The 144,179-nt window shown below is 44.4% G+C and overlaps 1 protein-coding gene across 8 annotated transcripts; it reads right to left on the bottom strand.

Moving 5' to 3' along the window:
* Window positions 1-49,328: 49,328 nt before the first annotated feature.
* SLC43A3 (solute carrier family 43 member 3) lies at window positions 49,329-129,408 on the bottom strand. 8 transcript variants are annotated; one of them, XM_069752606.1, is made up of 14 exons: window positions 129,309-129,370; window positions 122,644-122,689; window positions 111,151-111,321; window positions 106,194-106,323; window positions 103,922-103,968; window positions 79,075-79,151; window positions 78,283-78,375; window positions 70,850-70,989; window positions 67,745-67,866; window positions 63,551-63,700; window positions 62,654-62,755; window positions 51,916-52,099; window positions 49,843-49,966; window positions 49,329-49,758 (listed from the first exon to the last, which is right to left on the bottom strand). In XM_069752606.1, exons 3-14 carry the CDS (start codon window positions 111,314-111,316, stop codon window positions 49,654-49,656), a joined length of 1,440 nt encoding a protein of 479 aa, XP_069608707.1. In that variant the 5' UTR covers window positions 111,317-111,321; window positions 122,644-122,689; window positions 129,309-129,370; the 3' UTR covers window positions 49,329-49,653. The 8 variants fall into 8 exon arrangements, with proteins under 8 accessions (XP_069608707.1, XP_069608712.1, XP_069608706.1 ...); XM_069752609.1 differs by having other exon boundaries at window positions 49,521-49,758; window positions 111,151-111,318; window positions 129,309-129,381; XM_069752608.1 differs by lacking the exon at window positions 129,309-129,370 and adding an exon at window positions 129,136-129,231 and having other exon boundaries at window positions 49,521-49,758.
* Window positions 129,409-144,179: the final 14,771 nt, after the last annotated feature.

The raw sequence follows: 144,179 nt of genomic DNA, 5'->3' as shown, positions 1-144,179 counted from the left end.
TTTTATTTATCTTTTATACTGTGTTCACTGAAAGAGTTGACTAGTGGGACAGTTTTATAGAACAGGTCGTTCTGGACACGGTGATGCCAAATATGTGTTTTTTTGTTGTTTTTTTTTGTATAAATAAATGTATTTATTGGAATAATATTTTTTCTGTTTTTTTGTTCTTTACTTAGGGATTTTAAAATATTTTTTTGCACTTTTTAATAACTTTTTAAAAACTTTTTTACATTGTCCCAGGATTGGAAATCAATGTATAGAAACAGATCGCTGATCCGATACTCTTCAATGCTTCTGCGCTGTCGAGCATTGTATTAGCATCTGACAGGCAAGGGAGGAGTCATGTCAGCTCCTGCTCTGAGCAGGCACTGACAAGACATCTTCCCTGAGGGACCCCGCAGCCATCTTGTGGCCGTGGGTCACCATGGAGGCCATCAGCACAACGCAATGACTGATGGAAGCACAGAGGGATCCCACTCCCTGCATGATGCCCACGATGTCGCTGTCACTATTGACAGCAGCATCAGAGGGGTTAAACACCCGCGATCAGTGCTAGCACCAATGGTGAACATTGCTGAAGGTTGTCAGCTCTTACATAGAGCTTACACCCGCACCCGATCGCTGCAGCGCTCAGCCTGAGCCTACACGATTGCGGAGTCGTACATATACTTCTCTTTGCGGGAATACAGCTGATGTCAATTTAAAAAAAATACTTTTGAATGAGAATCATAGAAAACTCCTATTATGTATTTCCAAAAATTCATAAAGATTTAAACAATCCTCCCAGGAGACCCATTGTTTCTGGGGTCAATTCAGTGTTTAACCAGATAGCAATTTATGTGGATAGTTTTCTTTAAAACATATTTTAAAAATTCCTAATTGTTTAAAAGATACAGAAGATTTTTTTAATATAGAATTGAGAATGTGGATTTAACAGGAGTACTGTACTAAGCCCTTGCTGGCCCTGAGCTTACCCTGTTTAGTGCATAGGCCAGCGAGACACTAATCCCACTACTACGTGATCGCGTTGCTCCGAGGGTCTGTGACGGGGTGTACGGCAGAGCAAGAAGGGACAACAGGCCAATGGATGATTCCACAGATTTATTATCAAGAACGCTGGAACAACACATGCAGGTAGATCTACAGAGTCCACAATTAGTCCAACGGAACAGGTTCGGGGGCACCTCCCGATAATCCTTGTGCCAGCTAACAAAGCAATAGTCCACACGAGTCCAAGGGATACCAAAACAATCTCACGAACAACGAGATCTGTCCTCAGCTCAAGTCTCGCCCCGTTTGCTTCCGCAGTCCCAGATGGGCTTGGGGTCTTGCCTCAGCTAAGAATCCCCACTCCTTCTCCTTCAAGGATCAACTCACATCTGATCTCAAAATAAGAATGGATTGTCTGAGCTCCTGGGATCCGCCCATGAAGGGGGGTAGGGGTCACACCTTCTATTCAATGGTTGGGTCCACCAGAAGATTCTAGACTGGTTGGCTCCACGTAGTCTATGTAGTATGTACATTTGACTAGCCACCTGCTGTGAGGAAGAATGGCTATTCCTCCACTAGTGATGTTGACAAAGCTTAATTACATTATAGCTTAGGGCTGCAAGTATTGGGGGAAGGAGACATATTGTTACAGGTGAACTCCCAGCACAAGAAAATACATAAATTACAGCTAATAGAAACCAGAGAACAGTTACATACATCAAATGGCATATTATTCAAATACAGGACAGGGCAAAAGTACATATCATGACAATCCCTTCCCCTCCCAATTTGTGTACGTACTAGGGACCTCTACAGGTCGCTGGTTAAGTACACACAGGCAGAGCGTAACTTACATGTAGCTTCATGCAGCCATGAATTGGCATCGTAGCTCTCCCACATCATTGCCCAGGAGAACATCTGCAGGCAGACCACCCATCACCCCAACCACACATCGCCTGACCCCAAAACCAAAGTTCAGATCCACAGTGGCTGTGGGAATAGTCCTCCATTGTCCACCAGCCAGTTCAATGACAATCCCAGGTCCTCGATGGATTGCCTCAGGCCGAACCACTCGGGAATCAGCCAGTGTGAGGAAAGCCCCTGAGTCACAAAATCCAATAAGTCTCTGTCCATCCAGCACGACCTCCTGCAAGTGCTTACCTCAATGAGCAGAAGTCGTCATAGCTGCAGGTCGCACACCATAAACTCCTAGTGGTGCAACATGGGTGGGTGAGGCACAAGGCCAGTCCTCACGTAGTGGTGACACGTCGTCCTCCATGGCACTTGGCTGTACATAATTAATAATACGACTGGGTACAGGATCAATCCTCATTTGAACAGCTGGGCAGGAGGCTTGCCGATGCCCCGGCTGTCCACATCGATAGCATCTGTGCTGGGTCTCACTCCATCCAAGGCGTCCTCTTGGGCGAGGGGTAAGGGAACCTGGAGGCTGGCCCCCACCTGAAGGTGCTGTAGGGTTTTGAGGACGACTCCTCCATGGGCTGGCTGGGCATGAGGCCTGCAGATGCCCCGGATGCCCACAACCATAACACCTGCGCTCTGCTACTTCCTCTCCTCGTCGTATTCCAGAAAACGCAGTAGAAGCAACTGGAGGCACATTTACACGGGTATCAGCATGAGGTAGTGGCTTAGAGGAACGGGGAACAATGGGGACAGAAGAACAGGGGGCCATCGGTGTTGTGGAGCTGGTAGGCCTCTCTCCATCCTCCAACAGAACCCTCCTGTGACGGGGTGTATGGCAGAGCAAGAAGGGACAACAGGCCGAGGGATGATTCAACAGATTTATTATCAAGAACGCTGGAACAACACATGCAGGTAGATCTACAGAGTCCACAATTAGTCCAATGGTTCAGGGGCACCTCCCGATAATCCTTGTGCCAGGTAACAAAGCAATAGTCCACAATTAGTCCAAGGGATTCCAAAACAATCTCACGAACGACGAGATATGTCCTCAGCTCAAGTCTCACCCCGTTCGCTTCCGCAGTCCCAGATGGACATGGGGTCTTGCCTCAGCTAAGAATCCCCACTCCTTCTCCTTCAAGGATCAACTCACATCTGATCTCAACATAAGAATGGATTGTCTGAGCTCCAGGGATCCGCCCAAGAAGGGGGGTAGAGGTCACACCTTCTATTCAATGGTTGGGTCCACCAGAAGATTCTAGACTGGTGGCTCCACTTAGTCTATTCATTGTGTGCATTTGACTAGCCACCTGCTGTGAGGAAGAATGGCTATTCCTTCCCTAGTGGTGTGGACAAAGCTTAATTACATTAGAGCTCAGGGCTGCAAGTATTGGGGGAAGGAGACAGGTTAGTTACATACACCCCATGACATTGCAAAATGTACAGTAAATACAATGAAAGAGAAGTCGCATCACATCATGACATATTATACAAAATACAGGACAGGGAAAAAAGTACAGATCATGACAATCCCTTCCCCTCCCAATTTGTGTACCTACCAGGGACCTCTACAGGTCGCTGGTTAAGTACACACAGGCAGAGCGTAACTTACATGTGGCTTCATGCATCCACAAATTGGCATTGCAGCTCTCCCACATCATTGCCCAGGAGAACATCTGCAGGCAGACCACCCATCACCCCAACCACACATCGCCTGACCCCAAAACCAAAGTTCAGATCCACAGTGGCTGTGGGAATAGTCCTCCATTGTCCACCAGCCAGTTCAATGACAATCCCAGGTCCTCGATGGATTGCCTCAGGCCGAACCACTCGGGGATCAGCCAGTGTGAGGAAAGCCACTGAGTCACAAAATCCAATAAGTCTCTGTCCATCCAGCATGACCTCCTGCAAGTGCTTACCTCGATGAGCAGAAGTCGTCATAGCTGCGGGTCGCACACCATAAACTCCTAGTGGTGCAACATCGGTGGGTGAGGCACTAGGCCAGTCCTCACGTAGTGGTGACACGTCGTCCTCCATGGCACTTGGGTGTACATAGTTAATAATACGACTGGGTACAGGATTAATCCTCATTTGAACAGCTGGGCAGGAGGCTTGCAGATGCCCCGGCTGTCCACATCGCTAGCATCTCTGCTGGGTCTCACTCCATCCAAGGCGTCCTCTTGGGCGAGGGGTAAGGGAACCTGGAGGCCGGCCCCCACCTGAAGGTGCTGTAGGGGTTTGAGGACAACTTCTCCATGAGCTGGCTGGGCATGAGGCCTGCAGATGCCCCAGATGCCCACAACCATAACACCTGCGCTCTGCTACTTCCTCTCCTCGTCGTATTCCAGAAAACGCAGTAGAAGCAACTGGAGGCACATTTACACGGGTATCAGCATGAGGTGGTGGCTTAGAGGAACGGGGAACAATGGGGACAGAAGAACAGGGGGCCACCGGTGTTGTGGAGCTGGTAGGCCTCTCTCCATCCTCCAACACAACCCTCCACTGAGGCTTGATGGTGAGAGCCTCATCAGCTAGAGCTGCAGCTTCCTCCACAGTGGCTGGTCTCCTCTCACGCACCCATTCCCGGATCTCAGCAGGGCACTTGAAGTAAAACTGCTCTTTTAGGATAACCTGGAGGAAGGTCTCCCAGGTTAAGGCCTCCTCTGCCTCCAGCCAGCGATGACATATTTGTTTGAGTCTGTGGGCATATATCTTGAAAGACACTTCCTCATCGCAGGCTAAAGTACGGAACTGAGTCCTGTAAGTGTCTGGGGTAACAGCATAATGTTCTAGAATAGTCTGTTTAATCTCCGCATACTCACAGTTTCCCCGAGGGTCCATAGCTCTATAGGCTGCGGCAGCTCCACCCTCTAAGAGCCCCACCAGATGTCGGACTCGCTCCCTTTCCGGGACTTCCATTAATCGACACTGATGCTCAAAGTCCTGGAAGAAGCCCTCAATGTCGCCTGCAGCCTCATTAAAGGGCTTGAAGTCTTTGCGGGACACTCTGGGGAGTTCCCTCATGGTGGGTGCTGGGGTTACAGTCTGTCTGGAGCTTCTAGCTGCTTCCAAAGCGATCTGCCTCTCCAGCAATGCCATCTCCTGAGCTCTGTCCTCGGCTCTGTGAATGGCCTCCCTCTCCCTCTCCTCAGCTCTGTGAATGGCCTCCCTCTCCCTCTCCTCGGCTCTGTGAATGGCCTCCCTCTCCTCGGCTCTGTGAATGGCCTCCCTCTCCTGAGCTCTGTGAATGGCCTCCCTCTTATCGTCCATGGTGGCCTCTTCTCCCAGCAATGCCAACTCCTCCTCGTACCACACAACCCACTGACTCCTTTGGGCATTTACCTCCGGCTGCAGTCTTTCCTCCATTTGCTGTGAGGATCCTTCCTCAGCGTCATCTTGCAGGCGAACTCCTTCCAAAGCCTCAATAAGCTGCTCCTTGGAGAGTCCCTTAAAACGGACTCCTACTTCACGGGCCTTTGATTGTAGGCTCCCCAAAGTCCAGTTCTTGTACTCTGCGGTGTTGGTTCCCGATGTTGGGCCATTGTCCTCCATTCCTTCTGCTCTGATCCCACTGCTTGCCACCAGTTTGTGACGGGGTGTACGGCAGAGCAAGAAGGGACAACAGGCCGAGGGATGATTCAACAGATTTATTATCAAGAACGCTGGAACAACACATGCAGGTAGATCTACAGAGTCCACAATTAGTCCAATGGTTCAGGGGCACCTCCCGATAATCCTTGTGCCAGGTAACAAAGCAATAGTCCACAATTAGTCCAAGGGATCCCAAAACAATCTCACGAACGACGAGATATGTCCTCAGCTCAAGTCTCGCCCCGTTCGCTTCCGCAGTCCCAGATGGACATGGGGTCTTGCCTCAGCTAAGAATCCCCACTCCTTCTCCTTCAAGGATCAACTCACATCTGATCTCAAAATAAGAATGGATTGTCTGAGCTCCAGGGATCCGCCCAAGAAGGGGGGTAGAGGTCACACCTTCTATTCAATGGTTGGGTCCACCAGAAGATTCTAGACTGGTGGCTCCACTTAGTCTATTCATTGTGTGCATTTGACTAGCCACCTGCTGTGAGGAAGAATGGCTATTCCTTCCCTAGTGGTGTGGACAAAGCTTAATTACATTAGAGCTCAGGGCTGCAAGTATTGGGGGAAGGAGACAGGTTAGTTACATACACCCCATGACATTGCAAAATGTACAGTAAATACAATGAAAGAGAAGTCGCATCACATCATGACATATTATACAAAATACAGGACAGGGAAAAAAGTACAGATCATGACACCTCCACTGAGGCTTGATGGTGAGAGCCTCATCAGCTAGAGCGGCAGCTTCCTCCACAGTGGCTGGTCTCCTCTCACGCACCCATTCCCGGATCTCAGCAGGGCACTTGAAGTAAAACTGCTCTTTTAGGATAACCTGGAGGAAGGTCTCCCAGGTTAAGGCCTCCTCTGCCTCCAGCTAGCGATGACATATTTGTTTGAGTCTGTGGGCATACATCTTGAAAGACACTTCCTCATCACAGGCTAAAGTACGGAACTGAGTCCTGTAAGTGTCTGGGGTAACAGCATAATGTTCTAGAATAGTCCATTTAATCTCCGCATACTCACAGTTCCCCTGAGGGTCAATAGCTCTATAGGCTGCGGCAGCTCCACCCTCTAAGAGCCCCACCAGATGTCGGACTCGGTCCCTTTCCGGGACTTCCATTAATCGACACTGATGCTCAAAGTCCTGGAAGAAGCCCTCAATGTCGCCTGCAGCCTCATTAAAGGGCTTGTAGTCTTTGCAGGACACTCTGGGGAGTTCCCTCATGGTGGGTGCTGGGGTTAGAGTCTGTCTGGAGCTTCTAGCTGCTTCCAAAGCGATCTGCCTCTCCAGAAATGCCATCTCCTGAGCTCTGTCCTCGGCTCTGTGAATGGCCTCCCTCTCCTCGGCTCTGTGAATGGCCTCCCTCTCCTCGGCTCTGTGAATGGCCTCCCTCTCCCTCTCGGCTCTGTGAATGGCCTCCCTCTCCTGAGCTCGGTGAATGGCCTCTTTCTTATAGTCTATGGTGGCCTCTTCTCCCAGCAATGCCAAATCCTCCTCGTACCACACAACCCACTGACTTCTTTGGGTATTTACCTCCGGCTGCAGTCTTTCCTCCATTTGCTGTGAGGATCCTTCCTCAGCGTCATCTTGCAGGCGAACTCCTTCCAAAGCCTCAATAAGCTGCTCCTTGGAGAGTCCCTTAAAACGGACTCCTACTTCACGGGCCTTTGATTGTAGGCTCCCCAAAGTCCAGTTCTTGTACTCTGCGGTGCTGGTTCCCGATGTTGATGGGCCTTTGTCCTCCATTCCTTCTGCTCTGGTCCCTCTGCTGCCAACCAGTTTGTGACGGGGTGTACGGCAGAGCAAGAAGGGACAACAGGCCAAATTATCAAGAATAGAGTTGAGCGACCTTGACCTTTTTAGAGTCGAGCCGGGTTTTGCGAAACCCGACTATGTCCAAAGTCGGGTCGAGTGAAATCGGCCGATTATGACGTAAAGTCGGGATCGACCGAAACACGAAACCCAATGCAAGTCAATGGGGCAGCATAGTCGGCAGTGAGTGGGGGCCAGGAAAACACCTAGAGTGGCCATTTTAATGTCAAAACCATCCATTCTTCTTAATGAAGCTTGTCAAGCGTAATTTACCTTATAATAATTGGAAGGCATTTGAAATTGGGGGTCATTTGGCTAAAGTTGTGGGGGGTAGGGCTGGTTCAAGTAATTAGTGGGCCCAGGAAATCTGGACCACGTCACGGCAGTGGAGCAGGGAGAGGTAAGTATTTCAACTTTGCAAGTGCTGTGAACCTGAGCAAGCAGGGGGGGCCCACTCGTTGGCATTGGCACTGGCACAGGGCCCCTCAAAGTACAGCGGTGTGTTTGCACGGCGGGGGCGCCTCCCACCGGCAGCAACACTTTTGCGTACTATGAGAGGCCCTGTGCCAGTGACGTCGCCAACTAGTATTCCTCCCCCCACCTGATGAAGGAACCTGCACTTTCATCTGCACCTTCCTCTTTGTCCCCGTGTAAGGTGGTATGGTATGCGGGAAGAGCAACCTGACTTTCAGCAGGGTCACAATGTTGTTGTGTAGCGTGCACGGGGAATGTTGCGTTATGGGTCAATGTACCAGCAGACTCATCTATCACTGGCTGGGCAATGGGCACGATGAAGTGGAAACACAGATATAGGCCCAAAGAAGAAAGTGGGCTAAATGCAGTTCAAAATTGGTAACACAGGAATAACCAGGGGGCATTGCAGTGGAGGACAACTGGAATGAGAGGCTGACACAGAGAGTAGGGCCAAATCAGTAAGTAGTCGAAATGCAGTTCAAAATTGGCAACCGTAGTAAACAGGCGGCACAGCTTTGTTCAGTGGAGGAGAACAGCAAGGAGTGGCAGACACCGATAGTAGGCCCCAAACCAACTAGTACGCCAAATGCAGTTGTTCCATTTAACCACAATTTAATGAGAGCCTGAAGATAGAAGCTCAGGAAAGGCAACCTGGGGAACACCTTGGAGTGTAACACACCATCTCTCTCCACCCCATACCCATTTTGTATGGCCTAATGCAGTGTACTTTTCTACAACTACTAAACGAGAGTCGGAAGACCGAAGCAATGGCAAGGAAACCTGGGGAACACCTTAGAGTGTAACACACCCTCTCTCTACACCCCATACCCAATTTGAAGGTCTAATGCAGTGTAGTTTCCAAGAACTATTAAACGAGAGCCGGAAGATCGAAGCTCAGGAAAGGCAACCTGGGGAACACCTTGGAGTGTAACACACCCTCTCGCTACACCCCATACCCAATTTGAAGGCCTAATGCAGCGTAGTTTCCAACAACTACTAAACGAGAGCCGGAAGATCGAAGCTCAGGAAAGGCAACCTGGGGAACACCTTGGAGTGTAACAAACCCTCTCTCTACACCCCATACCCAATTTGTAGGCCTAATGCAGCGTAGTTTCCGACAACTACTAAACGAGAGCATGAAGATCGAAGCTCAGGAAAGGCAACCTGGGGAACACCTTGGAGTGTAACACACCCTCTCTCTACACCCCATACCCAATTTGTAGGCCTAATGCAGCGTAGTTTCCGACAACTACTAAACGAGAGCCGGAATATCGAAGCTCAGGAAAGGCAACCTGGGGAACACCTTGGAGTGTAACACACCCTCTCTCTACGCCCCATACCCAATTTGTAGGCCTAATGCAGCGTAGTTTCCGACAACTACTAAACGAGAGCCGGAATATCGAAGCTCAGGAAAGGCAACCTGGGGAACACCTTGGAGTGTAACACACCCTCTCTCTACACCCCATACCCAATTTGAAGGCCTAATGCAGTGTAGTTTCCAAGAACTACAAAACGAGAGCCGGAAGATCGAAGCTCAGGAAAGGCAACCTGGGGAACACCTTGGAGTGTAACACACCCTCTCGCTACACCCCATACCCAATTTGAAGGCCTAATGCAGCGTAGTTTCCAACAACTACTAAACGAGAGCCGGAAGATCGAAGCTCAGGAAAGGCAACCTGGGGAACACCTTGGAGTGGAACACACCATCTCTCTACACCCCATACCCAATTTGAAGGCCTAATGCAGAGTAGTTTCCAAGAACTACTAAACGAGAGCCGGAAGATCGAAGCTCAGGAAAGGCAACCTGGGGAACACCTTGGAGTGTAACACAACGTCTCTCTACACGACGGAAGGGCTGATTCTTAGGAAGGAAGGCTGTTGGAAATAAGCATTGCGCGTCCGAGGGTGATTATATTCTTATTAGGTATATACTCACCCTCGGACGCGCCCTGCTTCTTTATTTGGAATGAATGTTTATTTGCAATGTGGTGTTGACTTTCTCTATTATTTTGGTAATTAATGATTTTATTATTTTCATTATTTTGCATCTTCTCGGCAATAATATAAAGAAGACGCGACAGGACAACACTCGGTGGATGCCATATGTGTGTTTTCAATTTAAAAAAACTTTCAGTTAACTACTTGCAGGAGAAAGTAATTGTAGCTGGTGGCCATTTTTAGTACTGTACCAGATTTTAGTTGTGTGTTTGTTTTTAATGTTAAAATGTCTGCATTTGATATCTCACCAGTATTTTCTTTTTTATAAGCAAAATACTTATTTTTATATTTTCTGATGTTGGTTCCAGGGGTACACGGCCAGCAGTGCCCTGGTCAGTGTAGTAGTAGTTGAAAGAATGGACCGCAGACAGGCATCGAAGGCCTAAAATAATAACACATGGCTGTAGGCAATTTTAAATTGGTTCCAGGGGTACACGGACAGCAGTGGTGTGGTCAGTGGAGGCCTAGTGGAAGGAGTGACCGCAGACAGGCATCGAAGGCCTAAAATAATAACACATGGCTGTAGGCAATTTTAAATTGGTTCCAGGGGTACACGGGCAGCAGTGACCTGGTCAGTGTAGTAGTAGTTGAAAGAATGGACCGCAGACAGGCATCGAAGGCCTAAAATAAAAAAATTGGGCTGGCTGTAGGCAATTTTAAATTGGTTCCAGGGGTACACGGGCAGCAGTGGTGTGGTCAGTGGAGGCCTAGTGGAAGGAGTGACCGCAGACAGGCATCGAAGGCCTAAAATAATAACACATGGCTGTAGGCAATTTTAAATTGGTTCCAGGGGTACACGGGCAGCAGTGACCTGGTCAGTGTAGTAGTAGTTGAAAGAATGGACCGCAGACAGGCATCGAAGGCCTAAAATAAAAAAATTGGGCTGGCTGAAGGCAATTTTAAATTGGTTCCAGGGGTACACGGGCAGCAGTGGTGTGGTCAGTGGAGGCCTAGTGGAAGGAGTGACCGCAGACAGGCATCGAAGGTCTAAAATAATAACACATGGCTGTAGGCAATTTTAAATTGGTTCCAGGGGTACACGGGCAGCAGTGACCTGGTCAGTGTAGTAGTAGTTGAAAGAATGGACCGCAGACAGGCATCGAAGGCCTAAAATAAAAAAATTGGGCTGGCTGTAGGCAATTTTAAATTGGTTCCAGGGGTACACGGGCAGCAGTGGTGTGGTCAGTGGAGGCCTAGTGGAAGGAGTGACCGCAGACAGGCATCGAAGGCCTAAAATAATAACACATGGCTGTAGGCAATTTTAAATTGGTTCCAGGGGTACACGGGCAGCAGTGGTGTGGTCAGTGGAGGCCTAGTGGAAGGAGTGACCGCAGACAGGCATCGAAGGCCTAAAATAATAACACATGGCTGTAGGCAATTTTAAATTGGTTCCAGGGGTACACGGGCAGCAGTGGTGTGGTCAGTGGAGGCCTAGTGGAAGGAGTGACCGCAGATAGGCATCGAAGGCCTAAAATAATAACACATGGCTGTAGGCAATTTTAAATTGGTTCCAGGGGTACACAGGCAGCAGTGGTGTGGTCAGTGGAGGCCTAGTGGAAGGAGTGACCGCAGACAGGCATCGAAGGCCTAAAATAATAACACATGGCTGTAGGCAATTTTAAATTGGTTCCAGGGGTACACGGACAGCAGTGGTGTGGTCAGTGGAGGCCTAGTGGAAGGAGTGACCGCAGACAGGCATCGAAGGCCTAAAATAATAACACATGGCTGTAGGCAATTTTAAATTGGTTCCAGGGGTACACGGACAGCAGTGACCTGGTCAGTGTAGTAGTAGTTGAAAGAATGGACCGCAGACAGGCATCGAAGGCCTAAAATAAAAAAATTGGGCTGGCTGTAGGCAATTTTAAATTGGTTCCAGGGGTACACGGGCAGCAGTGACCTGGTCAGTGTAGTAGTAGTTGAAAGAATGGACCGCAGACAGGCTTAGAAGGCCTAACATAACAAACTTGGGCTGGCTGTAGGCACTTTTAAATTGGTTCCAGGGGTACACGGGCAGCAGTGGTCTGGTCAGTGGAAGTCTAGTGGAAGGAGTGACCGCAGACAGGCTTCGAAGGCCTAACATAACAAAATTGGGCTGGCTGTAGGCACTTTAAATTGGTTCCAGGGGTACATGGGCAGCAGTGTATGGTCAGTGGAAGTCTAGTGGAAGGAGTGACGGCAGACAGTCTTCGAAGGCCTAACATAACAAAATTGGGCTGACTGTAGGCACTTTTAAATTGGTTCCAGGGTAACACGGCCAGCAGTGGCCTGGTCAGTGTAGTAGTTGTAGAAAGAAGGGACCGCAGACAGGCTTCGAAGGCCTAACATAAAAAAAATGTCAAAACAATGGTATTGTCAGTGCCAGGCATTGAAGGATGTCAGCGGCTAGACTACACATTGGTGAAGCTGTGAGAGATAATTTTGCTAGTGGTAGAGCACTGTTTGAGCTGGGGGGGGGAACTGTCTTGTGGCCGGCGGTACAGGCACAGGGCCCCTCATATTACAACGGTGTGTCTGACGTTGGGTGCGCACCACCACCGCCAGAGACACTTTATTGTACTATGAGGGACCCAGTGGCAGTGCCGTCGACCAAAAGCGGCCACACCCACCTCTTCAGACAAACAGCACTCTCAAGGGTCCAAGCGCAAAGTGGCGATAGCACGGCCCCGTGTGGGGAGTTTGGCCATTTCGTGAGTTGGAAACATGTCGTATGCTGGACAATCAGGTGAAGAAAATTACGAGATTGGAAAAGTCATTCAGAATAGTCCACAGGCAAGACCTTTTCATAGGAAAGCTAGGTGTCAGCCGGGCAGGGTGGGGCAAAAGATTTTGAAATCCAGTTGTGGTTCATTTTAATGAAGGTTAGATCATCTACATTTTGGGTAGCCAGACGAGTCCTTTTTTCTGTTAGTATTGAACCTGCAGCACTGAATACTCTTTCTGATAGGACACTAGCTGCCGGGCAAGCAAGCTCCTGCAATGCATATTCTGCCAATTCTGGCCAGGTGTCTAATTTGGATGCCCAGTAATCAAATGGGAATGACGGTTGAGGGAGAACGTCGATAAGGGATGAAAAATAGTTTGTAACCATACTGGACAAATGTTGTCTCCTGTCACTTTGAATTGATGCTGCAGTACCTGTCCTGTCTGCGGTCATAGAAAAATCACTCCACAACCTGGTCAGAAAACCCCTCTGTCCAACGCCACTTCTGATTTCTGCCCCTCTAACACCTCTGGTCTGCTGGCCCCTGGAGCTCGTGTGAGAACGATCACGGGCGCTGTGTGCAGGGAATGCCAGAAGCAAACGGTCAACAAGAGTTGATTGTTTTGTTGCTAATATTAGTTCCAAGTTCTCATGTGGCATAATATTTTGCAATTTGCCTTTATAGCGAGGATCAAGGAGGCAGGCCAACCAGTAATCGTCATCGTTCATCATTTTTGTAATGCGTGTGTCCCTTTTGAGGATACGCAAGGCATAATCCGCCATGTGGGCCAAAGTTCCCGTTGTCAAATCTGCGGTTGTGCTTGGTTGAGGGGCAGTTGCAGGCAAATCTACGTCACTTGTGTCCCTCAAAAAACCAGAACCCGGCCTTGCCACGCCACCAATTTCCCGTGCCCCCGGGAAAGCTTCCTCATTAAAAATATACTCATCCCCATCATCCTCCTCATCCTCCACCTCCTCTTCGCCCGGTACCTCGTCATGTACACTGCCCTGACCAGACAATCGCTGACTGTCATCAAGGCTTTCCTCTTCCTCTGGTGCAGACGCCTGATCCTTTATGTGCGTCAAACTTTGCATCAGCAGACGCATTAGGGGGATGCTCATGCTTATTATGGCGTTGTCTGCACTAACCAGCCGTGTGCATTCCTCAAAACACTGAAGGACTTGACACATGTCTTGAATCTTCGACCACTGCACACCTGACAACTCCATGTCTGCCATCCTACTGCCTGCCCGTGTATGTGTATCCTCCCACAAAAACATAACAGCCCGCCTCTGTTCGCACAGTCTCTGAAGCATGTGCAGTGTTGAGTTCCACCTTGTTGCAACGTCTATGATTAGGCGATGCTGGGGAAGGTTCAAAGAACGCTGATAGGTCTGCATACGGCTGGAGTGTACAGGCGAACGGCGGATATGTGCGCAAAGTCCACGCACTTTGAGGAGCAGGTCGGATAACCCCGGATAACTTTTCAGGAAGCACTGCACCACCAGGTTTAAGGTGTGAGCCAGGCAAGGAATGTGTTTCAGTTGGGAAAGGGAGATGGCAGCCATGAAATTCCTTCCGTTATCACTCACTACCTTGCCTGCCTCAAGATCTACAGTGCCCAGCCACGACTGCGTTTCTTGCTGCAAGAACTCGGACAGAACTTCCGCGGTGTGTCTATTGTCGCCCAAACACTTCATAGCCAATACAGCCTGCTGACGTATGCCAGTAGCTGCCCCATAATGGGAGACCTGGTGTGCAACAGTGGCAGGTGCGGATGGAGTGTTTGTGCGACTGCGGTCTGTGGACGAGCTCTTGCTTCTGCAGGAGGACGAGGAGGAGGAGGAGGAGGGGGTGCGAACGGCTACAGACAACTGTTTACTAGACCGTGGGCTAGGCAGAACTGTCCCAAACTTGCTGTCCCCTGTGGACCCTGAATCCACCACATTTACCCAGTGTGCCGTGATGGACACGTAACGTCCCTGGCCATGCCTACTGGTCCATGCATCTGTTGTCAGGTGCACCTTTGTGCTCACAGATTGCCTGAGTGCATGGACGATGCGCTCTTTAACATGCTGGTGGAGGGCTGGGATGGCTTTTCTGGAAAAAAAGTGTCGACTGGGTAGCTCGTAGCGTGGTACAGCGTAGTCCATCAGGTCTTTGAAAGCTTCGCTTTCAACTAACCGGTAGGGCATCATCTCTAACGAGATTAGTCTAGCTATGTGGGCGTTCAAACCCTGTGTACGCGGATGCGAGGCTAAGTATTTCCTTTTTCTAACCATAGTCTCATGTAGGGTGAGCTGGACTGGAGAGCTGGAGATCGTGGAACTAGCGGGGGTGCCGGTGGACATGGCAGACTGAGAGACGGTGGGAGATGGTATTGTTGCCGCCGGTGCCCTAGATGCAGTGTTTCCTACTACGAAACTGGTGATTCCCTGACCCTGACTGCTTTGGCCTGGCAAAGATACCTGCACAGATACAGCAGGTGGTGCGCTAAATGGTGGTCCTACACTGCCGGAAGGGATGTTGCGTTGATGACTAGCTTCATTGGCCGAGGGTGCAACAACCTTAAGGGACGTTTGGTAGTTAGTCCAAGCTTTCAAATGCATGGTGGTTAAATGTCTATGCATGCAACTAGTATTGAGACTTTTCAGATTCTGACCTCTGCTTAAGGAAGTAGAACATTTTTGACAGATGACTTTGCGCTGATCAATTGGATGTTGTTTAAAAAAATGCCAGACTGCACTCTTTCTAGCATCGGATACCTTTTCAGGCATTGCAGACTGAGCTTTAACCGGATGGCCACGCTGTCCTCCACCAGGTTTTGGCTTTGCCACGCGTTTTGGGCAAGATACGGGCCCGGCAGATGGAACCTGTGGCGATGTTGATGCCTGCTGCGGCCCCTCCTCCTCCTCTGCTTCAGAACTGCTGCCGCCTGCACCCTGTTCCCCCAATGGCTGCCAATCGGGGTCAAGAACTGGGTCATCTAATAACTCTTCTTGTACCTCCTGCGCAACTTCGTCTGTGTCACCGTGTCGTTCGGTGGTATAGCGTTCGTGATGGGGCAACATAGTCTCATCAGGGTCTGATTCTTGATCAGCACCCTGCGAGGGCAATGTTGTGGTCTGAGTCAAAGGACCAGCATAGTAGTCTGGCTGTGGCTGTGCGTCAGTGCACTCCATGTCAGATTCAATTTGTAATGGGCATGGACTGTTAACTGCTTCACTTTCTAAGCCAGGGACGGTATGTGTAAAGAGCTCCATGGAGTAACCCGTTGTGTCGCCTGCTGCATTCTTCTCTGTTGTTGTTTTTGCTGAAGAGGACAAGGAAGTGACTTGTCCCTGACCGTGAACATCCACTAACGACGCGCTGCTTTTACTTTTACCAGTTTCACGAGATGAGGCAAAAGAGCTAGAGGCTGAGTCAGCAAGATAAGCCAAAACTTGCTCTTGCTGCTCCGGCTTTAAAAGCGGTTTTCCTAATCCCAGAAAAGGGAGCGTTCGAGGCCTTGTGTAGCCGGACGACGAACCTGGCTCCACAGCTCCAGACTTAGGTGCAATATTTTTTCCCCCACGACCACCTGATGCTCCACCACTACCACTACCCTCATTACCAGCTGACAATGAACGCCCCCGGCCACGACCTCTTCCACTAGACTTCCTCATTGTTTTAAAAACGTAACCAAACTAACGTTATTTGTTGCAGTCACACAACTTACACGGTGAGCTATAACTTCAGTATGATTTAGCTACCCCTTTACAGGTTGGTGAGACCACAGCGAAAATCAGGCCCAATGTTACACACTCTTTTTTTGGTGGCTGCAAATTAGAGAGATGCCCCACACGCAGGACTGTCACTGAAGCACAAATGTTAATATTAATGTCACACTATTATTTTTTTTTTATTTTTATTTTTTTCAGGAACACTTTAGAAACCCCCCCAAAAAAAAAAATAGATTTTTGCAGGGAGAATTTAGAAAACAAATGTAACAAACTATATGCTTTCTATGGGCCACTGAGTGAGAGATGACGCACACAGGAATCAGGAGTGGCACACAAGCCCAGAGGCCAATATTTTTCTACCAATGATTGATGGAGTTATTTTCTCTGGTAGATTTTGGAACCCAAATCAAGGAAAAAAAATGTAGGCTTTCTATGGACCACAATTGGAGAGAGAGAGAGAGAGAGATGGCACACCCAGGAGTCAAGACTGGCACACAAGCAGAAAGGCCAATATTAATCTCCCACTGTTTTTTTTTTGTTTTTTTTTTTGTTTTTTTTTTTTCAGGGAGACTTTAGAAAAAAAAATAATAAAAAAAATATGATTTTATCAGGAAGAATTTAGAAACCAAATAAAATAAAATGATTTTTTCAGGGAGAATTTATAAAACAAATAAAACCAAAAATAGGCGTTCTATGGCCCACTGACTGAGAGATGACGCACCCAGGAGTCAAGACTGGCACACAAGCAGAAAGGCCAATATTAATCTCCCACTGTTTTTTTTTTTTTTTTTTTTTTCAGGGAGACTTTAGAAAAAAAAATAATAAAAAAAATATGATTTTATCAGGAAGAATTTAGAAACCAAATAAAATAAAATGATTTTTTCAGGGAGAATTTAGAAAACAAATAAAACCAAAAATATGCGTTCTATGGCCCACTGACTGAGAGATGACGCACCCAGGAGTCAAGACTGGCACACAAGCAGAAAGGCCAATATTAATCTCCCACTGTTTTTTTTTTTTTTTTTTTTTTCAGGGAGACTTTAGAAAAAAAATAATAAAAAAAATATGATTTTATCAGGAAGAATTTAGAAACCAAATAAAATAAAATGATTTTTTCAGGGAGAATTTAGAAAACAAATAAAACCAAAAATAGGCGTTCTATGGCCCACTGACTGAGAGATGACGCACACAGGAGTCAGGAGTGGCACACAAACCCAGAGGCCAATATTTTTCTACCAATGATTGATGTAGTTATTTTCTCTGGTAGATTTTAGAACCCAAATCAAGGAAAAAAAATATAGGCTTTCTATGGACCACAATTGGAGAGAGAGAGAGAGAGAGAGAGAGAGAGAGAGAGAGAGAGATGGCACACCCAGGAGTCAAGACTGGCACACAAGCAGAAAGGCCAATATTAATCTCCCACTGTTTTTTTGGTTGTTTTTTTTTTTTTTTTTCAGGGAGACTTTAGAAATAAAAATAATAAAAAAAATATGATTTTATCAGGAAGAATTTAGAAACCAAATAAAATAAAATGATTTTTTCAGGGAGAATTTAGAAAACAAATAAAACCAAAAATAGGCGTTCTATGGCCCACTGACTGAGAGATGACGCACACAGGAGTCAGGAGTGGCACACAAACCCAGAGGCCAATATTTTTCTACCAATGATTGATGTAGTTATTTTCTCTGGTAGATTTTAGAACCCAAATCAAGGAAAAAAAATATAGGCTTTCTATGGACCACAATTGGAGAGAGAGAGAGAGAGAGAGAGAGAGAGAGAGAGAGATGGCACACCCAGGAGTCAAGACTGGCACACAAGCAGAAAGGCCAATATTAATCTCCCACTGTTTTTTTGGTTGTTTTTTTTTTTTTTTTTCAGGGAGACTTTAGAAATAAAAATAATAAAAAAAATATGATTTTATCAGGAAGAATTTAGAAACCAAATAAAATAAAATGATTTTTTCAGGGAGAATTTAGAAAACAAATAAAACCAAAAATAGGCGTTCTATGGCCCACTGACTGAGAGAGAGAGAGAGATGGAACGCTTAGTACTGGCACACAAGCCCAAAGGGCAATATTAATCTCCCTTTTTTTTTCCAGGGAGAATTTCTGAAACCCAAAAAAAAAATAAAATAGGCTTTCTATGGCCCACTATTTGTGAGAGAGATGGGACGCTCAGGACTGGCACAGATGGCACGCTCAGGACTGGCACAGAAGCCCAGAGGCCAATATTAATCTCCCTTTTTTTCTGGGAGAATTTATAAAACCAAAAAAATATTTAAATAGGCTTTCTATGGCCCACTATTTGTGAGAGAGATGGCACGCTCAGGACTGGCACAGATGGCACGCTCACAACTGGCACACAAGCCCAGAGGCCAATATTAATCTCCCTTTTTTCAGGGAAAATTGATAAAACAAAAAAAAAAAATAAATAGGCTTTCTATGGCCCACTATTTGTGAGAGAGATGGCACGCTCAGGGCTGGCTGGCACAGATGGCACGCTCAGGACTGGCACACAAGCCCAGAGGCCAATATTAATCTCCCTTTTTTTCTGGGAGAATTTATAAAACCAAAAAAATATTTAAATAGGCTTTCTATGGCCCACTATTTGTGAGAGAGATGGCACGCTCAGGACTGGCACAGATGGCACGCTCACAACTGGCACACAAGCCCAGAGGCCAATATTAATCTCCCTTTTTTCAGGGAAAATTTATAAAACAAAAAAAAAAATTAAATAGGCTTTCTATGGCCCACTATTTGTGAGAGAGATGGCACGCTCAGGGCTGGCACAGATGGCACGCTCAGGACTGGCACACAAGCCCAGAGGCCAATATTAATCTCCCTTTTTTTCAGGGAGAATTTATAAAACCAAAAAAAAAAATAAATAGGCTTTCTATGGCCCACTATTTGTGAGAGAGATGGCACACTCAGGACTGGCACACAAGCCCAAAGGCCAATATTAATCTCCCACTGTATTTTTATCAGGGAGAATTTATACACCCCACAAAAAAAAATACAGAAAAATGAAAAGGCTTTCTATGGCCCACTATGTGAGAGAGATGGCACACACAGGGATGGCACTCTAGCAGAAATGCCAAATTGCCAATCTTAATCTCCCACCAAAAAAAAAAAAAAAAAAAAAACAGGGAATGTCCTACAATTACTATCTCCCTGCCTGCAGTAATCTCAGCCAGGTATGGCAGGCAGCTACTATCTCCCTGCCTGCAGTAATCTCAGCCAGGTATGGCAGGCAGCAATAAGGAGTGGACTGATGCACAAATGAAATAAAAAGTGTGGACAAACAAAAAAGATAGCTGTGCAGAAAGGAAGGAACAAGAGGATTTGTGCTTTGAAAAAAGCAGTTGGTTTGCACAGCGGCGTACACACAGCAATGCAGCTATCAGGGAGCCTTCTAGGGCAGCCCAATGAGCTACAGCGCTGAGGGGAAAAAAAAAAAAAAAAAAAACTTCCACTGTCCCTGCACACCGAGGGTGGTGTTGGACAGTGCAAATCGCTGCAGCACAAGCGGTTTTGTGGTTAATGGACCCTGCCTAACGCTATCCCTGCTTCTGACAAAGCGGCAGCAACCTCTCCCTAAGCTCAGATCAGCAGCAGTAAGATGGCGGTCGGCGGGAACGCCTCTTTATAGCCCCTGTGACGTCGCAGACAGCAAGCCAATCACTGCAATGCCCTTCTCTAAGATGGTGGGGACCAGGACCTATGTCATCACGCTGCCCACACTCTGCGTTTACCTTCATTGGCTGAGAAATGGCGCTTTTCGCGTCATTGAAACGCGACTTTGGCGCGAAAGTCGCGTACCGCATGGCCGACCCCGCACAGGGGTCGGATCGGGTTTCATGAAACCCCGACTTAGCCAAAAGTCGGCGACTTTTGAAAATGTTCGACCCGTTTCGCTCAACCCTAATCAAGAACGCTGGAACAACACATGCAGGTAGCTCTACAGAGTCCACAATTAGTCCAACGGAACAGGTTCGGGGGCACCTCCCGATAATCCTTGTGCCAGCTAACAAAGCAATAGTCCACACGAGTCCAAGGGATCCCAAAACAATCTCACGAACAACGAGATCTGTCCTCAGCTCAAGTCTCGCCCCGTTCACTTCCGCAGTCCCAGATGGGCTTGGGGTCTTGCCTCAGCTAAGAAACCCCACTCCTTCTCCTTCCAGGATCAACTCACATCTGATCTCAAAATAAGAATGGATTGTCTGAGCTCCTGGGATCCGCCCATGAAGGGGGGTAGGGGTCACACCTTCTATTCAATGGTTGGGTCCACCAGAAGATTCTAGACTGGTGGGCTCCACGTAGTCTATGTAGTATGTACATTTGACTAGCCACCTGCTGTGAGGAAGAATGGCTATTCTTCCACTAGTGATGTTGACAAAGCTTAATTACATTATAGCTTATGGCTGCAAGTATTTGGGGAAGGAGACATATTGTTACAGGTGAACTCCCAGCACAAGAAAATACATAAATTACAGCTAATAGAAACCAGAGAACAGTTACATATATCAAATGGCATATTATTCAAATACAGGACAGGGCAAAAGTACATATCATGACAGGGTCTCCTACCTAATCCTCCCTTCAGGTCCCGGATCCAAAATGGCCTCGGGGGCCTTCCGGGTCCTGCAGGGAGGTGGCTTGCAAGTGCCTGCTCAAAGCAGGCGCTTGCAAGCCTGCAGCACTGCCTGTCAGATTGCTGATCTGACACAGTGCTGTGCAAAGTGTCAGATCAGTGATCTGACACTATAACATGATGTCCCCCTTGGGGCAATGTTATAAAGTTAAAAAATATATATTTACATATGTAAAAAAAAAAAAAAAAACATTTCCTAAATAAAGAAAAAAAAATATTGTTCCAATAAATACATTTCTTTATCTAAATAAATTAAAAAAAAAGAAAAGTACACATACTTAGCATCGCTGCATCCATAACGACCTTACCTATAAAACTGTCCCACTAGTTAACCCCTTTAGTGAACACCATAAAAAAAATAAAAAAACAACGCTTTATTATCATACCGTCAAACAAAAAGCAGAATAACACGCGATCAGAAAGACGGATATAAATAAACATGGTACCGCTGAAAACGTCATCTTGTCCCGCAAAAAAACGAGCTGCCATACAGCATCATCAACCAAAAATAAAAAAGTTATAGTCCTCAGAATCAAGCGATTATTTTTTATATAAAACAGTTTTTATCGTATAAAAGCGCCAAAACATAAAAAATGATATAAATGAGGTATCGCTGTATTCATTCTGACCCGAAGAATAAAACTGCTTTATTTTACCAAACGTGGAATGGTATAAGCACCCCTCCCCCAAAAGAAATTCATGAATAGCTGGTTTATGTTGATTCTACCTCAGAAAAATTGGAATAAAAAGCGATCAAAAAATGTCATGTGCCTGAAAATGGTACCAATAAAAACGTCAACTCGTCCTGCAAAAAAAAAAGACCTCACATGACTTTGTGGACCAAAATATGGAAAAATTATAGCTCTCAAAATGTGGAGACGCATTTTCCCATTAGGGTTAGGGTTAGGGTTGGGGCTAAAGTTAGGGTTAGGGTTGGGGCTAAAGTTAGGGTTAGGGTTACAGTTAGGGCTGGGGTTAGGGTTGGGGCTAAAGTTAGGGTTAGGGTTGGGGCTAAAGCTATGGTTAGGGTTGGGGCTAAAGTTAGGGTTTGGGTTGGGGCTAAAGTTAGGGTTAGGGTTGGGACTAAAGTTAGGGTTAGGGTTGGGGCTAAAGTTAGGGTTTGGATTACATTTACAGTTGGGATTAGGGTTAGGGGTGTGGTTAGGGTTATGGTTGGGATTGGGGCTAGGGGTGTGCTTGGGTTAGGGTTTCAGTTAGAATTGGGGGGTTTCCACTGTTTAGGCACATCAGGGGTTCTCCAAACGCGACATGGCGTCCGATCTCAATTCCAGCCAATTCTGCGTTGAAAAAGTAAAACAGTGCTCCTTCCCTTCCGAGCTCTCCCGTGCACCCAAACAGGGGTTTATCCCAACATATGGAGTATCAGTGTACTCAGGATAAATTGGACAACAACTTTTGTGGTCCAATTTCTCCTGTTACCCTTGGGAAAATACAACACTGGGGGCTGAAAAATAATTTTTGGGAAAAAAAAGGATTTTTTATTTTCACGGCTCTGGGTTATAAACTGTAGTGAAACACTTGGGTGTTCAAAGTTCTCACAACACATCTAGATAAGTTCCTTGGGGGGTCTAATTTCCAATATGGGGTCAATTGAGGGGGGTGTCTACTGTCTAGGTACATCAGGGGCTCTGCAAACACAATGTGACGCCTGCAGACCATTGCATCTAAGTCTGCATTCCAAACGGAGCTCCTTCACTTCCGAGCTCTGCCATGCGCCCAAACGGTGGTTCCCCCCACATATGGGATATCAGTGTACTCAGGATAAATTGGACAACAACTTTTGGTGTCCAATTTCTCCTGTTACCCTTGGGAAAATACAAAACTTGGGGCTAAAAAATAATTTTTGTGGAAAAAAAAGATTTTTTATTTTCACGGCTCTGCGTTATAAACTGTAGTGAAACACTTGGGGGTGCAAAGTTCTCACAACACATCTAGATAAGTTCCATGGGGGGGTCTAGTTTCTAATATGGGGTCACTTGTGGGGGGTTTCAATGTTTAGGCACATCAGGGGTTCTCCAAACGCGACATGGTGTCCTATCTCAATTCCAGTCAATTTTGCATTGAAAAGTCAAACGGCGCTCCTTCCCTTCCGAGCTCTGCCATGCGCCCAAACAGTGGTTTACCCCCACATATGGGGTATCAGCGTACTCAGGACAAATTGCACAACAACATTTGGGGGTCCAATTTCTTCTGTTACCCATGGGAAAATAAAAAATTGGGGGTGAAAAATCATTTTTGTGAAACAATACGATTTTTTATTTTTACTGCTCTACATTATAAAATTCTGTGAGCACTTGGTGGTTCAAAGTGCTCACCAGACATCTAGATAAGTTCCTTAGGGGGTCTACTTTCCAAAATGGTGTCACTTGTGGGGGGGTTTCAATGTTTAGGCACATCAAGGGCTCTCCAAGCACGACATGGTGTCCTATCTCAATTCCAGTCAATTTTGCATTGAAAACTCAAACGGCGCACCTTCCGAGCTCTGCCATGCACCCAAACAGTGGTTTACTCCCACATATGGGGTACGGCGTACTCATGGACACATTTTACAACAACTTTTGGGGTCCAATTTCTCCTGTTGGTAAAATAAAACAAATTGGAGCTAAAGTTAATTTTTTGTGAAAAAAAGTTAAATGTTCATTTTATTTTAAACATTCCAAAAATTCCCGTGAAACACCTGAAGGGTTAATAAACTTCTTGAATGTGGTTTTGAGCACCTTGAAGGGTGCAGTTTTTAGAATGGTGTCACACTTGGGTATTTTCTATCATATAGATCCCTCAAAGTGATTTCACATGTGATGTGGTCCCTTAAAAAAATGGTGTTGTAAAAATGAGAAATTGCTGGTCAACTTTTAACCCTTATAACTCCCTAACAAAAAAAAACGTTGGTTCCAAAATTGTGCTGATGTAAAGGAGACATGTGGGAAATGTTACTTATTAGGTATTTGATGTGACATATCTCTGTGATTTAAGGGCATAAAAATTCAAATTTGGAAAATTGCAAAATTTTCAAAATGTTCACCAAATTTCCATTTTTTTCACAAATAAACGCAGGTAATATCAAAGAAATTTTACCAGTATCATGAAGTACAATATGTCATGAGAAAACCTTGTCAGAATCATTAGGATCCGTTGAAGTGTTCTAGAGTTATAACCTCATAAAGGGACAGTGGTCAGAATTGTAAAAATTGGCCCGGTCATTAACGTGCAATGCAAACCACCCTTGGGGGCTAAGGGGTTAACAACCAAAAGCGAAATGGTCCTTAACCCTTTCAGCACTGAATGAAAGTAAATCCATTCCAATTCAAAGTACCGTATTTTCCGGCGTATAAGACAACTTTTTGATCCCTAAAAATTGTCCCAAAAGTCGGGGTCGTCTTATACGCCGGGTACGGCGTGTGCAAAGAGCGATCCTGCATTTTGGCGTGTGGTTCCCAGGGTCTGGAGGAGACTCTCCTTCAGGCCCTGGGATCCATATTCATGTAAAAAATAAAGAATAAAAATAAAAAACATGGATACCTGGTAGCCCCTTTACGGCATCTCTCTTATACCAGGTCCTAAACTTGCCTTACCTCACTGAGAATAAACGTCTCCATCTGAATGGGTACATGTGAAACCTCTTCTTAGACTAAAATTCTCTCTCTCTGTGGAGGGGTATTGGACCTGCTGTAATTAAAACACCTGAAGCTAGGAGGCGGAGTGCACGATCAGAAGGCTAAAGAATACATTTCAGAAACCTGACCGGCACATCCAAACATAGACTAAGTGTGAACAGGTGCTGAACCTAGAGTCGCCAACTCGTATATAGTTAAGTAAATAAGGCAGCACACTGCAGCGCTAAAACATGTAAACTTGAAAACACGAAATTTGAACTGCATTACTGCACTAGAAATATGAAAAATGACAGCTTTTAGCGCATAAAAATGGCCAATTTTATGTGTACCTGGTAGCCCCTTTACGGCATCTCTCTTATACCAGGTCCTAAACTTGCCTTACCTCGCTGAGAATAAACGTCTCCATCTGAATGGGTACATGTGAAACCTCTTCTTAGACTAAAATTCTCTCTCTCTGTGGAGGGGTATTGGACCTGCTGTAATTAAAACACCTGAAGCTAGGAGGCGGAGTGCACGATCAGAAGGCTAAAGAATACATTTCAAAATCCTGACCGGCACATCCAAACATAGACTAAGTGTGAACAGGTGCTGAACCTAGAGTCGCCAACTCGTATATAGTTAAGTAAATAAGGCAGCACACTGCAGCGCTAAAACATGTAAACTTGAAAACATGAAATTTGAACTGCATTACTGCACTAGAAATATGAAAAATGACAGCTTTTAGCGCATAAAAATGGCCAATTTTATGTGTACCTGGTAGCCCCTTTACGGCATCTCTCTTATAGCAGGTCCTAAACTTGCCTTACCTCTCTGAGAATAAACGTCTCCATCTAAATGGGTACATGTGAAACCTCTTCTTAGACTAAAATTCTCTCTCTCTGTGGAGGGGTATTGGACCTGCTGTAATTAAAACACCTGAAGCTAGGAGGCGGAGTGCACGATCAGAAGGCTAAAGAATACATTTCAAAAACCTGACCGGCACATCCAAACATAGACTAAGTGTGAACAGGTGCTGAACCTAGAGTCGCCAACTCGTATATAGTTAAGTAAATAAGGCAGCACACTGCAGCGCTAAAACATGTAAACTTGAAAACACGAAATTTGAACTGCATTACTGCACTAGAAATATGAAAAATGAGAGCTTTTAGCGCATAAAAATGGCCAATTTTATGTGTACCTGGTAGCCCCTTTACGGCATCTCTCTTATACCAGGTCCTAAACTTGCCTTACCTCGCTGAGAATAAACGTCTCCATCTGAATGGGTACATGTGAAATACGAGTTGGCGACTCTAGGTTCAGCACCTGTTCACACTTAGTCTAAGTTTGGATGTGCCGGTCAGGTTTTTGAAATGTATTCTTTAGCCTTCTGATCGTGCACTCCGCCTCCTAGCTTCAGGTGTTTTAATTACAGCAGGTCCAATACCCCTCCACAGAGAGAGAGAATTTTAGTCTAAGAAGAGGTTTCACATGTACCCATTCAGATGGAGACGTTTATTCTCAGCGAGGTAAGGCAAGTTTAGGACCTGGTATAAGAGAGATGCCGTAAAGGGGCTACCAGGTACACATAAAATTGGCCATTTTTATGCGCTAAAAGCTCTCATTTTTCATATTTCTAGTGTAGTAATGCAGTTCAAATTTCGTGTTTTCAAGTTTACATGTTTTAGCGCTGCAGTGTGCTGCCTTATTTACTTAACTATATACGAGTTGGCGACTCTAGGTTCAGCACCTGTTCACACTTAGTCTATGTTTGGATGTGCCGGTCAGGTTTCTGAAATGTATTCTTTAGCCTTCTGATCGTGCACTCCGCCTCCTAGCTTCAGGTGTTTTAATTACAGCAGGTCCAATACCCCTCCACAGAGAGAGAGAATTTTAGTCTAAGAAGAGGTTTCACATGTACCCATTCAGATGGAGACGTTTATTCTCAGCGAGGTAAGGCAAGTTTAGGACCTGGTATAAGAGAGATGCCGTAAAGGGGTTACCAGGTACACATAAAATTGGCCATTTTTATGCGCTAAAAGCTCTCATTTTTCATATTTCTAGTGTAGTAATGCAGTTCAAATTTCGTGTTTTCAAGTTTACATGTTTTAGCGCTGCAGTGCGCTGCCTTATTTACTTAACTATATACGAGTTGGCGACTCTAGGTTCAGCACCTGTTCACACTTAGTCTATGTTTGGATGTGCCGGTCAGGTTTTTGAAATGGGCGTATAAGATGACCCCCGTCTTATACGGCGGGCATATCCCAAATTCCATATTTTATTTGAAAAAGTTGGGGGTCGTCTTATACGCCAGAAAATACGGTAATAACCAAATGGATACTAAAGAGGATCTGTGATCAATTAAACATTGTGACCTTCTGATCCCAGATACCCCAGGGGTCTCATCAGGATGTGACATATTCATGATAGCTGCAGAGGACTTCAATGGGATCCCCGGCAGATCCAAGTTTCACTAATTTATTTATGCCTGATTTTGAAGAGAAACATGTTTTTTGTTGTCCATTTTCTTCATATGTTAAGTTGTGGTTTTGATTTGTCGATGACATTTTCATTTTTTAGTTAGGTTCCGTTGAGGAGTTATATGCAAAGGTATGTTAATTTGTAATCATCCATTTATTAAATTTACTTCGGAACGAGATAACATAGAATTAAGATTTTTGGATCTGAAAATAATTTTTGTGGATTGGGTCCTAAAAACGATAATCTATACAATAGACAGAGATAAAAATAGTCTATTAAATAGATGTACTCATCATGCCCCACAAGTCTTTTCTGGTATACCGAAAGGACAATTCACACGGCTGCGCAGGATTTGTTCAGAATATGAGGATTATAAAAAAATAATGATAAATACATTTGTACAGAAAGGATATGACAGGAAAGTAGTAACTAACACTATTAATGAAGTATCTGCTATACAGTGGGGGAAATAAGTATTTGATCCCTTGCTGATTTTGTAAGTTTGTCCACTGACAAAGACATGAACAAACTATAATTTTAAGGGTAGTTTAAATTTAACATTGAGAGATAGAATATCAATATCAAAAATAAAATCCAGAAAATTACATTGTATAAATTATATACATTTATTTGCATTTTGCAGCGAGAAAATTCCTAGCTCCTACACACCAGTTAAACGCTCCTAATCAACTTGTTACCTGTAGTGATGGGCGAGCATTAAAATGCTCATGTGCTCATTGCTCTGGTTGAGCATATTGGAATGCTCGGGCGCTCGACCCGAGCAACGAGCCCAATGTAAGCCTATGGGAAAGTAAAGTATTTTTGCCGCGGTTCCCCCCGGAGGTCTTTAGAGGGTCTAAAAACAGCAGAAATCATTGGGAACATTGCTCAAATGACATGGGAACATCATGGGCAGTACAGTGGCTCAATGGTTAGCACTGCAGCCTTGCTGCGCTGGAGTCCTGGGTTCAAATCTCACCAAGGACAACATCTGCAAGGAGTTTGTATGTTCTCCCTTTGGAGGCGTGCGTTTCCTCTGGGTGCTCCGGTTTTCTCCCACATTCCAAAGACATACTGATAGGGAATGTAGATTGTGAACCCCAATCGGGACAGCGATGAAAATGCATACAAAGTGTATAGCGCTGCGGAATATGTTAGCGCTATATAAAAATAAAGATTATTATTTTCATGGGGAAATCCCCTGGAAGCATTTCTGACTCCCAGGTCACTGCTGTGAACAATGTTGTCTGAGTGTTACGTCAATTTTACAGACTCACCAAAAAACATACAAAAACGCAACCAAAATGGGTTTTCCTGGGAAATATGTTAAGGAACATCATTTCCAGGGTAATGACTTGTATATAAGGCAAAATAAATGACCAAAAACAAAAGTGCTTCTCTACACCTTCTGCTATGTTCACACCAAGTGTTTTTGATATTTTTTTCAACTTGAACATTGCTTACCACCAAGACAAATGCAGTCACTGGGAAATGTCATTTTAACATTTGACAACCTTATCTGCCCATGTGGTGTGTGCCACATCATCAGACACATCCTGTTTCATTTATGAAGGAGGGACTTTGAGAGTCACAAACAGGGCCGTATTTGCCACTAGGCACTTGAGGGCACGTGTCTAGGGCAGGGACGATGCGGGGGCCGGCACCTGAGCAAGGTTTTTTTTAAAAATCCTGGGTCACCTCCCGGCCGACTGCCCCCACCCCCTAAACCCGCCTGCCTGCCTACCCGCCTGCCTTCCACCCACCCTCCTTGAAGACGATACTCACCCTGCTCCAGCGATGCCTGGTCTTAGCGTCTGTAGCTTCCTGAGTGACCGCTCACTCAGGAAGAAGGTGCTGCGTCGGGAGTCGGGACAGAGCCAGAGGGATGTCGGCGTGGCCGTGCGGTGTGGGACAGGTGAGTATGAGGGACAGGGGATGGGGAGATGAAGGAGGATGGTAAGCCGAGCCATGCAAGATGGGAGAAGGAGCGGGAGCGGAGGTGGAGAGAAGAGCCATGTATACGAGGGGGAATATGAGCCATGCATACAAGAGGTGGGGGGGAATTATGAGCCATGCATACAGGAGGAGTGGGAATATGAGCCATGCATACAGGGGGGGAATTATGAGCCATGCATACAGGAGGTGGGGGGATTATGAGCCATGCATACAGGAGGGTGGATTATGAGTCATGCATACAGGAGGGGGGATGGAATATGAGCCATGCATACAGGAGGGGGTGGTGGTGGAATATGAGCCATGCATACAGGAGGTGGGGGGGAATTATGAGCCATACATACAGGAGGAGGGGATTATGAGCCATGCATACAGAAGGGGGGGGTGGAATATGAGCCATGCATACAGGAGGTGGGGGGGAATTATGAGCCATGCATACAGGAGGGGGGGTATGAGCCATCATACAGGAGGGGGGATATGAGCCATCATACAGGAGGGGGGGAATATGAGCCATGCATACAGGAGGGGGGGAATATGAGCCATGCATACAAGAGGAGGGGGGAATATGAGCCATGCATATGGGATGGGAGGGAGATGAGCCATGCATACAAGATGGGAGGGGGGCATTATACAGTATTGAGCATCATGTGGGGTCATTATACAGTTTGGAGCATCATGTGGGGTCATTATACAGTATGGAGCATCATGTGGGGCCATTATACAGTATTGAGCATCATGTGTGGCCATTACACAGTATTGAGCGTCATGTGGGGCCATTATACAGTATTGAACATCATGTGGGGTCATTATACAGTATGGAGCATCATGTGTGGCCATTATACAGTATAGAGCATCATGTGTGGCCATTATACAGTATGGAGCATCATGTGTGGCCATTATACAGTATGGAGCATCATGTGTGGCCATTATATAGTATAGAGCATCATGTGTGGCCATTATACAGTATGGAGCATCATGTGTGGCCATTATACAGTATGGAGCACTGTGTGGCCATATTTATTTTTGTTTATAATTATTGTATATGAAATAGTGTGATCAGCAGTGCTAAATAGGTGTGGTTGGGACGTGGATATGGGTGTGACTAGTTGTGAAATGGGTGTGGCCAAAGGCGTGGCCTAAAATTTGTAGTGCGCAGCAAACTTTATACCTCTTTCCCTTCTTGAAAAGTTGGGAGGTATGGTACCACATTTGCCAGATCACGGCAAGTGCCACAAATTTATGAGTCCGAACGCAGTGTTGCCGTAAGTGATCCGTTACACGGCATATGCAGAAAAATTGCCGGATCTGCTGCAAAAGGCGACTTTCACATCAGTGATTCTTGCCAAAGTCTATGTCGATAGTGTCATACTCACCAATGGGGAAGGCAGCACTAAAAGTGCCTAGGGCAGCAGAAACTCTAAATACGGCCCTGGTCACAAAGCCTATTTTTATAGGGTCCTTTGGCGGCCTTTACCATTTTTATGGGGCCAGCAGTCTGCCCTCTCTATTCTTATAGAGTCATGAGGCTGCTATGCTTTGTTGTTCCCATTATTAAACAGTGTTTCTCCTATCTTGTTATTGTGTATGCAGTAGGTGGCAGGGCTGCCCAAAATTTGGACGCCCCCCAATACCCCTTTGATGAGACTTACAGAAGGGCTACCAGAAAGCAATGTTCTCATTATTAGGAAGTTGGAACTCCCATACTGTTTGCTTATGCATTGCATGCAAGGCCTGCCTTGCATCCAATTTAGACGCACCCCAATATCCTTTGAAGAGACATCCTGGATGGCCATATGAAATCAAAGTTCCCATTATTATTTTTTTTTTTACTCCCATACAGTTTGCCCATGAAGTGAATGCAAGGCATGCTCCAAATTTGGACGCATCCCAGTAACCCCAAAAACAGACGTCCTGGATGGCCACAAGAAACCAAAGTTCCCATTCTTCTTCTTTTTTCTACTTCCATAGGCTGCCGTCACACTAGCAGTATTTGGTCAGTATTTGACATCAGTATTTGTAAGCCAAAACCAGGAGTAGAACAATTAGAGGAAAAGTATAATAGAAACATATGCACCACTTCTGTATTTCTCACCCTCTCCTGGTTTTGGCTTACAAATAATGATGTAAAATGCTGACCAAATACTGCTAGTGTGACGGCGGCCTTACAGTTTGCCCATGTAGTGAATGCAAGGCTTGCTCCAAATTTGGATGCACCACCAAAACCCCTTTCAACACACATCCTAGAAGGTCACATGAAACCAAAGTTCCCATTATTATGATTTTTGTACTCCCATACAGTTTGCCCATGAAGTGAATACAAGGCATGCTCCAAATTTGGACTCACCCCAATAACCCCTTGACCAGATGTCCTGGATGGCCACATTAAACCAAAGTTCTCATTATTATGATTTTTGTACTCCCATACAGTTTATCCATTATGTGAATGCGAGTCCTGCTCAAAATTTGGCCACACCCCAATAACCCAAAAAAACAGACATCCATGATGGCCACTGTTGTGAATTCTGTTATCGAACTCCCTCCTGTGGTCATGAATGGTACTTCGGCGAGTTCTGTCCATGGACTCCCTCTGGTGGCTGTGAGTGGAGCTGCTGGTTCTGAGGTTCCTTCCACAGGTGACTTAGTTTATTCTTTGGCTGGCTGCTCTATTTAACTCCACTCAGATCGTTACTCCATGCCAGCTGTCAATGTTTTTGTACTGGTTCAGTTCGCTCTTGGATCTTTCTGGTGACCTGTCTACTCCAGCAGAAGCTAAGTCCCTGCTTGATAATTATTTGTTCATTGTTTTCTTGTCCAGCTTGCTATCATGATTTTGCCTTGCTAGCTGGAAGCTCTGGGATGCAGAGTGGCACCTCCGCACCGTGAGTCGGTGCGGGGGTCTTTTTGCACACTCTGCGTGGTCTTTTTGTAGTTTTTGTGCTGACCGCAAAGATACCTTTCCTGTCCTCAGTCTGTTTAGTAAGTCTGGCCTCCTTTGCTGAAACCTGTTTCATTTCTGTGTTTGTGACTTTCATCTTAACTCACAGTCAATATATGTGGGGGGCTGCCTTTTCCTTTGGGGAATTTCTCTGAGGCAAGGTAGGCTTTATTTTCTATCTCTAGGGCTAGTTAGCTCTTAGGCTGTGAAGAGGCGTCTAGGCAGAGTTAGGTACGCTCCACGGCTATTTCTAGTGTGTGTGATAGGATTAGGGCTTGCGGTCAGCAGAGCTCCCACTTCCCAGAGCTTGTCCTGTGTTAGTTTAACCATCAGGTCGTTCCGGGTGCTCCTAACCACCAGGTCCATAACAGGCCACATGAAACCAAAGTTCCCATTATTCTTATTTTTTTTTTACTCCCATACAGTTTGCCCATGAAGTGAATGCAAGGCTTGCTCCAAATTTGGATGCACCACCAAAATCCTTTTGAACCAGACGTCCTTGATGGCCACATGAATCCAAAGTTCCCATTATTATTCATTTTGTACTCCCATACAGTCTGCCAATGAAGTGAAAGGAAGGCCTGCTCCAAATTTGGACGCACCCCAATAACCCTTTGAACTAACGTACTGAATGGCCAATTGAAAGCATTGTTCCCATTATTTGCAATTTGGTACTCCCATACTGTTTGGCTATGCAGTGAATTGTTGAGCCAGAAGAACCTGCATTGGAGTATGTCAGTGTTGAGGATGAAGACACGGCATTGGAGCATTGCAGTGTTAAGGCTAAACACCCGGCAGTGTAGCATTTCAGTGTTGAGCATGAAGAACATGCATTGGAGAATTGCAGTGTTGAGGATGAAGACCCGGCAGTGGAGAATGTCAGTGTTGAGGCTGAAAAACATGCAGTGTAGATTTGCAGTGTTGAGGCAGAAGAAACTGCAGTGGAGAATTGCAGTGTTGAGGCTGAAGACCCGGCAGTGGAGCATTGCAGTGTTGAGGCTGAAGCCCCGACATTTGCGAATTGCAGTGTTGAGGCTGAAGAACCTGCATTATTGAATTGCAGAGGTGAGCCAGAAGAAACTGCAGTGGAGAATTGCAGTGATAATGCTAAAGAACCTGCAGTGGAGAATTGCAGTGTTGAGGCTGAAGAACTGGCACTGGAGAATTCCAGTGTTAAGGCTGAAGGAACTGTATTGGAGAAAAGCAGTTTGTAGGCTAAAGAAACTGCATTGAAGATTTGCAGTGTTGAGGCTGAATAACCAGCAGTGGAGAATTGCAGTGTTGAGGATGAAGACCCAGCAGTGGAGCATTGCAGTATTGAGGCTGAAGAACCTGCATTGTTGAATTGCAGTGGTAAGCCTGAAGAACCTGCAGTGGAGAATTGCAGTGATAAGGCTGAAGAACCTGCATTCGTGAGTTGCAGTGGTGAGCCTGAAGAACTTGCAGTGTTGAGGCTGTAGAACCTGCAGTGGAGAACTTCAGCCTTGAGGCTGAAGAACCGGCAGTGGAGAATTTCATTGTTGAAGCTGACCAACCCATACTGTTCCCATTATTAGGAAGTGGGTCTCCCATACTCTTTGCTTATGCAGTGAATACAAGGCCTGGCCCAAATTTGAACGCACTCCAATACCCCTTGGAAGAGACATGTAGGAGGGCTTGCTAAAAATATGTTCCCATTACAAATGAGCGGGTCTCCCATACTTCTAATGCCCATGCAGTGAGGGTATGGGCAGACAAACATTTCCCCCTGGGGGGTATACAGCAACTTACTGTCCAAAAATGTATTTACGGGCATCATAAACACCCTTCAAAACAATAACGTGGGTGTTGCATCACGGACCACGGTAACCCTGGTGGTATAGTGGTGGATGAAGAGACATGGAGGAGGGCCTCCTAAAAATCTATTCTCATTACAAAGGAGCTGGTCTCCTATACTTGTAATGCCCATGCAATAAGTATATGGGCTGACAAACGGTTCCTCATGGGGGGTATACAGCAACATACTGTCCAAAAATGTATTTAAGGGAATCATAAACACCCTTCAAAACAATAATGTGGGTGTTACGTCACATACCATAGTCACCATGGTGATCTACTAGTGGTGGATTATGAGGATGAGGAGGAAGACAACAGCAAATAGGCCAAATCAGTAAGTGTATACCTACTGTGTGTGTGGGTGTGAAGAGGTGCATGGTAATTGAGTTCCTAAAAAAGACACTGGATTTGAGTTTATGTTTCACTGCTATCATTGGGTGGTGTGCAGAAGTCTGGCCCAATCCAGTCCTTGTTCATTTTCACAAGAGTCAGCATTTTCAGTTGAGAGGCGAATGCACTTATCAGTTATAATTCCACCAGCGACACTAAATACCCGCTCTGACAAAACAATAGCGGCAGGGCAGGCCAGGACCTCCAAGGCGTAGAGAACCAGTTCATGCCACATGTCCAGCTTGGATACCCAATAATGATAAGGCACAGAGGAATCACGGAGGACATTGGTACGGTCAGCAAGGTACTCTCTCAACATATTCCAAAACTTTGCACTCCTTGTGAGAGTACCCCGCGCCTCAGGGCCTGTACGATGGGAGGGTCTGGAAAACTCTCCCAGAACTTTGCCAGTGTTCTCTTTCCTCTCCTGGATTGGAGTTGTGTTTCTCTTGCCTGTACTCCTTGGTGCTCCAGCGAGCTGTGACCTCTGTGCCAACATTTTCAGATGGGAATTTTTTTAATAATTCCGCAAAAAGGACCCTCTGATACTGCACTATTTTAGTACACCTGTCTGCCTCTGGAATAAGAGATAGAAAGTTCTCCTAGTAGCGTGGGTCTTAGAAGTGTCACCAACCAGTAATGACTGTCACCCAAAATTTTGATAATGCGAGTGTCACAGGAAAGGAAGCATAACATAAACTCAGCCATGCATGCCAGACTAGTGTTAAAATACAAACACACCAAAAGTCACTGACAATAAAATATATATGATATAAAATATGAATACAAAGATCACGGTGCTCTGTGAAAAAGAGTGGATACCACCAAACACGGAGAACAACCCAAACAACCAATCTATGGACTACCAGAGAAGCACCAGGCAAGTAATAGATTATAAAATGCTTATATTTAATATTAGTGGGGCAGCATGGTGGCGCAGTGGTTAGCACAGCAGCCTTGCAGCGCTGGGGTCCTGGGTTCCAATCCCACCCAGGACAACATCTGCAAAGAGTTTGTATGTTCTCTCCGTGTTTGCGTGGGTTTCCTCCGGGTACTCCGGTTTCCTCCCACATTCCAAAGACATAGTGATAGGGATTCTAGATTGTGAGCCCCATCGGGGACAGTGATGATAATGTGTGCAAACTGTAAAGCGCTGCGAAATATGTTAGCGCTATATAAAAATAAAGATTATTATTATTATTAGTGGAAAGATTAAAAAACAAACATCTGTGTGCGTAACAGGACTAAAAACAACGCTTATGATTGCTTCAAAGGACAGATGGTAATGGCAGACCCAATTTATATATAACCAAATCCCTCCATAAAAAAAAGTCTACTAATGTGCATATATATAAGCAATTATGGGTATATACCACCACGAGGTGCGCGATTACGGGATGTGGCAACCCTTAAGGGTATATACCCATAATTGCTCAAATCCCTCCTTGCACGCTGCACCTTTGCTATTTACACTTGGAAGTGTGACCAATTATTGTTATGGCAATTTCCTCCATTGCACAATGCACTTTGTAGGATACACAATATATTGTATTTGATTTTTATACATTTGATTTTTAAAGATTTATTCACACTATTTACATAATTATTATGCACACTAGTCCCCTTTTTTATGGAGGGATTTGGTTATATATAAACTAGATTGTGGCCCGATTCTAACGCATCGGGTATTCTAGAATATGCATGTCCCCGTAGTATATGGACAATGATGATTCGAGAATTCGCGGCAGACTGTGCCCGTCGCTGATTGGTCGAGGCAACCTTTATGACATCATCGTCGCCATGGCAACCATTATGACATCTACGTCGATACTGTGCCCGTCGCTGAATCAGAAACGTGGGATTTCTACGTCCTTTATGACATCATCGTCGCTGTGCCCGTTGCTGATTGGTCGGGGCCTGGCGGCCTCGACCAATCAGAGAGGCGGGATTTCCAGGACAGACAGACAGAAAGACAGACAGACAGACAGAAAGACAGACAGACGGAAAAACCCTTAGGCAATTATATATATAGATTGGGTCTGCCATTACCATCTGTCCTTTGAAGCAATCATAAGCATTGTTTTTAGTCCTGTTACGCGCACAGATGTTTGTTTTTTAATCTTGCCACTAATATTAAATAAAGGCATTTTATAATCTTTTATTTGCATGGTGCTTCTCTGGTAGTCCATAGATTGGTTGTTGTTTGGGTTGTTCTCAGACTGCTAACAGGCAAGACTTCTGTGTCCTCACAAAGACCATGCTCTCCTCCTCCTCCTCCTGCATGTCCTCAGGCAATCCACGCTGAACAAAAGGTATGACAGTTGTGCTTGTAGTACCTTATATAGTACATGTTCTTCCTCCTCATCCTCTTCCTCCTTGTCACCCAAGCCATGTTGGGATGAGATAAGACTGGCCTGTGTGTAATCACCCAGTATGGTTCCTTACTCCTCATCAATCTCCACCTGCAATGCATCCTCTTTGATTGTGAGCAGAGAGCATTTCAGAACACAGAGAAGTGGGATGGTGATGCTAATTATGGCGTCATCGCCACTCACCATCTTGGTGGAGTCCTCAAAGTTTTGGAGGATGGTACATATGTCTGATATCCATGTCCACTCCTGAGGTCTTATGTGTGGAGTCTGAACTGAATACCGACAGCCTTGTTGATGCTGATAGTCAACAACTGCCCTCTTCTGCTCACAAATCCTTTCCAACATCTGCAGTGTAGAGTTCCAACGCTTGGGGACATCACACAACAGTCGGTGAACCGGAAACTGCAAACGTTGCTGAAGCACAGTAAGGGTGGCAGAATCTGTAGCTGACTTTCTAAAATGGTCACACAGACAAGCAGATCTGACAGCTCTGGGTAGCTTTTGAGGAACAGTTGTAAAACGAGGTTAAGCACCCTGGGCCAGGCATGGTACATGTGTGAGCTCACGTCGCCTCAGAGCTGCCACCAGATTCCGGCCTTGTTACACACGACCATGCCTGGCTGTAGGTTCAGTGGTGTCAGCCACAGATCTGTCTGCTCTTTCAGAGCTGTTCACAACTCTTCAGCATTGTGTTTGTCACTTAAGCATATTATCTTCAGCACAGCCTGTTGTCACTTGGCTGAGGCAGTGCAGCAGTGCTTACAGCTTGTGACTGATGTGGTCATTTCGGAGATGGAGGCTGAAGAGGAGGAGGAGGTGCAGGAGCTGGAGACTGTGGGGTCAAACCTGATTGACGTAGGGCCTGCAGTCCTCGGCGTCGGGAGGACATGTTCCATCCCAAGGTCCAACAGGGTTCTGGCTTCCACTAAGTTAACCCAGTGTGCCATCAGCAAAATGTACTGTCCCTGCCCAGAAGCACTTGTCCACGTGTCCGTGTTTAGGTGGACTTTCCCAGTAACAGCATTGTTGAGGGCACAGCTAATGTTGTGGGACACATGCTTGTGTAATGCATGGACGGCACACAGGGAGAACTAGTCGCAGCTGGGGACCGAGTACCTTGTGACGGCCGCTGCCATCAGGTTGCGGAAAGCTTCTATCTCCCTGAGCCTTAAAGGCAACATTTCGAGTGCAGGCTGACAAGAAATGTGTGAAATTAGTACTGTGGCCTGTCATGCGTTGGCAGCGTATTTGCGCTTGCGTTCCAAGGACTGGGGTATGGACAACTGAACGCTGCACTGGGACAAGGACGTGGATGTTGATGATGGTGCTAGTTGAGTGTGTGCAATGACAGGTGCAGGGCAAGAGGCATCTTCGTATCCACCATGGACAGGGGATTGGCTTGCATGCACAACAGTGGAAGAGGCAGTGGTGTCACCTGCAGACACTGTTCCTGGACCCTGGGGTTTGGCCCACAAAGTCGGGTGCTTTGCTGCCATGTGCCTGATCATGCTGGTGGTGATCAGGCTGGTAGTTCTGCTACCCCTGCAGATGCAGGCATTGCAGGTGGTGCAAATGGCCTGTTTGGGGTTATCGGCAGAGTTCTTAAAAAACAACCAGACTCGGGAAGACCTAACAGTTGTATTGCCAACTTCCGTGGTGTTGGTGTTACGGGGAACGGTTGCCCGCCTTCGGTCTGCGGCCACCACATTTTCCTTCCATAAGGAAGGAAATGAAGGTGGCACTCACTGTCCCACAAAAACCAACTTTATTACGGCACTTTAAAACATCCAGGACAGGAGAGTCGTATGTGGAGCTGAAAGGACGACAATCGTTTCGCGCAAATACGCTTCTACGGATCCAGTAAAAGCGCATTTGCGTGAAACAATCATCATCACTCCAACAAAATTTTACAGTACCACAAAAATGGCAGAATTTTCTGTGCACTCACATGTGATCGAAGTGACAGCCAAACCCTTGTTTAAAATAGCATGCTTTTTTCCCTATATTTAACATTAAAAACGCATGCGTTTTTTGTATGCGTTTTGATGCGTTTTTGCAACGCATGCGGTTTTTTTCTGCATGTGTTGTGTTGCAGAAATGCAACATGTAGTATTTTTAGCGGCATTTTTTTTGCCGCGAAAAAACGCATGCGTTTTTTTGCGGCAAAAAAATGCATTGCTGTCTATGTAAACGCATGCGTTTTTAACCACATGGGTTTACATGCGTTAAAAACGCATGCGTTTTTAAAAAAAACAAAACATAAAAACACACTGATAAACCAGCCCACACCATAAAATTGATAAAGGGATCCTACCCCTAACCCTAACCCTACCCCTAACCCTAACCCTACCCCTAACCCTAACCCTGACCCTAACCCTACCCCTAACCCTAACCCTACCCCTAACCCTAATCCCTTTAAGGGTAGGGTTAGGGTTAGGGTTAGGATTCCTTTAGGGTTAGGGGTAGGGTTAGGGTTAGGATCCCTTTAGGGTTAGGGTTAGGATCCCTACCCCTAACCCTACCCCTAACCCTAACCCTAGCTCTTTCTGTTTATAGTGGATTTTTTACTTTATTTTGATGATTGGCAGCTGTCACACATTTATCTGCATGCGTTTAAAAAACGCAAACGTATGAAAAAACGCATGTAAACGCGTCAAAACGCCGCGTTTTTTTCACCACATGCAAAAACGCATGCGTGAAAAAAACACAGCGTTTGCACGCGTTTACATGCGTTTTTTCACCATGTGGTTTTTTTTAAAAAACTCATGCGTTTTGAAACGCAAGTGTGAAACCAGCCTAACACATTACACCATAAAGATTTAAAATCTTGCAGTGCCTGCAAGGTCCCCTGCTAAGAAGGCACATGTTCAGGCCCGTCTGCAGTTTGCCAGTGAACTCCTGGATGATTCTGTGAGTGATTGAGAGAAGGTGTTGTGGTCAGATGAGACAAAAATTGAGGTCTTTGGCATTAACTCAACTCGCCTTGCTTGGAGGAATAGAAATGCTGCCTATGACCCAAGGAACACTGTTCCCACTGTCAAGCATGGAGGTGGAAACATTGTTTTGGGGGTGTTTCTCTGCTAAGGGCACAGGACTACTGTACCACATCAATGGGAGAATGGATGGAACCATGTACTGTAAAATCCTGAGTGACAACCTCCTTCCCTCCACCAGGTCATTAAAAATAGGTCGTGGCTGGGTCTTCCAGCAAGACAATGACCCAAAATATACTGTCAAGGCAAAAAAGGAGTGGCTCAAAAAGAAGCACATTAAGGTCAAGGAGTGGCCTAGCCAGTCTCCAGACCTTAATCCAATAGATAACTTATGGAGGGAGTCAAAGCTCCGAGTTGACAAGTGATAGCCTTAAAATCTTAATGATTTAGAAATGATCTGCAAAGAGGAGTGGACCAAAATTCCTCCTGACATGTGCGCAAACCTCATGATCAACTAGAAAAAACGTCTGACTGCTGTGCTTGCCAACAAGGATTTTGCCACCAACTGTTAAGTCCTGTTTACAGAGGAATCAAATACTTATTTTTCACTCCAAAATGCAAATAAATTTATATAATTTATACAATGTGATTTTCTGGATTTTATTTTTGATATTCTATCTCTCAATGTTAAAATGAACCTACCCTTAAAACTATAGACTGTTCATGTCTTTGTCAGTGGGCAAACTGTATCTAAAATACAGATTAGGAAAAAGAAAGAAAAAAGTGAAGAAAATAGGTGTTTATTTTCAAGTTTGATCAACATTCAGGATTAATTGAAAAATCTAATATGATATATTGGGGTTTGTTGCAACATGATCCAAAATTTCGTAAACTTTTAAAGATCCCCCAAAATGAATTTATCAACAGAGCAAATCATTATCCAATAGTCTCTTAAGAGAGAGATATAAAGACTTCTTAAAGGGACTCTGTCATCTGAATTTGGAGGGAACAAGTTTCAGCCATAGGGGCGGGGTTTTCGGGTGTTTGATTCACCCTTTCCTTACCCGCTGGCTGCAATATTGGATTGAAGTTCATTCTCTGTCCTCCGTAGTACATGCCTGCACGAGGCAATTTTGCCTTGCGCAGGCGTGTACTATGGAGGACAGAGAATGAACTTCAATCCAATATTGCAGCCAGCATGCAGCCAGCGGGTAAGGAAAGGGTGAATCAAACAGCAGGGCGCGGGAGCGCAGCTTTTCCAGACTATCATACCAGGTGCGACATTTGTGGCATATCCTCTACACTAACGCCCCATACTATCCAGCTAGCATACGGACTCTATATTATGTTCTCTACCCTTTTGGGTGTTTCCTCATATCACACATCACTCCATCAAAGCAATATATGAGTAAGGACCCGGAGGGTCCGAAACGTCATTTTTGGTTACGCTTTGATTTTGGACTTTGTATAGTGATGCTATGTTATTGTACATAATAAATTGTTCAGATTTTGCATGTTATTCCACTTGTGAGTGCGGTATAATTTTACACTAGTATTTAGGACTCTTGTCCACTATACCAGCACCTTCATTTACATTGATAAAGAGTGCAGACCAATTATACTCATAACTTAGTATCTGCATCCCAGACACCCTGAAGGGTGGAAGCGTGACAGTACCAGCTCTTCTAGGGGGGCCACCGGACCCCCAGGCCTCCCATGAAATTTTAGATGGAAGGCCCTGACTAACCGATTGACCTTCACATCTTGAGCAGGGACCCAGAATCTCTCCTCTTGTCCCAATCCCCTCCAGTGGATGAGGTACTGGAGGGAATTACAGACCCTCCGAGAATCCACAACCCTCTGAACCTCATATTCCAGGCCACCATCTACAGAAATCGGAGGAGGCAGTGATGAGGCAGAGAATGCAGGAGGGGCATACTCCTTTAATAGGGATTTATGGAATACGTTAGAGATGCATAGGGATGGAGGAAGCTTTAACCTAAATGCCACAGGATTGACCACCTCTAGGATCTCATATGGACCAATAAACTTTGGACCCAACTTCGCCGATGGCACTTTAAGTTTAATGTTCCTAGACGACAACCAAACCTTGTCCCCAATCTTAAAAGCAGGACCCACCGACCGTCTTCTATTGGCCTTTTGTTTTTTGGTAATCTGAGCAGTCCTAATATTCTTCTGAAACTCCCTCCAGACATCCCCAAGTCTCTGCACGTTGACCTCCACTGCAGGGCATTAAGAACTAATCCTAGAAAATTGTCCAAAATGGGGATGAAAACCATGATTAGAGAAGAATGGCGAGGTTCCGGTAGATTGGTTTACATGACTGTTGAAAGCAAACTCAGCGAGAGGTAAAAATGAAGACCAGTCATCCTGGAGAGTGTCTCTGTATTAGGTAATCCTAAGAAAGGAACAAAATGAGCTTGTTTGCTGAATCAATCAACTACCTTCCAAATAGCAGTCTCCCCATCAGACAGAGGCAAATCAGTAATGAAATCCATGGACAAATGAGTCCATGGTCTTTCTGGAATAGACAATGGAGCCAATTCCCCAGCCGACTGGCTATGACTTACTTTGGCATGTGCACAGACTTCACAAGTAGATAAAAAATCCTTAAAGGGAACCTGTCACCCCCAAAATCAAAGGTGAGCTAAGCCCACCGGCATCAGGGGTTTATCTACAGCATTCTTTAATGCTGTAGATAAGCCCCCGAGGTATCCTGAAAGATGAGAAAAGGAGATTAGATTATACTCACCCAGGGGCGGTCCCTGTTCTGTTCCGATGGGCGTCGCGGTCCGGTCCGGGGCCTCCCATCTTCTTACGATGACGTCCTCTTCTTGTCTTCACGCTGCAGCTCCGGCGCATTCGTAGTTTGTCTTCCCTGTTGAGGGCAGAGCAAAGTACTGAGTGTGCAGGCGCCGGGCCTCTCTGACATTTCCCGGCACCTGCACATTGCAGTTCTTTGCTCTGTCCTCAATAGGGCAGACAAAGTACGCCTGCGCCGGAGCCGCAGTGTGAAGAGGACATCATCGTAAAAAGATGGGAGGCCCTGGACTGCGACGCCCATCGGACCGGACTGCCTGCCCGCCCAGGTGAGTGTAATCTAACCTCTTTTTCTCTTCTTTCAGGATACATCGGGGGCTTATCTACAGCATTACAGAATACAGAATGCTGTAGATAGGCCCCTGATGCCGGTGGGCTTAGCAAACCTACGATTTTAGAGTGACAAGTTCCCTTTAATATCCTTATGCATGGATGGTCACCAAACAAGTCTAGCGAAGGCTTTCCTTGTGGCAGTAAACCCAGGATGACCACTTAAAACACTGTCTCCCCATGTCTTCTCATGGTGACTTACAATTCTTCCGTTCCCTGAGACCTACAATCAGACATGGTGGTGGAGTCGGCATACTGCTATCCCCACAATGCACTTTCCAGGTCATCCCCACCAGTTCCGTCACTCTCATTCCCTTCGTTGGAGGTCCACACCATCAGGCTCTTCCGTTCCCTCTCCCTCAGAGTAGCGGTCATATACCGGTCTCCAGGCTCACCCACCCTCTTTCTGGACCATTTCTCTGCCTGGTTGCTGCACTTCATGTCCTCAGAACTACCAACCCTTATCCTGGGAGACTTCAACATCCCCATTAAAAGCCCCACTTCCACATCTGCACCCCAGCTTCTATCACTAACCACTTCTCTAGGCCTCTCACAGATCTCAACCTCTGAAACACACAAAGACGGTACCACCTTTGACCTGGTCTTTGTCCGGCTCTATTCAATCTCCAACATTCTCTCCTTCACACTCACAAATCCTCACCCACCCCAGCACACTCCAACCTACCACACATTCAGAAATCTACATGCCATTAACCCTCATACACTTTCTGACTCCCTACACTCATCATTGTCCCCAATCTCCTCTTTTTCCTGTCCTGATCTGGCTGTACATCACTACAACAACACTCTTAGAAGCACCTTTGACCAATTAGCTCAGGACCTCCAAAACAGAGTAAAACAGCCCTGGCTCACATTGCAAACCCAATTTCTCCAGCGATGCTCTATTCTGTGCTGAACGCTTATGGAGGAAAACTCGCACACCAGAAGACTTCATCCACTTCAAATTTATGTTAAGAACCTAAAATTCTGCCCTTCACCTAACCAAAGAGACTTACTTCACCACTCTGATAACCTCACTATCCAACAACTCCAAGACACCTTTCACTCCCTCCTCAGGCCAAAAGCACAAGCCCCTGTCAGAGACATTTGTGCTGATAACCTGGCCTCCCACTTTATAGAGAAAATAGATAATATCAGTCAGGAAATCTGCTCCCAGCCCCCAGGGGCAGTGAATCCCATCCCTCTCTGCATTTCCCCTGGCTCACTCTCCACATCCTATCCCATCACAGAAGAAGTCTCCAAGCTCCCCTCTTCCTCTCATCCGACTGCATGCACTGCTAACCCCATTCCCTCACATCTTCTCCAGTCTCTCTCTCCACTCGTCACAACTCACCTAACTACAATCTTTAATCTCTCCATCTCCTCTGGCATTTTCCCCTCCTCCTTCAAACATTCTATCATTACTCCATTATTAAAGAAAACCACCCTCAACCCATCCTGCACAAACAACTACAGACCAGTCTCCAATCTCCCCTTCATGTCTAAACTCTTGGAGCACCTGATCTACTCCTTACCCGTTGCCTCTCCACATTCCCTCCTAGACCCTTCACAGTCCGGTTTCCTCCCCCTACATTCAACAGAAATTGCACTCATAAAAGTGACCAAAATGTTATGGTGACCACTCTCTGCTCATTCTTCTCAACCTCTCTGCAGCTTTCAACACTGTTGACCACCCTCTCCTACTCTCTAGGCTCCAGTCACTAGGCATTAAGGACACTGCCCTCTCCTGGTTCTATTCCTATCTTTCTGACCGCTCCTTCAGTGTTCTGTTCACTGGCTCCACTTCATCTCCTCTTCCTCTCACTGTTGGGGTACCTCAGGGCTCAGTCCTTGGCCTCCTTCTCTTCTCCCTCTACATGGCCCCACTTGGACAGATCATCAGCAGATTTGGCTCTCAGTACCATCTGTATGCTGATGACACACAACTATACACATCATCCTCTGACCTTACCCCCGCTGTACTACAGAACTTCAATGACTGTCTGTCTGCAGTCTCCTACATCATGTTCACTCTCTATCTGAACCTCAACCTTTCAAAAATCAAACTTCTTCTACTTCTGCCATCTACTAACCTCCCCAAATCTGACATTTCCCTCTCCGTGGGTGGCACCATAATAACTCCCAGGCAGCAGGCGCCCTGTCTGGGTGTTATGTTTGACACATTAATCTCTCCACCCTTTTCTCACCATGGAAACAACAAAAACTCTGATCCACTCCTGCCTGGACTACTGTAATGCTCTATTAATTGGCCTCCCCCTCACTCGACTTTCCCCTCTCCAATCTATCCTAAATGCAGCAGCCAGAGTTGTCCATCTAGCTAATCGGTACTCGGAGGCATCCACTCTTCGCCAGTCGTTACACTGGCTGCCCATTCATTATAGGGTCCAATTCAAAGTACCTGTTCTCACCCACAAACCTCTCCACAGTGCGGTACCCCCTTACATCTCCTCCCTCATTTCTGTCTATCAGCCTAGCCGATCGCTGCTCTCTGCAAATGACTTTCAACTAACTAATCGGTACCTCCCACTCCCGACTCCAAGACTTCTCCCACATTGTGCCAATCCTCTGGAATGCTCTACCCCAAGAAATTAGGACCAGCCACAACTTGCACAGTTTAGGCGCTCCCTCAAAACACATTTGTTCAGAGCAGCCTATCACGTTCCCTAATCAAAGTAATTTTACGTGTGTGTGCGTGTGTAGCCCATTCTCTATCTCCACCTATCCCCACACCCCCTAAAGATGGCTGGACCTTCATTGTAAATACATAATTGTAAATACACACCTGTACTTTGTATCTCCCCCACCTTATTGTAGATTTTAAGCTCTTGTTTTATTTTGCTTTATTCTTATATTATTGTTAACGCTGTTACTTATGACTGTTGTGTTTAAAACTGTGTAACTGTAAAGCGCTGCGGAATATGTTGGTGCTATATAAATAAAGATGATTATTATTATTATTATTATTATTATTATTAATAATAAAATGCAATCATAAAATTCCTGTAACACCCACAATCTTAGGTACACAGGCACAAATAATTTGGACCCTGGGGAAGTAGAAGGAGCCAACTACTGGGCTTTATGAATCTCCTCTTCCAGCTCCGAGGTTACCATAGACACCACAATACCCTGAGGAAGAATGGAGGATGGAGGTTCTGGAGGAGAAATGGAATCTAGACTACGAGATAAGGCATCAGCTTTCACATTCTTAGACCCTGGCCTGAACGTAATAGAAAAATTAAATCAAGAAAAAAAAAAGGACCATCTGGCCTGTTTAGGAGTTAACCGTTTAGCCTATTCAGTTCTTGTGATCTGTGTTCATCGTAACTGGATGAACCGCCCCCTCCAAAAAAAGCCTCCATTCCTCAAAGGCCTATTTGATAGCAAGTAATTCCCGATTCCCAACATCATAATTTCTCTCCGCCAGTGAAAATGTTTTAGAAAGAAAAGCACATGGATGCAGGTTAGTCAGAGTTTTGGGTCCCTGCGATAAGACTGCCCCCACACCGATCTCTGAAGCATCCACCTCTACAATGAATGGTTCTTGGAGATCAGATTGGATCAGAATGGGTGCGGACATAAAACACTTTTAATCTTTCAAAAGACCTGAAAGCACCCGGCGACCAAACCTTTAGATTTGCCCCCTTGCGTGTAATGTCATTAAGTGGTTTAGCAATTTGTGAAAACCCCTTAATAAATTTTTTATTATAGTTGGCAAATCCCAGAAAGCGCTGCAAAGCCTTAAGATCACGAGGTTGAACTCAATCAATTATGGCCTCTAAGATCAAGTTTAGAAAACACCCTGGCTCCCAGAAGCTGATTATATAGGTCGGGGATGAGTGGAAGTGCGTAGGTGATCTTGTTTAGTTCTCGGAAATCAAGGCAAGGATGGAGACCCCCATCTTTCTTTTTAACAAAGAAAAATCCAGCAGCTACAGGGGAGGAGGAAGGACGGATATGACCTTTCTGTAAACTCTCGTTAACATATTCTTTCATGGCAGCCCACTTCAGCCTCGACAAATTATAAAGGCGAGCTTTTGGCAATTTGGCGCTAGGAATAAGGTCAATAGAACAATCATAGGGACGATGGGGAGCTTGTATCTCCACTCTTTTTCTGAGAACACGTCTCAGAAGTCCTTCAAGTACCCCAGAAGACCCTCCAGACTAGCGGAGCATATTTGTACATTTTTTAGACTTGTCTTGGACAAGTTGGGACTCCATTTCACAATCCTCTTCAGACACCAATCAATAACTGGATTGTGAGTCTGCAACCATGGAAACCCCAGTACCAATCCAGCAGGCAAATTATCCAACACAAAACAAGAGATGATTCAGAGTGGAGTGCCCCCACTTGGAGAGTGAAATCCACCATCTTGACCAAATTGTGAGTTAACGGTGTCTTATCAAGGGCGATGATTTGAATGGGTCTTTCTAAACTAACTGCCCCTTGCCCTAACTTCACAGCCAGTCCCGAATCAGCCAGAAAGTTGCCATTTGAAATGACTTTAGTTTTGTGCCATGTCTGTGATCTACTTTTTTTCTACAAAATTAAACAACTGAATGAACATCCTACAAGGCCTGTGGTTCCATAATTTTTGCCAGGGGTTGTACATGGTTTTATAACTTTTATCTTTAATATGTTTGTCTATAATTTTTCTTTCTAATCTCCTCAGACAACTCTTTCCTTCGCTTCCTCTGGTCCATGTTGTTTGTGATTCACACCATGTCACCAAACAGCACAATGAGTATCTGTAGCCCTATATACAGGCCCACTCACTGAGTCCAAGTCCACTGAGTCCTGTGATGCTAGTTAGTGGACACACCTTGATTTGGCATGTCCCTTTTGTCACATTATTTTCAGGGGCACCATCATTTCTGTCCAGGCCTATTTCATGAGTTTTTTTTTTTTTTTTAATTCTGTGGAAGCATGGTGGAATACGCAGTGTCTGACTTTCATTTGTTCATTTTCATAGATCTTTTATTTATTATTACATATATATATATATACATATATATATATATATATATATATATATATATATATAAAACAACTGATTCCAACGTATGTAATATATGTATACTTTTGTATGGTCACTGCCAACTCCACAATAACCCAAGAAAGATTATTAGCCAAAAGTGTTGGCACCCTTAAAATTTTCCCAGAAAATAAAATATTCATCCAAGAAAATTATTGCAATAACACAAGTTTTGCTGTACATATGTTTATTTCCTTGTGTGTATTGGGACAACACAAAAAAACTGTGAAAAAAGGAAAATTGGACATAATTTCACCCTAAAACCACAAAAATGGGCTGGACAAAATTGTTGACACCCTCAACTTAATATTTGATTGCACATCTTTTAGAATAAATAACTACAATCAATCACTTCCTGTAGCCATCAACAAGCTTCTTATACCTCACAACAGAAATTGTGGACCACTGTTCATTTGCAAATTACTCCAGGTCTCTCATATTTGAAAGATTCCATCTCCCAACAGCAATTTTAAGATCTTCCCACAGGTGTTCAATGAGATTTAGATCCGGACTCATTGCTGCCGACTTTCCAGCATTTTGTTTCCATTCATTTCTGCATGCCTCTGGAAGTATGTTTGGGGTTATTGTTCTGCCAGAAGACCCCTAACCTAGGACGCAAACCCAGCTTTCTGACACTGGGCAACACATCGAGACACAAAATCCTAATCTTCAGATTTCATGATACCTTGCACACAGTCAAGGCACCCAGTGCCAGAGACAGCAAAACAACCCCAAAACATCTTTGAACCTCCACTATTCTTGATTATAGATACTGTGTTCTTTTCTTTGGTGGCCTCATTCCATTTTCGTTAAACAGTAGAATTATGTGCTTTAGCCAAAAAACTCTATTTTGGTCTCATCTGTTCACAAGATGCTTTTCCAGAAGAATTTTGGTTTACTCACATACATTTTGGCAAACTGCAGTCTAGCTTTTTTATATTTCTATGTCAGCAGTGGGATCCTCCTAAGTCTTCTGTTGTAGCGTTTCATTGAAATGTCAATGGATAGTTTGCACTGAAACTGATGCACCCTGAGGCTGCAGGACAGCTTGAATTTCTTTCTAACTTGATTGGGACTCTCTGAACTCTCTGGACTATTCTGCATTGCAACCTTTCATCAATTTTTATCTGCCTTTCATGTCAAGGGAGATTAGCTACAGTGCCATGCGTTGTAAAATTCTTGATTATGTTGTGCACCATGGACAAAGGAACACCAAAATCTCTGGAGATGGACTTGTAAATTTGAGATTTTGATATTCTTCATTGTTCAACAATTTTGTTCATCAAACACTTATCTTCTCTTTCTGTTCTCCATGCTTACTGTGGTACACACAGACACATAATGCAAAGATTGAGTCAACTTCTCCCCCTTTTATCTGGTTTTAGGTGTGATATTCATATTGCCCACACCTGTTACTTGCCACAGGTGAGTTTGAACAAGCATTGCATGCTTGAATCAAAGTTGTTTACCCACAATTTTGGAAAACTGCCAATGATTTTGTCTGGACCATTTGTAGCGTTTTGTGAGTAATTCTGTCCAATTTGCCTTTTTTTCTCTCATTTTTTATAAAAAAAATAAATAAATATGAGTATAATAAAACATGTAATTAAAATAATTTTCTGTAAGAAACACTTAATTTTCAGGAACAACTTCAAGGGTGCTAATACTTCCAGCCATTACTGTATATGTACAGTACAAAATATTACAAAAAATTAAAGAGCAAAAAAAATTAGAAAAAAATAACATGTTACAGTATATATTTTATTTCATAATCCCATGTGGTTATTAGCTATAAAAATGTAGGCAGTCTTGTTTTATTGAATTCTTTGTAAAAACAGAATTTATAGTAACCTCCTATTCAGCACTGGAAAGTTTCAGTTTAAGCTTTTTTGAACTGCTTAGGTAATAAAATCTGCTTGACGTGTCTCATGTGGTACCTTTAAGGAATATTGGTTTATACTTTGTATTAACATATATAGTATATTTTTCTGAGATTTCGAAGTTCTTGTGATGAAGTAAAAACCAAGCTGATGAATTCTTTAAAACGCGATCACAGTTCTGACCATCATTCTGCCTGGTCCCTCAAATGTTGCTTTTGTCTCCAAACCCGAAAAACATTGATTGGATGACCAAACGTTAAGAGCATCAGGATCAATAGAGAAATATTAACCTAAAACAAGAAAAACCACACTTATAAGTGACAAATTATAGAACTGTTGAGAATACATCTTCCTGTGCATAACTGTTTACATACATAGAAAGAGTCTCCATGCAAATATGCTCGAATGATATAAAATGCTGGATATTGCAGCAGAGATATCACTGCAGATAGCGACATTATCAATCCGTATAGCTTTCCAAAGTGCCTGGGTGGGAACCTATGAGACAAAATTGATAAAGAGTTGCTTTTAAAAATTAAGGATGTAGACTATTGGTGTGTTTCCACTGGCCAACTCGTGGTCATTAAAGGAGTAACAGTCAGCTACATAGAAGCTGATCAGCGGCTATTTAATAGCCCGTTTACCATGGCGACCTCACATCTATGTGGACATAGTGATCCTAAATAGACTATTGTTGCTATCGTCAGCATACAGTGGGGAAAAAAAGTATTTAGTCAGCGACCAACTGTGCAAATTCTCTCACTTAAAAAGATCAGAGAGACCTGTAATTGACATCATAGGTAGACCACAACTATGAGAGTCAAAATTGAGAAAACAAATCCAGAAAATCACCTTGTCTGATTTGGCAAGATTTATTTTGCAAATTATGGTGGAAAATAAGTATTTGGTCATTAACAAAAGTTCATCTCAATATTTTGTTACATATCCTTTGTTTTCAATGACAGTGGTCAAAAGTTTTATGTAAGTCTTCACAAGGTTGGCACACAGTGTTGGTGGTATGTTGGTCCATTCCTCCATACAGATCTCCTCTAGAGCAGCGACGTTTTGGGCCTGTCACTGGGCAACACTGACTTTCAATTCCCTCCAAAGGTTTTCTATGGGGTTGAGATCTGGAGACTGGCTAGGCCACTCCAGGACCTTCATATGCTTTTTACGAAGCCACTCCTTTGTTGCCCTGGTGGTGTGCTTGGGATCATTATCATGCTGAAAGACCCATCCACGTTTCATCTTCAATGCCCTTGCTGATGGAAGGAGGTTTGCACTCAAAATCTCACGACACATGGCCCCATTCATTCTTTCATGTACACGGATCAGACGTCCTGGTCTCTTTGCAGAGAAACAGACCCAAAGCATGATGTTGCCACACCCACGTTTCACAGTACGTATGGTGTTCTTTGGATGCAACTCAACATTCTGTTTCCTCCAAACACAACGAGTTTTGTTTCTATCAAACAATTCTAGTTTGGTTTCATCAGACCATATGACATTCTCCCAATATTCTGGCACTTCAGGATCTGAGTCCCTGGTGGCGTAGTGTGTTACTGATGGTAGCCTTTGTTACGGTGGTCCCAGCTCTATGCAGGTCATTCATTAGGTCCCCCTGTGTGGTTTGGGGATTTTTGCTCACCGTTCTTGTGATCATTTTGACCCCATGGGGTGAGATCTTGTGTGGAACTCCAGATCAAGGGAGCTTATCATTGGTCTTGTATGTCTTCCATTTTCTTACTATTGCTCCCACAGTTGATTTCATCACACCAAGCTGCTTGCCTATTGCAGATCCAGTCTTCCCAGCCTGGTGCAGGGCTACAATTTTGTTTCTGGTGTCCTTCGACAGGTCTTTGGTCTTCACCGTAGTGGAGTTTGGAGTGTGACTGTTTGAGGTTGTGGACAGGTGTCTTTTACATTAATAACAAGTTCAATCAGGTGCCATTACTAGAGGTAATGAGTGAAGGACAGAGGAGCCTCTTAAAGGAGTTACAGGTCTGTGAGAGCCAGAAATCGTCCATGTTTTTAGGTGACCAAATACTTATTTATCACCATATTTTGCAAAATAAATCTTGCCAAATCAGACAAGGTGATTTTCTATATTTGTTTTCTCATTTTGACTCTCATAGTTGTGTTCTACCATTGATGTCAATAACAAGCCTCTCTCATCTTTTTAAGTGGGAGAACTTCCACAATTGGTCGCTGACTAAATACTTTTTTTTTCACCACTGTATGTCCTTAGTCAGGGACATAGAGGAAGTGAAATTCCAGAGTCCCAATGCAAAATTTGTAATAGGACGACCTATACCAGGTCATATTTATATAGCTGCCATCTCTGTATATGGAGAATAGGCCTTTGGGACCTGTGTGGTATCAGGGTCTAGGTTTATAATTACTTACATAGTAGTATGAAAAATATATTTCATTTGTTCAGTACTTACGCTATAGACAGAAAAGCAGCATTTCCTCCATACAAGAAGGAGCGGTTAATCACTTGGAAGATAAACGTTGGGTACAGTGCAGGAAGCTCAGAAATTGAGGCACAAAGTGAGAAGAGGATGCACTGGATTGAAGTGAGTAATAAAGACAGGACTGAAGACCGAAGGTCGTCTAGTGAGTCTGTAACTAAGAAATATAACACAGAAGTTGTAATAAAAGTTACTTTGAATAGATTTTTTTAAAGCAGAAGTTGAGGCCAATAAAGAAGTACGGAGGGTAGTCAGAGACACTGGGCTTCGCTAAGAAGAACGGGAGCAATTTTGGAATTTAAGAATAAAGGCCCCTTCACATTAAGCGACGCTGCAGCGATACCGACAACGATTCGGATCGCTGCAGCGTTGCTGTTTGGTCGCTGGAGAGCTGTCACACAGACCGCTCTCCAGCGACCAACGATGCCGGTAACCAGGGTAAACATCGGGTAACTAAGCGCAGGGCCGCGCTTAGTAACCCGATGTTTACCCTGGTTACCATGCTAAAAGTAAAAAAAAACAAACACTAGATACTTACCTACCGCTGTCTGTCCTCCAGCGCTGCGCTCTGCTTCTCTGCTCTCTTCCTGTACTGTCTGTGAGCCGGAAAGCAGAGCGGTGACGTCACCGCTCTGCTTTCCGGCTCACAGACAGTACAGGAGGAGAGCAGAGCACAGCGCCGGGGACAGACGGCTGTAGGTAAGTCTGTACTGTTTGTTTTTTTTTACTTTTAGCATGGTAACCAGGGTAAACATCGGGTTACTAAGCGCGGCCCTGCGCTTAGTTACCCGATGTTTACCCTGGTTACCAGTGAAGACATCGCTGGATCGGTGTCACACACGCCGATCCAGCGATGTCTCCAGGGAGTCCAGCGACGAAATAAAGTTCTGGACTTTGTTCAGCGACCAACGATCTCCCAGCAGGGGCCTGATCGTTGGTCGCTGTCACACATAACGATTTCATTAACGATATCGTTGCTACGTCACAAATAGCAACGATATCGTTAACAATATCGTTATGTGTGAAGGTACCTTAACACACTGCTTTTACAGTTCCTTGCACAAACTATTGGACAATGTGTCTTAATGATACTGCAGTTGCCAAGTTGTACTTTGCTTAAGTAGGTTGATGTGGTAATAAGTGCCCACTACAACCACTAAGGCCTTCTGAGTAAAGAGATATAAACTACCTCAACAGTTCTAGTGTTTGACACAAGTATATGTCAAACATATAGGTCGTGGAGTGGAGAGAGGCTAGAGCATCTAGTTGAACCTGCTACTGAAATGTGGTGGTGTGACTGGTTGGCTCTGCATGGAGAGTAGGTGGAGGATCCTTAGGACAGACCATCACTATTAGATCAATGGGTGTCCAATTCTCAGCATGCTCATCAATCAGCTGACGTGGTGGGGTTGTGGTTTTGTCATACCAAAAGTACAGACACAGTTCTGTATTTTTGTTAATAAGACTGAGTCCCATTTTTTCAGCTTATGTTGTTAAAAGGGAGTGGCTAACACGCACCATAGACCATCAAAGAAGCAGGGACTTGCAGAGACCGCACCAGGATGGGGTGAGTAGGACGGGGAGGGTGAGCCATGGACATTCACCTGTCCCCGTTCTACCACTACGGTGTGTCTTCCACATCCTCTGGCTGTGATGTTCAGGTCAGAGGACGCGATGACGTGTTTAGTGTGTGCCCTCTGCCTTAACAGTCACTGCAGAAACCCAGAAGACACAGCGGCGGTGGAACGGCGACAGGTGAATATCACAAGTGCCGGGGGCCTGAGCTAGCAGTGACATCGGCATCTGACCCCCATAGCGTGCCAGTGTCCCCGCTTGCTCGGGACCCCGGCACTCAGCACCCAGCAATGAGAGGTGAGTATGTAATTTTTTTTTTATCACAGCAGCATCATATGGGCATATTATGCTATGGAGCATCTTATGGGGCCATCAACCTTTATGGAGCATTATATGGGGCATATTATGCTAGGGATCATCTGATGGGGCCATCAACCTTTATGGAGTTGGCTTCGGGGTGCAGCCAAGCCCAAACACGTTCGGTCTCGCATGAGGGGTGTTCGCACTGGGATGCATTGAGAGTGTACTGGCCATCCCGCCTAATCGAAAAGTAGGGGCATGACTAATAGGCTGTGAACTAGACATTATGCAGTGCCATTGTGTGAACAATGCCCTATGTGGGCCTTTATTGTGCAATTGTATACTGGGCAGTCACCCCCTCCAGGAGTGGGTATGTGGAGAGTGGCTGTTGATCTGGTATTTTGCACCTGTGTTGCTAACATCTTGCTTTATGGGCTGGCTGCACCCTGCAGTGCATTTGTTCCAAGATCTGGGCAGGTAAGTGTTGCTGCCCTTTTCTCTGCTGTTAAAAATCAACCTTTATGGAGCAGCATATGGGGCATATTATTCTATGGAGCATCTTATAGGGCCATTAACCTTTATGCAGCAGCATATGGGGTACATTATTCTATGAAGCATCTTATGGGGCCATCAACTTTTATGGAGCATTATAAGGTGCATATTATTCTATGGAGCATCTTATGTGGCCATTATTAACCTTTGTGCAGCATTATATGGGGCATATTTTTGTATGGAGCATCTTATGGGGCCCATCATGAACTTTATGGAGCATTATATGGGACGTATTTTGTATGGAGCATCTTATGGGGCTCCTGATTCAATATGGATATTCAAAAAAATGTAACCTACTGATGTCTCAATCAATTTTACTTGTATTGGTATCTATTTTTATTTTTTAAATTTACCAGTAGCTGCTGCATTTCCCACCCTGGGCTTATACTCGAGTCAATAAATAAATTTTCCAGTTTTTTGTGGCAAAATTAGTGGTCTCGGCTTATACTCGGGACAGCTTATACTCGAGTACATACGGTATGTCCTTAAATCAGAGTCATGTCGCGCAAAATAGTTAATAAATGACATTTCCCACCTGCTACTTTACATCAGCACAATTTTTTAAAAATTTTTTCGTTAAGAAGTTATAAGAGTTAAAAGTTGACCAGCAATTTCTCATTTTTACAGCAAAATTTACAAAACCTTTTTTTTAGGGACCACATCACATTTGAAGTGACTTTAATGGGCCTATATGACATAAAATACCCCAAAGTGACACAATTCTAAAAACTGCACCCCTCAAGGTGCTCAAAACCACATTCAAGAAGTTTATTAACCCTTCAGGTGCTTCGCAGGAAATAATGGAATGTGTAAGAAAAAAATAAAAATGTAACTTTTTTTCACAAAAAATTTCCCTTAGACCCATTTTTTTTACTTTCACAAGTGTGAAAATGGACCCCAAAATTTGTTGTACAATTTCTCTTGCGAATATCCCATATGTGTGGAAAACCACTGTTTGGGCACACGACAGAGCTCAGAAGGTAATGAAAGCCATTTGACTTTTTGAATGTAACATTTTCTGGAATAATTAGCAGACGCCATGTTGCCCCTGATGTGCCTAAACAGTGGAAATCCCCCACAAGTGAAACTATTTTGGAAACTAGACCCCTTAGGGGACTTATCTAAATGTGTGGTGAGCACCTTGAACCCCCAGGTGCTTCATAGAAGTTTATAACGTTGAGCTGTGAAAATAAAAGTAAAAAATCACATTTTTCCAGCAAACAAGTTTTTAGCCACAAATTATGCATTTTCATAACAGGAGAAATTATACCGTACAATTTGTTGAGGAATTTCTACGGAGTATGACAATACCCAATATGTGGAGGAAAACTACTATTTATGTGCACTGCAGGGCTTGGAAGGAAAGGAGTGCCATTTGACTTTATGAATGCAAAATTTTCTGGAATAATTTACGGATGCTATTTCGTGTTTTGTGTGCCCCTGTTGTACCTAAACAGTGGAAACTCCCCGCAAGTGACACCATTTTGGAAACTAGACCCTCAGGGAACTTATGTAGATGTTTGATGAGCACCTTGAACCACCAGGTGCATCATAAAAGTTTATAACATTGAGTCGTAAACATAAAAAGATAACATTTTTCCAACAAAAATGTTTTGCATTTTCACAAGGGTAACAGGAGAAAATGGACCACAAAATTAGTTGTGCAATTTCTCCTGAGTACATTGATACCCCATATGTGGTAGAAAACTACTTTTGAGGCACAGTGTAAAGCTCAGAAGGGAAACAGCACCATATTGAAGTTTAGATTTAGCTGGACTGGTTTGTGGGTGCCATGTCACATTGGTAGAGCCCCTGAGGTGCCAGACCAGCAAGACCCTCCATAAGTGACCCCATTTTACCAACTGAACCTCTCAATTAATTCATATAGGGCTGCAGTGATCATATTGACACAACCGATGTACCGTATCTCAGAATTTTATACCATTGGGCAGTGAAGATAAAATAATTACATTTTTACCACCAAGATTTTTGTCAGCCCCTGTTTTTACATTTTGATACTGGGAAATGGGTTAAAATGGCACCAAAATTTGTCCTGCAATTTCTGTACAAATACCCCATATGAGGTTGTACAGTACTGCTTAGCCACACTGCGAGACTCTGGAGGGACAGAGCGCTATTTGCCTCCTGGATCGCAGATATTCCTAGAATAGTTTGTGGACTCCATATACAGCTCTGGGAAAAACTAAGACACCACCACATCAAAACCATGTCATGGGCAGCCCAATCTCCAGACCTGAACCCCATTGAAAACCTCTGAAATGTAATCAAGAGGATAATGGATAGTCACAAGCCATCAAACAAAGAAGACCGCTTAAATTTTTGCACCAGAAGCAGTGTGAAAGACTGGTGGAAAGCATGCCAAGATACATGAAAGCTGTGATAAAAAATCATGGTTATTCCACAAAATACTGATTTCTGAACTCTTCCTGAGTTAAAACATTAGTGTTGTTGTTTCAAAATGATTATAAACTTGTTTTCTTTGCATTATTTGAGGTCTGTTTTATTTTGACCATTTTTCTTTGCCAGAAAAAAAACTAAATTTATTGCTTGGAAATTCAGAGATATGTTGTCAGAAGTTTATAGAATAAAAGAACAATTTACATTTTACTGAAAAATATACCTATAAAGAGAAAAATCAGACAAACTGAACATTTTGCAGTGGTCTCTGTTATGATCCGGTGACCTTGGAGCCGCATGAAACTTTCTCTGGAGTAGGTGGAAACTGTACTGACCGCAAATCCTAAACTAACACCGAAACTAGAAGTAGCCGTGGGGTGTGCCTAACAAACCCTAGACACCTCGACACAGCCGGAGGACTAATTACCCCTATAGAAGGAAATAGGAATTCTACCCTGATTCAGAGCAGAACCCCAAAGGATAGGCAGCCCCCCACAAATATTGACTGTGAGTAGGAGAGGAAAGACACACGCAGGCAGAAAACAGGATTTAGCAAAAGAGGCCACTATAGCTAAATAGGAAAGGATAGGACAGAAGGCTAAGCGGTCAGTATTCAAACCCTTCCAAAAATATCCACAGCAGATAATACAAAAAATTCCACCATCTAACTAAAGACGTGGAACTCCTGAGGACCAATTCGCCACATCAGCGCCTTTCTTCGTCAAATCGGTCAAGGGTTTAACCTTGCTGGAGAAGTTAGCAATGAAACGGCGATAAAAATTTGCAAAACCCAAAAATTTCTGAAGGCTCTTCACGGATGTGGGTTGAATCCAATCATGCGGAGGTAGGGTATCGGACTTGGGCTCATCAAATAAATCCCGGTAATCAGACAAGAACTCAGGAACCTCAGAAGGGGTGGATGACAAAATAGTCAGAAATGGGACATCACCATGTACCCCCTGACAACCCCAGCTGGACACAGACATGGATTTCCAATCTAATACTGGATTATGGACTTGTAGCCATGGCAACCCCAACACGACCACATCATGCAGATTATGCAACACCAGAAAGCGAATAACCTCCTGATGTGCAGGAGCCATGCACATGGTCAGCTGGGTCCAGTACTGAGGCTTATTCTTGGCCAAAGGCGTAGCATCAATTCCTCTCAATGGAATAGGACACTGCAAGGGCTCCAAGAAAAACCCACAACGCCTAGCATACTCCAAGTCCATCAAATTCAGAGCAGTGCCTGAGTCCACAAATGCCATGACAGAATACGATGACAAAGAGCAGATCAAGGTAACAGACAGAAGAAATTTTGACTGTACCGTACCAATGGTGGCAGACCTAGCGAACCGCTTAGTGCGCTTAGGACAATCAGAGATAGCATGAGTGGAATCACCACAGTAGAAACACAGCCCATTCAGACGTCTGTGTTCTTGCCGTTCAACTCTGGTCAAAATCCTATCGCACTGCATAGGCTCACGTTTAAGCTCAGGTAATACCGCCAAATGGTGCACAGATTTACGCTCGCGCAAGCGTCGACCGATCTGAATGGCCAAAGACATAGACTCATTCAGACCAGCAGGCATAGGAAATCCCACCATGACATCCTTAAGGGCTTCAGAGAGACCTTTTCTGAAAATAGCTGCGAGCGCACCTTCATTCCACTGAGTGAGTACGGACCACTTTCTAAATTTCTGACAATATACCGCTATTTCATCCTGACCCTGACACAGAGCCAGCAAATTCTTCTCTGCCTGATCCACAGAATTAGGCTCATCGTACAGCAATCCGAGCGCCAGGAAAAATGCATCGATATTACTTAATGCAGGATCTCCTGACGCAAGAGAAAATGCCCAGTCCTGAGGGTCGCCACGCAAAAAAGAAATAACGATCCTAACTTGTTGAACTGGGTCACCAGAGGAGCGAGGTTTCAAAGCCAGAAATAGTTTACAATTATTTTTGAAACTCAGAAATTTAGTTCTATCTCCAAAAAACAAATCAGGAATAGGAATTCTCGGTTCTAACATAGAATTCTGAACCACAAAGTCTTGAATACTTTGTACTCTTGCCGTGAGCTGATCCACACATGAAGACAGTCCTTTAATGTCCATTGCTACACCTGTGTCCTGAACCACCCAAATGTCTAGGGGGAAAAAAAGGCAAAACACAGTGCAAAGAAAAAAAAATGGTCTGAGAACTTCTTTTTTCCCTCTATTGGGAATCAGTACTTTTGGCCTCCAGTACTGTTATGAAAGGTAATTCAGTACCACAATGGACATAGAGGTCAGAGCACATACAGTGACCTGGCAATAACCCAAAAAAACAAGAACGAGCTCTGAGACGTGGGAACTCTGTTGACCGCAATCCCTAATCCTCTCCAACCACACTAAAGGCAGCCGTGGATTGCGCCTAACGCTCCCTATGCAACTCGGCACGGCCTGAGAAACTAGCTAGCCTGAAGATAGAAAATAAGCCTACCTTGCCTCAGAGAAATACCCCAAAGGAAAAGGCAGCCCCCACATATAATGACTGTGAGTTAAGATGAAAAGACAAACGTAGAGATGAAATAGATTTAGCAAAGTGAGGCCCAACTTTCTGAACAGAGCAAGGATAGGAAAGGTAACTTTGCGGTCAACACAAAACCCTACAAAAACCACGCAAAGGGGGCAAAAAGACCCTCCGTACCGAACTAACGGCACGGAGGTACACCCTCTGCGTCCCAGAGCTTCCAGCAAGCAGAAAAAAACAAATTGACAAGCTGGACAGAAAAAAACAGCAAACAAATAGCAAAGAGGAACTTTGCTATGCAGAGCAGCAGGCCACAGGAATGATCCAGGAGGAAACAGGTCCAATACTAGAACATTCACTGGAGGCCAGGATCAAAGCACTAGGTGGAGTTAAATAGAGCAGCACCTAACGACTTCACCACATCACCTGAGGAAGGAAACTCAGAAGCCGCAGTACCACTTTCCTCCACCAACGGAAGCTCACAGAGAGAACCAGCCGAAGTACCACTTGTGACCACAGGAGGGAGCTCTGCCACAGAATTCACAACAGCACTGAATTCTAAAGCACACAGCATGTGTACCACAGAAACAAAACCAGACACTTATCTTTGCTGATTTGGCAGCAAGGCAGGAGGAACCAGACAGAGGTCCAACACCTCCCAACAACCATGGACAACTGGCAAGGACTAATGAATCCTGCACACCTAAATACCCCAGTCAGAACTGCAATCAGCAGATACACCTGACCAGGACTGCAACCCAGGGACAACTGCATTACCACCTACAACCACCAGAGGGAGCCCAAAAGCAGAATTCACAACATGTCTCTTAATTTTTGCCAGAGCTGTATAGAGCCCCTAAGCGCTAGAAGAGCAGAATCTATCATGTGACCCCATTTTGGAAATTATGCCCCTTTGGGAATTTGTCCACAGGTGTATTGATGATTTTGACTCCATGGGTTTTTCCAGAAAGAAGTTGTTAGGTGTCGAGTTCCCACCGCTGCACAGGGGAAATCTCGAACCATGTCCGCTGCGGTCTCCCATTCTCCTCCAGCCGCAGTGGAGTCTGCTCAGCAGAGATGCCGGTCCCAGCATCTGGCTCAGGCAGATACTGTGCGGCTGATAACTGCTGTTATTCCAGGCTCAGCCATCATAACCACTACCGATCAGCGGCGAGCAGGCACTCCTAGGACTAAGTCCTGCTTTTCTTCTTCTGAGCATGCCCAAGGGACGACCTCTCATTGGAGGTTGGGGGTCACATGCTCAGGTCCTGTAGAAGCTCCTATTGGACCACTAGGAAATTCCTGGAGAACTTCCGCTAAAAAAGGTTTTCATGGCCACACGGCCATGCGCTAGTATAAATCAGTTATTGTGTGTGTGTGTGTGGATGTATGCCTGTTCTGGGGAAAGCTCCAAATCATACCCATCCCTAGTGTTGATGACTGCTCGCGAATGTTGGAGCTATCTAGGTCCAGTTAGTGCCATCCAGCACCAGGCACAATCTATAGCGTCTAAATTTATTAAACACACATATTACAAAAATATACCAGCACTAAATGGCAAAAGGTATAAAGATATGCATATAATAATATGACAATACCCTAAAAGATAGGGGGAGAGTAAGGCAGGCTATATATCAGCGAAAAACCAAAAAAGGAGGAGACCACAATCCTAAGGGTCTGTATCACTATATACCGGATCACACCTAACTCCTCAAAAAAGAGACTAGATGGATAGTCTCCCTCAATACCATCACCCCAAAGGCCTTAACGATTTTTTGAGCTTTAAATCCTTTTTGTAGTTGGTAGTTTTAGCGCAAATTTTAACCTTTTATGTTTCATGTCTTTTAATTGTTAGTTTGTTCTTCCATATGTGGTTGTGTCTCCACCATTTAGTCTCTTTGTGCCCGCAGTGGGAGGTGTTCTTATGAGAAGTATGATGTGTATAACACCTCTGTTTATATTTCAATCTAGTTACAATAACATCACCATCTGTGATTGTGACCATGAAATAAATTTATACCTTTTTACATATTAGCACCTTCTTTATTCTCTATTGGTTTATGTTGGTAGCAGAAGGGATCACTTTGTGATCATATGTTCGGCTGGTTCACTGTAGTTGTTACAATCTATAGCGTCTATCTGCAGCGTTAGTCAGTGCGGAACCATGTGCAACCAGTGCCCTTTCCTATCCCTATTTGGGCGGTTAGTGGTGTCCGCCAGAGCAGCACTGCACGCACCCAGTGCGCTAAATCTATTTTGTATTTCCCTGGCACCGCAGTTACGGTGCCGAACGCAAGTGGTCTAGAGGTTCTCTAACCTCACACCTTGGGGCAGAGTTCTGTGACTCAATACTTGCATTTCCTCTGCTGTATTACGGTCCTGTGATGCAACAGGGTTCGCTTCATTCATAACGGGTGTAGCTAACCCGTGTGTGTTTTCATTATACTGCCATTTGCTGTCCGCCATTACCTAGCAGCAGGTATCACCCCTGCACGGTGGACCACAGGCTGCGAACGCACCTTATTCCATCTTTATATTTATTTGGTGTGTTCCGCCAGCCCTAACACAAGCAGTTAGTGGATGTTGCTGAGTGAAAATTGAAAACAGCCATTGTAGTGACCAGTACATTGTAGTGCCCAATATGTTATAGTGACCAGCTCATGCTTCTAGAGACATACACTTGTAAATTAGTCAGGCTCTCATTGTTACAGAAATGCCAAATATGTGGACACTAAATGTGGTTTAGACACACTGGGGCTCAGAAGGGAGGGGGCATTTGGATTTTGGAGACTGAATTTCTTTTGGGGGCAAGAAGCCATTTAGCTTTTCCATAGTCTTTGTGCTACCAGTAATGTGGAAGCCCCTTATATTTCCGTTAACAGATGATGGACCTGAGTGTGGACTTTGCTTTTTTTTGTGGATTGACTTGAAGTTTTTATTGGGAACATTTTACATAACATTTAGGATCACATTTTTCCATCTAAATCTCCAAATGACGTGACAGATGAAACCCTCAATGGATCCATTCACTATATGAGGCAGCAGAGTTATTCTGCACTCCATCTAGCCTCTATTCAGCGGTGTCCTTCATTTCAGAAATGCACAGAACTATGGTCACCCGTGCTTTTAGGCACACTGATAAAGAAGGACGCTGCTGGATCACAGGTCCTACGGCATCCACAGTGTCTCTATATGCCTCATTATAGGGGATCTTCCACCGGAGGTTATGTGTGAATCATGTATTTCAGAGATTTACATTGAAACCAGGGTGTAAGCCAACAGTGTAAAATCCCTTTGTCTATCCTTTTATTGGATTTGTTAATAATCAGGTTATGAAGAATGTCAATACCTTTATGTTTTCTTTTGTGTCTGTCCATTATGAGTCCATTCCAAGGAGCACACAAAACACCGAAAAACTGAGATATAGCAAAAACATTTGTATATTTACTCACTGAAAGAAAAAGTGCATAAAATTATTCTCACGTCACAAATATTCACACATCAAATATCTCTGAAATAATTCAGTTCATGTCAATTAGAAATTCCATAAACGTATCGGGAGCTTGAGCATCACACACTATATGTATATGGAAACGTGATGAGTGAAACTGAAATTCCAATTCGGCAGTTCTCTCCAACTTAAAAGAAAATTTTATTCACATAGAAGTTATTCAGTGCGAATGCATAGTGCTTATTACACTTATAAGGTCTCTCCAGACCCCAAAGTATAATAACTTAAGGTATAAAAACAGTGCATAAATTAAAACTTACATCACTGCTTCCCTGTCCAACCACCGTTGTAGCCCACCATCAGGTGCTCCTCTCCCTCTGGCCTCTTCTGTTCTTCAGTGCATGACATCGGCTTCAGGCATGTTCACTCTGCATTGGCAGCAAATGGTCATCCGATACCTCAAAGGTCAAATGCTGAAGTCCCAGCGCAGAATAAAGATGCCTGAAGAGAAGATCGCATGTTGGAGGAAAGGAGAGACTGGATAGGGCAGAAGATTGAATGGCAGGTGGTGAAGTATCAATTTATTTTTAAACCCCTTTCCAAGCTCTATAATTCAGCAAAATTGCATCCAACTGGGCACCAGTTTGCTGAATTTATACTTACAAAATCTAAAAAAAATTGGATTTAGGAAACTGAAAATTAAATTAAAATTTGAGGCTACTTCAAATCGACACAAAAAAAATCAACTATATCTATGACGTAGCCATAGCTTCTATTATAATGAATAATACAAACCTAGGTGTTGATCACCGTCACTTAGTCGTGTAATAGTGGGATTTAGGGTTCCAATGAATAAATAGTGCCTAAGTTGCATAAGTGAAAGCCAAATCAAATGCCACCAAAAAAGTGATGATCGGACACAACTCCAAAATGAGCTTTCATTCTCTGCAGAAAAAAAATAGATAATAGGTGCTGTAAAAGTTATATAGCATTTAACTATTCCAGTTTGTTGTCTATATTCCATGAATTAAAGAGGTTGTCTGAGACTTAGATATTGATGACCTCTCCATAGAATAAGTCAACAATATGAGATTGGTGAGGGTCTGAAAGGAGGAAACCCCCCCCCCATTCAGCTGATGTCTGATGTGGAACACCACAGCTCGGTACAGTGCTTATTGGCCGCACTGGTGGACACTGACGGGAGAGGGCCCCTGTGCAAGAACAGTATGAGGGCCATCTGCAGTCCAGTAGTTAATCATAATGCACAATTCTACCTGTTTTGGAAGTGGAAATGGATCCTCTTACCACAGGGCCTGTTTGGTTGCACAGATTGCACCAATGATATGTCTGCTCCTGAGTGGTCGCTGCTAAATACTGCAGCTTATCTCCCACTGATATCATAGCCTATCCTATGGATAGGTAAATAATATATAAGTTCTCGACAAGCTCTTTAATTTCTATTGAAAGGTCAAAATAATGCTTTCTGTCACTAAAGTGGAACACAAAAACTGCACACTAGGATGTGGCCACCCAACCCAAAATCTTAAATGAAATTTTTCTACTCATCACCTGAAGCTTAGAAAGAGCTGTCTGTGCTCCAGAAATTGCCTACATTTCTAACCAAGCAGCTCTTTGAAAGCAAAGTAAAACCTGCATCTTTGCGTTGAAGAGGGTGTTGGTGGTTCCTTGTATTCGTGTATTTTTACGTATTTAAGATGCAAGTACAAATGAAGATGCAAGCATGAGCACTTCCAGGGACAGTGGAGCACTCATCAATTCTCAGCCCTGAAGTGCCATGATCATGCTGCTAACATCACTGTAGCATGACGAGGTCTCCAGATCATACTGCTGACACCGTAAAAGTGTTGCGATGAAGACACAGGAGCAGAGAGAAAATAAGCACTATGTAGTGGGGCCAAAAATACAGGGGACTTTTACTATAAACTGGCAAGGAGCGATTTACAGAGTCAAGGACAGTATGTATGAATAAATGTTTAGCTCGTGCACTGAGCGATTGGCAGCCTGCTTCGACACGCCGATAGGCCAGCATCAACGCACATAAAAGAGTAACTAAATGTTTGGGAAAAATTTTACATGTTTATCTCCTGAGCTATGCACTTCTAAGAGGTTATTTGAGTGATCATTGGAAGTTTCAGTATTCAGACCCCATTGAATTGCCCAGAATTAAAGGGTCTAAAACATATAAAACATCTATTAATGGTTAAGTAACTTTTAATGCATAATAGTGCTCCTGCTTATATCTAATCAGCACTTTGGTTTGTGTATGGTGCACAGGGTGATAATAGCTTGTAACTAGTGATGAGTGAGCGTGCTCGCCACTCAATCACGCATCCTAGTTCCCGAGTACGTATAGAGTATCGCGGGTGCTCGACCGCCATGCTAGAGTCCCCACCCTGTATGTATGGAGGCTGACAGCCAATAAACATACGGGGATAACCACCATCTTCTTACCATTGTTAAGGGCATACTGGGAGTTGCCTGTTCATCTGATACATCTGTACATGGAGGGGGCTGATGCATCATTGCAATCTGTGACAATGGTGTAAGTGAACCCACTGCACCACTGGCTTAACCTGAAGGGTCATGACTAAGTGGCTACCTAATCTTCACTATAGCCTCTGAAGGTGAGGATAGGCTTGGGCCACAGTATATCCAAAAGGTGCCACTTCAGGGCAGTGCATGTACCTCTAGCAGCTGAGCAACTTGTCAAGGCAGTAATACAAGGTACATAGGGCACAGGCAGAGATGTAGTCAGACAGTCCGAGGTCAGGACAAGCAGCACAGGTTCAGGATACAAAGTCGAGGTCAGGAGTTGGGAGATCAGACAGAGCAGGTAGACAAGCCGGGTCTGTAACATTAGACAAATCAGGAGCACACCTTTACTTTAAGCTAGCAACAAACTGCTGACTAGAACCAAAGCTCAGGCAATCAGTGAAGGGAGGAGCTGCCTAATATATCCCCTGTTAGCAAGGAATAGGCCAGGGAAGCGAATAGCTGAAGGATACAGCAGGGATAAATTCCTGCAGAGACTGGCCGCACATCCCTATAACCAGGTGGAGACAGCAGTAAGATGTAGTAGTGTTGGGGAGTGCTGCAAGATGCCAACTTAGCAAGACGGCCTGACACAAGTAGAAGCCAAGCGGTTACCACAGTGACTATGACGGTGCTGTGATAGCATTCAAATTACCAGCGTAACACAATCGATCAGTGTAGTAAGCTAAGTATTTATGCTCTGGTGATGTAGTCATGCACTAATGATGGTTCTGATCATGTACTCTTGATGGCTCTAATGAAGTATTCATGTACTGAAGTGGTTCTGATGCTGTATTTGTGTACTGATGGTGGTTTTGGGGTTAAATTCATGTACTGATGGTTGTTCTGGTCATGTATTCAAGTACTGATGGTGGTTCTTCTAATGTATTCATGTACTGATGGTGGTTCTAGCTAGTGTTGTATTCATGCATTGATAGTAGTTCTGATGATGTATTCATGTACGAATGGTTGTTCAATAGTTTTGCCCACAGCTATCTTGTCTGAGTCTCCCATACACAGGATTGCCCACTCTGCCCTCTGCTGAGCACTCATTTCTTCTTTATTAGAGAGGTTACCAGACATCTATGGTGGTGGTGTATCTATTAGAAATCAAAATTATCTTAAGCACAAAATCAGATATAATGAATCCTTATATTCCCCTACATTCATCTCTTTGGGGATCCATTCACTTTGGACTTTTGACTGATCCTGCTGCTATCGCCAGGATCAGCCGATGTTAGTCTCACGTAAATAGGGAGCCTTAACTAGAATCTGATGGGTATAGATAGTTTTAGTTTCAATTACCATTAGAAGGTGTGAATATTTAAAGCATCTAGGGCAGCATGAACACGAAATATGGACCTGGTGCCTTCTGCAGTATAAGTAGCTACCATTTAATTTAATGTCCTACCCTATAAACATTTCTTTAGTCATCAAACAATTGAAACTGCTCAGCAAACAATTGTAGTAGCCAAGACTCCCTACTCGACAAAGCATCTAATATAGTCATGGAAACCGTGCTCTGTACTCGTGGGAAACTCTCAAACCAATCTGTCTAATGAGTGCTGTGTCTGGGTTGGCCAATAACCCTAGTTATGTTTCAAGGTATGGGATCTACATAAATGTGGCACTAAAAAGACAGGTTTCGTCATAAAATCAAATTTCCTAATGGCTCCACATGTTTGGTTTGGACATCCCAAGTCAAAAAATATTTTTAAAATTAGCCATTATGGTTGCTATAGGAGTGCCTCCCAGACACACAACTAGTTATGTACAGTGTCATGCACATTCTGATACAAGGTGTTATTAGTTATTTACATAAACTACTAATTGAATTGTTTGCAGTCAGTTGTGATGTTCTCTGCGTAATATTTGTTCAGTTGTCTAATTATGGGATAAGTGTAATCAAATTAGCCCAAGCCGTACCAAATTCTAATAAACTGATATGCTTTTTTCTAGATCTGTGAAAATGGATCTATTTGGCTATGTGCACACGCTCCGGATTTTGATGCGGATCCACAGCGGATTGTCCGCTGCGGATTCGCCGCAGTTTTCCATGAGTTTACAGTACCATGTAAACCTATGGAAAACAAAATCCGCAGTGTACATGGTGCGGAAAAAAACGCGCGGAAACGCTGCGTTGTTTATTTCGCATGTTAATTCTTTGTGTGGATTCAATAGGAATCCGCAGGTGGAATCTGCCCAAAAACTGTGAAAAAACCACGGTAAATCTGCAGTAATTCGGCAGTAAATCCACAGTGCGGATTTCCTGCGAATTTACCAAAATCAGTGCGGAAAAATCCGCACACCATTTCGCAACGTGTGCACATACCCTTAGGAATCCTCAGGAAACCTTTAATCCACAACCTGCACCAGTAGTTTGTGATAACATTAACCTTTTTATGGTTAATTGGTTGTTAAATTGATAACTCTTACCATGTTTTTCAAGACACTTTATACTAGTATTTATCTTCTCCTGACATCTCTCTCCATCATTTCTTCCTGATGAGAAGTGTAGTGATTTGCATGTTTTTGGATTGAGTTTTCCATAGCTTAACCTATGAAGAATACATTGGACGATTTAGAAACATGAGGGAGGTTATACTGTATATTTGGCTTTGACTTTCATTTTATCCAAGGGAGCTGGCCAAAGTTCACTGTGTTTGCGTACTACAGGTGTGTAAATCTTTCCAAGTTAACGGGACCCAAATGCTTTTTGCCTTCAAAAAGAAGTGAACTTTTCTAAAGTCAAGAGAGATAAGGTTGAACTAGGGCACTCTTGAATTACTGGCTTCTTGGTGCATCTCTGGACGGAAACAGTGCTAAGTGACAATCATTTTCTTCCCTACTTCCTGCAATAAGGAATGTTAGAAACGTATGAAAAATTGGTCTGAGTCTCCCTGCCGAGAGTCACACGAGTGTAATGCAAGTGTCATGCGAGTGTCATCAACATCGGCCCCCAGCCATCGGCTTTCCCTCTGCTGGTTAAGAGAATTATGCGGTAGCCCACGCCTTTTTTTTCAGAAAAAGAATCTTTTATTAAATACATGTACAGTTAGCTGCACACATGCTATACTAATTGTATTTGTCACAGACATTTGTATATCTACCTATTCTATTTATATTTACTGTATGTAATCCAGCTCTTCAATCCTGTCGGCTCCAGCTGTGATTTTACAGTACATGGCTGCTGAATTGCTGGCTTTTCTTCTATCTATCTATGTAATATAAATACATGTATATATATGTGTGTGTCAATGACATCTATATATATATATATACAGTGCCTACAAGTAGTATTCAACCCCCTGCAGATGTAGCAGGTTTACACATTTGGAATTAACTTGGCATTGTGACATTTGGACTGTAGATCAGCCTGGAAGTGTGAAATGCACTGCAGCAAAAAAGAATGTTATTTCTTTGTTTTGTTTTTTTTTAAATTGGGAAAAGTTTTTTCAGAGGGTCATTTATTATTCAACCTCTCAACCCACCAGAATTCTGTTTGGTTCCCCTAAAGTATTAAGAAGTAGTTCAGGCACAAAGAACAATGAGCTTCACATGTTTGGATTAATTATCTCTTTTTCCATCCTTTTCTGACTATTTAAGACCCTCCCCAAACTTGTGAACAGCACTCAAACATGGTCAACATGGGAAAGACAAAGGAGCATTCCAAGGCCATCAGAGACAAGATCGTGGAGGGTCACAAGGCTGGCAAGGGGTACAAAACCCTTTCCAAGGAGTTGGGCCTACCTGACTCCACTGTTGGGAGCATCATCCGGAAGTGGAAGGCTTATGGAACTACTGTTAGCCTTCCACGGCCTGTACAGCCTTTGAAAGTTTCCTCCCATGCCGAGGCCAGGCTTGTCCGAAGAGTCAAGGCTAACCCAAGGACAACAAGGAAGGAGCTCCGGGAAGATCTCATGGCAGTGGGGACATTGGTTTCAGTCAATACCATAAGTAACGTACTCCACCGCAATGGTCTCCGTTCCAGACGAGCCCGTAAGGTACCTATACTTTCAAAGCGTCATGTCAAGGCTCGTCTACAGTTTGCTCATGATCACTTGGAGGACTCTGAGACTGACTGGTTCAAGGTTCTCTGGTCTGATGAGACCAAGATCGAGATCTTTGGTGCCAACCACACACGTGACGTTTGGAGACTGGATGGCACTGCATACGACCCCAAGAATACCATCCCTACAGTCAAGCATGGTGGTGGCAGCATCATGCTGTGGGGCTGTTTCTCAGCCAAGGGGCCTGGCCATCTGGTCCGCATCCATGGGAAGATGGATAGCACGGCCTACCTGGAGATTTTGGCCAAGAACCTCCGCTCCTCCATCAACGATCTTAAGATGGGTCGTCATTTCATCTTCCAACAAGACAACGACCCAAATCACACAGCCAAGAAAACCAAGGCCTGGTTCAAGAGGCAAAAAATCAAAACTTGTGGAAGGAGCTCAAGATTAAAGTCCACATGAGACACCCAAAGAACCTAGATAACTTGGAGAAGATCTGCATGGAGGAGTGGGCCAAGATAACTCCAGAGACCTGTGCCGGCCTGATCAGGTCTTATAAAAGACGATTATTAGCTGTAATTGCAAACAAAGTTTATTCCACAAAATATTAAACCTAGGGGTTGAATACTAATTGACCCACACTTTTATGTTTAAAATTTATATAAATTTAACTGAGCAACAAAACTTTTTGGTTTGTAAGATTTATGCATCTGTTAATAAATCCTGCTCTTGTTTGAAGTTTGAAGGCTCTAACTTATTTGCATCTTATTAAACCTGCTAAATCTGCAGGGGGTTGAATACTACTTGTAGGCACTGTATATATATATATATATATATATATATATATATATATATGTATGTATTCTATGTGTATATATATCCTACTGTATCTATTCTATTCTAACCTGTCACTCTGTGATTTTACTGTATGAGGCAGATGAATTGCTGGCTTTTCAAAGGACACTGATGTGTAAAAGGCGGACGGCACTTGCATGGTCCGAAGTGCTGTGTGATTTTTTTCTCACACCCATAGGCTTGCATTGGTGAGTCTCGGCCGAGTCTTGGTGACAAGCGATTTTACATGCACGTTGAATACGGCTGAGAAAAAAGTTGATGTGAGCCACCCCATAGATTAACACTGGTCCGAGTGCTGTGCAATGTTTTCTCACATATCAGTCACCTGTATTCTACAGCTGTGAATAAAGTGCCTTAGTAGCAAAATTATGAGTAACTCCATGCATCGAGACAACCCTTGATGGTCTCTCCTTCAGCGAAACATTACTTGGACTGTGTTTTTGATGGTACAAAAATTTGCTTCAGCAAAGAAGTGTTATGTTTGCAAGATCACAAGTCCAAGTAAGCACTAACATGGTGCTTACCTGTGGAACACTACAATATCATACTGAGAAAGGTAAAAGAAATACTGATGAAAGGGTAAAATACTAATGAAAAGAAAGTCATATTTTGTGATTCGGGTGAACATATAAAATAAAACCACAGCCTATAGAAACTACAATAATATACATACCCATATCTGTATCCTTCTGGAACAGGGAAAGGGATGTGAGTCTTTGGCATTAAGAACATTGTCCTTAAAATGTGACAAATACTACAGCCAGATATGAACAGAAACAAATCTTGCAGTGAAATTCCATTTTGATAAAGGACCTAAGATGATTAAACAGTTTAGTTATATACAGCGGTCATAGGTATCCTAAATGAGAGCATATGAGCATCACTGGAAATAAATATACTCAATGCCGCCAGCCCAAATGATAGATACCTGTAATAATTTATTCACCATAATTAGAAACACAATTTCACTTTGAATATATTTGCTAATGAAGGGCTTCAGATATATGCTAATTTCTAATGATCCGGTGCACCCAATTTTAATTCTGATGCAATCTTGTTATTCACTATTGTTATATCTATGCAGCTCACCTATGTGTTTCCATATTACATGACAAACTACCCTGTGCAGTCTGACACCGCAGTGAGATTCCCCCTTATACCGGGAGTTCCATAGTCTTTATAGTATATGTGTCTGATTTATTTAACAAAAACTGGGACATAATGCAAAAACAGTGTGTGAAAATGTAAGTGTAAGCAGGTTGCGGGATGCAGTGATGGACGAGAGGCAGAGCAAAGGTTAACAGTTTTATTTAACAGGGGAATACTCCAGACAGGAAGGTAAAGGGATATACAGTAAAAATGGGAAAGGATGTTGGGAGGTGAAGGGTCAACCAGGCAATTAAACAGATTAGATGGCAAAGGATATCGTAAGTAGAAGAACGACAGTTCAGATGACGGCAATTCTTGTAAAGCACTTATGACAGGAGTTCCGCAAACTGTAACTCCTGCTGAGAATTCAATGGCACCGGCAATGGCTGGCGCAATGTCTTTTCCAGAAAGATCCTGTAGAAACGATGTACCGCCTTCTGGCGAGAGCGGTCGGTGCCCGGTACCTTCCGCTGAACCTAATCCATATGCTACAGTGGCTCCAAAGGGTACGGGGCACAGTCCGGTATGAGCCCAACGTGGCTCTGTATGATATACACTGGCAAATTGAGGCTATGTGCAAACGTTGCGGATTTTGCTGTGGATCCGCAGCAGTTTCCCATGAGTTTACAGTACAATGTAAACTTATGGGAAATCAAAAACGTTGTGCCCATGCTGCGGAAAAAGCCGCGCGGAAACGCTGCGGTTTATTTTCCGCAGCATGTCAATTCTTTGTGCGGATTCCGCTGCAGATTTACACCTGCTCCAATTGAAATCTGCAGGTGAAAATCCACAGAAAAATCCACAAAAGAAACCGCGATAAATCCGCAGTAAAAACCGCAGCGGTTTTTCACTGCGGATTTTGCAAATCCGCTGCGGAAAATTCCGCAAAGGAATCCGCAGCGTGTGCACTTAGCCTAAAGGCGCAAATGTCACTTTTATGTGGCACGTGAACTGAACTCATGGACATGGGCACCTTGTTCTCTGGTCACTACTGGGCACCCTGCACTTTCCTCTTTATGCTGCGTGCTGTCTGTTCGGGCCAAGACTCAAGCGCCGACAACCACTGGCGCGCAGATTCTCTCTGGTAGTCACCGAGCACACACTGCCCGTTCCTCTCCCTCTCTGGTTCCCGCTGTTGGTGGCGGGAGATGGCGGACGCTGGACTGGATGACGCTGGTGCTCCCTGGACAGATCATTCTTCTCCCTGGCTGCTGCTGCTGGACACACAGCTCCCCTCAGCCCAGGGATCCCTGTCCTTCTCGTCTGCTCCGTGTGCACAGCTCTGCTCTGTGTGCACGGCTTTGCTCTATGTGCACGGCTCTGCTCTGCTCTATGTCGCCTGTCGCAGCGCAAATACTCTGGGGTGAGGGAAGGGGATTGAGAGCGCGCCTCTCACAGCTCTGCGCGCTGCCCTCCATTCGCGCCAAACTCCCCCTCTGTGCGCATTTTTTTCTCCTCTTTCTCTGCCCCCTCGGTCAGCAGGATGGTCTGCCTCCCCAGGGCTTCCCCGGGCACCAGGGGAAGGTCCGCCTCACAAAAGCTTCCCCCCAGGAACAGGGGATGCAGCCTGTCTAGTTCCGGACCCGACACACAGGTACCCGCAATGCTGTCGACCCCCATACACCATGTTCCAAATTATTATGCAAATTATATTTTTCTTGGATTTTCCTAAATGGTCGGTGCAAATGACAGCTTCCACAGAAAATATAGGAGGTAAGTAGCAGCCATGTGCTGCCAATCAAATGTGGTGATTCTGCTCATGCTATTTCTGATTGCCCTAAACGTATTAAGAGGGTCGCTAGATCTGTTACCATTAGTACTGTGCAGCCTAAGTTTCTCCTGTCTGTGACCCTGATTTGCTCATTGTCATCTTTTTCCATCATGGCATTTGTGGATTCAGGCGCTGCTCTGAACTTAATGGACTTAGAGTTCGCTAGACGCTGTGGTTTTTCTTTGCAGCCTTTGCAGAGTCCCATACCCTTGAGGGGTATTGATGCTACACCATTGGCTAAGAATAAACCTCAGTATTGGACTCAGCTGACTATGTGCATGACTCCTGCACATCAGGAAGATTGCCGTTTTCTGGTGTTGCATAATTTACATGATGTTGTTGTGCTAGGTTTCCCATGGTTACAAGTACACAATCCCGTGCTGGATTGGAAATCGATGTCTGTGACTAGTTGGGGTTGTCAAGGGGTACATAGTGACGTTCCTTTAATGTCAATTTCCTCTTCCCCCTCTTCTGATGTTCCTGAATTTTTGTCAGATTTCCAGGATGTATTCAATGAGCCCAAGTCCAGTTCCCTTCCTCCACATAGGGACTGTGATTGTGCTATTGACTTGATTCCTGGCTGTAAGTTCCCTAAGGGCCGACTTTTCAATCTGTCTGTGCCAGAGCATGCCGCCATGCGGAGCTATGTTAAGGAGTCTTTGGAGAAGGGGTATATTCGGCCGTCTTCGTCACCATTGGGAGCAGGATTATTTTTGTTGCCAAGAAGGATGGCTCCTTAAGACCCTGTATTGATTATCGCCTTCTTAATAAGATCACGGTCAAGTTACAATACCCTTTACCTCTGCTCTCTGATTTGTTTGCTAGGATTAAGGGGGCTTGTTGGTTTACCAAGATTGACCTTCGAGGGGCATATAATCTTATTCGTATCAAGCAGGGTGACGAATGGAAAACTGCATTTAATACGCCTGAAGGCCATTTTGAATACCTGGTGATGCCTTTCGGGCTTTCTAATGCTCCTTCTGTATTTCAGTCCTTTATGCATGATATTTTCCGCAATTATCTTGACAAATTCTTGATTGTGTATTTGGATGATATTTTGATTTTTTCCAATGATTGGGAGTCTCATGTGAAGCAGGTCAGGATGGTATTCCAGATCCTTCGTGATAATGCTCTATTTGTGAAGGGGTCTAAGTGCCTATTTGGAGTTCAGAAGGTCTCTTTTTTGGGGTTTATTTTTTCCCCTTCGTCTATAGAAATGGATCCTGTTAAGGTCCAAGCCATTCATGACTGGATTCAACCCACATCTGTGAAGTGCCTACAGAAGTTTTTGGGCTTTGCTAATTTTTATCGCCGTTTCATTGCCAACTTCTCTAGTGTGGTTAAACCCCTGACCGATTTGACGAAGAAAGGCGCTGATGTCACTAATTGGTCCTCGGAGGCTGTTGAGGCCTTTCGGGAACTTAAACACCGATTTACTTCTGCCCCTGTCTTGCTTCAGCCGGATGTTTCTCTTCCCTTTCAGGTTGAGGTTGACGCTTCTGAGATTGGGGCAGGGGTTGTTTTGTCGCAGAGGAATTCTGATGGTTCCTTGATGAAGCCATGTGCCTTCTTTTCCCGAAAGTTTTCGCCTGCGGAATGCAATTGTGATGTTGGCAATCGGGAGTTGTTGGCTATGAAGTGGGCATTTGAGGAGTGGCGACATTGGCTTGAGGGAGCCAAGCACCGCATTGTGGTATTGACCGATCATAAGAATCTGATTTACCTTGAGTCGGCCAAGCGGCTGAACCCTAGACAGGCTTGGTGGTCCCTGTTTTTCTCCCATTTTGATTTTGTGGTCTCATATCTTCCAGGATCTAAGAATGTTAAAGCGGATGCCCTCTCTAGGAGTTTTTTGCCGGATTCTCCTGGAGTCCTTGAGCCGATTGGCATTCTTAGGGAAGGGATGATTCTGTCTGCCATCTCCCCTGATTTGCGGCGGGCGCTTCGGGAGTTTCAGGCTGATAAACCTGACCACTGTCCTGTGGGGAAGTTGTTTGTTCCTGATAGATGGACAAGTAAGGTAATTTCTGAGGTCCATTGTTCTGTGTTGGCCGGTCATCCTGGGATTTTTGGTACCAGAGATTTGGTTGCTAGGTCCTTTTGGTGGCCTTCCTTTTCGCGGGATGTACGTTCTTTTGTGCAGTCCTGTGGGACTTGTGCCCGGGCTAAGCCTTGCTGTTCCCGCGCTAGTGGGTTACTTTTGCCTTTGCCCGTCCCGGAGAGGCCTTGGACGCATATTTCCATGGATTTTATTTTGGATCTTCCTGTGTCCCAGAGGATGTCTGTTATCTGGGTGGTTTGTGACCAGTTCTCTAAAATGGTCCATTTGGTACCTTTGCCTAAATTGCCTTCCTCCTCTGATTTGGTTCCATTGTTTTTTCAACATGTGGTTCGTTTGCATGGCATTCCGGAGAATATTGTGTCTGACAGAGGTTCCCAGTTTGTTTCCAGGTTTTGGCGGGCCTTTTGTGCTAGGATGGGTATTGATTTGTCTTTTTCTTCGGCGTTCCATCCTCAGACAAATGGTCAAACTGAGCGCACTAATCAAACCTTGGAGACCTATTTGAGATGCTTTGTGTCTGCTGATCAGGATGATTGGGTGACCTTCTTGCCATTGGCCGAGTTTGCCCTTAATAATCGGGCCAGTTCGGCTACTTTGGTTTCACCTTTCTTTTGTAATTTTGGTTTCCATCCTCACTTTTTCTTCAGGGCAGGTTGAGCCTTCTGATTGTCCTGGTGTAGATTCTGTGATGGACAGGTTACAGCAGATTTGGACTCATGTGGTGGACAATTTGACGTTGTCCCAGGAAGAGGCTCAGCGTTTTGCTAACCGCCGTCGGTGTGTTGGTCCTCGGCTTCGTGTGGGGGATTTGGTCTGGTTGTCCTCTCGTTATGTTCCTATGAAGGTTTCTTCCCCTAAGTTCAAGCCTCGGTTTATTGGTCCTTATAAGATTTCTGAGATTATCAATCCTGTGTCTTTTCGTTTGGCCCTTCCAGCCTCTTTTGCCATCCACAATGTTTTCCATAGATCTTTGTTGCGGAGATATGTGGTGCCCGTTGTTCCATCTGTTGATCCTCCTGCTCCGGTGTTGGTTGAGGGGGAGTTGGAATATGTGGTTGAGAAAATTTTGGATTTTCGTTTTTCGAGGCGGAAGCTTCAGTATCTTGTCAAGTGGAAGGGTTATGGCCAGGAAGATAATTCTTGGGTTGTTGCCTCCGATGTTCATGCCGCCGATTTGGTTCGTGCTTTTCATTTGGCTCGTCCTGATCGGCCTGGGGGCTCTGGTGAGGGTTCGGTGACCCCTCCTCAAGTGGGGGGTACTGTTGTGAATTCCGTTCTTGGGCTCCCTCCTGTGGTTTTGAGTGGTATGGCTGCTTCTTGGATTTAGCTTCAGCAGCTGTTTTCACTGATCGTCTTTCTGGCTCGGCTATATTAGTCTGGCCTTTTCCCTCATTCAATGCCAGTTGTCATTGTTCCTGCCTGGAGTCTTTGCTCCTAGGATTTTCCTGACTCTCTGACCAATTCAGCAAAAGCTAAGTCCTTGCTTGTTCTTTTGCAGTTCTCTTGTTGTTGACTTGTTGTTTTCCACTTTCTATGTTTTGTTCATTTGTCCAGCTTATCAGAATTGATCTATTCAGCTAGGCTGGAAGCTCTGGGCAGCAAAGTTTGCCCTCCACACCTTTAGTCAGGTGTGGAGATTTTTGCATTTCTCTGTGGTGGACTTTTTCTAGTTTTTATTACTGACCGCACAGCGCTCTGTCCTGTACTTTTTTCTATCTAGCTAGTAGTGGCCTCCTGTGCTAAATCTTGTTTCATACTACGTATGTCATTTCCTTCTCCTCTCACAGTCATTATTTGTGGGGGGCTAATCTATCCTTTGGGAATTTTCTCTGAGGCAAGATAGTTTTCCTGCTTCTATCTTTAGGGTTAGTTAGTTCTCCGGCTGTGACGAGATGCATAGGCAGCGTTAGGAGCATTCCACGGCTGCTTCTAGTGTTGTGTTGAGCTTAGGGACTGCGGTCAGTATAGTTGCCACCTGCTCAGAGGTAGACGCATGTCGCTCCTTAATCACCAGACCATAACAGTCCCCTATTGCACGCTGGGGTCTTTCCAGACCCCAGTAAATAATGAAGTGTACGGTCAGCAGACACCATTTTGGTAAAATCGTGTAAAAGCTATTTACAGAAAAAAAGCATTTTGGCGAATGCAGATTTATGTAAAATTCGAGTAGAATTCAATTCTCCTCAAATGTATTAATGTCATCTTAATTAGCAAGAACCAACATCTCTATAATATTGGCATTTTGAGACATGTGTTGCCAAAATGCCAAGCAGTACAGACATCAGCAATGAGCTTAAAGAAGACATTGTTTCTGACTATCAATCTGGGAAAGGTTATAAGGCTATATCCAAAAAATTTGGGGTCCATCATTCTAAAGTGAGAAAGATTATTCACAAGTGGAAAACACTGAAGGTAGTTTGACAATTTTCCTAGGAACGGACATCCCAGAACATTTACACCATGGTCAAATGCAATGCTCAAAGAAATTGCAAAAAATTAAAGAGCTACAGTCCAGACACTAAAGGCCTCAGCATGTTAAATGATCAACATCGTGACTGTACAATTAGAAAAAGACTTAACAATTATGAGTTGCCAGAATTGTTGTTCTTCTGAGGTGTTATTAATCCATTTTAAGATCTTCTAAGGGACTTATCTACACTTAGTAGTCTAGAAAGAAATATAGAACAAATGGAGTATTGTGCTTGAGCAAGACTACAGACTACTTGTTTGTAGTCAGTTACCATGACCGGCCAAGAATAAGCACTGTAGGATATCTATATATCAAAACTATTTTGTTTATCTGATATGTTTTGAAATGATAAAATAACCGGTTGAGAAGGTACAGTACATGGAGACTGCTCAGTTCAATAAGAGCCATATATTGCTGAATACTGATTGTCTTCAACATATTAATGTTCCAAGTTGGGATATTTAAAACCCCCACACCAAGAACACCATGAAAGACTCCAATAAGACAAAGAGGATTAACTGATCTTTTAACTCAGGATTTGCATAAGCAACGCCCCTCTTGAGGTTCAAATAGTGGGATTATCCCAACAAAATCGGTACTGTAAACAAGTATGATAAAAAGCTACAAATCATTCTTCACTGTTAAATATCTTACCTTCACAAGTAGAAAAATAACAGACGATGAGTCAAAAGCCCCATTGTATAGGGTTATTATTGTAGAGCGTTGAGATCCAAACAAATTTCCAACCTTTACAAACAGAAGAGAGCTGTATAACTTACTGTACAGTTACAGACATGCACTGAATTATAGTATGCAGCAAAAAAATCTATGATCATGACTAATGTTTGCAAAACTTACCCTGTACAAAGTGGAGCTGGTTGTCAACAGTTTGAACAAAGAGTACATTATCCGGAGTATCGATAAACAGAATGATTACTGCCAATCATGCAAGGGGAATACAGTGGCAATTACTTCATTATTAGGTATATCCATAAAGAGAATGGTTACAGCCAGGGTTGGACTAGCCCACAGGAGAACCGAAGAATTCTCCAGTGGGCCCTTGTGCAAGAGTTCGCCACCACCTTCTTATATGAGCAGTACGTGGCACTATATACTTGAATCACTACGTACAGACAGAGGCAGCATCTTATTCATCTAACAATCTACCCAGTTTATGGTTATATAAATTTGTGATTGAGGAAAATGTCACATTTGCATGTAGCTGAAAAGTGAGGCCCTGAAGTTGGTTACTGGTGGGTTCTTCACACCCCAGTCCGACACTGGTTACAGGCAATTATACAACAGGAATATAGTGGTATCCATATAGCATGTTTCATGTTCAGCACCACTTCAACTTTCAAAATATTATTGGCACCCAAAGGCCTGACAACCCCTTTAATAATATAATACCGTTTTATCCAATTTCCAATGTATAAGCATACTGACCTGCATGTTAGTCAAAATCAAGAGAATGCCACCAATTGCCAGAAAAGATAGAGCAGGAAATAGAAGCACAGCGGTATCTAATAAAATAAAAAAAATAGAAAATGTTGTATATGGATAAAATCTCAAAATAATTCAAAGTGATGATGAGGCCCTGCAGTATTTGGATCACAGGTTGTTAGCATTTATTTTACACCCTGAAATTTATTTTGCAGCAGCTTCTTGTCTTGTATTATCCGGCGATACTGGTATCTATCTACCTATTACTGTATGATGTGTTCATGCTAAATATCACTGTGACTTTATTATTATTGACACCTCACTTGAATAACATGTATTTATTCATAATACATCATGTCTCTTCCTGCTGTGTCTGCAGCACTCCCCTGTGTGTCTCACTTCTTTTAATCTTTTATCTGTAATTTTATGTATTAATAAAAGTATACATCTTTTTATATACTGTATGTTCTTTGACTACTGCAGTCTCAGAATTTTTCAGCCTTGATGACATGTCTTTAGTACTTAGTAGAGCAACTTTGTTATGACCAGCTTATGCTATATCAGGATGCAGACAGCGGGGAATAAATTGGAGGACGGGGCTGCTGGCTCCATCTTCAACCAATCAGAGCATGAGGCAGCGGGCACGATAACATCATTTCATCACCCTGCTTCTGAGACTCAGTGCATAGGAGACAGGAGCAGAGCACCAGGGATATTGGAGCGAGGTGAGTATGTGTTGTTGTGTTTTTTCATGTATGTGGCATGTAGTGTTGAGCAATACCTTCCGATATTCGGAAATATCGGTATCGGATTGGATCGGCCGATATCCAAAAAATATCGGATATCGCCGATACCGATACGCGATACCAATGCAAGTCAATGGGACAAAAATATCGGAATTAAAAGAAACCCTTTCTTTCCTTGTAGGTTAATTCAACATGAAGGAAAACAACTTAGAATAATGTAGAATGTATTGCGGGAGGTGGAGGAGACATTAAAGGCATAGAGGTTTAGGCCAATCAAATGGAATAGCAGGAATTAATTTTTTTTTTAAGATGTTTGGAGTTACAAAGATATTGACTATGTTAAGATTTTTTATATTTTGTCAGATATTTATGTTTCACTACTTCCATGCTCTTCACCTTCTTTTTTACTTCTCCCACACTTGCTTCTTTATCATCCTCAGCAGCATCTTTTTCATCAACTTCTCCTTCACCTTATTCATCTTCTTCTTCACCTTCTTCCTATTATTCTTTTTTTTCACATTCTTCATATTCTTTTTATTCAACTATTATTCTTCTTTATATTCTACTTCTTCATCTTCTTCATATTCTTCTTCATCATATTCTTATTTGTGACAGGCCTTCCTGCCTTTGTTATCTATAAAAGTTTGAAGATTACACCTTCCATTTTGTCACAAAAGATTTACAACAGGATTTGTCCGCATTCAGTTTGGCCTGCAGCAGCAGGTTTTTTCCAGGGGCACCACGAGGAGGAACGGACTCACCCCCATACACTGCTTAGTCTTCTTCTGATTATAATTTATATAATATCTTTTGCTCTGATTTTTAGTCTTATGCTTAATGTTCTTCTGCTTTTTGTTCTACAGCTTCTTGTTCTTCTGCTTCTTGGTCTTCAGGGTCATCGTCTCCAGGGGCGTCGTCTCCAGGGTCGTCATATCCAGGGTCGTCGTCTCCGGGGTCTTCGTCTTCTTTGGGGTAGAGTAGGGCCTGGCCAAAAGTGTCTACCTTGTCATTTTGGCGGCTTAAAAAATCTTTTGGCAAAAACAAAAGCTGCCGGCTATATGTGTGATCTGGTGATGGTAACTGTTAAGGTGTGATAGGTGAGAAGTAGAGTTTTTCCAAGAGAGAGCGGTAGGACTGTGGACAGTTTGAGGGGTGGAGCGTGGAGGTGGGGCTGGGGTGGAGCCTGGGCGGAGTCTCAAGGGGGCCCCGAAAATTTTGCCAGTATGGGGCCCCGAAATTTCTAGTGGCAGCCCCGCATGTATATAGGAGACTAAGTGGGTCTCACACTGTATATATGGAGGTTATGTGTGGCTCACACTATATATATGAAGGCTATGTGAGACTCACACTGTATATATGGAGGCTATGTGGGGCTCACACTGTATATATGGAGGATATGTGGGGCTTACACTGTATATATGGGAGATATGTTTTCCTCTCAAGCTTTAAACATGCCTCAATCACACCTATCCTCAAAAAGTCCTTTCTTGACCCATCCTCTGCATCTAGCTATCTCATCATATCACTTCTTCCCTATGCCTCAAAACTACTGGAACAACACGTCCATCTTGAACTGTCCTCCCACCTATCTTCCTGCTCCCTCTTCGACCGTTTTCAGTCTGGCTTTGGGCCACATCACTCCACTGAAACTGCCCTAACTAAAGTCACCAATGACCTATCAACTGCCAAAGCCAAGCGGCACTACTTTGTCCTCCTCCTCCTAGACCTCTCCTCTGCCTTTGACACAGTGGACCATTCCCTACTATTACAGACCCTCTCATCTCTTGGCGTCACTGACTTGGCTCTATCTTGGATTTCATCATGCCTAACAGCCCGGACATTCAGCGTCTCCCACTAGCACACCACCTCCTCACCTCGCCCCCTATCTGTCGGAGTCCAGCAAAGTTCAGTCCTAGGGCCTCTGCTCTTCTCCATCTATGCATTTGGCCTTGAACAGCTCATAGAGTCCCATGGTTTTCAGTATCATCTCTATGCCGACGACACACAGATCTACAACTCTGGACCAGATATCACCATCCTAATAACCAAAATCCCACAATGTCTCACTGCTATTTCATCCTTCTTCTCCACTAGATTTCTAAAACATAATATGGACAAAACAGAGTTCATCATCTTTCCCCCATCTCACTTGACTCCGCCAACAGACCTATCCATTAAAGTAAATGGCTGCCCATCCTCCCCAGTCCCACAAGCTCGCTGCCTCGGGGTAATCCTTGACACTGATCACTCCTTCAAACCACATATCCAAGCCCTTTCTATTTCCTTCCGACTCCAACTCAAAAATATTTCACAGATCCGTACATTCCTCAACCAAGAATCTGCAAAAACCCTAGTCCATGCCCTCATCATCTCCCGCCTTGACTACTGCAACCTCCTGCTCTGTGGCCTCCCCTCTAACACTCTCACACCCCTCCAATCTATTCTAAAATCTGCTGCCCGTCTAATCCACCTGTCCCCCCGCTATTCCCCAGCCTCTCCCCTCTGTCAATCCCTGCACTGGCTCCCCATTACCCAACAACTCCAGTTCAAAACCCTAACTATGACATACAAAGCCATCCACAACCGAACTCAGTTGGAGATAAAGTCTTTAAAATTGTGCATCATATCACCTGCAACACGGAGGCAGTGATATATCATGCTCACTGCCCTTGTGATTGCATTTACATTGGTATGACGACAAGGCCCTTGAAAATCCGTGTGCAGGAGCATGTTAGGGATATAAAAAACTCAGTTAACTGCCCGAACCACACCTACTTAAAACGATCCCTAAACACTTCTTCGAAACCCACAAAAGCAATCCAAAAGATTTTGCAGTGTGTGGTATCGATCACATCTACAGTATATGGGGATCCGAGGCGGGAACCTAAAACAAAAATTGCTCCAAAAAGAATCACGATGGATGGTTACATTAGACAAGATTTCACCAAAAGGCCTTAATGAAGCCATCAGTTTCAAGTCTTTTCTCTGAATATCTTGGATATTCTTTTTTATTCTTAAGGGCTGCAAAGTTTTTAAATTTTTATGTTGGTCACGTCTATTTTGTGTTTAATAATATTTTTTCTTATTTGATTTAGATGTCAATTTTCCATTGAATTTTCTCCCTGCAAATTCTGCTTTTTGTCTAACCATCAGAGGGAACCCCATTATGGATGCAATCCTAATCTGCCATAACAGAAAGAAACTCCTGGACTTTTGATTTTTTGACTATTGATATCTTTATAATGTCGTGTTGTTGAACCGTATGCCTAAAACTGTTTCTGTCTATCCAATTGGAACATTTATCTTTCTATCCGGCCCCATGGACCTATCGGTCTATGGTACCCTAATGTCAGATGACAAAATATTTTTTATATTATTATGCTCTTATGATTTGGGCGCTATTATGTTCCGACTGTATATGACAATACAATATTCTTTTTAATAGATATGGAACATGTCTACTATTCTCTTGTACACATTGTTATTTGAGTTTATGCTCATAAACTGGCATATGCTTCTTTTCTTCATTTTCTTTTCTTTTTTCTTGTAACCCATGCCTGTCACAGCTATGTCTGCTTTTACTGATAGACAGCCATTTACTTTACTGGGCAAGTGTACTCAGATTTAACATTTTAATCTGAGACAAAACAAACCTAATGTAATCCATTTACATTAAAAATTCTCCTTTGTTCTGTCATATTTTATATACTGGCTATGACGCTGAAGGCGTCTTTATACATTGGCAGCAACGTCATATAACTTACTCCTTACTCACGGCATGCCCTTCTCTGCCACGGCTGGGTGCACCGGCGCTACAGGCATTCCAGTTAGAAGACATTCATTCCTGTTTTCAATAAATCCCTTCAGACGCAGACGGGCCCCTCTCTGCATGTCAATTATAGTAACATCTACTCTATTGTATGATACATTGCAGGCGTAGCTTCAGGACGTATGTGTTTTCTACCAATGTGGTTTTTTACTATCTATCCACATTGAGTCTTAGCTGTTATTTCTTGTCTCACCCTGCACTTTGTCTGTACGAATTTATATACTTATATAATATTTTTTTAAATAAAGTATTTTTTTATTTATCTAATTAACCCCTATCTGGTATGAATTTTGTATATGGTAGCATTGTGAGTTTATGAATATTATTATCACTCATATACAGTAGTATTCATTGATCCATTCCATTCCTTTTTGGTTGGTTTATATGTTATGGCTTAGGGGTCATGCCCCCTTTTGGCCTTGATGACATCTTTGTAGGTTTTCAGCCATCCACAACCTGTCTCCTCCATACATCTGTGACCTCGTCTCCCGATACTTACCTGCATCCAACCTCCGATCCTCACAAGATCTCCTTCTCTACTCTCCTCTTATCTCCTCTTCCCACAACCGCATACAAGATTTCTCCCGCGCATCACCCCTACTCTGGAACTCTCTACCACAACACATCAGACTCTCGCCTACCATCGAAACCTTCAAAAAGAGCCTGAAGACTTACCTCTTCCGACAAGCCTACAAGCTGCAGTAACCACCGTTCGACCAAACCACTGCACGACCAGCTCTACCCTCGCCTACTGTATTCTCACCCATCCCTTGTAGATTGTGAGCCCTCGCGGGCAGGGTCCTCTCTCCTCCTGTACCAGTTGTGACTTGTATTGTTCAAGATTATTGTACTTGTCTTTTATTATGTATACCCCTCCTCACATGTAAAACGCTATGGAATAAATGGCACTATAATAAATAATAATGATATGTGGGGCTCACACTGTATATATGCAGGCTATGTGGGGTTCACACTGTATATAAGGAGGATATGTGGGGCTCACACTATATATTAGACTATGTGGAGCTCACACTGTATATATGGAGGCTATGTGGGGCTCATACTGTATATACAGAGGATATGTGGATACGTGAGGATCACATTGTATATAGGAAGCTATTAGAGGCTCACACTGTAACTTATGGAAGCTATGTGGGGCTCACTCTGTGTATAAGGAGGCTATGTGTGGCTCATACTGTATATTGGAGACTATGTAGGGGGCTTATACTGTATTTAGGAGGCTATGTGGGGCTCATATTATATATAGGAGGCTATACTGAGTGCTAATACTATACTAGATGGTGGCCCGATTCTAACGCATCGGGTATTCTAGTATATTACACAGCCCACGTAGTATATTGCCCAGCCACGTAGTATATTGCCCAGTCACGTAGGATATTGCCCAGCGATGTAGTATATTGCCCAGCCACGTAGTATATTGCCCAGCGATGTAGTATATTGCCCAGCCACGTAGTATATTGCCCAGCCATGTAGTATATTGCCCAGCCACGTAGTATATTGCCCAGTCACGTAGTATATTGCCCAGTCACATAGTATATTGCCCAGCGACGTAGTATATTGCCCAGCCATGTAGTATATTGCCTAGTCACGTAGCATATTGCCTAGTCACGTAGTATATTGCCCAGTCATGTAGTATATTGCCCAGCCACGTAGTATATTGCCCAGTCACGTAGTATATTGCCCAGTCACGTAGTATATTGCCCAGTCACGTAGTATATTGCCCAGCCACTTAGTATATTGCAAAGCCACGTAGTATATTGCCCAGTCACATAGTATACTGCCCAGTCATGTAGTATATTGCCCAGCCACTTAATATATTGCAAAGCCACGTAGTATATTGCCCAGTCACGTAGTATTTTGCCCAGTCACGTAGGATATTGCCCAGCGATGTAGTATATTGCCCAGCCACGTAGTATATTGCCTAGCGATGTAGTATATTGCCCAGCCACGTAGTATATTGCCCAGCCACGTAGTATATTGCCCAGCCATGTAGTATATTGCCCAGCCACGTAGTATATTGCCCAGTCACGTAGTATATTGCCCAGTCTCGTAGTATATTGCCCAGCCACGTAGTATATTGCCCAGCCACGTAGTATATTGCCTAGTCACGTAGCATATTGCCTAGTCACGTAGTATATTGCCCAGTCATGTAGTATATTGCCCAGCCACGTAGTATATTGCCCAGTCACGTAGTATATTGCCCAGTCACCTAGTATATTGCCCAGTCACGTAGTATATTGCCCAGCCACTTAGTATATTGCAAAGCCACGTAGTATATTGCCCAGTCACGTAGTATATTGCCCAGTCACGTAGTATATTGCCCAGTCATGTAGTATATTGGCCAGCCACGTAGTATATTGCCCAGTCATGTAGTATATTGCCCAGTCACGTAGTATATTGCCCAGTAACGTAGTATATTGCCCAGCCACGTAGTATATTGTCCAGCCACGTAGTATATAGCCCAGCCACATAGTATATTGCCCAGTCACGTAGTATATTGCCCAGCCACGTATTATATTGCCCAGTCACATAGTATATTGCCCAGCCACGTAGTATATTTCCCAGCCACATAGTATATTGCCTAGCCACGTAGTATATTGCCCAGCCACGTAGTATATTTCCCAGCCACGTAGTATACAGCACAGTGCCACGTAGTATATTGCACAGCGACGTAGTACACTGCCCAGCCACGTAGTATATCGCCCAGCTATGTAGTATATTGCCCAGTGATGTAGTATATTGCCCAGTGACGTAGTATACAGCACAGAGCCACGTAGTATATTGCCCAGTTACGTAGTATATTGCCCAGCCACATAGTATATTGCCCAGTCACGTAGTATATTGCCCAGCTGCGTAGTATATTGCCCAGTCACGTAGTATACAGCACAGAGCCACGTAGTATATTGCCCAGCCATGTAGTATATTGCACAGCAACGTAGTATACAGCACAGAGCCACGTAGTATATTGCCCATCCACGTATGTCACAGGTTAAAAAAAAAAACAACATATACTCACCTTCCGAGGGCCAGTTGTTGTTCAATCACATGACCGTGACATCATGGCAGGTCCTTGTCGCGCAGGACCTGTGATGATGTCGCGGTCACATGACCATGACGTCATGGCTATGTGGGGCTCATACTGTATATACAGAGGATATGTGGATACGTGAGGATCACATTGTATATAGGAAGCTATTAGAGGCTCACACTGTAACTTATGGAAGCTATGTGGGGCTCACTCTGTGTATAAGGAGGCTATGTGTGGCTCATACTGTATATTGGAGACTATGTAGGGGGCTTATACTGTATTTAGGAGGCTATGTGGCGCCTCCTAAACTAGGTGGTGGCCCGATTCTAACGCATCGGGTATTCTAGAATATGCATGTCCACATAGAATATTGCACAGCCCACGTAGTATATTGCCCAGCCACGTAGTATATTGCCCAGTCAAGAAGTATATTGCCCAGCCACGTAGTATATTGCCCAGCCACGTAGTATATTGCCTAGTCACGTAGTATATTGCCCAGTCACGTAGTAAATTGCCCAGCCACGTAGTATATTGCCTGGTCACGTAGTATATTGCCCAGTCACGTAGTATATTGCCCAGTCACATAGTATATTGCCCAGCCACGTAGTATATTGCAAAGCCACGTAGTATATTGCCCAGTCACGTAGTATATTGCCCAGCCACGTAGTATATTGCCCAGTCATGTAGTATATTGCCCAGTCACATAGTATATTGCCCAGCCACGTAGTATATTGCCCAGTCATGTAGTATATTGCCCAGCCACGTAGTATATTGCCCAGCCACGTAGTATATTGCCCAGCCACATAGCATATTGCCCAGTCACGTAGTATATTGCCCAGCCACGTATTATATTGCCCAGTCACGTAGTATATTGCCCAGCCACGTAGTATATTTCGCAGCCACGTAGTATATTGCCCAGCCACGTAGTATATTGCCCAGCCACGTAGTATATTGCCCAGCCACGTAGTATATTGCCCAGTCACATAGTATATTGCCCAGCGACGTAGTATACAGCACAGTGCCATGTAGTATATTGCACAGCGACGTAGTATACTGCCCAGCCATGTAGTATATCGCCCAGCTATGTAGTATATTGCCCAGTGACGTAGTATATTGCCCAGTGACGTAGTATACAGCACAGAGCCACATAGTATATTGCCCAGTTATGTAGTATATTGCCCAGCCACGTAGTATATTGCCCAGCCACGTAGTATATTGCCCAGCCATGTAGTACATTGCCCAGCCACATAGTATATTGCCCAGCAACGTAGTATACAGCACAGTGCCACGTAGTATATTGCACAGCGACGTAGTATACTGCCCAGCCACGTAGTATATCGCCCAGCTATGTAGTATATTGCCCAGTGACGTAGTATATTGCCCAGTGACGTAGTATATTGCCCAGCCACGTAGTATATTGCCCAGTCACGTAGTATATTGCCCAGCCACGTAGTATATTGCCCAGTCACGTAGTATATTGCCCAGTCACGTAGTATATTGCCCAGTCACGTAGTATACAGCACAGAGCCATGTAGTATATTGCCCAGCCATGTAGTATATTGCACAGCGACGTAGTATACAGCACAGAGCCACGTAGTATATTGCCCAGTTACGTAGTATATTGCCCAGCTACATAGTATATTGCCCATCCACGTATGTCACAGGTTAAAAAAAAAAAACATATACTCACCTTCCGAGGGCCAGTTGTAGTTCGATCACATGACCGTGACGTCATGGCAGGTTGTTCTCGTGCAGGGCCTGTGATGACGTCGCGGTCACATGACCGTGACGTCATGACAGGTCCTTCTCCCATACCACCGGAACCTGCCGCTTCCATGGAGCGGTCACTGGAGCGTAGCCAGGAGCGGGAAAGGCGGCGGAAGGTGAGTATATAATGATTTTTTATTTTTTTTATTATTTTTAACATTAGATGCTTTTACTATTGACGCTGCATAGGCAGCATCAATAGTAAAAACTTGGTCACACAGGGTTAATTGTCATGATCCCAATGGCAGGGTATCACAAAAGGACAAGCACAAAAACAAAACAAGCTCTAGGGTGATGGAACCTGAGCTGACCGCTATCCTGAACCTAAACACACAACTAGCAGTAGCCGGGGAACGTGCCTACGATGATTCCTAGACGTCTCGCGCCAGCCGAAGGATTAACTTCCCCTATTAGAAGAAACACAGACCTCACTTGCCTCCAGAGAAACACCCCACAGAAATAGCAGCCCCCCACATGTAATAACGGTGAAATGAGAGGAAAGCACATACGTAGTTATGAAAATAGAATCAGCAAAAATGAGGCCCGCTAAAGCTAGATAGCAGAGGATACAAAAGTGAACTGCGCGGTCAGCGAAAAACCCTTCAAAAAACCATCCTGAAATTACTTGAACTCATGTGCCAACTCATGGAACATGAGGAGTAATTTCAGCCCACTAGAGCGACCAGCAGCAAGGAATCACATATCTGCAAGCTGGACTAAGACAAAAATAAAGCAAAACGTGGAACAGGAAAATCAAAACTTAGCTTGTCCTGAAGATAACAGACGCAGGGAGCAGAGGTAAAAAGACACGCTGATTACATTGATAGCCGGCGAGGAAATGACAAAAAAGCCAGGTTAAATAGGAAACTCCCATAACCTGATGGAACAGGTGGACACCAGAGACCGCAGAGAACACAAGTCACCCAGTACCATCAGTAACCACCAGAGGGAGCCCAAAAACAGAACTCACAACAGTACCCCCCCCTTGAGGAGGGGTCACCGAACCCTCACGAGAACCACCAGGGCGACCAGGATGAGCCCTATGAAAAGCCCGGACCAAATCGGCAGCATGAACATCAGAGGCAATCACCCAAGAATTATCCTCCTGACCATAACCCTTCCACTTGACCAAATACTGGAGTTTCCGTCTGGAAACACAAGAATCCAAGATCTTCTCCACAACATACTCCAATTCACCCTCCACCAGCACCGGAGCAGGAGGCTCAAGCGAAGGAACAACAGGTACCTCATACTTCCGCAACAACGACCGATGGAACACATTATGAATAGCAAACGATGCCGGGAGATCCAAACGAAACGACACAGGGTTAAGAATTTCCAAGATCCTATAGGGACCGATGAACCGAGGCTTGAACTTAGGAGAAGAGACCTTCATAGGAACAAAACGAGAAGACAACCACACCAAGTCCCCAACAAGAAGTCGAGGACCCACGCGGCGACGGCGATTAGCAAACTGCTGAGCCCTCTCCTGGGACAACTTCAAATTGTCCACCACATGACTCCAAATCTGATGCAACCTATCCACCACCATGTCCACTCCAGGACAATCAGAAGGCTCCACCTGACCAGAGGAAAAACGAGGATGAAACCCCGAATTACAAAAGAAAGGAGAAACCAAGGTAGCAGAACTAGCCCGGCAAAAAGGAAACCCAGTCATCTTGATCAGCAGAAACAAAACACCTTAAATAAGTTTCTAAAGTCTGATTAGTTCGTTCCGTCTGGCCATTCGTCTGGGGATGGAATGCAGATGAAAAGGACAAATCAATGCCCATCTTAGCACAGAACGTCCGCCAAAATCTAGACACAAACTGGGATCCCCTGTCAGAAACGATGTTCTCCGGAATGCCATGCAAACGGACCACGTTTTGAAAAAACAGAGGGACCAACTCAGAGGAGGAAGGTAACTTAGGCAAGGGTACCAGATGAACCATCTTAGAAAAGCGGTCACACACAACCCATATGACGGACATTTTTTGAGAGACAGGGAGATCCGAAATAAAGTCCATGGAAATGTGCGTCCAAGGCCTCTTCGGGATAGGCAAAGGTGACAACAATCCACTGGCCCGAGAACAGCAAGGCTTAGCCCGAGCACAAACTCCACAAGACTGCACGAAAGAATGCACATCCCTCGACAAGGAAGGCCACCAAAAAGACCTGGCCACCAAGTCTCTAGTACCAAATATTCCAGGATGACCTGCCAACACAGAAGAATAGACCTCGGAGATGACTCTACTGGTCCAATTATCCGGAACAAACAGTCTTTCTGGCGGACAACGATCAGGTTTATCCACCTGAAACTCCTGCAAAGCACGTCGCAAGTCTGGGGAGACAGCCGACAAAATCACCCCATCCCTAAGGATACCAGTGGGCTCAGAATTTCCAGGGGAGTCAGGCACAAAACTCCTAGAAAGAGCATCCGCCTTCACATTCTTTGAACCTGGCAGGTATAAAACCACAAAATTGAAACGGGAGAAAAACAGTGACCAACGAGCCTGTCTAGGATTCAGACGCTTGGTAGACTCAAGGTACATCAGATTTTTGTGATCAGTCAAGACCACCACACGATGTCTAGCACCCTCAAGCCAATGACGCCACTCCTCAAATGCCCACTTCATGGCCAAAAGCTCCCGATTACCAACATCATAATTCCGTTCAGCGGGCGAAAATTTTCTAGAAAAGAACGCACATGGCTTCATCACTGAGCCATCGGAGCTTCTCTGTGACAAAACCGCCCCCGCTCCGATCTCGGAAGCATCAACCTCAACCTGAAAAGGAAGCGACGTATCTGGCTGACGCAACACAGGAGCAGAAGAAAACCGGCGCTTAAGTTCCTGAAAGGCCTCCACAGCTGCAGGAGACCAATCAGTAACATCAGCACCCTTCTTAGTCAAATCCGTCAAAGGCTTAACAACTCTAGAAAAATTAGTTATGAAGCGACGATAAAAATTAGCAAAGCCCAAGAACTTCTGTAGACTCTTAAGAGATGTAGGCTGCGTCCAGTCACAAATAGCCTGAACCTTGACGGGATCCATCTCAATAGTAGAAGGGGAAAAAATATACCCCAAAAAAGAAATCTTCTGGACTCCAAAGAGACATTTAGAACCCTTTACAAACAAAGAATTGGCCCACAGGACCTGAAACACCTTCCTGACCTGCTGAACATGAGACTCCCAGTCATCAGAAAAAAACAAAACATCATCCAAATACACGATAATAAATTTATCCAGATATTCACGGAAAATATCGTGCATAAAAGACTGGAAGACAGAAGGAGCATTAGAAAGTCCAAAAGGCATCACCAAATACTCGAAATGACCCTCAGGCGTATTAAATGCGGTTTTCCACTCATCACCCTGCCTTATCCGGACAAGATTATACGCACCCCGAAGATCAATCTTAGTGAACCATTTAGCCCCCTTAATGCGAGCGAACAAATCAGTCAACAATGGCAAAGGATACTGATATTTGACTGTAATCTTATTCAAAAGACGATAATCTATGCAAGGCCTCAAGGAACCATCTTTTTTGGCCACGAAAAAAAAACCTGCTCCCAAAGGGGACGAAGATGGACGGATATGTCCCTTTTCCAAGGACTCCTTAACATAATTCCGCATAGCAGTATGCTCTGGCACTGACAGATTGAACAAACAACCTTTAGGGAATTTACTGCCAGGAATCAAATCTATAGCACAATCGCAATCCCTGTGAGGAGGAAGCGAACTGAGCTTAGGCTCCTCAAAAACCTCCCGATAATCAGACAAAAATACCGGAACCTCAGAAGGAGTAGATGAAGCGATAGAAATCGGAGATGCATCATCATGAACCCCCTGACATCCCCAGCTTAACACAGACATTGTTTTCCAGTCCAGGACTGGGTTATGAGTTTGTAACCATGGCAGACCAAGCACTAAGACATCATGTAAATTATACAGTACCAGGAAGCGAATCACCTCCTGATGAACGGGAGTCATACGCATGGTCACTTGTGTCCAGTACTGAGGTTTATTCATAGCCAAAGGTGTAGAGTCAATTCCTTTCAAAGGAATAGGAACTTCCAGAGGTTCCAGACTAAATCCACAGCGATTGGCAAATGACCAATCCATAAGACTCAGGGCAGCGCCTGAATCCACATAGGCATCGACGGAAATGGATGATAATGAACAAATCAGAGTCACAGACAGAATGAACTTAGACTGTAAAGTACCAATGGCAACAGACTTATCAACCTTTTTTGTGCGTTTAGAGCATGCTGATATAACATGAGCTGAATCACCACAATAAAAACACAATCCATTTTTCCGCCTATAATTTTGCCGTTCACTTCTGGACTGAATTCTATCACATTGCATTATCTCAGGTGCCTGTTCAGAAGACACCACCAAATGGTGCACAGGTTTGCGCTCCCGTAAACGCCGATCAATCTGAATAGCCATAGTCATGGACTCATTCAGACCTGTAGGCGCCGGGAACCCCACCATAACATCTTTCATGGCCTCAGAAAGGCCATCTCTGAATTTTGCAGCCAGAGCGCACTCATTCCACTGAGTAAGCACCGACCATTTCCGAAATTTCTGACAATATATTTCTGCTTCATCTTGCCCCTGAGAGAGAGCCAATAAAACTTTTTCAGCCTGAATCTCTAGGTTAGGTTCCTCATAGAGCAAACCCAATGCCAGAAAAAACGCATCCACATTGAGCAACGCAGGATCCCCTGGTGCCAATGCAAATGCCCAATTCTGAGGGTCACCCCGCAGGAAAGATATAACAATCTTGACCTGCTGAGCAGGGTCTCCAGAGGAGCGAGATTTCAAGGAAAGAAACAACTTGCAATTGTTCCTAAAATTCAGAAAACTAGATCTATCTCCAGCAAAGAACTCTGGGATAGGAATTCTAGGTTCAGACATAGGCGTATGTACAACAAAATCTTGTATATTTTGAACCTTAGCAGCAAGATTATTCAGGCTGGAAGCCAAACTCTGGACGTCCATGATAAACAGCTGAGGTCAGAGCCATTCAAAGATTAAGAGGAGGAAAGAAGCAGCCAAGCTGCAATTAAGGCTAGGCAGCAAACACTGAGGAGGGAAAAAAAAAAAAAAAAACTTCCTCAGACTACTTTTCCTCCTACTTCAGCCAAAACGATGACCAATTTTTTCGGGCCGGCTATACTGTCATGATCCCAATGGCAGGGGATCACAAAAGAACAAGCACAAAAACAAAACAAGCTCTAGGGTGATGGAACCTGAGCTGACCGCGATCCTGAACCTAAACACACAACTAGCAGTAGCCGGGGAACGTGCCTACGATGATTCCTAGACGTCTCACGCCAGCCGAAGGATTAACTTCCCCTATTAGAAGAAACACAGACCTCACTTGCCTCCAGAGAAACACCCCACAGAAATAGCAGCCCCCCACATGTAATAACGGTGAAATGAGAGGAAAGCACATACGTAGTTATGAAAATAGAATCAGCAAAAATGAGGCCCGCTAAAGCTAGATAGCAGAGGATACAAAAGTGAACTGCGCGGTCAGTGAAAAACCCTTCAAAAAACCATCCTGAAATTACTTGAACTCATGTGCCAACTCATGGAACATGAGGAGTAATTTCAGCCCACTAGAGCGACCAGCAGCAAGGAATCACATATCTGCAAGCTGGACTAAGACAAAAATAAAGCAAAACGTGGAACAGGAAAATCAAAACTTAGCTTGTCCTGAAGATAACAGACGCAGGGAGCAGAGGTAAAAAGACACGCTGATTACATTGATAGCCGGCGAGGAAATGACAAAAAAGCCAGGTTAAATAGGAAACTCCCATAACCTGATGGAACAGGTGGACACCAGAGACCGCAGAGAACACAAGTCACCCAGTACCATCAGTAACCACCAGAGGGAGCCCAAAAACAGAACTCACAACAGTTAATAGCGGTGGTAACGGAGTGAGTTACCCACGGCATAACGCGGTCTGTTACCGCTGGCATTAACCCTGTGTGAGCGGTGACTGCGGGGAGTATGGAGCGGGCGCCGGGCGCTGACTGCAGGGGAGGGACTAATCGGACTGTGGCCGTCGCTGATTGGTTGCGGCAGCCATGACAGGCAGCTGGCGAGACCAATCAGCGACTTGGATTCCATGACAGACAGAGGCCGCGACCAATGAATATCCGTGACAGACAGAAGAACAGACAGACAGACAGAAAGACGGAAGTGACCCTTAGACAATTATAGAGTAGATATTGGAGGCTATGTGGGGGGCTCATACTGTATATTGGAGATTGTGGGGGGCTCATACTGTATATTCCGTGGCTATGTGGGGGCTTATACGGTATGTAGGAGACTATATGAGGACGCATATCGTATATAGAGAGGCTATGTGGGGTTTATGGTGTGTATATAGAGAATCTATGTGGGGGCTCATATTGTGTATATAGGGGCTATGTTGGGGCTCATACTATACTGTATATAGAGGAGCTATGGTGGGGCTCATACTGTATATAGAGAGGGCTATGTGGGAGCTAACACTATATATTGAGGACTGTGTGTGGACCCATAAGGTGTATAGGGTATGTCAGCACCCTTTATTTTGCTCAATTGTAAATGATACCATTAATATTTACATAAATAATTAGAATTAACATATCAATATTGAGCAGAATTAATTTCAGCCTATTAGTTCGGCCCTCCACAACAGTTACGGTCTCTCATGTGGCCTCGGGAAAATTAATTGCCCACCCCTGATCTAGAGATACAAATGGAAGAAGAATTCACAAGTTAAAGAAACACTGACTACACAACCAGCGCTGGGTTCAGACAAAGTGGAGCCGCGCATAAAAGTTTAAAGTGGGGCTCCAAATGCTAACATATTGCAACATCACACAGAAACATTTACTTTGCATTTACATGGGCTGAGTTCAGGCCATTAAACGAGCACGATCGACAATTCTAAAGTCCTTTCGTGCTTTTTTCCCATCCTCTTTTTGCCGGCTGAGGAAGAATGATGGGGACAAAACGATCACTAATAGATCAATCTGTCCAGATACATGTAATGGTATCAGCAACACATATGCAGCTTGCACTGAGCGATGTGCTGCTGAGAAAAATTATTTTTGTTCTGGCATAAACAATAGAAAGCATTTTGCTCATTCATTGGGCTATTGCTGATGTTTACACCTATGGACTCCCATCTGTGCTACCGGTATTTATAAATGTGGATGCTAAACACACAGAGTACATACATACAAATACATGTATACACAGCACATACAGGCACGTACAGTACGTACATACAGATACATGTATACAGAGCAACTACATACAGACACATGCACACAGTGAGCATATACATACAGACACATGCATGGGTGGTGCACATACAATGATACCGACACATGCATGTATGGAGCACATACACACAGAGACATAGTATAATGGACACCATACAGCCCTTCAAACAGTATCATTGGCATCCACACAACCCTACAAACAGTGTAATGGCTACCACACAGCCCTCCACAGTATGATAGGCTCCACATAAACCTTACGGAAGGAAGAAAACTGGGAGAATGGCAACACATAACTAGCATATAAAACATCTGCTGCACAGATACAGGTCAAGGGGACAACCATAGCTGCAGAGAAGAAGATGGAGGTATCACTCATGTCCTGATGATGAGGTCATGCGTGACCTTTAAACGCATTGACTTTTAAACCTGTCTAAATGTTTTAATTTTACCAATTTTTGCATATCAGCAGTGCATGTGTGTTACCTCTGTCTTCCTCTCCACACAAACCTTCACAATGTATCATTGCTTGCATACAGTATAATGCTCCCACATAGCCCTCCATAAAGCATAAAAGCTCCCACATAGGCCCCATATAGTATAATGACCCCCAAATATTATAATAGCCTCCACATAACCCTCCAAATATAAAAGTCCACATATTGCCCTCTATATAGTATAATTGGCCCCATAGTCCTCCATATAGTATAATGCCCCCCATAGTCCTCCATATAGTATAATGCACCCCATAGTCTTCCATATAATATAATGCACCTCCCATAGTCCTCCACATAGTATAATCCACCCCATAGTCCTCCATATAGTATAATAAACCCCCTAGTACTCCATATAATATAATGCACCCCATAGTCCACAATATAGTATAATGCATATCCATAGTCCTCTATATAGTATAATGCACCCCATAATCCTCCATACAGTGTAGTGCAACCCATAATCCTCCATACAGTATAATGCACACCCCAAAGTCTTCAATATAGTATAATGCACACTCATACTCCTCCCTATAGTATATTTTCCTCATAGTCATCAATGTAGTATAATGCACCCCATAGTCCTCAATATAGTATAATGCACATCTTATAGTCCTCCATATAGTATGATGTATATCACATAATCTTCCATGCAGTATAATGCACACTCCATAGTCATCCATACATTACATATCGTATAATGTACACCTCATAGTCCTGCATACAGTATAATGAACACCCCATTGTCATCCGTACAGTATACAATTATTCAAACAATCGTCCAAAGGTAGAATTAATTTCAAAGTATAATCACAAACCAAAGGAGACAGTTTATATAACCACCACCTTAATGAAGCCAACCATAAGTAAAATACAAATTAATTTTATTAGAAACAAATCAAAACAGTACTGAAAAGGCTACATCAATAATACACAAAAACATACCCCTGGGGGGAAATAACCCAATAGAAAACGGACAAAAATAGGGCACAATATGAAAGTAATTAAAGCAGGTCACAATCAAAAAAGTGGGACAAAATACAAGGAATGCAAAATTATGAAACCCACATAGGGAAGAATCCCAGCTCACTAAGTGCTCGCAGCATCACTACCAATTATCTGTCCATGTGTGACATATATGTATATATCAATGTACTAAAGCCCACCTAAGTGTGACCGCCAATGTAAACAATATCCTCACATTCCAATATATAAAATATAAGGTACAATAGAAATTACCTATAAATGGATACCGATAGATGGAGGCTATAAAAGGCCCGAAGTCCGTGGGTCACCCCCCGCACCCCGACGTGCGTTTCACCCTTCTGCTTCTTCCGGAGGTATGACGTATAGGGTGACGAGTAGGGTGATGTATTTATAATACTAAAGGGCCAATGAGCTGCTGTGGTTAATTGTTCTGATACCACTCACATGTAAAGCGCCATGGAATAAATGGTGCTATAATACATAGTTACATAGTTATTAAGGTTGAAGGAAGACTATATGTCCATCTAGTTCAACCCATAGCCTAACCTAACATGTTGATCCAGAGGAAGGCAAAAAAAACCCATGTGCAAAGAGTAAGCTCCACATTGGGGAAAAAAATTCCTTCCCGACTCCACATACGGCAATCAGACTAGTTCCCTGGATCAACGCCCTATCAAGGAATCTAGTGTATATACCCTGTAACATTATACTTTTCCAGAAAGGTATCCAGTCCCCTCTTAAATTTAAGTAATGAATCACTCATTACAACATCATACGGCAGAGAGTTCCATAGTCTCACTGCTCTTACAGTAAAGAATCCGCGTCTGTTATTATGCTTAAACCTTTTTTCCTCCAACCGCAGAGGATGCCCCCTTGTCCCTGTTTCAGGTCTATGATTAAAAAGATCATCAGAAAGGTTTTTGTACTGTCCCCTCATATATTTATACATTAAAATAAGATCACCCCTTAGTCTTCGTTTTTCCAAACTAAATAGCCCCAAGTGTAATAACCTATCTTGGTATTGCAGACCCCCCAGTCCTCTAATAACCTTGGTCGCTCTTCTCTGCACCCGCTCCAGTTCAGCTATGTCTTTCTTAAACACCGGAGACCAGAACTGTGCACAGTATTCTAAGTGTGGTCGAACTAGTGACTTGTATAGAGGTAAAATTATGTTCTCCTCATGAGCATCTATGCCTCTTTTAATGCATCCCATTATTTTATTTGCATTTGTAGCAGCTGCCTGACACTGGCCACTGAATTTAAGTTTGTCATCCACCCATACACCCAGGTCTTTTTCATTGACGGTTTTGCCCAGAGTTTTAGAATTAAGCACATAATTATACATCTTATTACTTCTACCCAAGTGCATGACCTTACATTTATCCCCATTAAAGCTCATTTGCCATTTATCAGCCCAAGCTTCTAGTTTACATAAATCATCCTGTAATATAAAATTGTCCTCCTCTGTATTGATTACCCTGCAGAGTTTAGTGTCATCTGCAAATATTGAAATTCTACTCTGAATGCCCCCTACAAGGTCACTAATAAATATGTTAAAAAGAAGAGGGCCCAATACTGACCCCTGTGGTACCCCACTGCTAACCGCTACCCAGTCCGAGTGTGCTCCATTAATAACCACCCTTTGTTTCCTATCCCTGAGCCAGCTCTCAACCCACTTGCACATATTTTCCCCTATCCCCATTATTCTCATTTTATGTATCAACCTTTTGTGTGGCACCGTATCAAAAGCTTTTGAAAAGTCCATATACACTACATCCACTGGGTTCCCTTGGTCCAATCTGGAACTTACCTCTTCATAGAAACTGATCAAATTAGTCTGACATGAACGGTCCCTAGTAAACCCGTGCTGATACTGGGTCATGAGGTTATTCCTCTTCAGATACTCCAGTATAGCATCCCTTAGAATGCCCTCCAGTATTTTACCCACAGTAGAGGTTAAGCTTACTGGCCTATAATTTCCGAGTTCAGTTTTTGTCCCCTTTTTGAATATTGGCACCACATTTGCTATACGCCAGTCCTGTGGCACAGACCCTGTTATTATGGAGTCTTTAAAGATTAAAAATAATGGTCTATCAATGACTGTACTTAATTCCTGCAGTACTCGAGGGTGTATCCCATCCGGGCCCGGAGATTTGTCAATTTTAGTGATTTTTAGACGCCGCCGCACTTCCTGCTGGGTTAAGCAGGTGACATTTAATTGGGAATTTTTATCACTAGACATTTTGTCTGCCATGGGATTTTCTTGTGTAAATACTGATGAAAAAAAGTCATTTAGCATATTGGCTTTTTCCTCATCCTCATCCACCATCTCACCCAGACTATTTTTAATAATATATAATATTAATAATAATAAATAATAATAATACCGCAGTTCACAATAGGGAATTGCGCCTAAGTTGGAAATTTCTTGTCCCTTCAACATCACTGGTAGATGCATTGCTTTCCATTTCCGATGTACTAGAAATGTCTGATTGTGTTCTTGTCCTACTTTTTTGATTAACCTTGATTCCTTTCAGTTGCCACCTATATATCTTATTAGAATCATAATCTTCCACATCTCGCTGATATTTCTTTAGTTTGTGACCTGGGGTATCAGAACAATCGTTGATGGGAAATGAAGGAGGTGGATTTACAGCATTAAAACTCAAAAATATTAGTGACCTGAAGGTCATTGCTGTGGTGTCCAGCTATGTATCACATTTTCAGCAGGTCATAACAACCAAAGCTACTCTGCTAGGCACCAAAGACACTTGTTATGTAGGAGTGAAGAATTCTGAGACTTGCAATAATCAGACATTAAATGTGGTGTTTTGTTCTGAATTTGGGAAACCATTTGTATCAAGTTAATAGTTTTGGAAAAAAACATTTTTTATGCTCATATTCAAGTGAGGAGCACTGTGGAGCTACATGGTCCAGAGCTCCCTTTCTTGCACAGTTTTCAGAATAGCTCAGAACTGTCAATCAATGCTGCAGTAAGCAGAGCTGCATGATCCCTTAGGCTCGAGTCAAACTACCGTAGAATACAGACAAGTGCTATGCGAGAAGATATTGCATAGAACTCGGCCCCGTGTTAATCTATTGGGCAGCTCACATCACCGTTTATTTTATTTGGCGTGTTTAGCGTGCGTGTAAAACCGAGTCACCAAGACCCAGCCGAGACTAGCAAATGCAAGCCTATGGGTGCGAGAAAAAAAATTTGAGTGCTGTTCGATTTTTACGCAGCGGTGTCCTTTGAAAAGCCGGCAATTCATGTGATATATACATGTCAGTGACAAATCCAATTAGTACAGTGTGTGTGTAAATTACTGGACATGTATTTCATTAATAAAAGATTATGTTTCAGAAAAAAATGACATGGGTTCCCACGTAATTTTCATAACCAGAAGAGGGAAAGCCGACGGCTGAGGGCAGATGTTTAAGGGGGGTAATACCCATGGAGCTTCCCGGGTTATTAATATCAGCTCACAGCTGTATAATTAGCCTTTACTGGCTATTAAAATGGGGGACCTGAAAAAAATTATGCAGGGTCCCCCTATAATTAATAACCAGCAAAGGCTATGCAGACAGATGCAGGCTGATATTAATAGCCTAGGAAGTGGCCATGGATACTGGCCCCCCTCCCCAGGCTAAAAACATCAGCTCTCAGCCATCCCAGAAAAGATGCATCTCTAAGATGCACCAATTCTGGCACTTAGCCTCGCTCTTCCCACTTGCCCTGTAGCGGTGGCAAGTGGGGTGATAGTTGGAAGGGTGATGTCACCCTTTCTCCCAAAGGCTCCCTCCTACACTGTGGGAGAAAGGGTGCTCCGCACAACACATGCCTTGCCCTCGATGCCCTGAACACCTCATTTGCAGATGAACATGAGGATGATTTTCTCCAAAACTAAACAGCAAATCTTTAAATGAAAAATACAACTCTTCCTAGTGTAAGATGTCTTACAAGTACCTTTGCTTACTTTGATACATATTTTGGAGCAGACAAGCTCCCTGTAAATCACCTGCTGCTCCAGCACCAGTATCACTGTGGCCCCTCATCCATTCTCTATTTATATTGTGACAATGATGATAAACCATATAATCATGTGACATCTGCAGTAAAATAATGGTGGCGGACAGCAAATTACTACCATGACCATGTGTTGTTACAATGGGGGACTATGGAGCATCAGTCTTGGTGTTTTGCAGTCCTATACCGGACATGAATCCTATGTCCCTTATGTTGCCCTTTCACAAAGTTCCGCATCTAAACATACATGGCTGAGGAGAAATTGACTAGTACCGTAGAAGAGTCCACCAGCAGTTTTCCACCGATTGTATGAAGGGATTATGGAGCTCCAAACAGATGCTTCTGCATACTACTACTTTCGCATAATACTGCTTTTGCATACAACTACTTCCGCATACTACTACTTTCGCATACTACCAGGCCCCAACTGCAGTTCTTCCAGCTACAGCTACAAACCATTAGAGCTTGGTGGACCCCTCTTTCTCCCGGAACCCTGATCAGCTGAAGGCTTTTAGTCTGTCCATGATTCTGATGCCTAGTAATAGTATTACTAAGACAAAGGGGAATTACTTTACATTTATCAACATAAAATGTCATTTTCTATGTTACTGCCCAAGCTGTAATATTTTACAGTACAATCAACTTTTGAAATAACTGTTTTCATCATAGCAATTTATATTCCTGGCATGCTGTTCCTTTAGTGGATTGTATGGCTAAATCTCGTGCTTCATTGTGGCAAACAGATTATTTTTATCCCACTTAGAAAGGAAGCAAATGGGGAAATGAGAGAAAATAAGTAATTTTGTTGACATTATAATACAATTATTCAACATGACTCAATGAGGGGCATAGCTATGGCTGTGAGAGGGGTGCCCCGAAGCCCCTTGGCCCCATAAAAACACAATAGTATATAAATAGTAAATGATCACTAATAGTGATGAGCGAGTGTGCTCGTTACTCGAGTTTCTCTGAGCGTGCTCTGGTGGCCTCTGAGTATTTCGGCGTGCTCGGAGATATAGTTTGTGTGATGCAGCTGCATGATTTGTGGCTGCTAGACAGCTTGAATAATTGTGGAGATTCCCTAGCAAACAGGCAATCCCCACATGTATTCAAGCTGTCTAGCAGCCGCAAATCATGCAGCTGCATCACACAAACTAAATCTCCGAGCATGCCGAAATACTCGGAGACCACCCGAGCATGCTCAGAGAAACTCGAGTAACGAGCATACTCGCTCATCACTAAGGCTACGTTCACATTTGCGTTGTGCGGTGCTGCGTCGGCGACACAACGCACAATGCATGCAAAAACGCATGCAAAACGCAGCTTTTTGTGACGCATGCGTTCATTTTTCCATGATTTTTGGCGCAGAAAAAACTGCATCATGCAGCGTTTTCTGTTGCGCCAAAAAGACGCATGCGTCACAAAACGCAAGACAATGCATGTCCATGTGCCCCCCATGTTAAATATAGGGGCGCATGGCGCATGCCTTGCCGCGGCTGTGCCTGACGCAGCCCCGCACAACGCTAATGTGAACGTAGCATAATAACTAACCATGTTACAGATGTTTGCGTTGCAGCCCAAGCACTTTCAGGGGAACCTGTCAAAACCATGAGTTGCGTGAATCAGAGTCTGGTGGCAGGACTGCAGCCAGGTAAATTTTTTCTGAAATGATCTGGTGTATCAGAGAAAAATTAGTTTGAAGAGCTGCCACATCACTCTGGGTCATTGATGGGTCTCTCCCATGTGTGTACTTAGCGAGAGACCTATCAATCAACTAGAGAGGTGAAGGGAGAAGCCAGAAGGACCATCTGGAGAGTGGAGGGTAATCTGACGCTGCGCCTGGCCAGCTTCTCCCAGCACCACTCTAGTTGATTGATAGGTCTTTTGCTAAGCACAAACATTGGAGAGACCTGTCAATCAACTAAAGTGAAGCAGCAAGAAGCAGGCTGAGGGAAGCAACGGACTAGTCCCATCTCTAAGGAGGGCGAAAAAAATGGTGATCTGCTCACCTTCGCTGGACGCTATGCTTTGAATAACGGTTGCCAACTCGAAATGCGCAAGATTATGAATCGTAACTATTTTTTTATCTTTTTATTCATTTTCACCACGTTTCAAATTGCACAGAAAAATGTTATGTTTTAACATTTTTTCATTGGTTCTGCAGCCCCGTCCTCCTGGTTCTTCTTTCCTAGTCCTTTCTCTGCCTATGGTCCAACGGCCAGATATTCAAACTGAGTTTTCCATGAAACATGTAGCATTTCAGAGAAAAACATACCTTGCTGTAAACAGGCTCTGATTCGGGCAGCAAGAATTTGTTTCAGAACACTTATGCCTTCTGGCAGCAGTTTGAAAGAAAAACAAACTGTGCTTTACTCACCCTCCTGAGGTCAAGCACTGATTCTCCGCTGCTGCTCTCGGTGTTTGTTGTCTGCAGTTCTGATGTCACGATGACAGCACTGCAGGCAATCAAATCTGAGCTGAGCTTACTGACTGGCTGCAACGCTGTCTATGTGAAGTCGCAGCGGTGGACTCGAGGATGGTGAGTAAAGCATGGTTGATTTTTTAGAAAAAATTGCATCTTTGACAATAGGGCGTGAAAAACAATGCAGCAGAATTTTGCTAAAATCTTATGACTTTGAAGTTATTTTCATAGACCTACCTTCTGTGGAGAGGGCAATAAGAAGGGTTGCTGTTGTATATAGACAACTAGAGAAGAAGAGCATTATATAGGAATTTTAAATTCAAAACAAATGGAATAATATAAGAGAACAATATACATATATCATAATAGGGGGTCTTAATAAAAGTCACCCTAATGTTATTTTAGCATTGAAGCACTAAAAGAATTACATGTGATCACTATGATTGTCTGTCAAGAGATCCTTAAACTTTATTATGAATAATGTGTGCTTTTGCATGTGCATTGCATTTTTATCTGTATTAGTGCCACCATGCTATTTTTTCTGTGGCTGGATTGTTGGTCCACCTTCAGCAGATTCCCTGCTCACGCTGTGTAATCATCTGACAGTGACAAGACTAATAGTATTGGGTAATGACAGGAGAAATGGAGCATGTGCAGTAATGGTAACAAGCAGGAATGGAGAGATGGATGTAGGTAGATGGATGGGTAGATAGATAGTTAGATAGATAGATAGATAGATAGATAGATAGATAGATAGATAGATAGATAGATAGATAGATAGATAGATAGATAGATAGATAGTGTAGTGCAGCAGGGTTGGTGCAGTGCAACAGATAGGCAGGAACTACAGAAAAGTTCAAAGTAAATGTATTTTGATGTCCAAAAACTGTCCTCCGGATCGCAGCCGAGTTTCCGTAAACACAATCCAGAACTCAAAACCCGTTGCCGTGGACAATGGCACCGCCGTGTCTTTTGGGTGCGTCAGCCGCCTGGAAGTCCCTGGCTCTATGTTAGCTTCACACAGTTCTAAGTTGCACAGAGACTCCTGCTCTGCAGCTTGCAAACTCCAAACTAATACACCCAAGGCAAAACTGACAGATTTAAATGGAATCATGGCCACAGGGCCACTTCCAAAGCCCGGAATGGAGAGAGGGATTCACCCCACTACCAAACCTGCAAATCCCTCTAAAAATAAAAGCCCTTAATGGGTTTTCCTAAAAATCTGACTGAGTCGGTCACTACTTGGACCCAATGAATTCTTTCTTTTATTTTGCCTTGTGACTCACAGGTGTCCTGTTGTGAACACAAGGCACTCCAGCAGGTTTAATACGTCTCCGTCAGCATCCTGGGGGATACATATTGACTCTCGCATATGATCCCCCTCACTGCCTCACATATCCCCGCCTCTGTTTAAACTTGTGGGGTTGAACACTTGTCACCATACTGGGTACCCTGGACAGGGCATCCACATTCTCTTGCACCTTCCCTGCACGATGTTCCACAGTGAAATTGAAATTTTGCAGAGACAGGAACCAACTGGTGTCCCGAGCATTCCCCTCCTTGGCATTTCTCATCCAGACCAGGGGTGAATGATCTTTCACCATTCAAAATGGTCGACTGAGCAAATAATACACGCTATTATTTTTCTCGGATGAGTTTCCTACTTAGGTAAGGGACCAGATGTTCCTCTCCGTTCACCTCCTGCAACAGGACCGCTTCAGGCCAAGGTTAGAGGCGTCCATCTGCATGATGAAGTCTCTTTTGAAGTTGGGGCTGATGAGAATGGGCTGTCTGCACAGCGCCACCTTCATAGACTGGTATGCTTCCTCCACTTGAAGGTTCCACCGCATCATGACCAATTTTTTTCCCTTTAGGAGATCGATTAGGAGTGTTGTTCTCCCAGAAAAATTAGGTACAAACCTCCGGTAATACCCAACGATGCCGAGAAATGCTTTCACCTGTTTGGCGGTAACAGGTCAGGGCCAGCTCAGTATGGACTCGATTTTATTTATTTAGGGTTTGATAACACCATGGCCGATCAAGTATCCTAAGTATCGGGCTTCCTCGAGCCCTAGCGCACATTTCTTGGGATTCGCTCTCAAGCCCGCGGCTTTGAGCGAATTCACTACCGCTTGTCCCCGGGACAAGTAGGTATGCCATTCAGTACTAAAGATGATGATGTCATCCAAGTATGGTGACGCATACTACCAAACCTGCAAATCCCTCTAAAAATAAAAACCCTTAACGGATTTTCCTAAAAATCTGACAGAGTCACTATTTGAACCCAATCCACTCTTTCTTTTACTTTGCCTTGTGACTCACAGGTGTCCTGCTGTGAACACAAGGCACTCCAGAAGGTTTAATAGGACTCCATCCGGAGGCCAAAATTACCCAGCATGTTCTCACATTTGCAATTTATAATCTGTGCTGCCAAGGCTGCAGGCACAGATTTTTTTGTTTCTGTCTAGGTTCATCTATGAGTAAATCAAGTCATTGAGTTCTCACTTACATGGCAATAAACCTCGTCACCGCCGTTCCAAATCGATCAAACACATAACCACCTGCAAAAGTCATGGCGCTGTTCATGAAAGCTGCCACTGTAAATATTAGCGAGAAACGCTCATCCTGGGAAGGGCAACCTATAAAAAAATATATATATGTTAATTTTTTGTTGGATGCTTTGGAGACTTGTTGCCTATTAAGTATGACTTGATGCATATGTGTATCTCCTTTTTATAGTATTGACATATACAATGGGTACGGAAAGTATTCAGACCTCTTTTAATTTTTCACTATTTGTTTCATTGCAGCCTTTTGGCAAAAAAGTTCATTTCTTCACATTAATGTACACTCTGCACCCAATCTTGACTGAAAAAAACAGAAATGTAGAAATTTTTGCAAATTTAATGAAAAGAAAAACTGAAATATCACATGGTCAGAAGTATTCAGACCATTTGCTCAGACACTCATATTTAAGTCACATGCTGTCTATTTCCTTATGATCCTCCTTGAGATGGTTCTACGCCTTCATTGGAGTCCAGCTGTGTTTAATTAAACTGATAGGACTTGATTTGGAAAGGCACACACCTGTATATATAAGACCTCACAGCTCACAGTGCATGTCAGGCTAAATAAGAATCATTGAGGTCAAAGGAACTGGCCAAGGAGCTCAGAGACAAAATTGTGGCAAGGCACAGATCTGGCCAAGGTTACAACAGAATTTCTGCAGTACTGAAGGTTCCTAAGAGCACAGTGGCCTCCATAGTCCTTAAATTGAAGAAGTGTTGGACCACCAGAAGTCTTCCTAGACCTGGCTGTCCAGCCAAACTGAGCAAATTTTAATAAATTTGCAAAAATTATTTAATTTCTGTTTTTTTTCAGTCGAGATGGGATGCAGAGTGTACATTAATGAGAAAAATGTTTTTTGAATTTACCAAACGGCTGCAATGAAACAAAGAGTGAAAAATGTAAAGGGGTCTGAATACTTTCGGTACCCACTGTATAGAGTCCGGTAATAATATTCTGCTATTGAAAAAATGTATACCTCCCTAGATATCGGGCAATGGAGAATTTCTACAGTGCAATAAATCCTTTGCTTTTAATAAATATTTAGGCAATTAAGGGTCATTGTATACCTTCTGTAGGGCAATTAATCAATTCACTGACCTAACTAACACTGCATTCAAGGATCCTGTCCAAGATAAATGGTGTATTAGAAATTCCTCTGGTACTTATCATTTGGGGCGAATACCCCACTAACCCCTTTGGGCAAACCCTTCATTTATAATACGGGATCATTCACAGATCAGCATTTCATGTACTGTACGTGTGTTATCTGTTTTTATAAGGGATAGCACACTTACCAATTACAGTCTCTGGCCCCTTTTACAACTATTTTTCTGTGCGCCAATTGTCACCATACAAAAAAACAAATTAGAGACATGCTAACTTAGGTGAATAGGTCAACAATGTATGAATACTCCGGTTTTACATTGGCTTTACACTTGCAGACAATCTATCACATTTCCCAACAAATATAATGGAGAGGCATTAGGCTTCATTTGTGATTCCTAACAATTATTTCATTAGAAAGAAGTACTACTTTGACATAGAGAAGAAAGTTATTACCACCTGTTGTGGTCAGTAGAGAACAGCAAGTTTGTTTGATGTGAATTTAATTTGCCTCAGGTAATACAAAAAAGTTGGATTAATCAGAATCCAAATGTTTTGCACTTCACCTCATGTGAATTCATCAAAATGGCAGCCAGTCATTTCGGCTTGATCAGCAGGTCAAAAGTGACCAGGTTTTGCTTTCATTTTATTGGCACTGAGTCCATCAGTCTTTTTAAAAAAAAAATAAAAAAAACGCCATTTAGAAATATGAGCTGTTATTCAGTGCTATTTTTTATGATCTTTACCAAGGGGTCGTGGTTCAAAGAGTAATAATGCAAAACAGACTAAAGACACCCCAGAGAACACTGAACAACACACCCATGTGAAGTCCATAAAAACTAGCATCAAATATAAAATGTCCTCTTTTTTAAAATTGTAACAAAAGGATGCATTTCTGCTGAGATTCCTTCAAGAAATGTACGGATGGGAGTGGGGCGCCATTGGCTTCATCTACTTAGGGCACCAAAATACTTTTTTCCAGCCATGGCTAAGCAAAACAAAACTGCAGGTGTGTGTTCTGGGTTTGTCTCTCTCCCGTCATGTTCCCTCCTCCGCTTAGAGCTCTGGAGGAATCTCATTTTCATTGCTGGTTCCCTAAAACGCTGTGTATTTTATACAACAAATCCTCACCGAAAATCGCAACAAAAATGCAATGTGTGTACATAACGATATAGATTTTTGCAGCATTTTCACTAATTTAAATAATAGGGAAAAAACACAGCAAAAACACGTCCAAAACATGCACCATTTCTGCACCTATTGTCTAAATTACTTTTTGTGTGTGCTTTTGACAATGCGGTTTTTGCCTCTGTTTGGTGCGTCATTCTTAAATAAAGCTGCCTTGTTTTTGAAACGTTCTGGCATTTTGATTTCACTGAAGTCCATTGACATACTTAGGTGTGGATTACATGCCTTTTCATGCGTCTCTGCTGCGGAAACGCACTGAAAACACATGTGTGTTTTTTACCTACTGATTTTACGCATCTATTGTAAAGGTACCTTCACACTAAACGACGCTGCAGCGATCCTGACAACGATCCGGATCGCTGCAGCGTTGCTGTTTGGTCGCTGGAGAGCTGTCACACAGACACGATCCCGAGGTCCCCGGGTAACCAGGGTAAACATCGGGTTACTAAGCGCAAGGCCGCGCTTAGTAACCCGATGTTTACCCTGGATACCATCCTAAAAGTAAAAAAAACAAACGCTACATACTTACCTTCCGCTGTCTGTCCCCGGCGCTGTGCTTCTCTGTACTGGCTGTGAGCACAGCGGCCGGAAAGCAGAGCGGTGACGTCACCGCTGTGCTTTCCGGCCGCTGTGCTCACAGTGAGTGCAGGAAAGCACAGCGCCGGGGACAGACAGCGGAAGGTAAGTATGTAGCGTTTGTTTTTTTTACTTTTAGGATGGTAACCAGGGTAAACATCGGGTTACTAAGCGCGGCCTTGCGCTTAGTAACCTGATGTTTACCCTGGTTACTAGCGAAGACATTGCTGAATCGGTGTCACACACACCGATTCAGCGATGTCAGCGGGAGAGCCAGCGACCAAAGAAAGTGCTGGCCCTCTAGCCCCGACCAACGACATCACAGCAGGATTCTGATCGCTGCTGCATGTCAAACTGAACGATATCGCTAGCGAGGACGCTGCAACGTCACGGATCGCTAGCGATATCGTTTAGTGTGAAGGTACCTTACGTCACTTTTTAAATAATCTTTATTAAAGGGAACCTGTCACCCCCCTCCACCCCACCCCAGGCATTTTTAACTAAAAGAGCCTCCTTGTGCAGCACTAATGCTGCATTCTGTCAAGGTGGCTCTTTTAGTTGGGGTCCCTTCCTACGCTAAAATATTTGTTTTTATAATTAGTCCCTCATGTCTGTAGTTTGTCAGGAGGGCATGTCTTTTCCCCCCTGACACAAACGCCTCCTAGCCATCACTCAATGCTCCGTGCGCCGCCTCCACTTCCTCCATTAACGTCCCCGGTGCCTACGCTGTAATTTTTTTTTCGGGCATGCGCAGTTTGACCTGCCCTTCGACTCATTCAACTTACAGCGCAGGTGCCGGGGACATTAATTGAAGAAGTGGAGGTGGCTCACGGCGTGCGGAGGATTGAGTGACGGCTGGGAGGAATTTGTGTCAGGGGGAAAGACATGCCCCCTTGACAAACTACAGGTATGAGGGACTAATTATAGTAGGAATGACAGAATGCAGCATTAGTGCAGCACAAGGTGGCTCTTTTAGTTACAAACGCCTGGGGGGGTGACAGGTTCCCTCTAAAATGCTCTAACATTTTTATTATTAACCAAAGGTAACCAACCACGAATGTATGTAGGAGTCCATAGATTGTAAAGGTTTTGTCTTGTCAGAGACAATATCTTTCAAAATGCCTCCTTCCACATTCAAGCCAACAGCTCATTTTGTTGTGAAAGGCCACAACCAAGAAGCACTCAACTTGCAGCAATAGATGAATTACCGACAACTTCAGCAATTTTTAAAAGTGTATTTTGAATACAAGGAGGCCTTAAAGGGAATCTGTCAGCAGGATTTCACACCCCAAACTATTTATATGCGCATATAGCTCTTTCAAAGAAAAGTACAGCAATACCTTTATGTGACCAGTCTGTTCCTTCATTACTGAGATATCAGCATTTGAATTGATATGCAAATGAGGCTGAAAAGCTATTGTCGTTCTGAAACCGTTGTCACTCCAGCTCTATTCCCCAACCCAGCACTGCCGCCTCCTCCTGCTTGACTATCGGCTCCTTTGCCTGAAGTCACACAATATAGAGGTTGTCAGTCAAGCCAGTCAACCAGGAGGAGGATGTGCTGGGCATGGAATAGCACTGGCGTGACACTACCATAGCTCTCCAGCCTCATTTTTATTTCAATTCAAATGATGATTTCTCAGTAACAGAGGAACTGACTGGCCATGTAAAGGTACTTCCGGACTTGTCTTGGAAAGAACTACATGAGTATATAAATAGTTTGGGTAGTGAAAACCTGCTGACAGATTTACTTTAAGTCCATTAGCGTGGCTCTCTATACTTGTGCATAGAAGGGTGTCTCAGACTGGGGACCCCAAACCATGATACCGATATGTCATAATACCGCCACTTCACGCATAAAGAGTTACTGCATTTCACTTCACAAATATTTCCACAACATACACCGCTGAACTATTTAAATAATTCTGTTAGGTTTTCGTAGGTCATTTCTCAGTTGCCGCCCTCTTAAACTTGAATTGACTGCTATATTTTAATTATTTTTAAAATATTTTCCTTGATATTTTACTTACCTCCAGTAGCATTGGTGGTGTTATTCCCTTGCTCCAGACACAGATTCTGAAAGTAATTCTCTGCCTTTAGCACAAATACAAGGGATGCCCACCCAAAGGTGACCCCAGCAAAACAAATGCATTCTATGAGTCCTGTAATTAGAGTCAGCACATACTGGCAACGCATCTCTGCTGGAGAGAAAGAAAATTTAATAAAATTACCACAAACAGCAGATACTTCACAGTTACATAGTTACATAGTTACGAAGGTTGAGAAAAAGACACAGGTCCATCAACTTCAACCTTTCTCCACCAGTTATAGATTATCTCTCCTTAGAATTATTTATAGCCCACAATGCCATTTGTTGTGAGAAACGCATCCACAGTCTGACTGCTCTAAATGTAAAGAACTCTTTCCTATTTAGCTGTCGGAATCGCTTTTCTTCCACCCATAATGAGTATCCCCTGGTCTTCAGTATGGTCCTTAGAAGGAATAAGTCATGTGCCAGTCCTTTGTACTGACCACACATGTATTTATACATGTAAATGAAATCGCATCTGAAGGGTCTTTTTTCTAAACTAAACAAGACCAACTTTTCCAACCTTCTATAATAGGAGAGACTGTCCGTCCCATGTAATAATCTAGTTACCCGCCTTTGAACTTGCACATGTTGATTATTTGGTGAGTTTTTTACCTCAGTATTTGTAAGCCAAACCCAGGAGTAGGTGATAAATACAGAAGTGGTGAATATGTTTCTATTATACTTTTCCTCTGATTGTTCCTCTCCTGGTTTTGGCTTACAAATACTGAGGTAAAATACTGACCAAATACTGAACGTGTGAACGAGGTCTAGCTTCCCAATATCCTTTTTCAAATGTGGAACCCAAAACTGGATCCCATTTTCTAGATGTTGCCTTACAACAAATTTATAGAGTGGAACAATACATTTTGCTATTTACTCAGACAAGACAACTATAATAACTATATAAATGTTTGGCACCATTGGAACGAGTGATTCTCATCCCATATAATCCCTTGAAATTTAGAATACTCAGGTTTCTGTAGTATATCTAATGCTGGTACTGTAAAATGCAGCTTCTTATTTGCATAACCAAGCTCATTTTTATTGTCCTGCACAGTTTTTGCCATCAGCAGAGGCTGACACTTTAATCTCAATCCCATCCACAGGGTCATTTATAAGGGAATAAAAAGATGGGTCAAAATACAGATTAGACTCAGAAGACTGAAGCACAAAGCTAATAAACTGAATATCCACACTAGAACTTTTTTTTGTTATATATCCAATATTTTGTACTGATCCAGGTCTTAATAAATCCTGTAGGCAGACTTGGACTGGCCCACTGGAGAACAGGAAAATCCTCCAGTGGGCCCCTGTGCAAGAGTGGGCCATCTATGAGCAACAACTTGGCACAATATACTTGAATCACTATGTACAGACAGAGGCAGCATCTTAAGGTACCTTCACACATAATGATTTTGTTAACAATACCGTTGCTTTCTGTGACGTAGCAACGATATCGTTAACGAAATCGTTATGCGTGACAGCGACCAACGATCAGACCCCTGCTGGGAGATCGTTGGTCGCTGGTGTGGAGACCAGACTGAACCAAAGGATCCATTTTGTCTCCCAGATGAAATCTGCTTCTGCACAGCAAACTTGACATTTCCTTTTATAGAAGTAATCACGCGCGCATTTCTCCTTGATATTGTAGCCTTTCACCCACATACCAGATATTGTAACTTTTCACTAGTATAGATTTGCTTTGTAAGTGATTATGAAATATGAGCGCTTGTGCGCATGTCTGTAAATGCCTAACTTCTTACTATATAAAGAAGGGGCAGCGCCCAGTGAGGCAGGCGTGCTCCGGGGCTACCCCTGTTTATGAACACACAACCTTTGTGCTGCGTGTCATTTACTTGGATTCCTCAATCCAGGAAGCCAGGGACGGAAGAGGACTCAACATTTCTTGGCGCCCGAAACAGGGACCCGAGGCGAGAGTGTCTACTCGAGATTCACCTACGGATACGAACAACGGAGATCTGGGATAATGGACGGCAAATGAATTGAAAAACCTGGCCAGGTAAGAGACATTATTAGTTCTCTTTTATCTGCCCTGTATTATCCGAAAGATCTCTACGAGCCGTGTCATGCTGGGTTAGTCTAGTAGTGAGTAGATACCTATAAAACTCGGGTTACCATATTGTATAGATTTATGAGTCCTGTCCCTGGCAGTGTGTGAACAAGTGTGAAGGTTGTGGCATGTTATGAAAGAAGGATAAAAGTACGTAGAACAATAAGCCGAAATTGTTAGGACAAGTCTTATTAGTGAAGTCAGCCTAACTGGGTCATGTGGTTGCGTCCTTTCGGGGAGACCTCCGCCCATGCTTGACTCTCTTTGAGAAACTTGTTCCTTCATTTTTGGATAAGAGTTTGATAGAATGAGCCCAGGACACGAGTCCATGAGCCTGGGACAAGTATGATAACAGAGACGGAGAGTTTGGTGATCTGTTTGGTGTTGCTGATCCTGTTTGCGTGCATTGTAGGAATCAAGTTTATTCTGCACATTAGAAAGAACAGGAGCAAATCAGCCCTTCAATATCTTAGCTCCCTAGGAAAGAAGACAACGAGACATCACTCTAGTGAGGTGATTGTCCAAACGTCACCTAGGATAAGTGTAGCTATTATTGAAAAGAAAAATGGGAAATAAACAGACAAAATCCGTCTTAGGACAAGTAGAAGCAAAAGATATCATACAGGAAAGATGTGGAAAGACAGTCAGAAGGCAGATCAGAAGGGTAAGAGAAAAATTGGGAATTTCAGAAGCACTTATGTTTAGCACTGAATGGGAAAGACTGAGTAAAGAACGAGGTGGAATTATCAAAGACAATGGGTGGGAAGAAATCATACACTGTATGATAAAGGTCTCAAAAACAGCTAAAGAGGAGAATTGGAAGTATGATCCAGACACTTCCAAATGGAGTATGGGTACGGGAAAATGTTGTGCCACGACTCATTCAGTTCCTCCTCCTTACCTAGATCCGAATGTTCAACCATTTGTACCTTCTGAAGGAGGACAAACCAAACCAAATTTATATCCTGGGTTAAATGGGGTGGAAGGATGGGTGTGCAAAAATTGTGGCCAGCAGAATCCAGACTGGAGAACTGAATGTTCTGCCTGTGGGGCCCCCAGAGGTCATCAATTGTTAGCTCCTGTTAGGATAGTACCGAAACCCTTCAGAGAAACTGGTGTAGATGGAGCAATGGCAACTAGATATCACCAAACCCGACAATACTTCCCTTGGTCCCCCGCTGAAGGAATGTCTCTTCTACATAATGCACCAGATCCTACCCAGTACCCAGTTAGATTCGCACAGTATATACAGCAAATTATGCAGACTCATGCAGGAGTCTGGGCGATGGAGAGGAATTATGTAGAATGAAAATGACTCCTGGTCTCTTCCAGGAACTGCTAACACATCTACAGGGACACAGGCCACAGGTGGGACAGGAGCTACAAGAGGGACAAGCGGGACAAGGTGCCTTACAAACGATAGAATCAGGAACACAATTTGTAGACCATTTAATAGTTTTCATGAGGCAGAAACAGAGGCAGAGAGGAACAACGGGAGTGGTGGCTCAGAGACCTGGACAATCGGTAGATGAATATTATCTAGGGGTAGAGAATAATTTTAGAGATGAAGGAATAGATCTAACTGCTCCAGGAATGATGAGGTTAATTACAAAAACCTTTATAGATGGATTGTCTCCAAAAGTAAAGGAAAAACTTAAGGCTGCAACTCCTGATTGGAGAACCTTGGAAGACCCACACTTGGCCAGGCAAAAAGCCGTAGGGATAGAGTTGGATTTAAGAGAAAATCATAAGCCTGTCAGAATAGCGCAAGCAAACACAACAGGTGGAAGGGCAAGACATAATTTTCCCTGTCATTACTGCAAGAAACCAGGACATTTCCAGAGAGAATGTAGAAAGAAGCAGGCAGACATAAAATCAGGAAAATTTGTACCAAAGAATAAGCCCTCAGACATCCAACAGACATCCATAGTGGATGGTCCCATACCAGACTCAGATTGACTCAATGTGTTACAAACTTCCCTACCAGCTAGAAGACCTATAATACAGGTGAATGTGGGGGGAAGAGAGATTCCATTTTTAATAGATACAGGTGCAACTTCCTCAATTTTGAATCAAGATTTTCTTCCAAACCCGGAAGATATTTCACAACAAACAACTTTTGCTGAGGGTTATGATGGGGTAATTCGAACACTACCATATACTGTGCCCCTAGAGGTCTCCTTAGGACCTAAATGTTTTGCATCCAGATTTTTGTATGCCAGAGGTGCCCCAACATGTTTGTTGGGAACTGATGTCTTGAAGAAATTAGAAGCTAACATCAATTTTAGGGAAGATGGCACAGTCATGCTGACTATCCCTGATGATGCGGAAACATTAGAACAATATGTCAGAATTCAGGCTTTTGAGGATTATACTGAAGAAAAAGAGTACACCACAGATCTAGACCTCTCAACGGTCCCAGAAACACTGTGGGCACAGGGTGACACTGATGTGGGATTATTGCATATCTCTCCTGTAAAACTATCTGTGCAACCAGGAACTGTTCTCCCACAGCTCAGACAATACCGTGTGAGTGCCCAGCAGGAACTAGCGATTACAAAACAGATAGAGGGATATAGAGAGAAAGGGGTTTTGGTAGCGATACAATCACCTGCTAACACTCCTCTGTATCCAGTCAAGAAGAGAACTCTTGATAAGGGTTCTATGCCCAAATATCGTATGGTACATGATCTAAGAGAAATAAACAAAGTTCTAGATCCAATAACCCCAGTTGTACCCAATCCTCATACGTTACTATCACAGATACCAGCCAGTTCTCAAGTGTTTACTGTAATAGATCTTTCAAATGCATTTTTCTCGGTTCCTTTACACCAAGACAGTTGGCATTTGTTTGCATTTACATTTAAGGGCAAACAGTTGGCGTGGACACGCCTTCCATAGGGAATGATACACTCCCCTACTCTTTATTCAAATGCCCTACAAACAGTCCTTCAGAGGTTTGAACCCGAACCACAGGTAGTAATTTTGCAGTATGTGGATGACCTACTACTTTGCTGCCCAGATCTAGAAACTGCAGAAAGGTCCACTGTGAGTTTACTATGTTTCCTAGAAAAAGAAGGGTGTAAAGTGAATAGACAAAAGCTACAAGTTTGTCAGACCAAAGTGGTCTTTCTAGGTCATTGCATTTCTCAAGGTAAAAAGCATCTTACACCTCAAAGAACTGAAGCAATAAGACAGATGAATGAGCCTAGAAATCATAAACAGCTACGAGCATTTTTAGGAATAGTGTCTCATTGTAGACAATGGATTATACATGCCAGTCAACTAATGCAACCACTGTATGACTGTGTAAAAAGTGAACCTTATTTGTTGACAAAAGAAGGTCAGATTTCGTTCCAACAATTAAAAGATGCCCTTGTTTCAGCTCCAGCGTTAGGGCTACCAGACTACACCAAACCATTTCAGCTTATGGCTGCAGAAGTTGATTCCCATGCTACAGGAGTTCTTACCCAGAAGCATGCAGGGAAACAAAGACCAATTGCATATCTTTCAGCAAGGTTAGATCCCGTAGCTAGAGCAGCGCCAACCTGTGTACGTGTAGTTGTTGCTGTCTCACTATTGTTGGACAAAGCATCAGAAATTGTCCTAGAGCATCCACTCACAGTTCAAACTACACATGATGTTTATGGGATATTAAACCAGGTCCAACCAAAACACATTTCCATGGCCAGACATTTGCGGCTGCAGTGTTCTTTGCTGCTCCCCTCTACTATCACATTTGCAAGGCTTCAGACTCTCAATTTAGCTACACTGCTACCTCTCGAGTCTAAAGGGGGGAATAAGGACACTGATCCACACGCAAATTTTTTCCCTACAGACACACATGATTGTACAGAGCTCATTTTACAAGAAACAGTAGGCTTACCCAATGTATCCGAAACACCACTTCAAAATCCAGATTTAGAGCTGTTTATAGATGGTAGTAGGTTTGCAGATGACACAGGTAACTTCCATACAGGGTATGCAGTTGTGTCAGGATCTGAAACTCTCAAAGCAGAACCGCTTCCACCGAAACAATCTGCACAAGAAGCAGAACTAACAGCATTGATTGAAGCTCTAAAAATAGCTGAGAATCAGACAGCTAATATATACACTGATTCTAGGTATGCACATGGTATTGTGTTTGATTTTGGAGTAATCTGGAGAGCTAGAGGTTACATGACAGCGTCAGGACAACCTGTAAAACATGCTTCTCTGATCAAACAGATCTTAGAGGCTGCACAAGAAACAAAAGAAGTAGCAGTAATCAAGGTAGCTGCACATGTGAGACTCGACACTAGAGAATCTAGGGGAAATGATAGGGCTGATAAAGCAGCCAAAGCAGCAGCAGTCAAACCCTTACAACAGGTCCATACTGTAAACCTCACAGAAAATACTGAAGATAGACTGAGACAAGCACAGGAAGATGCAGGAGAAGAGGAGAGGGACAGGTGGAAAAAGGAAGGGGCAGAAGAACAAGAGGGAATTTGGAAGAAAGATGGACTAATATGTCTACCTAGAGCCTGGTACCCGATAGTAGTTGGTGGATTACATCACCCTACGCATGTGTCTGCAAATGCAATGACACTACTGGCAAAGCAAGTCTGGTTGGCTCCAGGTTTTGGCAACTACGCAAGAGACTATTGTGCTGCATGCGCTATATGCCTGACACATAATCCCGGACAGACAGCAAAGACCCCTATGAAGCACCACGTCCGACCTCTCTACCCGTTTCAACGGTTGCAGATAGACTTTATCCAGCTGCCAAAGAGTAATGGGTATGAGTATGTGTTGGTGTGTGTGGACATGTTCTCGGGGTGGCCAGAGGCCTATCCAGTTCGGAAGGCTTCAGCTAAAAACACTGCTGTAAAGCTAGTTACCGAACTGGTGCCCCGTTATGGTCTCCCTGAAGTGATCGAGTCAGATAGGGGTACTCATTTCACTGGAGAAATATTTCAAAATGTACTAAAAATGTTGGGTGTTGAAAGTCAGTTACACACTCCGTATCATCCTCAAAGTTCTGGTAAGGTAGAACGCATGAATGGAACTTTAAAATTAAAAATACAGAAAGCCATGGCTGAAACAGGAAAGCCTTGGACAGAATGCCTTCCACTGGCCCTTTACTCAATACGCAATACCCCAAGGGGTAAGACTAAACTGTCTCCATATGAAATTTTGTTTGGCAGGACTGCCAATTTAGGATGTTATTTTCCACAGCAACTTGTGTTAAATATTGAATCACTGACTTCCTATGTGCAAAATCTTCAGAAACAATTAACTAAGGTGCATGCACAAGTTTTTGCTTCCCTTCCAGATCCTGACAACACTGAAGGAAGTCACAAGTTGGAACCAGGTGATCAAGTCTATATAAAAAGACACACCAGAAAGGCTCTTGAACCAAGATTTGACGGACCCTTCCAAGTCCTGTTGACAACACCTACATCAGTCAAGCTTGAAGGAAAGGCATCATGGATACATGCAAGCCATTGCAAAAAAGCAGTATAAAACTCATGATATTGATGTTAATAATGTTAACCACAACGAAGGCATGGGAAAGACTAAATTCTTTAGCCCCTTTGAACAATAGATTCGTACAACATCATAGAAAATTAGTGCACGACTTGTTAAACAATACACAAACCCTGACAGATTGTTGGATCTGTACCCATTCGCCGGTATCAGCCACAAGTATACCTTTTCTAGCAGTTCCCGTATCAGCAGAAGAAATATTCGCTTGGCCTAATTGTTCAGACAACCTGGCCAACAACCAAACTGGTAATACTAGGCTATGGAATACTACAATCGCCATACCAATTGTGGGATGGGTAGAATTTCCTTGGTGGCAGGGTAATCTCTCAGGGAGTAGTACACATCTACAATATTTGGCCTATAAGGGTGGGGCCTGGGTCCCTAGGAATAAGACTGGATTAACTAATTTAGGACAGGTCCCCACAGAAAATCTACAGCTCAGTTTCAGTACAACCGCCCCTCCCTCTGATGCTTTCAAACCTGTTTCAAGCCCGAAACACGTGTCCACAGGTAGGAATTGGTTGGCTGTGTAAATTTAGAAACTAATCCGCAGCATTGCACGCTTGGCGGTTCCAAGCGCTGTGGATTAGACTGGGGTGGAAAGAGATGATTTGCATAGCTCCGCCTACTGCAAAGGATTCTGGGTAAACCTGCTATTCTTTGTATTATGCTGCTTGCAAGTACTTTCCGTTTTAGGAATGCATCCACTATGTATTTCCTTTAAGTAGAGGGCTTTTCGGTCTCTTTCGTCCCGCTACATTTAGCCCAACTTGGGTCTCTCCCTAAGGTGGCTAGCATGTGTGTATCGCTTGCTCACCGAGCCCCACTCCATACAGCCAACCAATTCCAGCCCTGTGCTGATGAGGGCCTAAAGCCCGAAACACGTGTCCACAGGTAGGAATTGGTTGGCTGTGTAAATTTAGAAACTAATCCGCAGCATTGCACGCTTGGCGGTTCCAAGCGCTGTGGATTAGACTGGGGTGGAAAGAGATGATTTGCATAGCTCCGCCTACTGCAAAGGATTCTGGGTAAACCTGCTATTCTTTGTATTATGCTGCTTGCAAGTACTTTCCGTTTTAGGAATGCATCCACTATGTATTTCCTTTAAGTAGAGGGCTTTTCGGTCTCTTTCGTCCCGCTACATTTAGCCCAACTTGGGTCTCTCCCTAAGGTGACTAGCATGTGTGTATCGCTTGCTCACCGAGCCCCACTCCATACAGCCAACCAATTCCAGCCCTGTGCTGATGAGGGCCTAAAGCCCGAAACACGTGTCCACAGGTAGGAATTGGTTGGCTGTGTAAATTTAGAAACTAATCCGCAGCATTGCACGCTTGGCGGTTCCAAGCGCTGTGGATTAGACTGGGGTGGAAAGAGATGATTTGCATAGCTCCGCCTACTGCAAAGGATTCTGGGTAAACCTGCTATTCTTTGTATTATGCTGCTTGCAAGTACTTTCCGTTTTAGGAATGCATCCACTATGTATTTCCTTTAAGTAGAGGGCTTTTCGGTCTCTTTCGTCCCGCTACATTTAGCCCAACTTGGGTCTCTCCCTAAGGTGGCTAGCATGTGTGTTCAAACCTGTAGTATTGGAAAGATACATACATAATAGAAAATGGGAACATTCTGAGTTGTTCCCCCAAGGTGATGATAACAGTTGTACAAGTAAGCCGGGGAACCTGGTTTGTAATGAATCCAATGAGTATGACATTTAAATTAAAGGACGTACAACGACTCAGAGATCAGTATGACAAAGACAATGACCAGAATAAGGATAGCTGGTGGTCAGATACCTTTTCTTTTCTTAACCCAGCCAACTGGTTCAGAGGGATCGGTGGGTGGGTTGCCGGGATTATGCAGAGCATAATACATATAGTTATGATTATTGTAATCATATATGTGTTATTCAAGATTGTACTCAAGGGTATCTCAGTATGCACAAATAAATTTTGTGTAAGAGTATAAAGTTTATTATTGCCGTACTAATTTTCTTTTATATTTTAGTATACTGCCGCATAAAGAAGAAAATGCACAAGCTTCATGCAAAAATTTATGACAAATTATAAAAGAATATGTCAAAGGGGGGAATTGTGGAGACCAGACTGAACCAAAGGATCCATTTTGTCTCCCAGATGAAATCTGCTTCTGCACAGCAAACTTGACATTTCCTTTTATAGAAGTAATCACGCGCGCATTTCTCCTTGATATTGTAGCCTTTCACCCACATACCAGATATTGTAACTTTTCACTAGTATAGATTTGCTTTGTAAGTGATTATGAAATATGAGCGCTTGTGCGCATGTCTGTAAATGCCTAACTTCTTACTATATAAAGAAGGGGCAGCGCCCAGTGAGGCAGGCGTGCTCCGGGGCTACCCCTGTTTATGAACACACAACCTTTGTGCTGCGTGTCATTTACTTGGATTCCTCAATCCAGGAAGCCAGGGACGGAAGAGGACTCAACACTGGGAATGATCAGGACCTTTTTTTTGGTCGCTGATCACCCGCTGTCATCGCTGGATCGGCGTGTGTGACGCCGATCCAGCGATGTGTTCACTGGCAACCAGGGTAAATATCGGGTTACTAAGCGCAGGGCCGCGCTTAGTAACCCGATGTTTACCCTGGTTACCATTGTAAAAGTTAAAAAAACAAACAGTACATACTCACATTCCGGTGTCTGTCACGTCCCCCGGCGTCAGCTTCCCTGCACTGACTGTCAGCGCCGGCCGGCCGTAAAGCAGAGCACAGCGGTGACGTCACCGCTGTGCTCTGCTTTACGGCCGGCCGGCGCTGACACAGTGCAGGGAAGCTGACGCCGGGGGACGTGACAGACACCGGAATGTAAGTATGTACTGTTTGTTTTTTTAACTTTTACAATGGTAACCAGGGTAAACATCGGGTTACTAAGCGCGGCCCTGCACTTAGTAACCCGATGTTTACCCTTGTTACCCGGGGACTTCGGCATCGTTGGTCGCTGGAGAGCTGTCTGTGTGACAGTTCTCCAGCGACCACACAACGACCTAAAAAGCGACGCTGCAGCGATCGGCATCGTTGTCTATATCGCTGCAGCGTCGCTAAATGTGACGGTACCTTTATTCATTTAACAATCTAAACAATCTACCCTGTTCATTGTTATATGATTTAGGAAAATGTCACATTTGCATGTAGCTGAAAAGTGGGGCCCTGGAGTTGGTTACTGGGGGGCCTTTGGTACCCTAGTCCGACACTGCTTACAGGGTTCAGAAACTCCATATCCCCCACACAGACATAGGGGCACATTTACTATTCAAAGTGAATGGGACTTACCATGAAGAGAATTGCACAATGTTTGATAACTTTAAATATAGCTGTTATTCAAATATTGACTCCACACTACTGAAGTAAGAACTGTGACTCTAAAAAAGAGCAGGTCCTAAAACTTTCTGATAAAAAACAAGTTATCTCTCATCCACAGGATAGATAATGACTTGTTGATTGGCGGGAGTCCAACCACTGGTACACACATTAATTGACAAAACAGAAAACTTTCACCCCTGTTAAAATGGAGTGTAATCTTCACCCTACTCATTTCCTAAGGGGCTGCCGAGCATTGTGCTTGGCTTTTATCGGCAGCCACATAGAGAATGAATGAAGCAGTAGTCGCGTGTTTGACCTTCCATGCCATTTTGTAACATGAATGAAATTCCCCATTGTGGATAAAAATTCCCCAATCTAGCAGTGTGCATTCCAGCACTGGCTCACCCACTGATCAGCATGTTTTCCCCTACCCTGCAGATAGACATGTGGGAAGATGGGATTCTATAATCGTTCTAGAAATAAATAAAAAATGTAAAACCTGTCTTCTTGGTCAATCGATTCTTCTTTCTTTAGTCTTATATTTTCTTAAGGAAAGAAGGGAGTTAGAAGGGAGTTAGTCAGTATGTGCAATATGTCTAATAAAAGAAGACTAAAAAGGCAACAATTCATTATACAGTATCTAGAATGATTCTGAGGCTGTGAGCAGAGTTCCTGAGGCTATGAGCTGAGTTCCTGAGACTATGAGCTGAGTTCATGAGGCTGTGAGCTGAGTTCATGAGGCTATGAGTTGAGTTCATGAGGCTATGAGCTGAGTTCCTGAGGCTATGAGCTGAGTTCATGAGGCTGTGAGCTGAGTTCCTGAGGCTGTGAGCTGAGTTCATGAGGCTATGAGCTGAGTTCCTGAGGCTGTGAGCTGAGTTCATGAGGCTATGAGCTGAGTTCCTGAGACTATGAGCTGGTTCATGAGGCTGTGAGCTGAGTTCCTGAGGCTATGAGCTGAGTTCATGAGGCTATGAGCTGAGTTCCTGAGGCTGTGAGCTGAGTTCATGAGGCCATGAGCTGAGTTCCTGAGACTATGAGCTGGTTCATAAGGCTGTGAGCTGAGTTCCTGAGGCTATGAGCTGAGTTCATGAGGCTATGAGCTGAGTTCCTGAGGCTGTGAGCTGAGTTCATGAGGCTATGAGCTGAGTTCCTAAGGCTATGAGCTGAGTTCAGGAGGCTATGAGCTGAGTTCCTGAGGCTGTGAGCTGAGTTCATGAGGCTATGAGCTGAGTTCCTGAGGCTGTGAGCTGAGTTCATGAGGCTATGAGCTGAGTTCCTGAGACTATGAGCTGAGTTCATGAGGCTGTGAGCTGAGTTCATGAGGCTATGAGTTGAGTTCATGAGGCTATGAGCTGAGTTCCTGAGGCTATGAGCTGAGTTCATGAGGCTGTGAGCTGAGTTCCTGAGGCTGTGAGCTGAGTTCATGAGGCTATGAGCTGAGTTCCTGAGACTATGAGCTGGTTCATGAGGCTGTGAGCTGAGTTCCTGAGGCTATGAACTGAGTTCATGAGGCTATGAGCTGAGTTCCTGAGGCTGTGAGCTGAGTTCATGAGGCTATGAGCTGAGTTCATGAGGCTGTGAGCTGAGTTCCTGAGGCTGTGAGCTGAGTTTATCAGGCCATGAGCTGAGTTCCTGAGACTATGAGCTGGTTCATAAGGCTGTGAGCTGAGTTCCTGAGGCTATGAGCTGAGTTCATGAGGCTATGAGCTGAGTTCCTGAGGCTGTGAGCTGAGTTCATGAGGCTATGAGCTGAGTTCATGAGGCTGTGAGCTGAGTTCATGAGGCTATGCGCTGAGTTCATGAGGCTGTGAGCTGAGTTTCTAAGACTATGAGCTGAGTTCCTGAGGCTGTGAGCTGAGTTCATGAGGCTATGAGCTGAGTTCCTGAGGCTATGAGCTGAGTTCATGAGGCTGTGAGCTGAGTTCATGAGGCTATGAGCTGAGTTCCTGAGACTATGGGCTGAGCTCATGAGGCTGTGAGCTGAGTTCCTGAGGCTATGAACTAAGTTCATGAGGCTGTGAGCTGAGTTCCTAAGACTATGAGCTGAGTTCATGAGGCTGTGAGCTGAGTTCCTGAGGCTATGAGCTGAGTTCCTGAGACTATGAACTGAGCTCATGAGGCTGTGAGCTGAGTTCCTGAGGCTATGAGCTGAGTTCCTGAGGCTGTGAACTGAGTTCATGAGGCTATGAGCTGAGCTCCTGAGACTATGGGCTGAGCTCATGAGGCTGTGAGCTTAGTTCATGAGACTATGAGCTGAGTTCATGAGGCTGTGAGCTGAGTTCCTAAGACTATGAGCTGAGTGCATGAGGCTGTGAGCTGAGTTCCTGAGGCTATGAGCTGAGTTCTTGAGACTATGAGCTGAGTTCATGAGGCTGTGAGCTGAGTTCATGAGGCTGTGAGCTGAGTTCCTGAGGCTGTGAGCTGAGTTCCTGAGGCTGTGAGCTGAGTTCCTGAGACTATGAGCTCAGTTCATAAGGCTGTGAGCTGAGTTCCTGAGGCTGTGAGCTGAGTTCCTGAGGCTGTGAGCTGAGTTCATGAGGCTATGAGCTGAGTTTCTGAGACTATGAGCTGAGTTCCTGAAGCTGTGAGCTGAGTTCCTGAGACTATGAGCTGAGCTCATGAGGCTGTGAGCTGAGTTCCTGAGGCTATGAGCTGCGTTCATGAGGCTGCGAGCTGAGTTCCTGAGGCTATGAGCTGAGTTCCTGAGGCTGTGAGCTGAGTTCATGAGGCTATGAGCTGAGTCCATGAGGCTATGAGCTGAGTTCAGGAGGCTGTGAGCTGAGTTCCTGAGGCTGTGAGCTCAGTTCCTGAGGCTGTGAGCTCAGTTCCTGAGGCTGTGAGCTGAGTTCATGAGGCTATGAGCTGAGTTGCTGAGACTATGAGCTGAGTTCCTGAGGCTGTGAGCTGAGTTTCTGAGGCTATGAGCTGAGTTCCTGAGGCTGTGAGCTGAGTTCCTGAGGCTGTGAGCTGAATTCATGAGGCTATGAGCTGAGTTCCTGAGACTATGAGCTGAGTTCCTGAGGCTGTGAGCTGAGTTCATGAGGCTATGAGCTGAGTTCATGAGGCTGTGAGCTGAGTTCCTGAGGCTATGAGCTGAGTTCCTGAGACTATGGGCTGAGCTCATGAGGCTGTGAGCTGAGTTCCTAAGACTATGAGCTGAATTCATGAGGCTGTGAGCTGAGTTCCTGAGGCTATGAGCTGAGTTCCTGAGACTATGAACTGAGCTCATGAGGCTGTGAGCTGAGTTCCTGAGGCTATGAGCTGAGTTCCTGAGGCTGTGAGCTGAGTTCATGAGGCTATGAGCTGAGCTCCTGAGACTATGGGCTGAGCTCATGAGGCTGTGAGCTGAGTTCATGAGGCTATGAGATGAGTTCATGAGGCTGTGAGCTGAGTTCCTAAGACTATGAGCTGAGTGCATGAGGCTGTGAGCTGAGTTCCTGAGGCTATGAGCTGAGTTCCTGAGACTATGAGCTGAGTTCATGAGGCTGTGAGCTGAGTTCCTGAGGCTGTGAGCTGAGTTCATGAGGCTATGAGGTGAGTTCCTGAGACTATGAGCTGAGTTCATAAGGCTGTGAGCTGAGTTCCTGAGGCTGTGAGCTGAGTTCCTGAGGCTGTGAGCTGAGTTCATGAGGCTATGAGCTGAGTCCCTGAGACTATGAGCTGAGTTCCTGAAGCTGTGAGCTGAGTTCCTGAGACTATGAGCTGAGCTCATGAGGCTGTGAGCTGAGTTCCTGAGGCTATGAGCTGAATTCCTGAGGCTATGAGCTGCGTTCATGAGGCTGCGAGCTGAGTTCCTGAGGCTATGAGCTGAGTTCCTGAGGCTGTGAGCTGAGTTCATGAGGCTATGAGCTGAGTTCCTGAGACTATGAGCTGAGTTCATAAGGCTGTGAGCTGAGTTTCTGAGGCTATGAGCTGTGTTCCTGAGGCTGTGAGCTGAGTTCCTGAGGCTATGAGCTGAGTTCCTGAGACTATGAGCTGAGTTCCTGAGGCTGTGAGCTGAGTTCATGAGGCTATGAGCTGAGTTCATAAGGCTGTGAGCTGAGTTCCTGAGGCTGTGAGCTGAGTTCATGAGGCTATGAGCTGAGTTCCTGAGACTATGAGCTGAGTTCATAAGGCTGTGAGCTGAGTTCCTGAGGCTGTGAGCTGAGTTCCTGAGGCTGTGAGCTGAGTTCCTGAGGCTGTGAGCTGAGTTCATGAGGCTATGAGCTGAGTTCCTGAGACTATGAGCTGAGTTCCTGAAGCTGTGAGCTGAGTTCCTAAGACGTTCACAGAGAAGAAAAAATATATCTATGGGGACCTATATCCTTAAAAAATTCACAGAAAAAAATCCCCAGTGTAAACTAGATAAAAATTACCTTTATTGTTTTTATATTAAAACCTAACAAAAATAAGTGCACTTAACGTAAACCATCACCATGACAACAGCATATCATAGAAAAGACCAGGGTGGTGACTAGCCCTATATTGCACTACCTGCACCCTGCCTACCAGCGGAGGTTGGCACCCTATAGTCCTGCGCAATTGGCGCCCCCGCTCACCGTCGACTATCCCTCCTACCCCTATTGGGCCCTAATAGGATGGGATGGGAACACATGAACAGTCATACAAAACTACAATCGTCTGTATGATGGAAAGAAGGGAGGGGGGTCTATAATACTATTTTGTATGACTGTTCATGTGTTCCCATCCCATCCTATTAGGGCCCAATAGGGGTAGGAGGGATAGTCGATGGTGAGCGGGGGCGCCAATTGCGCAGGACTATAGGGTGCCAACCTCCGCTGGTAGGCAGGGTGCAGGTAGTGCAATATAGGGCTAGGCACCACCCTGGTCTTTTCTATGATATGCTGTTGTCATGGTGATGGTTTACGTTAAGTGCACTTATTTTTGTTAGGTTTTAATATAAAAACAATAAAGGTAATTTTTATCTAGTTTACACTGAGTTCCTAAGACTATGAGCGGAGTTCATGAGGCTGTGAGCTGAGTTCCTGAGGCTATGAGCTGAGTTCATGAGGCTGTGAGCTGAGTTCCTAAGACTATGAGCTGAGTTCATGAGGCTGTGAGCTGAGTTCCTAAGACTATGAGCTGAGTTCATGAGGCTGTGAGCTGAGTTCATGAGGCTGTGAGCTGAGTTCCTGAGGCTGTGAGCTCAGTTCCTGAGGCTGTGAGCTGAGTTCATGAGGCTATGAGCTGAGTTCCTGAGACTATCAGCTGAGTTCCTGAGGCTGTGAGCTGAGTTTCTGAGGCTATGAGCTGAGTTCCTGAGGCTGTGAGCTGAGTTCCTGAGGCTGTGAGCTGAGTTCCTGAGACTATGAGCTGAGTTCATAAGGCTGTGAGCTGAGTTCATGAGGCTGTGAGCTGAGTTCATGAGGCTGTGAGCTGAGTTCCTGAGGCTATGAGCTGAGTTCATGAGGCTATGAGCTGAGTTCATGAGGCTGTGAGCTGAGTTCCTAAGACTATGAGCTGAGTTCATGAGGCTGTGAGCTGAGTTCATGAGGCTGTGAGCTGAGTTCATGAGGCTGTGAGCTGAGTTCATGAGGCTGTGAGCTGAGTTCCTGAGGCTATGAGCTGAGTTCATGAGGCTGTGAGCTGAGTTCATGAGGCTGTGAGCTGAGTTCCTAAGACTATGAGCTGAGTTCATGAGGCTGTGAGCTGAGTTCATGAGGCTGTGAGCTGAGTTCCTAAGACTATGAGCTGAGTTCATGAGGCTGTGAGCTGAGTTCCTAAGACTATGAGCTGAGTTCATGAGGCTGTGAGCTGAGTTCATGAGGCTGTGAGCTGAGTTCCTGAGGCTGTGAGCTCAGTTCCTGAGGCTGTGAGCTGAGTTCATGAGGCTATGAGCTGAGTTCCTGAGACTATGAGCTGAGTTCCTGAGGCTGTGAGCTGAGTTTCTGAGGCTATGAGCTGAGTTCCTGAGGCTGTGAGCTGAGTTCCTGAGGCTGTGAGCTGAGTTCCTGAGACTATGAGCTGAGTTCATAAGGCTGTGAGCTGAGTTCATGAGGCTGTGAGCTGAGTTCATGAGGCTGTGAGCTGAGTTCCTGAGGCTATGAGCTGAGTTCATGAGGCTATGAGCTGAGTTCATGAGGCTGTGAGCTGAGTTCCTAAGACTATGAGCTGAGTTCATGAGGCTGTGAGCTGAGTTCATGAGGCTGTGAGCTGAGTTCATGAGGCTGTGAGCTGAGTTCATGAGGCTGTGAGCTGAGTTCCTGAGGCTATGAGCTGAGTTCATGAGGCTGTGAGCTGAGTTCATGAGGCTGTGAGCTGAGTTCCTAAGACTATGAGCTGAGTTCATGAGGCTGTGAGCTGAGTTCATGAGGCTGTGAGCTGAGTTCCTAAGACTATGAGCTGAGTTCATGAGGCTGTGAGCTGAGTTCATGAGGCTGTGAGCTGAGTTCATGAGGCTGTGAGCTGAGTTCCTAAGACTATGAGCTGAGTTCATGAGGCTGTGAGCTGAGTTCCTAAGACTATGAGCTGAGTCCATGAGGCTGTGAGCTGAGTTCCTAAGACTATGAGCTGAGTTCATGAGGCTATGAGCTGAGTTCCTGAGGTGCAGCTGAGTTTTTCCAAGTGAAAGAGCTTCAGGTAAATGCCGGTGGTCATCTTCCTGAGGCAGCTTCACCGACAGTCTTGCCACCTTTCTTGTGGTAGCGCCACTGCCGGTGTCTATTACTTTATACTGTGAAGTAAAGAGAGCTTCCGGCTTCCCTGGCTGAAGAATGAGCATGTCACTTGTTTAAACTACTTTAGCTTCTAGTTAATATAAGTTACATAAAACAGAACATGTACACAGCAATGGCGATTTGACATTGCTGTGCACTATCTTCATTTTATGGAGAGCTTTTACCCCAAAAGATACTGTGTTCACATAGCCTTACATTGTGCTTATTAACCTTAAACACTAATAACAAGAAACAAATGAAACAAACCCATCAAGCTACCTGCATGAATAACAATAATAATACCGAGGAGCAATTGCACAAAATGCACTTACACATGGAAGCGTCTCACCAGGTTCCCACTAGCTTATAATACATGTCATTTCACATCCTGTGTCGCAGACCCAGCCTGGAGATTTCCACACATTCTTTGCTTACATTAATTCTGCTTGCATCACAGTTGTATATACAATGTGAGCCCCACCCATCCACCCGCCGCCACACTTACCACTTTCATCACAATTTTTGGGTTTCCTATTTTCTTATGCTTTTCTCAGGCTTTTATAAGCTACAATTTGCTGATCTTCACTTTTTTATATACTTTTTTTTTTTTTACTTTCACGGGACAAGTATGAGTATGACACACTAGTAAGTGACCACATCTGTCACCCAAGTCTGCTTCCTTCCTGTTTCCAGCAGCTTCAACAAGTACAAATTACATTTCTTTGGCACATATAATCATGTGATAAAGTAAGGGCACGCTAGGTATAATATTTTACTTTTTTTACTTTCATTATATGCAGAAATCATAGAAAGATAAAATTACTGTTACTAAACCAGAAACAGACTTAAAATTAATCTTCAGAAAAAAAGAACTGATATGTCATTTTCCTTTGTGGAAAGGTAAGTAGCAGTAGTACTTGTTTCGAATACCTGGTTGTTGACCACTTTGGCAGAAGCAACCTGAATTAGATATTTCTCATAAATGTCTCCCAATTTCTGACATTTCCATTTTTTCCACTCCTTCATGGAAATGTATTCACCTGTATAAAAAGAGAAAAACCCATTAGTGCAGGAGAAGTGGGGGAAGCAGTGAGCAAGGCTACATTAACTCACCACTCCTCGCTCCCCAATTCTTCCTAGCCCCACAATCGTGCGTTTTGCTCTCAAGAGTAAGAACCATGTTTTCACTGACACAACTTGTGTGTCACTGCCGGGAGGTGCAATGGAACCTGGAGAAGAAGAGTAAGAAGAAAAAGTGGTGAATGCAGAGTTGTCTCATGTTTGAATATTTTGTTCTCTAACCTGTGGTCTAATAAATAAATATATTCATAGGGTCTTGCCTGGAGTTTTATTTTAAGGGGTTTCCTATTCATTCAGATACCAGGCCAGACCCCAAAATAAATCAGACACCAAATATCTAAATTAATGATCCCACAGAAGAGACTGCCTAAATTATTCTGATCCAAGACCGTTTAAAGAAATGTTACCATCTTATAAAGTGATGGCCTATTGCTAAAACATCTTGAAAGGGATAGTACTGCAGTTCCCAGTACAGAGGCTTGTGCCAGGGGGCCACTGGGCAAAGAATACGAGTCAAGGTGATGTAGTGCTAAAATAGCTTTGCAGCCCTTCCATTCTCAGGAGTTATAGGGGTTCCATAACTCAGACTTCCAGCGATTAAAAAGTGATGGCAAATAATAGCCCTAAGCTATCACTTTCTAGGAATGATTTGCTATTCCTTTAAATGGCAATTTCTAGTTTGGGATCTGAATAATTTAGGAGGTTTGAATAATTCAGGGGTCTAGAATATGATTTTGGAGTCTAGTCTAGGATCTGAATTATTCTTGAGGTCTGGGAACTGAATCATTTTTGCTCTTGTTTGTAGTAAAATTTAATTTAGGGTGTTTGGTGTGTCTTTATTAATTTTGGATTAAATCTATCTATATTAAGCAGAAGTGCCAATGATATGTCAATATATTCAGCAAATAAATGCTAAACAATACCATATAAATATGCACCAAAAAATGTATCTAAAAAAAGAAATTAAATATGAAATAAAATAATTCATGGACTCCCTGAGGAAGCTAACGCGAAACACGTGGATCGCCCCCACATAAGGGCAATGGGGAACTCGGTACTGGGTCCTTCAGTTCCCTCAGCTGGGATATCACGGTGGCCCGACCCGGACCGTCGCCCTGTGAGGGGCGCCCATAAAAAGGAATAGTTTGTAAATAATGGTAGTGTTCATGACGCCACCTGTGGTATTCGGTCAGGGTGAACGATGCTGCTTAGGGGTCCGCTGGGGTGATGGAATGGCAGCTAGATGGTATACCTTCCCACAGGTGAAGTATATCCCCAGGGCTTCCCAGAAGTGTAGATGGTGATGGTGGATGGTGTAAGGTGCGGTGAATAACGAGGACACAATGGGTGCAGTCTCTTTACCTTTACTGAAGGCTTCAGCATCGACAGTCCAGAGTGCCGGATGACAGGGTAGGCAGAGTCCGGCCAGTCTGATGGCAATTCCAGAGTCCCCTTATCCAGGTGCAAATCAGTAGCCTTCCCCTTGCGCACAGTAACGTAGTAGGTCCTTACTTGCATTAGCTACCATAAGGTCCTCACTCTTGTTACTCCTCTCTCTCTGTCCCCCAGATGGATAGGACAAACCCGTATGATGGTGGTGGCCTTAGGCTATTTTATAGTGACCCTAGCATCGCCCCTCCTCCACAATGCCACCTTGTCTGCTTAGGTTCTTAGGTCGGACAGCCAACTTGGAATCGACTGTCCTGCCGGTCTCTGAAGTAAAGCGTAGAGTCTATTACTCCCTCGGTGTTCCGGCCACCGGATCTGCGCTCAGTGGGAGGCAGCCAGCTCCTAATTGGTCTCCCACTGGTATTTTACTCCTGTTGCTATGACTTCTGTGCTCACTCACTGCGGCACACTTCCTTTCTTGTCCTTTCTTAGGAGGCTGCCGCATGGGTTGCAGGCACAGCTCCGTGTCCTTCTTTCCTTTTCCTGGGCCGAGCCCAGTCTGCTCATCTCCTCTCCTCCTAGCTCCTACTCCGACTTCTCTCTCCAACTCTCTGACTAACTTCCTAACCAACCCCCAGTTTTACCCAAGTGTGAGGAGTGGCCAAATAGATAGAACCTTTTGCTCCCCCTGGTGGCCGGCGTGTGAAGTGTGTGTGTGGCTGTGATACCTGGCAGGGTGAACTCCTTTGGTGCCATCAGACGTAGCATCTCTCCCCCTGGTGGAAGAATGACATCACTGCAACGACCAGGACTCTGGGGCGCTGCACACGCATTGGAGTAGAGGTGAGGAGCAGTTTTGCCAATCACATTCATTGGTGAGTATAAACTTTATATTGTTCTTTATTATTTATTTTGCCCAATATTTTATGACATTCTTAGAATTTGTGCAATAAATATCAGTGGGTTGATAGATATCTATATTTGTGCAATTACAATATTACAGAGTACAATATTGCTTGGTATTTATATAAATTTTGTGTCAAGGACTATTATTTGACTGCCCTTATTTGTATCCCTTTACCTGATTTAAATTAATACAATTATGGCATACTCTGCTTCTCACATTTTTTAACATTTAAATCATATCTATTTTTGTTCATGTGGTTATTATTGCCTTTTTCAGGGGTAAAGTTATTTTGTTTAATACTTAACATTTGCTTTCCCTTTTTTTTAAATACTTTTTTGGTATGTGTCATAGATGTAATTGAAAATCTATAAGCCATTTCATAGTTAAAGGGAATCTGTCACCCCAAAAATCGTATATGAGATAAGGCCACCGCCATTAGTGGCTTATCTTCAGCATTCTGTAATGCTGTAGATAAGCCCCTGATGTATCCTGAAAGAGAAGAAAAACAGGTTATATTATACTCACCCAGGGGCGGTCCTGCTGCTGTCCAGTCCGATAGGTGTCGCGGTCCGGGTCCGGCACCTCCTATCTTCATTTCATATGATCAAGTCCTCTTCTTGTCTTCCTGCCGCGGCTACAGTGCAGGCGTACTTTGTCTGCCCTGTTGAGGGCAGAGCAAAGTACTGCAGTGCGCAGGTACCGGGAAAGGTCAGAGAGGCCCGGCGCCTGTGCACTGCAAAACACCAGCTGCAGCAAGGTGAGAGATTTTATTCCTACAATCTGTTTTGCACTTGCAATCTCTCTTCTGGATCTCTCCATACCTCTGGGTAAAAGGCTGCGAACACGATTCAAAGAATCCACATCACCAGTGAGTTTTGTGTTTTGTCTGTTTATGTCCGTATGAGAATTGAATAATAGAGTAATAAGATAATAATTGTGATAATTGTTATCTGTATTTTTTGTCAATATCCTAATTGGTTGTGTATTTGTGTAGTGTGTAGTACAGAGCTGGGATAGGCTCTGTGCAGTGTTGTTATTTTGGTCATTTTGGATTAGCAGTATATTATATGAAGCTGTATTTTGTATAGGGCCGTGGTTTTTGTTGTTTGGCCTTAACCCCTTTACCCCCAAGGGTGGTTTGCACGTCAATGACCAGGCCAATTTTTACAATTCTGACCACTGTCCCTTTATGAGGTTATAACTCCGAAACGCTTCAACGGATCCCGGTGATTCTGACATTGTTTTCTCGAGACATATTGTACTTCATGATAGTGGTAAAATTTCTTTGATAGTACCTGCGTTTATTTGTGAAAAAAACGGAAATTTGGCGAAAATTTTGAAAATTTCGCAATTTTCAAACTTTGAATTTTTATGCAATTAAATCACAGAGATATGTCACACAAAATACTTAATAAGTAACATTTCCCACATGTCTCCTTTACATCAGCATAATTTTGGAACCAATTTTTTTTTTTGTTAGGGAGTTATAAGGGTTAAAAGTTGACCAGCAATTTCTCATTTTTACAACACCATTTTTTTTTAGGGACCATGTCTCATTTGAAGTCATTTTGAGGGGTCTATATGATAGAAAATGCCCAAGTGTGACACCATTCTAAAAACTGCACCCCTCAAGGTGCTCAAAACCACATTCAAGAAGTTTATTAACCCTTCAGGTGTTTAATAGGAATTTTTGGAATGTTTAAATAAAAATGAACATTTAACTTTTTTACACAAAAAATTTACTTCAGCTCCAATTTGTTTTATTTTACCAAGGGTAACAGGAGAAAATGGACCCCAAAAATTGTTGTACAATTTGTCCTGAGTACGCTGATACCCCATATGTGGCAGTAAACCACTGTTTGGGCGCATGGGAGAGCTCGGAAGGGAAGGAGCGCCGTTTGACTTTTCAATGCAAAATTGACAGGAATTGAGATGGGACGCCATGTTGCGTTTGGAGAGCCACTGATGTGCCTAAACATTGAAACCCCCCACAAGTGACACCATTTTGGAAAGTAGACCCCCTAAGGAACTTATCTGGATGTGTGGTGAGCACTTTGACCCACCAAGGGCTTCACAGAAGTTTATAATGCAGAGCCATAAAAATAAAACAAAATTTTTTTCCCACAAAAATTATTTTTTAGCCCCCAGTTTTGTATTTTCCCTAGGGTAACAGGAGAAATTGGACCCCAAAAGTTGTTGTCCAATTTGTCCTGAGTACGCTGATACCCCATATGTGGGGGGGAACCACCGTTTGGGCGCATGGGAGGGCTCGGAAGGGAAGGAGCGCCATTTGGAATGCAGACTTAGATGGAATGGTCTGCAGGCGTCACATTGCGTTTGCAGAGCCCCTAATGTACCTAAACAGTAGAAACCCCCCACAAGTGACACCATTTTGGAAAGTAGACCCCCTAAGGAACTCATCTTGATGTGTTGTGAGAGCTTTGAACCCCCAAGTATTTCACTACAGTTTATAACGCAGAGCCATGCAAATAAAAAATATTTTTTTTTCCACAAAAATTATATTTTAGCCCCCAGTTTTGTATTTTTCCAAGGTTAGCAGGAGAAATTGGACCCTAAATGTTGTTGTCCAATTTGTCCTGAGTACGCTGATACCCAATATGTGGGGGGGAACCACCGTTTGGGCGCATGGGAGGGCTCGGAAGGGAAGGAGCATCATTTGGAATGCAGACTTAGATGGATTGGTCTGCAGGCGTCACATTGCGTTTGCAGAGCCCCTAATGTACCTAAACAGTAGAAACCCCCCACAAGTGACCCCATATTGGAAACTAGACCCCTCAATGAACTTATCTAGATGTGTTGTGAGAACTTTGAACCCCCAAGTGTTTCACTACAGTTTATAACGCAGAGCCGTGAAAATAAAAAATCTTTTTGTTTTCCCACAAAAATTATTTTTTAGCCCCCAGTTTTGTATTTTCCCAAGGGTAACAGGAGAAATTGGTCCACAAAAGTTGTTGTCCTATTTGTCCTGAGTACGCTGATACCCCATATGTGAGGGTAAACCCCTGTTTGGGCACACAGGAGAGCTCGGAAGGGAAGGAGCACTGTTTTACTTTTTCAACGCAGAATTGGCTGGAATTGAGATCGGACGCCATGTCGTGTTTGGAGAACCCCTGATGTGCCGAAACAGTGGAAACCCCCCAATTATAACTGAAACCCTAATCTAAACACACCCCTAACCCTAATTCCAACGGTAACCCTAACCACACCTCTAACCCTGACACACCCCTAACCCTAATCCCAACCCTATTCCCAACTGTAAATGTAATCTAAACCCTAACCCTAACTTTAGCCCCAACCCTAACTGTAGCCCCAACCCTAACCCTAACCCTAGCCCTAACCCTAGCCCTAACCCTAACCCTAACCCTAACCCTAGCCCTAACCCTAGCCCTAACCCTAGCCCTAGCCCTAACCCTAGCCCTAACCCTAACCCTAACCCTAGCCCTAAACCTAGCCCTAACCCTAGCCCTAACCCTAGCCCTAGCCCTAACCCTAGCCCTAACCCTAACCCTAGCCCTAGCCCTAACCCTAGCCCTAACCCTAGCCCTAACCCTAGCCCTAACCCTAGCCCTAACCCTAGCCCTAGCCCTAACCCTAGCCCTAATGGGAAAATGGAAATAAATACATTTTTTTTTATTTTTCCCTAAATAAGGGGGTGATGAAGGGGGGTTTGATTTACTTTTATAGCGGGTTTTTTAGCGGATTTTTATGATTGGCAGCCGTCACACACTGAAAGACCCTTTTTATTGCAAAAAATATTTTTTGCGTTACCACATTTTGAGAGCTATAATTTTTCCATATTTGAGTCCACAGAGTCATGTGAGGTCTTGTTTTTTGCTGGACGAGTTGACGTTTTTATTGAAAACATTTTTGGGCACGTGACATTTTTTGATCGCTTTTTATTCCGATTTTTGTGAGGAAGTGTTAGGAGTCGAGTTTCCTCTGCTGCACAGGGGGAATCTCGATCCGTCTCCGCTGCGGTCTCCCATTCTCCTCCAGCCGCAGTGGAGCCTGCTCAGCAGGGACGTCGATCCCAGCGTCTCGCTCAGTCTGACTCTGTGAGAAGAGTTACTGCTGCTTCTCCAGCTTCTGCCTTTAAAGCCAATACTGGTCAGCAGCGAGTGGACTTCTCTGGGACTAAGTCCTTGTCTGCGCACACTGAGCATGCCCAGGGCAAGATCTCCCGTTGGAGATCGAGGGTCATGTGCTCAGACTCTGCAGCGCATTCTATTGGTCCTCTTGGCAGGTCTTGGAAGGGCAAAGTTTCTGTGGCCGCTTCCTGTCCTGCAGCTATATAAACTGCGCATGACCGCACGGCCATGCGCTAGTGTACAACTTTATACGTGTGTTTGTTGTGAGTGCAAGTCGTCCTTTAAATACCCCTACCCTACTGTATGATTGTTCGCGTATGGTGTATGGCTGCTATCTAGCGCCCGACTTAACACTCAACGTGTCACACACGTGTCAGCGTCCTCTGCTGTGACCGCCAGTGCGGCGCCACACGCCTGTGTGCGCTTCCTGACCCATGTCTGGGTACTTAGTGGTGCCTGCCAGCACGGCACAGTTTGCACTTCGGTGCCTCTATTGTATATACTTTTCACACCCAGTTGTGGTGTAGTGCCAGCAAGGGTCTAATCGGACTACTATCCCTGTTGGGGTCTAGTTCGCTGACCACTTGCTCGCGCTCTATGTGTGGTACCGCGATCCTGTGACGCAACAGGATCGCTTTCTTCACGCTGGGTGAGGTTTAACCCACGCGTGTATACTTATGAGTACCGCCATATCGTCTGTCATGTCCTAGCAGCAGGTTTCACCTGCACGGTGGACCCCGGACTGCGAACGCATCCATTACATCTCTCTTGGTGCGTTCCGCCAGTCCTAACATTACACTAGCGCCAGGGTCTGGCTAGTGATGACAGACATACAGCAATCTCTGCGGCATATCCAGAAGCTGGAGGGTAGGTTGGCGGCTCTCGAGAGCGCAACCTCAGCTGTGGATGTTACTGCAGTAGCTGTACAGGCTGCCAGCGTGGCTGCAGCTACTATGTCCATTGCCACCCCTGTTCCGACATTATCTCACCTCCCGCTGCCAGAAAAATTTTCTGGTGATAGCAAGTTTTGTAGGGGATTTGTGAGCCAGTGCTCTATTCATCTCGAGCTCCTGGCTATACGTTTTCCCACAGAGCGGGCTAAGGTGGGATTTATTTTGTCTCTATTGTCGGACAGGGCGTTGGAATGGGCTACGCCGCTGTGGGAGCGTGGCGATCATGTGGTGCAGAGTGCTCCGCTGTTTCTGAGCGCTCTGAAACAGGTCTTTTTAGGACCTCAAGTCACCCATGATACTGCGCTCCAATTGCTGGCATTAACTCAGGGTGAGTCCTTGGTCAGTCATTTTGCCGTCCAATTCCGCACCTTAGCATCTGAGCTGGATTGGTCGGATAAAGCTCTTATCCCCATATTTTGGAGGGGCTTGGCTGACCACGTAAAGGACGCTCTGGCCACTAGGGAGATTCCTGCCACACTGGAGGAGTTAATAACTGTCTCCACTCGAATTGACCTCCGTTTTAACGAGCGGAGGTTAGAGCGAGCCCAGTGTAGGCAGAGGTTTCGGCTGGCTCCTACTTTTGCCAAACCTCTTGAATTTCCAGTCCTGGTTCCTGAGTCACATGAGGCCAGGGAGGTGTCACAAGCAGGATCTAAGTCCCGGACCGCTTGTGCACTCAGGGTCTGTCATGTTTGCCAGCAGTCAGGACATCTAGCCACCAGATGTCCTCAGCGGTCGAGGAAACGTCAGCGTCTAGTGGTAGTTGGTGGAGGTACACTAGACACGGCGACGTTTGCCTCTAAGTTGTCCTTTAAGGGGACAATTACTATTGGCTCATTTTCCCACTCGGTAGAGCTCTGCGTGGATTCTGGGGCGGAGGGCAACTTTATGTCTTCTGCCTTCGCCCAACGTCACGCAATACCCTTGGTTATGCTTGCTCAACCAGTAACGGTGCGAGTGGTGAATGGGTCGACATTGCCCTCACAGATAACACACCAGACCATCCCTTTTACTCTGTCCATGTCGCCATCTCATCAGGAGATAATTTCTCTGCTCGTCATTCCGGAAGGAATTGATGAGATCCTGTTGGGAATACCTTGGCTACGGTACCACTCTCCTCATATCGAGTGGTCCTCAGGCAGAATTCTGGGTTGGGGTGAATCTTGTGGGGGTAGGTGTCAGAGGGAGTGCGTTCAGGTTGCTACTACTGAGGTATCCGCAGATCTATCCTCTCTCCCCAAGCAGTATTGGTCATATGCAGACGTATTCTCCAAAAAGGCGGCGGAGACCCTTCCACCCCATCGCCCCTATGACTGTCCTATTGACCTCTTGCCTGGTGCTGAGCCTCCCCGGGGTCGAGTCTATCCGCTATCTCTCCCGGAGACGGAGGCAATGTCACAGTACATACAGGAAAATCTGGCAAGAGGGTTCATCAGGAAGTCAGTGTCACCTGCTGGGGCAGGATTCTTCTTCGTGCAGAAGAAGAGTGGGGAATTGCGTCCATGCATAGACTACAGGGGTCTTAACGCCATCACCGTTAAGAATAAATACCCTTTGCCTTTGATATCTGAACTGTTCGATAGGCTTCGGGGAGCAAGGGTATTTACTAAATTAGATCTGCGGGGTGCTTACAACCTGATTCGCATCCGTGAGGGGGACGAATGGAAGACGGCTTTTAACACCAGGGATGGGCACTATGAATATCTGGTGATGCCCTTTGGGCTCTGTAATGCCCCAGCCGTTTTCCAAGACTTTGTGAACGATATCTTCCGGGATATGCTTTCCCCCTCGGTCGTAGTCTATCTGGATGATATTCTCATCTACTCTCCAGATATTGACTCCCACCGGAGAGATGTTTGCAAAGTCTTCGACCTCCTACGGGCAAACTCCCTCTATGCCAAGTTGGAGAAGTGCATGTTTGAGCAGGAGTCCTTACCTTTCCTAGGCTACATCATCTCAGCCCAGGGATTGGCTATGGATCCTGCCAAACTACAGGCTGTGATGGACTGGCAGGAACCTCATTCTCTTAAAGCGGTGCAGCGCTTTATGGGGTTCATCAATTATTATCGCCAGTTCATCCCGCATTTCTCAACTTTGGTAGCTCCCTTGGTTGCCCTCACCAAGAAGGGGGCAAATCCTAAATTGTGGTCTGAGGAGGTCTCCAAGGCCTTTATCTCTAGAAAGTCACACTTCGCTAGCGCTCCCATACTTCATCGCCCCGATGTTGATAAGCCATTTATCATGGAGGTGGATGCCTCTTCTGTTGGTGCTGGAGCAGTCCTCTTCCAAAAGGATGCTCAAGGTCGGAAGCATCCTTGCTTCTTTTTCTCCAAGACCTTCGCACCAGCAGAGAGGAATTATTCCATCGGGGACAGGGAGTTGCTAGCCATGAAGTTGGCTTTCTCGGAGTGGAGACATCTCTTGGAGGGAGCACGTTTTCCCTTCCAAGTCTTCACAGATCACAAAAATTTGGTGTATCTGCAGACAGCTGAGCGGTTGAATTCTCGCCAGGCCAGATGGTCCTTGTTCTTCTCCCGGTTTCATTTTACCCTCCATTTCCTTTCTGGGGAGAAGAACATTCGGGCCGATGCTCTCTCTCGCTCCGTTGTGTCATCTGCGGAGGAGGAGAAGGAGCCTCGGCTTATTGTCCCCACCGAGAGTTTGAGAACCGTGGCCCCGGTTTCACTGGAGTCTGTGCCCCCGGGCAAGACTTTTGTTCCATCTAGTTTGCGGCCGGAGGTTCTCTCTTGGGCGCACTCGTCCAGGGTGGGTGGACATTTTGGTACTAAAAGGACATCTGAGTTACTGGCGAGGACATACTGGTGGCCGCATATGGCTCGTGATGTCGCGGAGTACGTTCGGGCGTGTGTCTCTTGCGCCAGGAACAAGACTCCTCGGCAACGGCCAGCTGGTTTGCTTTACCCTCTGCCCGTGGCTGACAGGCCCTGGGAGATGGTCGGGATGGACTTTGTGGTGGGCTTACCCAAGTCTCGTAATTGCACCATTATCTGGGTGATCACCGACCATTTCTCCAAAATGGTGCATTTGGTGCCTCTTCCACGGCTACCATCTGCACGGGCGTTGGCTGTCTTGTTTATCAAGCATATCTTTCGCTTACACGGTATGCCAGACAAAATTGTTAGTGACCGGGGTCCCCAGTTTGCGTCTCGATTCTGGAGGGAGCTATGTCGTTTACTCAGTATTGAGTTAAATCTCTCTTCGGCATATCATCCCGAGACGAATGGGTTGGTAGAAAGGGCCAACCAGACCTTGGTCACATATCTGCGACATTTTGTTTCTGCCAGACAGGATGACTGGGCATCCTTGCTACCGTGGGCAGAGTTTGCACTTAACAATGCCGTAGCCGACTCCACCGGTCAGACTCCATTCCTCTTAAATTACGGCCAGCATCCGCGTGTTCCAGTGCCCATGCCTGTGTCTTCCGCTGATCTCAGGGTGGCAGACTGGGCTGTGGAGGCACGGGACATTTGGGATCGCACGCAGGATGCCATTCGGGCCTCCAAGGAGAGAATGAGGTCCTCCGCCGATGTTCATCGGCGCCCTGCTCCGACTTTTGTCCCTGGCGACTTGGTGTGGCTCTCCGCCCGTAACATCAGGCTGCGAGTTGAGTCCACTAAGTTTGCTCCTCGCTACTTGGGTCCCTTCAAGGTTCTCGAACAGGTTAATCCTGTGGTCTACCGCCTGGCTCTTCCTCCACGCTTGGGTATCACCGACACCTTTCATGTGTCCCTCTTGAAACCCGTATACATGTCCCGGTTATCCGAGTCATCTGCCGGGACATCGGGTTCGTCTACGGACGATTACGAGGTGAACGCTATTTTGGGGTGTAAGGTGGTACGCGGCAAAAAGTTCTATCTGGTGGATTGGAAGGGTTATGGTCCAGAGAACAGGTCATGGGAGCCTGCTGAAAACATTCGGGCCCCACAGCTCATTGCTGCCTTCGAACGTAGCGAGGCCCAAGGAGGGGGGGTAATGTTAGGAGTCGAGTTTCCTCTGCTGCACAGGGGGAATCTCGATCCGTCTCCGCTGCGGTCTCCCATTCTCCTCCAGCCGCAGTGGAGCCTGCTCAGCAGGGACGTCGATCCCAGCGTCTCGCTCAGTGTGACTCTGTGAGAAGAATTACTGCTGCTTCTCCAGCTTCTGCCTTTAAAGCCAATACTGGTCAGCAGCGAGTGGACTTCTCTGGGACTAAGTCCTTGTCTGCGCACACTGAGCATGCCCAGGGCAAGATCTCCCGTTGGAGATCGAGGGTCATGTGCTCAGACTCTGCAGCGCATTCTATTGGTCCTCTTGGCAGGTCATGGAAGGGCAAAGTTTCTGTGGCCGCTTCCTGTCCTGCAGCTATATAAACTGCGCATGACCGCACGGCCATGCGCTAGTGTACAACTTTATACGTGTGTTTGTTGTGAGTGCAAGTCGTTCTTTAAATACCCCTACCCTACTGTATGATTGTTCGCGTATGGTGTATGGCTGCTATCTAGCGCCCGACTTAACACTCAACGTGTCACACACGTGTCAGCGTCCTCTGCTGTGACCGCCAGTGCGGCACCACGCGCCTGTGTGCGCTTCCTGACCCATGTCTGGGTACTTAGTGGTGCCTGCCAGCACGGCACAGTTTGCACTTCGGTGCCTCTATTGTATATACTTTTCACACCCAGTTGTGGTGTAGTGCCAGCAAGGGTCTAATCGGACTACTATCCCTGTTGGGGTCTAGTTCGCTGACCACTTGCTCGCGCTCTATGTGCGGTACCGCGATCCTGTGACGCAACAGGATCGCTTTCTTCACGCTGGGTGAGGTTTAACCCACGCGTGTATACTTATGAGTACCGCCATATCGTCTGTCATGTCCTAGCAGCAGGTTTCACCTGCACGGTGGACCCCGGACTGCGAACGCATCCATTACATCTCTCTTGGTGCGTTCCGCCAGTCCTAACAGGAAGAATGACCAAAAGCCAGCTATTCATGAATTTCTATTGGGGGAGGCGTTTATACCGTTATGCGTTTGGTAAAATTGATAAATCAGTTTTATTCTTCGGGTCAGTACGATTACAGCGATACCTCATTTATATCATTTTTTTATGGTTTGGCGCTTTTATACGATAAAAACTATTTTACAGAAAAAATAATTATTTTTGCATCGCTTTATTCTCAGGACTATAACTTTTTTATTTTTTTGCTGATGATGCTGTATGGCGGCTCGTTTTTTGCGGGACAATATGACGCTTTCATCGGTACCATGGTTATTTATATCTGTATATATCTGTATATCTGATCGCGTGTTATTCCACTTTTTGTTCGGCGGTATGATAATAAAGCGTTGTTTTTTGCCTCGTTTTTTTTTTTTTTCTTACGGTGTTTACTGAAGGGGTTAACTAGTGAGACAGTTTTATAGGTCGGGTCGTTACGGACGCGGCGATACTAAATATGTGTACTTTTATTGGGTTTTTTTTTATTTAGATGAAGAAATGTATTTATGGGAATAATATTTTTTTTTTTTTTTTCATTATTTTGGAATATTTTTTTTTATTTTTTTTTACACATTTGGAAAATTTTTTTTTTACTTTTTTACTTTGTCCCAGGGGGGGACATCACAGATCAGTGATCTGACAGTTTGCACAGCACTCTGTCAGATCACTGATCTGACATGCAGCGCTGCAGCCTTCACAGTGCCTGCTCTGAGCAGGCTCTGTGAAGTCACCTCCCTCCCTGCAGGACCTGGATCCGCGGCCATCTTGGATCCGGGGCTGGAGGGAGCAGGGAGGGAGGTGAGACCCTCGCAGCAACGCGATCACATCGCGTTGCTCCGGGGGTCTCAGGGAAGCCCGCAGGGAGCCCCCTCCCTGCGCGGTGCTTCCCTGCACCGCCGGCACATCGCGATCATCTTTGATCGCGGTGTGCCAGGGGTTAATGTGCCGGGGGCGGTCCGTGACCGCTCCTGGCACATAGTGCCGGATGTCAGCTGCGATAAGCAGCTGACACCCGGCCGTGCTCCCCCCGTGAGCGCGGCCGATCGGCTATGACGTACTATCCCGTCCAGGGTCAGATAAGCCCAGGGCACCTCGACGGGATAGTACGTCTAAGGTCACAGAGGGGATAAAGTGCTTTCAGAGTGTCAGTAGACAGAAGTACCAATGATATGTCAATATATTCAGCAAATAAATGCTAAACAATACCATATAAATATGCACCAAAATGTATATAAAAAAAGAAAGCAAATATTAAATATTAAACAAAATAATTCATGGACTCCCTGAGGAAGCTAACGTGAAACACGCATTGGAGTAGAGGTGAGGAGCAGTTTTGCCAGTTACATTCATTGGTGAGTATAAACTTTATATTGTTCTTTATTATTTATTTTGCCCAATATTTTATGACATTCTTAAAATTTGTGCAATAAATATCAGTGGGTTGATAGATATCTATATTTGTGCAATTACAATATTACAGAGTACAATATTGCTTGGTATTTATATAAATTTTGTGTCAAGGACTATTATTTGACTGCCCTTATTTGTATCCCTTTATCTGATTTAAATTAATACAATTATGGCATACTCTGCTTCTCACATTTTTTAACATTTAAATCATATCTATTTTTGTTCATGTTGTTATTATTGCCTTTTTCAGGGGTAAAGTTATTTTGTTTAATACTTAACATTTGCTTTCCCTTTTTTTTAAATACTTTTTTGGTATGTGTCATAGATGTAATTGAAAATCTATAAGCCATTTCATAGTTAAAGGGAATCTGTCACCCCAAAAAACGTATATGCGATAAGGCCACCGCCATTAGGGGCTTATCTTCAGCATTCTGTAATGCTGTAGGTAAGCCCCTGATGTATCCTGAAAGAGAAGAAAAACAGGTTATATTATACTCACCCAGGGGCGGACCCGCTGCTGTCCAGTCCGATAGGTGTCGC

This window comes from Ranitomeya imitator, chromosome 2, assembly GCF_032444005.1.
Source record: "Ranitomeya imitator isolate aRanImi1 chromosome 2, aRanImi1.pri, whole genome shotgun sequence".
In the NCBI taxonomy this organism is placed as follows: Eukaryota; Metazoa; Chordata; class Amphibia; order Anura; family Dendrobatidae; genus Ranitomeya; species Ranitomeya imitator.
This window is presented reverse-complemented; position numbering and strand designations above follow the sequence as displayed.

Bases quoted from the DNA above. Each gene is read 5' to 3' on its own strand.
- SLC43A3 (XM_069752605.1), bottom strand. The intron at 106,324-111,150 runs GTAAGTAAAATA...ATTTTTTTATAG, and splicing joins CACCACCAATGCTACTGGAG to GTTGCCCTTCCCAGGATGAG. The intron at 49,759-49,842 runs GTATGTAAACAG...TTCTTGTTTTAG, and splicing joins TGCATGGAGACTCTTTCTAT to GTTAATATTTCTCTATTGAT.